Source organism: Molothrus ater, chromosome 1 (assembly GCF_012460135.2).
Source record: "Molothrus ater isolate BHLD 08-10-18 breed brown headed cowbird chromosome 1, BPBGC_Mater_1.1, whole genome shotgun sequence".
Classification (NCBI taxonomy): Eukaryota; Metazoa; Chordata; class Aves; order Passeriformes; family Icteridae; genus Molothrus; species Molothrus ater.
Window position 1 is genome coordinate 1,814,893 of NC_050478.2, and position 144,179 is coordinate 1,959,071.

Below are 144,179 nucleotides of genomic sequence, written 5' to 3' on the forward strand. Positions count from 1 at the left end.
AAAATAAAAGAGAAGGAATTAAAACAATTTTTTTTGTTGCATTTTTCTTCCCATTTGGGCCCAGCTTGTCTGGAAGAGGACAGGGAACACAAGAAGCTGCACTTTCCACTTTAAACCCAGCATTCTCAGTTCTGTTCATCCATTTTTCCCTCCCAAACTTTATCCATAATTCATTTTTTCTTTTCAACCCAGGATTCTTCCAGCTCTTCTCCCCAGCCCACACAACCATCACCAGCTGAAATCCAGTAGCACAAAAGCTGCTACTGTTCCCTGGATGGGTCGGAGTTGCAGATTTTCCCTGGCAAATCCTGAGACAATATTTGGAAGTTGTTGATTGGGAGCTGTTTTAAGCGCATTAATCACGGAACAAACACGCTCCCGGCCTGCCAGGCCTAATAAATCTTCCTAGAATTCCACCTCCCATCATAAACACATTCACAAGCACTTAAGCAATCCCTGGAAGATGAGCATGAATTCCCTAATTTGCTGAATCAATCAATGGGAGGTCGGGATGAGCAGGAGCTGAGCTCCCATCCCAAGGGGGAGGTGTGGGATAAACTCCTGGAGCCAAGGATCTGATGGAGCAGCCTCACAAAAAGCTGTTTGCACGTTGTAATTAAAACTAGTCCTGAAGCTCTTCTGCACACAAGATTAGAATTTTATTGTGCTGAGATCTGTAGTAAGTCTTAATTCCCAACAGGCCTTCCCCATCCTGAGAAACTCCTGAAAAAAATCCTGGAAAACTCATTTCTGGAGCAGAGGAAGAGCTGCCTCAATTGGGAATTAAAACCACAACCAAACATCAATTAATTTGCATAAGATTAATATAGAGGACAATGGATTTAAGAATTAAGGGAGGTTTTTAAAGTTTCTTTTCAGCTTTTTGAGCATTTAGCAGGATCCAGCCCTCTGGTGGAAACATCAGCCTGATGGAAAGATACAAACCATAAGGAAGCTGCCAAGTTCCTCAGAATTTCAGGTCTGAGTGGAATTTCATCATTTAAGTGGAATTTCATAATTTAATTAGACTTTCTACTCCTCTCTCATTGTTTTACCTCACTCAACCACATTCCGGACCAAGCTTTTAGGGACAGGCACTGATTTCATTGTCTCTACAACCCTAAAAGGAAAATTATGGTTCCACACCAATGATTCTTTGATTTGATTTGATTTGATTTGATTTGATTTGATTTGATTTCATTTCATTTCATTTCATTTCATTTCATTTCATTTCATTTTATATAAATGGGTCTGTCCATCCAACTTGATGAGTAATGGAATCCCAGAATGGTTTGGGTTGGAAGGGACCAAAAGGATCATCCCATTCCATGGGCAGGGCCACCTTCCACCATCCCAGGCTGCTCCAAACCTCATCCAGCCTGGCCTTGGGCACTGCCAGGGATCCAGGGGCAGCCACAGCTGCTCTGGGAATTCCATCCCAGCTCGTCCCCACCCTCCCAGCCAGGAATTCCTTCCCAAAATCCACCCCTGCCCTTCTTCAGGGCACTGAATCCTGACTCGTTTCTTGACTAGAGGCTGAAACTTTTTCCAGCTCTCCCATGAAAAAGGGGAAATGGGAGAGGTGAGGGGTGAGGTCGGGGTGGGGTTGTGGGGAAAGAAAGGAAGAGGGAAGTTCCCATCCATGGATTCATTCATCCATGGATTCATTCCCTGAAACATGCTGAGGCACAAAGTTGCCATAACTCCAAAGGAAATGAGCTGCAATTCAGGAGAAGGAGAAACAAGCTGCCACTCTTCTCAAATCCCTCTCTCATCCCTTTTTATCTTAAATTCCTGCTGCTTTCTGAAATTCTGTTGTAGTCAGAGAAATCGTGGTGGCCAAATCCAGGGGGGTTTAATCCATTAGTTTTACTTAACCATTTCTTCTGGGATGAAAATCCCTGGGCTTTAGAAAGATGAGCAGGAGATTCATGTGGGGATTCCTGTGAAAAAGAAAGGAAACAAATGAGGGCAATTCCACCAGAAATCCGACAAAATTTTCTCTGGAAAGTCAATGCAGCAAGGCTGGATCAGGGAAATTAGGATGAGGAAATTCCAGAATCAATTTTTGCTTAGTCCAGAAGCATGTGAGATATGGAAACATTTGGAAGGTAGAAATCTGAATTTGCTATGAGAAGCTGGTGGGATGGAAATGTATAATAAAATTCATAGAAATAACAAATTTTGGGTCAGAAAACAGAAGGTTTACAGAGAGAAGAGCAAAGTTTTGGGAAGATTCCCTCGTGGTAACAATGGGAGAAGGAGTCCTTAATGGTTTTAAATGGATCTGGATGAATGTAGAGAAGGATATAAAGGTTAATCTGAAGAATCTCCAGGCAAATCTGTGTGAAAAGTTAGGTACATGGACAGAATTCCTGGGGGTTTTCTTTCCTGCTTTGTCTATTGGTTGCTGTTATATTTCATCAGCTGTATCTAACAATTAATTACTTTGCATTTTGAAGTGGCTGCATGAAGGGGAGATGAGGATTCTCCTTACAGGACCACAGAATTAAAATGGGAATTCTTGGCTCACAGCATCATCCACACTGTCCCCATTCATCCTGCTTTTCCTCATTATTATAATAGGGTGTTCTTCCAGAACCTCATTCCCATTACCAGGAAGCTTGCCTTAATTTACAGGTGAGTTTAGACTGATTCATTATCATTATTTCCCCTTCAGTGCTTTAATTGTCTCATGAACAAACCCCAAACTGCTCTCAGTCGGTTACACAAGACAAAAATTCCTGGATCATTCCAGACACTCTCCTTTCCATTTCCAGGGAGTCCAATTAATCCTCGCTGAGCTCCACTTCCAGTAGGAATTCACTTTTCCTCCCAGGAAGCCCTTGGGCTCCCAGGACATCCCAACAATATGGGTTTTCCCCATATTTAAAGTCAGGATTAGGTTTTCCCCACATTTAAAGTGCAAGGAATTTAGGGTTTGTATTTCTGGCCTCGAATTTGTGTAGTGGGTCTGTATGGAAAGGGAGATCCAAAAGCTGCCTTTTCCCACAGGAAAAGTTTCCCAGCATTAAATAAAAATGGAATAATGATCCCACTGTTTCGACACACCTTGGAAATGGAATGAATGGAGCTGACAGGAATGATTTGGGAGTCTAGAAATAATTTGTCATCGAGGGATTAAAAATGGAAAAGGCTTGGATTACAAGCAGCAGCAGCAGCAAATGCCTTTCCCATCGCGCGCTGCCGCCGAGGCCAGGATGTGTTTCACCTCTGTGAGCAGCACAGAATTCCTGCCTGCATCTGTCCTGGAGCTCTCCCTGTGTCCCAAACAATCCCTGCCACGCTCTTTGAACCCACAGAGCAAGGTTGCTGCTGGAGATTAGCTTTGCTTAACATTCCCTCCCTTCCCCACCCAAAAATCTGACGTCGTTTCCCCGCCGCAGGAAAGGAGAGGTCGGAGGACGATGATCCGGTTGGGAAGGGAGAGGGAGCTGTATCCTGATATCCAGGGGCACTGCTGGGATGCTGCTGGCCAAATCCTGGCAGGCACAGGCCGTGTACCTGATTTTGAAAGCAGCAGACAGGTGCTGGGCATTTGCAAGGACCCAACTCGTAAGAGGCTGGATATTCCTGCAAAAAAAAAAAATTAAAAAAAAAAAAAAAAGGTTTTGCAGGATATCCGTGACCTCATCCCTTATCCTGAAGCTCCCAGCTCTTTGTAATCTCTGAATGTCAAAAGGAAACTGGGAAAGACCGAGCTGCTCTTCCTCAGATCACAGTGAAAGTGCTGACTGCCCGGTTTGTTGTGTCCTGGGATATTTCCTGGAAGAAGGAATCTCATGTTTTATAGCTCCGTGGCTCTGATCCATCTCCCCGAGCTTTGGAGCAGCTCTGGAATGACACAGCCCATCCACCCAGGCTGCTTTCCGTGCAGGGATTCTCCAGGTGGAGCTGCCAGGCTAAAAAATCACCAGAAGGGGTTTGGCTGAAGTCTGGGCACCTTGCAGCGAGGTGACGCTGATCGTTAGAAGCAGAAATTAATTAGTGCTGATTTGGTTTGTGGGTGGTGTTTTGACAATCCACCCAATCTTGCATATCCAAGAATTCCATACAGACTGGGAAACAGGGAGTGCTTAAAGCTGCAACAAAAATGCTCCTCTCTTTACATCCTAGACAGAGAAATCATCCAAGAAACACACCCTCCTTCCCAGAGCTCCTCCAGACACAGCCCTGTGGGAATATCGGGCTCTCGTGAGATCCCAGAGGGATCCTTCTGCTGCTGGAAGAGTGGGAAACACTGAAAGGAGTTTCCTGGAAAGGATGTGGGGTTTCCAGCAGGGAAAGAGTGCGGAGTTTTTGCTTCTTTTTTTGCCAGGGTCAGGATTAAATGTGTGAGATGGAATTTCTTGTTGGGACTCAGATGTTTATCAGTTCTTATCTCTGTCACACTCTCACAAACCCTGAGTTCTGCAGCGCTTCACTCCAACAAACTAAAAATGGAGCCCCATCTCTCTCTCTGCAAGGCCTTTGAAGGATCAACTGTCCAATTCAGAAATGACACCGAAATTATTTTCACTTTTAACCCAATAACCAACCACCCACGGCTGCAATGGGGACTTTTTATCCAATTACACAAAACCACCCAAACCCATGGAGAGGAAGGAGAAGGGGAAGAAGAAGAAGAAGAAGAAGAAGAAGAAGAAGAAGAAGAAGAAGAAGAAGAAGAAGAAGAAGAAGAAGAAGAAGAAGAAGGAGGAGGAGGAGGAGGAGGAGGAGGAGGAGAGAGGAGAACAAGAACGAGAACGAGAACGAGAACAAGAACAAGAAAGTGAAGAAGGAGCAGCCTCTGCCCCAAAACCTCCATCTTGCTTTATATCCATTCCTGTATTCTAAACCCTTAAACTCTAAGTTTCCCACCCTGTGATATCACACATTTCTATTCAAACTCCACACCCACAATCCCAGTTCTGTCATTCCATTCTGGAAGCTTCTCCAGGGCCTCAGGTCAGTGCAGGGTTCTCTTGGGGGTCAGTGCCTGGCAGCACAGAAATCTGAAATTCTCAGCAGCCAGGGCTCCAACAAAAGAGAAAGTGGAATGAACATCTGTCAGTATTAATGTGGGCAAACTTGAGCCTGACTTCCAGAGGAGCCCTCTGGGCTTTGAGGGAATCAATCCCAGGATTGAAGGGAGTCTTTGTGCCCCAGTTTTTAAGGAGAGAGAATTCCTGATCGCTTCATGATCAAATCATGTCCTGTCCTGTCATTGTGATCTCAGCTGGGCTGGAAACACCTGGAGATCATGGAAAGGCCAAGGATGTGTCCCAGCCTGGTTTTTATTCACCTGAACCAGGTAATGGACAGTGCCAGAGGATGGGAACAAATATGAAATTCCCAAAAAATCTTAATTTGTGATCCACATGGTATTCACAGCAGGGCACCTTAGGCAAGAATATTTGAGCTGCTTCTTTCCTACTTTTTATTCCATGAATCCTGTTCAAACCTCCCTTTCAGCAACTTCCATCGTTCCTTTTCCTTGTCAGAGTGAAATCCTGATGCTGCCTCTCATCTCTCACCTTCAACTTTGCAAGAATTTGGGAGAAATATAAATCAGCGGTTTTCAGGGCTGTTGCTTCCATGATATTGTGGGAACATGACATTGTGGGAATTGTTATTTATTTATTTAAGGGAATAGCAAGGAGCTCAATAGAGGATCTCCAAATTTTTGTAATTATTTCAGTGATGATATTTGTGATTTAATCACGAAGTAAACCTGGCTTTCAGCCTTCAGCTTCTGATCTGCATCTTCCATCCCAACTCCTTTTACACAAGTTGTTCTTTTGGGAGACAACTCAATCCTCACCATCAGCTACACAATCTTTTCCACACCATCTTCTCCAGAAGTCCTCTGTAGAACTTGGAAAAAATTCCACCCAAAATGACTTGCTGATAGGATATTAAGATTCTTGGCAAAGGAATTTTGTCCTCCTTCCAGAAGTGTTTGCTTTCCATGGCAAAGTTTGATATTTGCAGGAAAAGGAAATACCTGAAGGTCACAAATATTCCCAAGGACAAAGCACAGCAGGACTTTGTGGGAATTGTGGGTTTTGGATCCTAGTTCTGGTCTGGATTCTATTTTTTGGTTGGACTACATTTCCCATGATGCTGCAATTCCAAGGAATTTCATGATCTTCCTAAGGAGGCGGAACTATGAGGTATTTGCTGAAGTGAACAGGAGCAGAAAGTATTGGAATTATATTCCAGTGAGAAACTGCCACACATATTCCAAACCTGTCTTTTCAGGCTTTAGCCAAAAGTGTTCATTCATTCAGCAGAGGGAATTTTTACCAAAAAATCAACGTTTCCTATGGAAAAAATCTAAATTTCATTTGAACCTGATTGGTTTTGAGCGCAGAATGAATCCCAGAGGAGCCATTCCCAAAGGATTTTTGGTGTCAATTAGGAACACTTGTTAGGAGGGGACGCTGGCTTAGAGGAGTTAAAGATTATGCCAGAGATTTTAAACCCTGTGTGTTCTCTGGACTAAAAGTAATGCATATTTCCTCTTTAAATCCTGGCTCAGGGAAAAAAAATGTGGAAGAATCCCACAGATTAGGGACAGCTCTTAAAAGGGTCTATCCAATTATCCGGATGTTTCAGCATTCCCATTTTCCTTTGGACTTTAATTAATCTGATTTTTGAGGTGATTGGCTTTAATTGTGCTGATTTTTGGTGTGATCAGCTTTAATTGTGCTGATTTTTGGTGTGATCAGCTTTAATTGATCTGATTTTTGAGGTGATTGGCTTTAATTGTGCTGATTTTTGGTGTGATCAGCTTTAATTGTGCTGATTTTTGAGGTGATTTGCTTTAATTGATCTGATTTTTGGTGTGATCAGCTTTAATTGATCTGATTTTTGACATGATTTGCTTTAATTGTTCTGATTTTTGATGTGATCAGCTTTAATTGATCTGATTTTTGACGTGATCGGCTTTAATTGATCTGATTTTTGACGTGATCGGCTTTAATTGGCCAGGTTGGACAGGGCTTGGAGCACCCTGGGATAGGGGAAGGCGTCCCTGCCCATCAGGGGTGACACTGGATGATCCCTTCCAACACAAACCACCCCATGAATCCTAGAGGAGTGCCAAAGATCCAAGCAGAGCTCCAGGAATGGTTCCAAGAGGCCAAATTCATCCCCCAGGACACAATTCCACGCAGACTCTGTTTCCCTTGCAGCGTACCCCTCCTGCTTAAGAAATCCTCATCCACACCCTTTTCCAGGCTTCCTAATCAGGGTTAGGGAAACAATCCACGTTTTTCTTGGTCATCTCAGGGCCACTTTGGATCAGATATGAGGATGAGAACAGGCATGATGTCATTACCCCCCAAACCAAAATAATAATAATAATGATGAGAATAATTAACGATTATTTCCCTTTGTGTTCTTGCCCGTTTTGGGGAGTTGATTGAGCTGGAGAGGGACATGTTTTCCATTAAATAAAAATGGGATTTCAATTGAAAAATAAATTAAATTAAACCAGGAGTTTTCATCTCCAAGGTTGCTTGTTCCTGGCAGTAGTGGCCATGCGTCAGAATAAAGCTGGGGTCAGAATTTAAAGGATTTGGAAAAGCCACGCTTTGAGTTGCCAGTTGAAACTGCAATGCATGGAATAATAATGATTTTCCACTGGTTTCCAGGTGGTTTTCCCCATATGGAGATAAGGAGCTTTCATAGAACTCAGGTAAAAAGACAAAATCTGGAAGTTTGTGCTCAAACTTCTCACCAAATCCTTGGATTTGAGATGAAATTCCTGTCAACTCCTACACTGATGCCTTGTGCAGGCTGCCCTAGAACAGAGGCTGGACAGAGCTAAAGAATAAAGCAGGGATTTATTAAAAGGCCTCCATGGATGCACCTTGGGCAGCACCAGAGCCCAGCCAGGGCTGCACCCAAGATGAACCAAAATGGCCCCAAAATGCACCAGCGCTCCCGGGCTCTCTCCCTGGGATCAGTTCTGCTCCATTTGCACCTTGCAGTTCATTGTCCCATTCCAGCTTTAGCCCCTGCAGTCCCACCCTGCTTGTTTTTCTCTCTCCAGCCCACGGGGTTTGTGCTCCTGGGCTGAGATTTGGATCATTTGTCCTGGGTGCCCAGCTGGAGCAGGAATTGTTTTGTCTCCCTGCTCTGTGCACAGAGCTCCCCATGCCCTGATGTGAAGTTCAGACCCACACACTAAAGCAGCGCAGAATCTGAAAATACAAAATCCAAAACCTGAGGCATCAGCATCCTCACAGACTGAGCCATAACCTGTGCAGGGTGTTACCAGTGCTATTATAATTTAATGAATTCATTTTTAATTAAACACTTTAATAAACAAATTACTAACCACTTAAAACATGGAGGTAAAATTAAATCCAGACTCAATTTTGTTTGGCTGTGGTCAGGTTCCCTGAGCAGTGAGCTCCACTGCTTCTCAGGAGCTTGAACTCACTGGGAATTGCTTTCCAACGTGGAAAAGCATCTTCGTAAGGGCTGTTAGAAATCCATGGCTGTTTCCAAGGGAAATGGAAAGTGTGGGATCAGGTGTGAGGGATCACAGCCACTGTCCAGGGAAAACCCTTCAACCTGGGCTTGACCTGAGCAGGGAATTAACAGAACCCAGCTGCTGGCCAGGTTTGCTCCAACAAAGGCACTGGGAGATGGATCAATAAATGGGCAAAGAAGCAGGAAAGATTAAGGCTTTTCTCCAGTGGCAAAAAGGGAGATATCCCTATGCTGTGTTTTTTGTTTATTTGGGGTTTTTTTTTGCTTTTTGGGGTGAAAAAACCCTGCCCTGGTGAAAGAGCTTCACAAGACTAAGAGCCTCAATAAACCATGCAGTGGTTTAGGACACGTTTAAATCCTATTTAAATTGATTTATGCTGCAGAGTGTCACTGACCCGGGGTATAAATGACAGTGAAATGTCCTTTGAGTGGCTTGGAGCTGCCAATCTCCTCCTCAGAGTAGGAGACTCACCCATTTTATTTCAGATTTATTCCCCATCCCTGGGAGATGAGTGGGGGGTGATTCCAGCACCATGGAATTCTGCTAAAAGGGCTTTTCCCAGAAGAGCAGCCTGGGATAGAGGGAGGTGTCCCTGCCCATGGCAAGGGTAGAGCTGGATGATCTTTAAGGATCTTCCAACCAGAACCATTCCAAAATTTTGTGATCCTGTGAAGAAAAGACCTTTGGCACCCACCATGACCGTTTTCAATGCCTGCCCTCCCATCTCCAACTGGATCCTTTATCCATGATTTAGTGTCCATCACCCAGCCATCCTGGCCCACATCATCAGCTTTTCCTACAGAAAAAATAGGGAAACTTTACATTTTACGGGCAGTTTTTACTCTCTTCTCTCTAAAAAAGCCCCCTGATCACCAAGCCGTAATTCCAGTATTTACTGTACATTATTTTTCCTTGAAGTTTCAGTTACCACCACGCATCCAGAGCTTCATATCATTCCCATTTCCTCTTCCAGCTGGCTGAGGGTGTTGGCAGGGAGGTTATCAAGCCAGATGCAATTTATTGTTACTGCCTTCTGCCTTTGTCCAAACATTTTTCTAACCTGTGGAGCTCGCTGGGATCGATCGTCCCGGATGATTTTTCTTCTGCCAAGCACTGAGCTAAAAATGTCTTTTCTTAATCAAGGAAATGTCCACAGGGGCTTGACTTTGATATGGAGTAGGATATTGAGAGCTTTTGATTAAAAATGTGGGAAAAAAAAAAATTGGGAAGAATCCACCAACTGATAGCAAATTCAGGCTCTGGTTACAGTAGTTTTACCCTATAAAATGCAACCCTATGATTTTACAGTGCATTTCTCTGGGATGATTGGAATCAGATTGGGTTTTTTCCCCCTGAAATTCACAGTTAGAGAAATTCCAGACATCCATTTTTCCATACAGAACCAGCTGTGGGGCTCCTTGGAAAACTGACGGAGCAGTCAGATGTTGAATCTTTAAATCCCGAGCCTTGGTAGTGAGTTGTGTTTAATCTGTGGCAGCTTTTTCTAACGTGAAATTATTATTTTTAATTTTTTTTCTCTCCATTCAGTGAAAAAATAAAGGAAGATATTGGAACAATTCTCCAGAGGAGGCCCTGGAGCTGCTGCAGGGCTGGAGCCAGGCTGGGAGAGCCGGGAATGTTCCCCTGGAGAGGAGAAGGCTCCAGGGAGAGCTCAGAGCCCCTGGCAGGGCCTGGAGGGGCTCCAGGAGAGCTGGAGAGGGACTGGGGACAAGGATGGAGGGACAGGACACAGGGAATGGCTCCCAGTGCCAGAGGGCAGGGATGGATGGGAGATTGGGAATTAGGAATTCCTGGCTGGGATGGAATTGCCAGAGCAGCTGTGGCTGCCCCTGGATCCCTGGCAGTGCCCAAGGCCAGGCTGGAGCAGCCTGGGACAGTGGAGGTGTCCCTGCCATGACAGGGGTGGAATGGGATGAGGTTTCAGGTCACTTCCAACCAAAACCATTTCATGATTCCATGACTCTTGTGGCGGTTGTCCTGGGGAACACTGGAATCAATAAATCTTCCTTTATACAAATATCCCTTAATTTCCTTGGATCTGATTGAAAAAAGGTTTACAAAACTCATTGAATAAAGCTTATTTTGGTCACACTTTTTTCTTAAATTGTTTCCTTATTAAGAAGCTGGAATTGTCTTTTTCTTTTTTTTTTTTTTTAAGTATCAATTAAAGTATGAATTATTTTATTCATAGCTTTTAACTCACTTGAAATCTGAGTGTAAATGCCAATAAATTACATGGACACAGTGTCGAAAATGGGATTGAAGGCAAGGAAGTGGAGGTGCTTCAGGATTACATGTTGGAACCCTGGCTGCTGAGAATTTCAGACTTTCTGTGCTGCCAGGCACTGACCCCCAAGAGAACACTGCACTGACCTGAGGCCCTGGAGAAGCTTCCAAAATGGAATGACAGAATTGGGATTGTGGGTGTGGAGTTTGGACAGAAGTGTGTGATATCACAGGGTGGGAAACTCAGAGTTTAAGGGTTTAGAATACAGGAATGGATATAAAGCAAGATGGAGGTTTTGGCATGGAGGTTGGTCCTTCTTCTTCACCTTCTTCTTCACCTTCTTCTTCTTCACCCAAACTGAACAAATCCATAAGGTTTGACTTCAGTAGGGTTAAAATAATTATAAAATAATTATAAAATAATATATAAATAATTATAAAATATAAAATAAATGAGAAAATAATTATAAATAATAAAATAATTATAAAATAATTTAAAAATACGAATAAAATTATGTTATTAACAAATAATGAAATAAAATAAAGACCTGTGTAGGTATTTTAAAGCACTTCTTAAAACTAGCTAAGATAATACCCAGAAAATAAAGGGATGGAAATCCAATTTGTGTTTATATCCAGTAAAAAACCTTCCAGTGGGATTGATCCAGCAGAACCCCCAGGAGATGATGGAATTTGCCAGGATTTTGTCCCACAATTTATGGATGAACTGACCCACTGCAAACCCATCTAAAATTAACCTCCAGACTTCCATGCTTGTGTGAGGGAGCTTTACTCTGTGAGAGCCGAAATGAGGGATGTGGGACTCCAGGGGCTCTCCAAAATGCAGTTTATTGTACACAAAATGCAGTTTATTGTATACAAAATGCAGTTTATTGTACACAAAATGCAGTTTATTGTATCCAAGGTGTCACAGCAGTCCAGGGCTGTGGGTGACAGAGCTGTGCCCACAGCTGTCAGCTCCAGCTGCAGGCAGCCCTGGAGACCCTTTGGTTTTTGTTAAATTGCGTTATATACTTTTATTTTTGAGCATCTTAATACAGCAGAACCAATCTGTACCTTAACTTTTACCTATAGCCTATCATACTTGCTATAATTACCATATTCATGTTACTGTTCTCCAATCACTAAAAGTTAGCACATCACAGTTTAAGCTAGACGTTGTTTTTCAGTTTTCTTGCAGTCTCAGAAAATTCTGAGACCTTTTTTCTACTTGCCACATTGGCAGGCTTGTTTGCCTGAGCTCTCTTTGTGCTTGGTAAAAACATCTTCTTGTTTGGGGTGGGTTTGAGCCATAAAACCCCTTCTAACTCACACACCCTTTGCCTCCTTGGTTATCCAGTGAGACTGGCTCAGCAATTCTTTTCTTCCATATCCAAACTTGCTTCCATCCCTATTCCTTCATCAGACTCTACATTCAAAAATCTTTCTGCCAAGCATAAATATCTGTGAGACTTTCTCGTCAAACTTTCGTCCTTCCCAACATTACCCCCTGAGAGATCCAGGATGAATGCTGCTGTTTTCCAAGCCGTTCCTCCCGTTTTCCAAGAGAAAATTTGTCACGTTTCTTTCGCGCACAGGGCGACTTTCCGAGAGCGCAACAGGTGTTTCACTGGAACGGGATAAGAGCAAAAACAAAGCCCTCGGCAAAGCTTTCCTCCCACCTGCCCCTCCATGGGCTTCTCCAAGATGCTGGGAAAACATGGAAATTCTCCAAAATCCCCCTGGTGAGGTCTGAGGTCATTCCATGCTTCAGCTGCTCACCCAAGGTGACCTCATAGCCAAGAGCGTGACCGTATTCCCGTTAAATTGATTAATAATGGAGCCATCAAGAGATTCCAGCGCTCCTGCCAGCAAGGAAGGCCTTGGAAGCACGGGTCAATTCCCCAAGGAATTTTCTTTACAAGTTCTTAATTCCTGAATTCTTGGAGATGGATGTTTTTGGAGGAAAGGACAGGAGGAAAAGGAGCTGGATTAATCCACTTCCAGCTGTCTGGAAAGGATCTCTTTGGAATGTGGGATGAGCTGGAGGAGCCTCTCAGCCTCTCTTTTCAGATGGATTTTGTGGTTCTGTCTAAATTATTTGATTAAATTGATTAATTAATGAATAAATTGATTAACAATGGAGCCGTCAAAATATTCCAGCGCTCCTGCCAGCAAGGAAGGGTTTGGAAGCACGGGTCAATTCCCCAAGGAATTTTCTTTACAAGTTCTTCATTCCCTGGGATTTTGGAGATGGATTTTTTAGGAGGAAAGGGCACAAGGAACAGGAAATTGATGAATCCACCTGCAACTGTCTGGAAAGGATCTCTTTGGAATGTGGGATGAGCTGGAGGAGTCATCCCAAATTGTGTAACTCAGCCTCTCTTTTCAAATGGATTTTGTGGTTCTGTCTGATTTATTTGATTTAATTGATTAAGTGATTGATAAATTGATTAATAATGGAGCAATCAAAAGATTCCAGTGCTCCTGCTAGCAAGGAAGGCCTTGGAAGCAGGGGTCAATGCTCCAAGGAATTTTCTTCACAAATTCTTCATTCCTGAGTTCTTGGAGATGGATTTTTTTGGAGGAAAGGGAGGATTTTTTTTTAGAGGAACAGGAACTTGATGAATCCACTTCCAACTGTCTGGAAAGGTTCTGTTGGGAATGTGGGATGAGCTGGAGGAGCCATCCTGGGCTGTGTAACTCAACCTCATTTTTTTCAGATGGATTCTGTGGTTCTGTCTGATTTATTTGATTAAATTGATTAATTGATTGATAAATTGATTAATAATGGAACCATCAAAAGATTCCAGTGCTCCTGCCAGCAAGGAAGGCCTTGGAAGCACTGGGTAATTCTCCAAGGAATTTTCTTTACAAGTTCTTCATTCCCTGTCTTCCCGAAGATGGATTTTTTTGGAGGAAAGGGCACAAGGAACAGGAAATTGATGAATCCACTTCCAGCTGCCTGGAGAAGTGGGATGAGCTGTAGGAGTCATCCTGGGTTGTGTAACTCAGCCTCTCTTTTCAGGCAGTTTTCCTGGTTTTCACAGATAGCTGGGAAAAAATAAATGGAGAGAATTGGGATCATTAAGATTATTTTCCTTTGCTCTCCTCCATTTTTCAATTGAAATGAAAAATGTTCAAGGAATAAAACTTAGTGCATCCAAATTTGTGCAAATTCCAGGTGAGTTTTATGGACAAGCCAGACATTTGTTCTGAGCTAATTGTTATGTCCATGACCAGGAGAAAAACACCAAAACTTAAAATTCACAGTTTGTCCTCGGTTTTGTGGGAACAACAGTACTCAAAGTAAAGAAGAACTTCTTGGATTTCTGCCCACGAAGGATCTGGCACAGGAGGTGAATTCATTGAATCCCAGGATGGTTGGGGTTGGAAAAGAGCTTCAAGCTCATCCAATCCCTGCCATGGGCAGGGACACCTCCCACTGCCCCAGGGTGATCCAAGTCCCATCCAGCCTGGCCTTGGACACTTCCAGGGATCCAGGGGCAGCCACAGCTGCTCTGGGAATTCCATCCCAGCCCCTCAACACCCTCCCAGCCAGGAATTCCTTCCCAATATCCCATCCATCCCTGCCCTCTGGCAGTTTGAAGCCGTTCCTCCCTATCCTGTCCCTCCATCCCTTGTCCAAAGTCCTTCTCCAATTTTCCCGTAGGTACAGAAAGCCCCCAGAGCCTTTTCCAGGCTGAACAATCCCAACTCTCCCAATCTTTTCCCTTGTGCACTATTCCCATGAAAACATCCAAATTCAAACATGAAATCCTGGCTCTCCCTTAAATCCAATAGAGAAAAATTGATGGATCAATTCAATTTTAAACTTCTGCTTTGGATTAATCACACATTAGAGCCATTAAATTTACCTTCAGTGACCAATTATTCCTAAACAAGTTAATTAGCTTGGGTACTGTCATCTGCAAATAATCAGATTAATCCCATCACTAATTAATTAGAAGATTTTAAAATGTCCTCATTAATTATCACAAAAATGACTAAAATAATTTAGATTTGATAAATCCCATTCTTACTAGGCTTTAATTATGATTAAAACTTAAGCTTATGAATTTTTTTTCTAAGCTGTTTTTAGAGAATATTTCCTTGTTTTCCTCTCTGTTTTAGGGAAATGGAGAATCTTTGATGCTGTTTTGTGGGGTTTTTTAGCAGCTAAAATAAAATATTTATATTTTAATTTGATTTCCAGTTTTGATCCAAAATGTTCTTTTTATTCTCTTTTATTTCCTTTCCCTTTGTACCATCAGAGAACTTCCTCTGCATTTAAATTTTCTTTTATGTTTGTGGTTTTTTTCTTTCTTTGTTTTTAAATATTTTAAGAGAAAAGACTTGGAGGGACTGAAAAACACACAACAGTCCTCCAAGTTCCAAAATATTTACACAAATTTTTTGCCTTTTGTGTTGTTCTGAAGTGCTTTTTAAGCCATGGATTATGAAATGTCTTCTGTCTTTGAAGTTATCTAAATGAAAATGAAATTTTATTGTTTATTACCAGAAAAGAGTACCTGGGCACCCAGTCCAAAATACAGAACAGGAAAAGGTCATGGAGATTCCTTTGGGAAATTTTATTTCCTATTAAGTTTTCTGCTGCTCTTTCAAGTGCATTTTTACATGCAGGTTTAAGGTTTTTTTCAGGCAATGTTGTTTAAATAAAAATAGGTTTTCTATTCTAAATTAATATCTTCTTCATAAAAGCTTTATTTGTTATTCTCCTGTGATTTTTTATTGTTATTTTCCCTTCATAACTTTAGAGATTAAATAACCCTGGACTGACATCCTCCATCAACACAAATCCAATCTTTTAAAGGAGCAGAGAAAATGAAATCCTTTAAAATTTTGATAAAATAGAATGGAAATATTGGGATATTTCTTTTTTGAAGGTAGAAAACTACTTTGAAGTGTCTGAAATTTCAGTGGGATGTGGAAGCATCTGGAGAAGTTCTTCCAGTGCTTTGGGGCAAATCTGCTGAAAAAGATTGAAATGTTGGGAGGTTTTATCACTGCTTTTTATGGGATTGAACCCTTTTTGCTCTACTGAGGAATCCCAGAATTCCAGGATGGTTTGGGTTGGAAGGGACCACAGTGGGACAGTTGGTGGCACCTCCCTGCTCCAGCAGGGCCATCCCAGAGCACAGGGCACAGGATTGTGTCCAGATGGATCTGGAATATCCCCGGGAGGAGACTCCAGCCCCTCTCTGGTCTCTGCTCAGGGCTGGGCACTGCTCAGGGCAGAAGTTCTGTCTCCTGTGCCGGGAGAATTCCTGGGATCAGTCCCTGCCCGTGGCTCTGGGGCCATTGCTGGGCCCCCCGCAGCAGAGCCTGGCCCTGCTCCGACCCTCCCTGCACCCAGGGACACCCAGGGACACCCAGGGACACCCAGGGACATCCAGGGACACTCAGGGACAGACAGGGACACATGGGGACAGACGGGGACAGACAGGGACACACAGGGACCCTCAGGGACACACAGAGACACCCAGGGACACTCAGGGACACATGGGGACAGATGGGGACACACAGGGACATCCAGGGACACTCAGGGACAGCCAGGGACACATGGGGACAGATGGGGACAGACAGGGACAGACAGGGACACACGGGGACACACAGAGACACCCAGGGACACTCAGGGACACATGGGGACAGATGGGGACAGACAGGGACAGACAGGGACACACGGGGACACACAGAGACACACAGGGACAGATGGGGACATACGGGGACACCCAGGGACACTTAGTGAACATCTAGAGACACTCAGAGACAGCTGGGACACCCAGGGGCACTCAGGGACACCAGGGACAGCCAGGGACACACAGGGACACACAGGACAGACAGAAACACACAGGACAGACAAGGACACCCAGGGACAGCCAGGGACACTCAGTGAACACCCAGGGGTACACAAGGACAGAACAGGGACAGACAGGGACACTCAGAGATACCCACGGATACCCAGGGACACTCAGGGACACCCAGGGACACGCAGGGCTGAGGGCCCCTCTCACTGGGGCTCCTCTCCAGGCTGAGCAGCCCCAGCTCCCTCAGCCTTTCCTGGGCCCTGAGGTGCTCCAGGCCCTTCCTCAGCAGCTCTGTGTCCCTCCCGTGCTGAGGAGCCCAGAGCTGGACACAGCACTGGGATCTGACCTCAAAACTTTGGGAATTTCCATCTTCAAGCTGGTCCCTGACTTTTGCCCCATCCAGCGACAGATTTGCTCAGGACAGACCTGCAGGGCCTGTCCCTGTGGCCATGACTGGCCAAGGTGTGCACTGCCTGGTTTTCCAGGCATGCCAAGGATTCCATCTGCACTTCCTAGAAGTCTTTCCATCTGGAATTTGAATCGAGGCCCATTGGAACACGAACCAAGCAGAACCTGCTGTTCATTAGGGCTGCCAGAGCTCTTGCCTGCCTTTCATGTTGGGTATTTTTGACGTGATCCATTGGAACAGATGCTGGTGGTTGCTGTGCTTTGCACCACGCCAAGTCTCGGACGCTTTCCAAGGTTCCTTCCAGCACCACGGGGATCAGGGGGTCACCTTTATTCCTGTTGAATGCTTAATAGCCAGTCATGGTTCCTGTTATCAGATGGGGAGGCTGATAAGGGGCTGTGAGCAGAAATAAAGCTGGTTTTCATCGCTGGGCTTGTTCAACGAATGTGTTGCAACAGAAGTTTGAGGCCTTCGACATCCAAACCCCAAAGCATTTTGCACTCCTAACCTCTTCCTCCCGCCTCTCCTCTCCTCCAGGAACAGAAGGAGGTAATTTCCAAGGTCAGCATGTCCCCCTTTTATTCAGATGCCTCTTTGAAAGAGAAAGAAGGGAAGAGACACATTCCTCTTGACCTGTGGATTCCAAGCTTAAAAGGGCTCTGCTGAATAACCCTGCCCTCATTTGAAAGGCTCATTGCTAACATACCTGGGGAACAGCCAGATCTGATAGGGAACATCACTCAGAATTCTTTCATGTAGCTCATTTCCTAATCTCTGAGCTCCATCACTGGAAGGTTAATAGGAAAAACAACAAATGGGAATATTGCTGCAATCAGGCAAAAATCCCAGCGCTGTTTACATGGTTACACGGCTTTCATGTGCAGACAGCAAACAGATGGCTGCCTGAGCAGAAAGACACCTAAATTCAGGTTTTTTTCCCCTCAGTGGGATATAATTCCCTCTTCTACCTGGTTCAGCAGTGCCTGGAGGCCATCACTGGGATGAGGGATGAGGGATGAGAGATGTGTCACTCAAGGGGCTACAGGGATTCATGGCAAGAAGCCCCAGAAAATTAATAATTAAAATGAGTTGTGATGTCCCTGTTCAAACAGGACCAAGTGCAAAGGGCAAAGTGGGGTCAGGATAAGCCCAGCATCAATCCAGGCTGGAGATGAAGGGATTGAGAGCAGCCCTGGGAGAAGGAGCTGGGGGTGCTGCTGGGTCAGAGCTGGACATTCCCTGACCATGTGCACTGGGACCAGAAATCGAATTTATCCTGGGCTGATCCCCCAGCCTGAGCAGCAGGGAATGGGGGAATTCTGCCCCTGTGTTCAGGTGAGCCCCACCTGCAGAGCTGCCCCAGCCCCGGATCCAGCACGGGCAGGAGCTGGAGCTGCTGCAGAGAGCCCAGGGGAGGCTCCAGGGTGATCCCAGGGATGGAGCAGCTCTGCTGGGAGGGAAGGCTGGGAGAGCTGGGAATGTTCCCCTGGAGAGGAGAAGCTTTGGGGTGAGCTCAGTGAGGCCTTCCAGGACCTGGAGGAGCTGCAGGAAAGGTGGAGAGAGAAAATTTCCAAGGGATGGAGGGACAGGACACAGGGAATATCTTCAAACTGCCAGAGAGCACGGATGGATGGGATACTGGGGAGAATTCCTGGCTCTGAGGGTGCCCAGAGCAGCTGTGGCTGCCCCTGGATCCCTGCCAGTGTCCAAGGCCAGGCTGGACAGGGCTGGGATCACCCTGGGATGGTGGAAGGGGCTCTCCAGGAGGGCTGCAGCCACCATTTGATGGTTCTGCTGCCAACACCCTGACCCACAGGGTGTCAGGTTCTGTTCTGACTCTGTCAGTGGTGTTTTGTATTACTGCATTTTTATTTTATTTTATTTTAATTTTTTTCCCCTAGTAAAGAACTGTTATTCCTGCTCCCATATCTTTTCCTGAGAGCACATCAATTTCAAAATTATAATAATTTGGAGGGAGGGGGTTTACATTTTCCATTTCAGGGGAGGCTCCTGCCTTCCTTAGCAGACACCTGTCTGTTCAAACCAAGACAGGGAGGCAAAGGGCAAAGCAAATCACAGCTCCTCACACCTCACACTGAAGGTGAGAACTCAAGACCTGGAGAAAAGCCAAAGAGGAGGAAATTCCAAGTTGAGAGGGATGGGAAAACCCTCGACAGAGAAAATGCTGAGTTACTGCTGCTCATCGAGCCTCAGGACAAAGGGGAGGAGTTTTTTCCTACTCTTGCTGAGTTTCAGCATTTTGGGCTTGACTTGGAGTTGATTTTTTACGGCCTCACAGCTGCTGGGAGGTTTGAAACAAGACTAAAGTGGGTATAAAATATCCCCAGTGACAGATCTGGGTGAGCACTTTGCCAGGGTATCAATAACAGCATCAAATTATGCTCAGAAATGGGAAAGATCTCATCCAACCTGTGTTGAAATCAGGGGAAAAGACTTTCTTGGGCTTTGGAGTGGTTCAGTCAGGCCTCAGGCATGGCAATTAAAGCAGATATTGGACAGATTTTGCTGCAGGAATCACCAGAGGGAATTGTTAATGCATTGACAGCACCACCCCACATGTGTAACCAAAAACCAGCACAAAAACCCTTAAATATTTGCTCATCTCCATCACTTGGACCAGTCTGGATAGTCTTAGGATTAACAGATTTTGGGCTACGAAGTTTTGCTCGTGTAAATTAATTTTCAATACGAGGACAAACAGCTGGAAAGAACAGGAGTTGTTTTTATCAATTTTGGTTTTATAGATTTGTTTTATCAGTAATTTTGGTCTGATTTCTCCCCATGCTGCAGGATGATGGAGCAGGAGTCTCCAAGATCCAGTCCCAGGCAGCCCTGACTCCCTCAAAGCCTTGGCTATGGATGCTATTTTTTTGTCGCTCTCAAAATTCCCTGAAATAACTTTAATTTTCAATATAAGCCAGGGCACTGAGGCTTATATTGAAAGAAGGAGATGAATTGTGGGAAGCTTTAATCAGGGTTAAGAGTTTGACTTGGACTTTTGAATGGCAATTTTAAAATATGAGAAAATCTCCTTTATTTCCCTTTTTTAGATTTTTTTTTTGCAGGTGAGTCTTGTTTGAGTAACCCAGAACCATTCAGATAATTGGTGTCATTCACTTCTATATTGTGATTTATAAAGATATAAACAGATATAAACAGATATAAACAGATATAAACAGATATATTCAGATCCACACCCACATGTGCCTGGGTGAAATCTCACACCAACATTTTCCCTCTCAAATAAGACACACTTCCCTCGTCTCTTTTTCTCTGTGGTTTTCTGTATTTATATCAGCATTAAATGTAATTTATGACGTTTGCAGCCTTGACAGTGTGAATACATTGCCATTTATTAGGCACTGGCAAGGCATTAAAACATCTGGTTCCTAAGAAACACAGGATTTTTTCTGGAGCTTTTGTTCTGTTAGATGGAATTACTTTGGGAAAACCTCCAGAGAGAAACCTCTGGCTCAACAGCTTCCAGCCACATTCCTGCAAGAGCTCTTGGCATCAGCAGCAGGAGAAATTTGGGGGTTGCTCTTTTCCTACGTCCAATGGACAGCAGGGGATGAGAAGGAGGGAAACACAGGGAAAAAAATGGGAGTGAACTGGGATCTTACCCTGCGCTGCCTGAATTTTGTAGAATCCCAGGATGATTAAGGCTGGAAAGAACCTCCAAGATCATCAGTCCAACCTTTAATGGAACACCCCCATGTCCATTAAACCATGAATGGCCACATTTGTTCGTATTTTTGAACACCTACCTCGTGTTAACCTAATCCATGGAAAATTTATCTCCAAAATTCCCTCCCAGGTGGAGCCTGACGGATGGGAAGGATCCCAGCATGTGACAGCTCCCAGCAGAGGTCAGATGTGGGAGGAAGGAAACCTGGATTTGCTACATCTGTACCAGGAGCAGCTCCAGTCCTCTGAAACAGAATTTTTATCTCCAAACCATGGGAAAGTTTTTGTTGGATGACTGTCAGTCTCTTGTCCAACCAGCTCATTCCTTTGGAAGAACGATGGAAAAAAACTGGAACAAAACCTGTTCAATCCTGAAAATGCCCAAGGATGGAGATTTTGCTGCTGTGGAATTCTAGGAAGGACGCTCGGGAAGGACAAAATCCCGAAGTTGATAACAACAGCAGCAGACTTGGGATGAGAACTTCCAAGTGGCAACAGGTCACAGTGAAGAAAAAAAGCCAACCCTAAAAGCAGATTAGCATTGAACCAATGTCAAATCAAATACTTCCGGTCAGCTCAGTGCGTCCAAGTGAAACAATCCTGTTTCAAGGAATGCTGAAATATTTCACTTTTTCCCCCCCCAAAAATGCCAAAGGAAAACATTTTGACAGATGCATTTCCATTTAGTGAAAGGAGGAAGAATTAATCTTCTCATCCTAATTTGGAATGAAAGCACATGGTGCAATTCCCTCCCCACCTGCCAGAATCGAAAATCCTAAAATTCTGTGCAAGGAATGAGGGAAGTAGATGAGTAAAGTAGGTCATGACAGATCTTCTGGAATTTGGGAATCTGGAAATGTATTCCATAGCCTTGCACATTTAAATGTGCACACAGTGGCACAAAAATAACCATCTTAGTGCCCAAAATTTTGTGAAGGAATTGGATGGGTTCCATTGACTTAAAAAATCCCAACAACTAAATCAAGTCCACACTCTCTTTCCCAAAGACAGCAATTTCAAATGATGGCAAAACCAGAAGAAAATTCTTCCTTAAAGCTCATATATCCATCCATGGATTGTTCTCCCACCTTAGCTCTGCTGGAATTCCCTGCTGCATCCTGGGAATCCATACCTTCACCTTCTTCAGTCTGATTCCTGCCATATTTGCAAGGTCCTGGATGTGAGATGTCCTGATATTGATATTCCCTGCCATTGTTTGCTGGCTTTTGTCCCTTTGGAGCAGAACAAGCCTAAATTTCTGGCCTAAAATTCCCTGGGAGCTGTGGAAATCTGTGGAGGATTTACGAGAAAATTGGTCTACATGAGGCAGAGCCATCTTTTAACAACAATTAAATTCTTTGGTGGATGGGCAGACCTACAGAATTCCTGAGGAACTGGAGATCTGCTGCCATTTTTGACTCATTATCTTTAAATTCACTCTGAACAACTGCCAAAAATGAGAACTTACAGGGCAGCAATCACTCAGAAAAAGTCGAAATGTAAGTGTGGAACCAACAATATCCTCTTGATTTCCCTCATCACCAGGAGCTGTAAAAAAGTGCTTCCAGCCAGGTTTGAGGGACAAACCAGAGCATCCCTGGCTGAGAATAGTTGGATTTTAGAATTTTTTTGCAGGTAAGTCTTTCTTGAGTAAGCAAGAACCATTCAGGTAATTGATACCATTCACTTCTATATTGTGAAAAATAAAAATATATTCAGATATATACAGATATAAACAGGTATATTCAGATACACACCCACACATCCCTTGGTGTAGCCAGCCTGCTTCTGCCAGACTAAGCTAAGGGCTGTGTAGGAAAAAATAGACGAAAAAATTGGTTCTGGTTGTGAGGAGTCCACAGAGCATCCAGGGCTTGGCTTCCAGCTCCTCAGATCCAACAGGGAATTCCCAGAGCTGAAGAAGGAGCTGAGATGGGAGTGGTTGATCTGCCTCAATGATGCCTTGTGCAGGCTGACCCAGAACAGAGGCTGGACAGAGCTAAAGAATAAAGCAGGGATTTATTAAAAGCATCTCCTCCATGGATGCACCTTGGGCAGCACAAGAGCCCAGCCAGGGCTGCACCCAAGATGAACCAAAATGGCCCCAAAATGCACCAGCGCTCCCGGGCTCTCTCCCTGGGATCAGTTCTGCTCCATTTGCATCTTGCAGTTCATTGTCCCATTCCAGCTTTAGCCCCTGCAGTCCCACCCTGCTTGTTTTTCTCTCTCCAGCCCACGGTGTTTGTGCTCCTGGGCTGAGATTTGGATCATTTGTCCTTGGTGCCCAGCTGGAGCAGGAATTGTTTTGTCTCCCTGCTCTGTGCACAGAGCTCAGCATGCCCTGATGTGAAGCCCAGACCCACACACTAAAGCAGCACAGAATCTGAAAATATAAAAGCCAAATCCTGAGGCATCACCAATCTAAAGAGCCTCCTAGAGAAAGAGAGGGTGGAACAGAGGGCTGGAGCACCTCTCCCATTAGGAAAGTCTGAGAGAGTTAGATTGTTCAGCCTAGAGAAGGATCTGGGGACTCCGTATTGCAGCCTTTCAATCCTTTAAGGAAGATGGGGACAAACTTTTTAACCAGGGCCTGCTGTGACAGGACAAGGGGTGATGGCTTTTAACTAAGGGAGGGTTGACTCAGAGCAGGTATAGGAACGTTTTGTGACAGTGGAGAAACACTGGCACAGGCAGCCCAGACAGGTGGTAGATGTCCCATCCCTGGAAATATTCAAGTCCTCATTGGACAGGGCTTGGAGCAACCTGCTCCAGTTGCTCATTGCAGGGATGGGGCAGCCCCAGCTTCTCTGTGCCAGGGCCTCACCACCCTCACAGGGAACAATTCCTTCCTAAAACCCACCCCAAACCTGATCTCTGCCAGCTTAAAGCCATCCCCTTGTGCTGTCACTCCAGTTCCAGCCCTTTCCAGCTTCCCTGGAGCCCCTCTAGGTCCTGAAAGGTCTGAGATCTCCACACAACATTTTCTTCTCCAGGTGGAGCAGCCACAGCTCTCCCAGCCTGGCTCCATAGGGAAGGTTCTCCACTCCATGGCCTCCTCTGGACCTGCTCCAGCAGTTCCACATCTTTTTCATGTCACAGGCACCAGAACTGTCCACAATGTTCTGGGATTTGTCTGGTCAGGGACACAGGAGATTTCACAAACACGAACCCCAGTGCGTTCCCTGTTTTAGCGGTGCCTGTGGGTCACCAGGCCTCGTTCCTGGGCCTTCCAGAGAAAAGGGATAAGCAGAAGGCACACAACAATTGCTGGAAAAAGAAGGAAAAGTCTTCCCCTCTGGGCTATCCTGTTTGAGGAATGATGTTTTTATCCAGTGATGTTCACTAGGAGGGGCCTAAGATCACAATCCAATAAATTTAAGGAATTAAACACTCAAGCCTGAAAGAACTCACCCTCAGGCAGAGTTATAAAACAAAGCCTACACACACACACACACACACACACACACACACATAGAAGCTTTATTTTTTTATTTTCCAGGGTAAAGAGCCAGTCATGGAGCCCTGGTTCCAGAGGGAAGAGCCAAAAAGGCCTGGAAAGCAGATTTATCTTTGTGTTACTGACAGTGGGCTGGCCTGGCTGCAGGAAGCTTGAGTTCCCCATTAGCACAAGGGATGGCTGCGGGAATGTGGCCTCCCTCTGTGCTGCTCTGACTGCTTTCCATAGGAAAACTGAGGGAAAAGTATTCCAGTGCCATGGTGGTCGTTGTTTCAGCTCAGATCAGGTGCAGCAGGTACAGCCTGGATGTGGAAATGCTGCACCAGGGCTTTACCGCCCATCCATTCCTCTGGCTCTGCTCACAATTCCTCACAAATCATTTTGGAGCTCTGGACAGGTCATTTTGGGCTCTTCAGGCCACTTGCAGAGCTCTGGAGAGGGGAGATGTTCTTATCTAAATCTTATCACTTACCTGGTTGGATGGGTATCCACATGGCTGTGGAACATCTGAGCCAGTCCCATTCACCCATGACTCTCTTTTTAGAAATTGCTTTAATTTTATGAAATAAAAAAGCAAAATAATCTGAATTTTGAATGAATTTTGGCTTTTGAGAAGTGCAATCTGTTGCTCAGAACAGACAAAGCTGTTTCTAGTTAAAAGTGGAAATGTTTTCCTGCGAGTGTCTTCTCCAAAGGCTCTCATTTGATTTTAATTTTGAACAGAAATAAAAACAAGTTCAGAGGCTGTTGTGGGTCTGGTCATGTGAGAATCTATGACAATGAGGTGCTTGAATTCAGCATAAAATGAGGGTAGGGTGAAGTGGATTGGCTCCAAGCAAAATCCATTAGCACTGTAACCTGTTTGGGATCATGGCCAGCAGGATACTGCATGGAATTCTCCAAGAAAACCCAAAGCACGGAGGGATCACAGTCCCTGGGCTTCTGACAAGAAATAGGTTTGGGGGAAATCCTAAAACGCACTTGATTTAATATAAAGCTGGCTCCATCCCATTTGGAACAGGAAAAAATCCCAAGTACGTGGGTGATTGCTCCGTGTGCTGCTCAAAGCCCTGGTATTCAGGGGTAGTCTGGAAAAAGGCAGAGATTGATCAAAAACAAACAGGCAGAGCCAAACAATCCTTGTTAAGAGACATGAGGAAAGGAAAAAATCAGAATTGTTATTTCTGGCAAGAGGCTTAATCAGGCCTGAGTGATGAAACAGATGAAGTTGGGTTTCCTAGAGCACAAGAACTCTCTCAAGGTTGGATTCTGGTGTGTCTATTAAACAGGACCTTATGATCATCCAGTTTCACCCCCTTCCACCATCCCAGGCTGTTCCAAGTGCCCAAACTGGCCTTGGACACTTCCAGGGATCCAGGGGCAGTCACAGCTTCTCTGGGCAACCTTTTAAAAATTTCATTTAAACCCTTTATGAAAGAGATTTAATGTTTTCTTTTTTTAATTTCATTTTTTCCTCTCTTTTATTACAAGATGGTAGAAAAAGGACAGTAAATTTTAAAATACCCCCAACTTCCCCCCCAATTTACTTTTTTTTACTGCAGTTTGTGTTAAAGGAAATCTGAAATTAGGGATTTTATATGCTCTCCTGCCTCTGTACCCCCCTAAGTGCTGAATATGGGTAAATTCAAGCTTTATTTTGGTGCAAGACTCACAGATGCTCCTTCCCAATCACACTTTTCCTTCATAGCTGTAGAAAGCTGGAAGTTAAACTGTTAAACTTGACAGTAGTTGAACAAAGGATTCAAAAATATTGCAAGAAGAAGAAGAATTAATAATCACTGCAGACTGCATGGACTTAGCAAAATCCATACAAATTCTTCAAGATTCCCCAGATAACATTTCTGTAATTATGAAGTCCTGTAGCTCCAGCTTTATGCCATCCACTTTTCCTTGCACAGGGGATTTTAATTCCATAACTGTTCCTTGCGCAGGGAATTTTAATTCCAAAACTTTTCCTTGCACAGGGAATTTTAATTCCAAAACTCTTCGTTGCACAGGGAATTTTAATTCCAAAACTTTTCCTTGCACAGGGGACTTTGATTCCAAAACTTTTCCTTGCCCACCTGGCAACAAGAAGCCAAAACAGCCAAGATCCATGAGGTTGGAGCAGTCTGTTACTTCCCCAGGAAAATCCTCTCAGGAATTTTTGGCAGGTTTGATTCTCCCAGACAGCACCAGGAGTGCTCAGGCTGAGCTGAAAATTGGCACTGGGAAAATTCCTTCACCCTAAAAGTCCTTCCAAAGTTTACCTTGCGGTGTGGCCACGGTAGCAGAGCTCAGGGGTCTCCTGAGGGTTCTCCAGCACTTCCTTGAGCGAGGCCAGCACTGACAAATCCGACTGTAAACCATTCCTACGCTCCATATATCCTTGTAAAGACAGACACACATCATCAAAAAAGCTCTGCAAAGGAGCTCTGGAGCAGGTGGAAGGGCTTCAGCTGGAATAACCATCCCAGGACAAGGCTTTAGCACAGGAATATTTTCCACAAGCAGATTCCCATTTCCTGATGCAGCTTGTTGGATATGGGATTTGACAGCTGATTTTTGCAGGGGCACTTCCCCCATAAAGCACCTCCATGCTTTGAGGGGTTTCCTGGCAGAATTTATGTTCCAGATGTGACTTCAGGTACTTAGACCCAGACCAGGCTGGGTTATGGCGCTGAGAAACATCTGCACAAGGAGTTTTGATGAGGAAAAAGTGCTTCCAGCTCCAGGATTAATGTTTTATCCTGTCTTATCCTGTGCTCTGCCTCTTGCATGTTAATAACCATTTTAATGTGCCTTTCTGGTGGAATAACTGGGCCATTAAGGGAGGAAAGGATTTAAAGTTATTATCATTAGCCTGGAACTCTGGCAGAAAGGAAAGATGAGACTTTCTTTGACTGTATTTTGGAGCAGATTGAAATTCAGAATGTTCCTGGGAGTTGCTGCTTTGGAGATTCCCCGTCCTGTCTAGATTTTACTATTCCCATGCAGGATCAAACATTCCTTAGACGTCCCAGAAGGCAGATACAGCATAAACAGAGGCTGGCTCTGATGGCCAGGCTGGAGCTACACCCAGAATATTCCCCAGAGAATGCAAAAAAGCTTAAACAGCACTTTAAGCTGGTCCTGAAGTAGTCCCAGCTTGGTCACCTTGAGGTTTGACTCCAGGGCATAAATGTGGATGGACAATCCAGCAAATTCTGGGATCACTCCCATGGTTCTGCACTTTGGGAAAATTTTCCATCAGTATTTCCCTGCACAGGCAAAATCTGCAGTTGTGTTAAAGTAGTTCCTGCTTGAATGAAGACACAAGAAAACAAATTGTATCAAAATATTCGGGAATGATTTGTTCCTCTGTTCACAAGCCATTCCTGGTTTCTTCTGCAAGTGTGCTGAGATAGCAGATTTTAAGGAAGACTCCAGAGCTCATGGAGTTCAGGAGCAGGAAAAAGACAGTGGAATTCTCTGTGCTGGTGCTCCACCTCTTCTGTTTAGGGATCTCTCCAGGTTTCCACATGGACTAAACTTCCCTCATCCTTTGGTGGACCTAAAAACATTTTCGAGGTTTTTGCTATTTGTTCCTTGAGTTTTCTGGGTCAGAACCCATCACAGGTTGACAATCCCAGCTTTGGAAAGGTTAAAAGGTTCTGGACATTGATCCAAAGCTTTTTGACCTCAGTCTCTGGCTCAGGGAGGGCTTTGGATCAGCCCTCGACAGCTCTGTAGCTGTCGCCATTCCACATCCCAGCTCTCCCTCTTCTCTCCTCTTTGCTGTTCCCTCTTTCCAGCCTGGCAGACATTTTCCAGGATCTTGCTTCACTGGGAGCCCGAGCCAAGCTCTGCTGGTGCTGCACTGATGGATTCCAGCGGGAATGGCACCTCTGGACACCCTCCAGTGGAGAAGGAAGCCCCTTCCTGCCCCTGCTTTTGCTTTGCCTGGGTCTTGGGTTGGAAATGCAGGATGTGGCTGGGGCTGTGTGTTCTACTCCCATCTCTCAGGGCTGGGGCAGGTCTCTGCTGTCCATGGGGCAGTTTTTTCTTTCTCTCTCCCACAGCCAATCCTCCCTGCAGGAGATCTCTGCCGTCCATGGCCACTGAGTGTCCCTGCAGGGCTGATCCAATCCCATCATCCCATGGGGAGATGCTCCGCCCAGGGGAGGAGCCAAGCATTCCTCCCTGGATCCAATCTGAGGTGCTGGGACAGCCCAGCAGCCTTTGCCCAGTGCATTGCCAGAGGAGCAGCTTCTGCTGCCCTGCATGGCCAGAGGGAGCCCAGGCCCATCTCCAGCAGCCCTGGAGCTGCAGAGGAAAACTCCCCCCTTGTGCAGGATCCCTGCTGCAGCAGAGCCACAGCTGGCACTGCAGGAGGGCTGAGCCCCCATGGGATGGGGCTGTGCCACCCCCTGACACACAGGGGACAGGGACTGCTCTCACTCTGGCAGTGGTTTGTTTTTTTTGTTTTTTTGGGTTTTTTGTACTATTGCACTTGTTTGTTTAATTTTCCTATTAAAGAACTGTTATTCCTACCCCCATATCTTTTCCTGAGCGCCCCTTAATTTCAAAATTATAATATTTCAGAGAGAGGGGTTTTACATTTTCCATTTCAAGGGAGGCTCCTGCCTTCATTAGCAGACACCTGTCTGTTCAAACCAACACACCCTGGGGTACCAACCCCATAAATTCCGAAAGAGAAACCAGACAAACCCTAAAGTGGGAAGAGAGAGAGACTCTGTTTTATCCATATCAGGATTATCTCAATGAACCTCCCTGGGGATGAAATGAAGGATGTGCTCTTTTTGGGTGGGCACTTCCTTTGGGTGCCTTGTTACTCTTCCTGCTTATTAATCCCCTAATGAGAGCTCATTTTGCCCTCAATGATTATTCCCCTCAGCTACTCATGCTCTGCTTCTGGGTGGGATTTCTTTGCCTGATCCCAAGGATCTGAGCTCCTCCAGATCTTCTGGGACCATTCAATGTGCTGTGAGAGAACAATACTGGACACACCAATAAAATCATGGCTTTATTACTCAAGCCATGTATTTATTACTCAAGCTATTACAATAACTTTCCACCAGCATTTTATATTTTATTCCTTACCCACCTCCCCTCCACCCAAGACTGAACAGTTTTCTTGAAGGGAATTTTTATTTCAAATTAAATCCTCCGTTTCAGCAAAGTAACTCAATTTTTTTAAATTCTTCCTGGTTTTTCACTTCAGTTTTCCTCACAGAGACACTCCAAGAAAGTTTTTAAACACTACTTGCCTCTGGCTGGTCACTTGAAAGGGAACCTGGAAAAATTGCAAAATAAAATGTTGATCTTTGAAAAAAGCCTATGTTTTATTTATTGAAGCATCCAAGTTCTTTTATCTCAAAAAATTTGAGTTTTCTTTGCACATTTTTTTGGGTTTTAACAGAGGAATCCCCATGTATCTGATCCAGTGGAGTGGATTTATTCTCCCTTCAGGATAACCATGACCTGCTTTTCCTTTTGTTAAAGATCCAACGCTTTCCCTCAGTCTGGGAAAGAAATTTCTGGAATAATCCCTCCTGATCTCAGTTTATCTTCCACAATCTCTTGGTGCTTTCCAACATTCCAGGATAAGGAATGATCCCAACAGCAAAGAGGGCTTCACCACAGGCCCTCCCTCGCCTCTGAGTCACAGCTAGAACTGGACAAAGCCAAAATAACAAAGGAATACCAAGGAAATTTGGGATAAAAATACTGATTTTGAAGTCAGCAGCTCAGAACCAGGCAGTTGGTTCACACTCAGGGCCTGGCACTCCACAGGGCCAGGCAGCTCTTCCGCCGAGCCAGGTGCTCCCAGCCCAGGACCACTTAACCCAGTTCTACAGACCAGGATTAAATCCCATATGCAGTCACAAACTCATTTCTCTAGGCCAGGATTAAATCCCATATCCAGTCACAAACTCATTCTACAGACCAGGATTAAATCCCATATCCAGTCACAAACTCATTTCTCTAGGCCAGGATTAAATCCCATATCCAGTCACAAATTCGTTTCTCTAGGCCAGGATTAAATCCCTTATCCAGTCACAAACTCATTTCTCTAGGCCAGGATTAAATCCCATATCCAGTCACAAACTCATTTCTCTAGGCCAGGATTAAATCCCATATCCAGTCACAAATTCGTTTCTCTAGGCCAGGATTAAATCCCTTATCCAGTCACAAACTCATTTCTCTAGGCCAGGATTAAATCCCATATCCAGTCACAAACTCATTTCTCTAGGCCAGGATTAAATCCCATATCCAGTCACTGTTTATATCTGGTTGAGGCTAAGCAGGAACCGTAATTTAAATTCTGTGATTAAAAATTCAAATTTTTTTCACTCAAAAATGCAGTTAAATAAATTTCTATAAGGTTTTGTTTTAGTGTATGAACTTTATTTAGGTTGGTTTGTAAAAGCTTTGAAATAATCATAGAATAATGGAATGGGTTTGGTTGGAAGGGATTTTATGGATCGTCCATTTCCACCCCCTTCCTATCCCAGGGTGCTCCAAGTGTCCAACCTGGCCTTGGGCACTTCCAGGGATCCAGGGGCAGCCACAGCTTCTCTGGGCAACCTTTTAAAAATTGCATTTAAACCCTTCATAAAACAGATTTAACAATTTCATTTTTTAATTTAATTTCTTCCCTCTTTTATTACAAGAGGGTAAAAAAAAAAAGACAATAAATTTTAAAATACCCCCAACTTCACACCAAAACAACTTACTTTTTTTTTACTTCCATATTTTTAAAAATCTGAAAGAAATAAATTTCTTATTAATTTAAGTCTTTTAATTTGTGGGAAGCCTTTGTCAGAACAGGTCCATTGCTTTCAAAGTCTTAGGCACCTTCTCTTGAGAGAATCTTTCTGTGATTTCCCTGGATTTTAGCTCAAACCCTATGGATTGCACCCAAAGTCTGTTGGAATCTTAGAAGAGAGAATCCTATGGAATTTGATGGATGACAACTTCCACGAATGACAAAAACTCTTCCAGATGAGAATTTCAGCTCAGCACTGCCCGAGTATCCAAACTGGGAAAACTGCTGTGATGTTACTTGAGGGAAATCAAGTAAGAAAAGAAATTACTGAGCCTCAGTCCAAATTAAAATTCCCTTTGGAAAACAACAAATAAACTTTGCCATCTGGGACTGTCTGGTTTTCCACAACATTTTTATTAAAAGCAGCCGGGTGCTTCCCCTGCCTTGGGCTGGTTTAAGGAAGGAGAAGATGTTTATTCAAGGAGAAGATGTTTATTTAAGGTTCCTAATTTGTTTAGAGCTGGCAAATGGAATCCCTGGTTGTGCTTGAGTTCTGAGCCCCTTTAAAGAATTGCTCTGTTTAAAGGAGTTTTTGACGTGGATCCATCCAAGTGTGTCCCAAAATGGGAATCATATGCCCAGAGAAACCAGAGCTTGGCACTTCCCCATGCTGGGATTTGGGAGCACAGGGCTGAATCTCTCCAAAATAAAAGAAAAATGGGGAGTAAAAGAGATTTTGCAGTGTTTTCAAAGAAATTCTTCACTTGGTTGTCCATTAATGCCATAGAAAAACACCAATTAGCTGAGATATGTGTTAATCACGGGGTGTTAATCATTTTTAGCCACTTGAAGGATCAGAAGAGGAAACCAACTGTTAATTTTGGGTAGGAGAGGCCAAGGAAAACCTGTAAAAAGCAGAGAATTGGCCAAATTCACTACTGTCACTTTTATTCCTAGAGAAAAGCAGAAATAATTCCTTGGCTTTTCCCCCAAGTAGCTGAGGGAACCAAGGTCTGGCTGTGGGCGCATTCCTGAAAATTCCCAACATCATTCCTGCTCCTTTAGGTGCTTCCATTGATGCCTTGTGCTGGCTGACCCAGAACAGAGGCTGGGCAGAGCTAAAGAATAAAGCAGGGATTTATTAAAAGGATCTCCTCCATGGATGCACCTTGGGCAGCACAAGAGCCCAGCCAGGGCTGCACCCAAGATGAACCAAAATGGCCCCAAAATGCACCAGCGCTCCCGGGCTCTCTCCCTGGGATCAGTTCTGCTCCATTTGCACCTTGCAGTTCATTGTCCCATTCCAGCTTTAGCCCCTGCAGTCCCACCCTGCTTGTTTTTCTCTCTCCAGCCCACGGTGTTTGTGCTCTTGGGGCTGAGATTTGGATCATTTGTCCTTGGTGCCCAGCTGGAGCAGGAATTGTTTTGTCTCCCTGCTCTGTGCACAGAGCTCAGCATGCCCTGATGTGAAGCCCAGACCCACACACTGAAGCAGCACAGAATCTGAACATATAAAAGCCAAACCCTGAGGCATCACCATGGCTCAGTCTGTGCTCTGTGGGATTTAAGGTGTTTTCCAGCTTCCTGAGCCAGGTGCTCTGGTGGGATGCATCCCCCTGGGATTAATCTGGGGAGCAGAACAACAATCCTGATGGATCCACCACTCCACTCTGGGGAAATGCTGCGATGACCCAAATTAACGAGGATGCAGGGAGAAATATGGTCCTTGATAATGAATTATAATCAGCAGCTAAATGTGCAGAATTCCCAGGGGTGGAATAACTCTCCTGTAGGACCCATCTTCTACCTCCAGCATGGTTCCTTCATCAACTTCTCCCCTCAACATTCCTTTCTCCATCTGACCAGCTGTGGTGGTGTTCACAGAGGTCCCAGGATGAGGGAAGAGACGAGAATCTTGACTCCATGTTTCAGAAGGCTGATTTATTATTTTAGATATTTATGATGTTATGATTTTTTATTTTCTTTTAATATATTATATTAAAAGAAAATGATACATTAAAACTACACTAAAAGAATAGAAGAAAGGATTTCATCAGAAGGCTAGCAAGGATTAGAAAGGAAAGGAACGATAATAAAATCTTGTGACTGACCAGAGACTCCGAGACAGCTGGACTGTGATTGGCCATTAATTAAAAACAACTCACATGGACCAACCAAAGATGCACCTCTTGCATTCCGCAGCAGCAGATAATTATTGGTTCCATTTTGTTTCTGAGGCCTCTCAGCTTCTGAGGAGAAAAAATATTTGCAAAAAGATTTTTCATAAAATATGCCTGTGACAACCAGCCTCATGATTTAGCTGCTCTTAAAAGTTTTCTTCCAGGTTCTGGCACCACCCTAAATTATTATTTTATGGGGATTTCCAGTCATCCCTACTTCCCAAGAAAGCAGCAAGTTTCCTACAGGTTTCTGATGGGAATATTCTGTGCTTTAAATGGCTTTTTTTGGTGAAGCTCCTCCCATCTCATCCATTTCTCTTTACTCCACTAATTTGAATCAGCCCTCACTTTTCCAAGATTTTCTAGACCCAATTCCTGTAAACATTCAGGTCTCAGTTACATGAGTGGAAAATTAAAATATCCCAGGAATATGAATGGGTTTATATCAGATTTTCCCTGGATGTGAGGGTGGGTTTTGGTGACAGCAAGGTCAGTTCTCAATTTTATTGCTTTATTTTGCGGTGAAGTTTTTGAAGCAGAATAATTCCCTTTTAACGTCATTTATTCCCTTCCTCTTCTGAATATTTCCTTGTTATTTGGCTTAAATTTCATCAAAATAATTTGGGAAAATTGAAGCCCTGTCTTAGTTCTTAGAGCTGAACTGAAGAGAGCCTGTTTTGTTTTTCCAAAATGCAGATAAAGTATGTTTGCATGTTTATCAACTCTTTTCCTTCATGTTTTATTTCAGTTTTGGTCAAATATCATAAAATATTGTATTTATTATAAACCCATCATCCTCATCAGAGTTAAAAGGAAAATCAGCATGAAGATCAATATGATTTTCTAAGAAGTGATCCCAAAACTCGGCATATATTCTCTCCCAGACCTTCTGTGTCTTCAGTGTTATTACAGAAGAGATCTTTGCTCCTCCCCATTCCCAATCTCTCCTTAATTCTTTATTTTATTATTCCATGATCCAAGACTAAAGGAGAAGTTATTGGTTTATTTTTTGGGGGAATTGTTTTGCTTGTGCAGTAATCTCCTTGAGCAGCCATCTCCCTTTCCCCCAAATATTTTCTATTTAATTTTTTTTCCTTTTTTTTTTTTTTCTTTTAGAATCTATTTCTTAATTTTTTATGTTGAAGCCCAGTGACTTTAAATGCCTCTGGGAAGCTGTTTTGGCTTCAAGGCTGGACTCAGAACCTGAAATTCCTTCCTGGATGAATCCACTCTCTGGGACTATTTCATTTGCCTAATTATCATTGATTTAATCACTGTAGAGTCTCTTGCTGCAGACCAACGTGAATCTTCTGTGGGCTCTGTGTGGTTTCTCCTTGTGGGGACATCCAGGATGGCCAAGGGCTGGGATCCAATGGGATCAGAGGCTTTTGGATCGCTCTCTGCCTTGGTCTTTATGACACAGAGACATTCCAGGCCCACTACCAGTAATGCAGATCTGCACCTCCCACGGGGGCTCACAGGGGCTCTCATTCCCTTTCAAATCCTTCGGGAGGTTGAAATCCAAATGATTTTTGGGTGCTCCCTCAAAATGGAAGGGTGGTGGTGAGGCCCTGAGTCATCTCTTGGCCCTGTGAGAAGCCTCAGATGCCACTGGGGACCTCAGACCCGGGAATTATGGAATTTTGGAATGGTTTGGGTTGGAAGAGACCTTAAAGATCATCCAGTGCCACCCCTGGATGGGCAGGGACATCTCCCACTGTCCCATTGCTCCAAGCCCCATCGAACCTGGCCTTGGACACTTCCAAAGATCCAGGAGCAGCCACAGCTTCTCCGGGAACCTGTGCCAGGGCCTGCCCACCCTCACAGAGAAGAATTTCTTCCCTCCATCCCATCAAACCCTGCCCTCTGGCAGTTTAAACCCAAATCCCAAATCCAAATCAGGGTATGGCTTGGCTGACCCCTCGCTGGTGGAGCTGGGGAAAGGATGAATCTGATCCGTCACTCCATTAAGGTGGGACTCTCCTCACTTCATTTTCTGTACCTAATTGAAACTGGAGGAACAGACTTACAGTTAGCCCTCCAAAGAGTAATTTCAGTTTTTTTAGATCATTACATTAATAATTAAGCATCTCCTGGAGGTGATTGGGAGTCACCTGTTGGGGATATTTCACTTCCCAGGGGCTAAACTGAGGTGGGAAGGATTTCATTCTCCAGCTACTTTGGAAGCCCCACCCTGAAATTCCTGGATAGAACTTTCCCCATCTTATAGCGTGATTCTGCTGAGTTCCACCCTTTCAGCTCAGGGGTGGTTTCACCCTTCATTAATTTGAAGGAAATAGAAGGAAAAGTTGCTTTTTTTGATTATTTATTTTCAATTTTCTGCCACTCAACTCCCTGAATTTCAACAACCCCTCGGCTATAATAAGCAAACAGCAGGCAGAAATACAGATTTATGGCAGAAATACACTTGGCCGGATCCCTTTTCCCTGAATATTCCCAAAAGCTGCGTGGTTCCTCCACTCCTCCAACCTCAATGTACATAACAAATTCCTTTTGTTTGTTTTTTGTCACTTCCAGGCTGAAAGTCCATAACTAACAGCAAATGGTGGTTTGTTTTCCATGCCATGGTTGTGTTATTTATGTCCTGGCTGGGTTTATAACTTTCACTCCCTCCCCATTTCTCGAAGAAAGGCCTCTGATGGCCATTAATTTGATGATGTATCTGGAAGGAACGTGCCAGCACTTGTCTCCCAATAAATTGGAATGGACAGGAATGGGTTTGGGCCGTTGCCAGGTAATTGGGTTTGTGGGTTTTTGCTACTCGGGCTGATTTGGACAGAAGAGCTGCATTTAACATCTGTGTAAAACCAGAGCAAGAAAGGCAGGGCAGAAAAGCAGAGGGGGAGTAAACAGCCACCTTTTCACACAAAAAAAGAAAGATATTTTTGCCGCCCTCCATGATTAATCAGCCCAGTCCTGTCTCCATTAATTGACATTTTAGAGGTCTGTAGGTGACAGGTATGTGACACTGAAGGTGGAGATTGAGAGGGTGGAAAAGGCCAGGTTGGACGGGGCTTGGAGCAAAATGAGGAACTGACTGGGGGCTAAGAGCCCTCCTGCCATCCCTGGGAGTGCCCAAGGCCAGGCTGGATGGAGCCTGGAGCAGCCTGGGGCAGTGGAAATTGTCCCTGCCCATGGCAGGGGGTGGCACTGGATCATCTTGGAGGTCCCTTCCGACCCAAACCATCCCTTGGTTCCAGCTGGATCTCCATTCACTCCTTCTATGGTCATAAAACATATATGTAAGGTGAATCCACCTCACCTTCTCCGATGTGTAAATTATATTCCATGTAAAATTACTTATTTAACTTGATATGTAGGGATTTTACACAATGAGACTAGGCCTGGAATGATGTTATATTTTTATTGCAATAATGAGTGGAACAAAATTGACTTTTCAGGCACAGAAGCTCTTTTTGAGTGATAGGCAGTGATAGGAGAAGGGGAAAAAGCTGTAAACTAAAAGAAGATATTTAGATTAGATTTTAGAAGGAAATTCTTCTCTGGGAGGGTGTGAGGCCTCCAGAGAAGCTGCATCCCTGGAAGTGTCCAAGGCCAGGTTGGACATTGGGGTTTGGAGCACCCTGGGATAGTGGAAGGTGTCCCTGCCCTTTCAGACCCGTCCAACCCAACTCATTTTGGGATTCCTCCAAGCCTGAGGTGGATATTTCCTCCTCCATCCCAGCTGCTGGGTTGTGACAAGGGAGGTGAGGACGAGAAGCCAAACCATGCCCTGGTGAGTTCAGTGTCTCTGACAAAGGAGTTGGGCTGGGTCGGGTTTTATTCCTGGTTTTACACAAAATATTTATAGACTGCAGGCTCAGGGGGGCCATAAGTGATGTGCAAAAAGAGGCAAAACCAAGCCAAGAGTGAGCAGTGGACCTAAATAACCATCCAGAGCTTAGAGACAGGGAGAGGCTCCCTCCGATATCCATGGCAGGAAAATCCTTTGGGATATTGAGGCCACACTTAATTGGCCGATGAGGGAATTAATAACAGTTCCCTGTCTGCAGGAATCTCAAGATTTATTCCAGAGTGTGGGGTATTTTTTCCTTTACAAGGCACGAAACGAGCTGTGTGTTGTAGTGTTTGTAATAAGGAAGGAGAGGGTGGAATTCGTTCTGGGATGTGGGATCATTCCCAGCGTTTATCAGATGGCTCATGGAACGGGATGATTTCATTGTCTGGAGTGACCAATACCCCTGTTTCCAAGTAGAAACATGGAAATAAACTAAAAAATGGAGAATTCTCTTCAGAAGTCATGGAAATAGTTCCATAAAATTCAGCAGGATTCGGCTCAGCACCCTCATGCTCAGTTTTTTCCTTCTCACAGAGGTAGGAATTGGATATTCATTGGGATATCTCACCAGACAGCACAAACTCAAAGGCAGGAACCACCTGCCAAGTAAGAAAACAAACCCTCACAACATTTACTGTGCACAAGAGAAGGAAACCATGTAAAAATGTCTAAATACACAAAATTAAAGTTGAACACAAGGAATAAGAAATGTCACTGTCATCATTTAAAAGCTGATTCTTTTTTTACCTTGATATGATGGCTCCTTGTCAAGATTTCCCCTTGAATTATTTTGGGGTTAAACTGATGAATATTTCACTTTTCCTTTTCCTTTTCCTTTTCCTTTTCCTTTTCCTTTTCCTTTTCCTTTTCCTTTTCCTTTTCCTTTTCCTTTTCCTTCTTCTTCTTCTTCTTCTTCTTCTTCTTCTTCTTCTTCTTCTTCTTCTTCTTCTTCTTCTTCTTCTCCTCATTCTTCCTCCTCTTCCACCTCTTCCTCCTCTTCCACCTCTTCTTCCTTTTACCTTTTTTCCTTTTTCTCTTTTTTTCTCCTTTCTTTTTCTTCATCTTAATTTCTAAAATAATCTACTTCCCTCTATCTCAAGGCATGAGCCTCCCTTGTGGAAGAAAAGCAGGAGGATCCTTTTCAAAACCTTCTCCTGTTTCCAGTTTTGCCATGTTCTTAAGCAAATCCAGATTTTCCAAAAGGAGTCATCTAAACCCCTCTCTTAATTAGAAAGACACTACAGTGGCTAAGAACTGTTCTTTCTGTACCAAATCCTAAAACATAAACTGCTTTTTGCTTCAAAAATCACCTCAGTGGGATCTTCATCCTCAACTCCAAGAGCACTTCCGTGAGAATTAAGAACCAGAATAGAAGAGAAAATCCTGACTTTGAGTAAAAATAGGAAACAACATTTTCCTCATGTTTTATTTTGTTAAAAAGAGATATTAAAGAGTGGAGTGAGGGATTTTATATAAAAACACCCCTGTGTTGGGAAGACAATTCTTGGAAGGGTTTTTCTCCACCAGCACCAACAAAGGGGTCGGAGTGTGTTCAGAACCAGCTTGAACACAAAGCCTGTGAGGAAGCCCTGAGGGAGCTGGGGGTGCTCAGCCTGGAGCAAAGGAGACTCAGGGCTGCCCCCATCACTCTCTGCAGCTCCTGAAAGGTGCCTGTGCTCAGCTGGCCCTGGGCTCTTTCTGCAGCAGCACTGACACAACCAGAGCACACAGCCTCCAGCTGCACCAGGGGAAATACAGGCTGGATAGCAGGAAAAAGTTTTTCACAGGAAGAGTGAGAAAGTTCTGGAATGGCTGCCCAGGGAGGTGGTGGAGTCCCCATGCCTGGGTGTGTTTAACAAAGCCTGGATGTGGCACTGGGGGCCAGGGTTTGGTTGAGCTGTTGGGGCTGGGTTGGACTCGATGGTCTTGAAGGTCTCTTCCAACCTTGTGCGATTCTGTAATTAAGTAGGGATTTATTAAAAGGCCTCAATGATGGTCTTGAAGGTCTCTTCCAACCTTGTGATTCTGGGAATTCTGTGAAAATAATTCCCTAAGCAAGAACACGGGGGGGGACAAAGTTTAAGACTTGCCTGGGAATTAGGAGAAATTTTTCCCATGGCATTTTGCAATTCCTTGGGTGCACAAAGTTCAAGGATTTGTTAGAACTGATGCTGAGCTCAACAGCCCAGGAATGACATCAGCCCTGAACCCCACCCAGCGCTGGGCGAGCGGAAAGTCGGATAAATCCCACTGGACACAGCTCCTTAGGAAACCAAACCATCTGCCAGCCCCTTTCCTTGGGGCTGCTGTTATCTTGGACTCTCCCCTTCCTGGCTGGAGAGTGCCAGGAAGCGTTTAGTGAGTGGGTAATAATAGTTTCATGCTAATAGGAAATGGCAGCCTTGGAAGTGGCCAGACGAACTCAAACGGGACCCCACAGCTCTCAGAGCATGTGTGGGATTCCCACAAAGCTTTGAAGTGCATCCAAAGCACACAGCCCCTTTAATTCCCCTGTAATTGCCAGTGTCAATAGTCAGCGGGGATCCTTGGGTCATTTATTGTTTTAATCTGGGAGCAATAGTGGCTGTCTGGGAGGGACTCGGTGGCAGGGGAGGGGAGAGGGAGCAGAGCCCGGATGGGAGCTGGGGGAAATTCCCTTTGTGTGCCTGGAGGGCAGGAACGCGATGTGGCTCCAAGGACACCCACAGTACCACCGGCCAGGGGCTGTGTACAAATCACAAACGGGACAGGGCTGCTGGGAACGTGCCTTGAGCTGTTTTATTTTCCAGCATCAGTCTCATTCCATGGCTATGACAATGGGAAGATGCCAGCAGCTCACATCCCAGGCAGCAGAACAAGAACTAAATGTTACAACTCACTTTTTAAGTTTTTTGACCAATCACACAAGGCAAAAGCACATTGACAGTAGTTCCATCCCACCACTCTAAGCACAGGTACCTTTGGTTAAACAGTGCTTGCTTATTTCAAATACAATGCCTGCTTGTGAGCCTTAAAACACAATGCACAGAGCTCCATTATTAAGCTTAGAACTCCCTAATATCTCACTAGATAAACTTTTCTGCAGCTTAGGGAGTTATTCCAGACAAGCATCAATGCACAGACCATTGTTCTATTTGTCCTCACTTTTCTACTTTTTAAATAATTTTTCTGTTAAATTATCTCATGGCTGCTGCTCAGCTCCAATCACAGTTCTGCTGTCTCTGAGGCCTGCCTTTTGCAGCTTTCCCAAAACCCTCTGATTTTATGGATTCCCACCCGCAGGACACAGGGAAACAGCCCCAAGGCTCATTTTGGGCTGTCTGCAGAGCTCATCCTGCTCCTTCCCTGGTGATTTGCCAAAACCCTGGTGGTGGAGCCAGAGGGGAAGGAGCTCTTGGCTTGCAAAGGAGACAGTGACTCCTTTTGTTCTGCTCCTCTTTGCTCTGGTGAAATCCCGCTGAGATTCCCCCATGGATGGTTCCAAAACTGCCATTTCCTATTAGAGTGACACTGTTTTTATTCTATTTTTAATTAGAGTGACACTATTTTTACTCTCTAATAAAGCTGGCCAGGGCAGGTCAGTAGGGCTCCAAGTAGCCTTTGATTATCAGAAAAGATACAAAATTCTTAGAGTTCCTTCAAGGAGGAAAGAACCTATTTCCACACAGAGTAAACATCCCAGGTCTGAGCTGCTTGGCTCCTGGCCCCTGCCATGTATGTGGGACCCTTCCTGCCTTCCAAGGACTGACTTTCCCTTTTCTGCAGCAAATACTGACAGAAAAGAGGCTGAAACATTATTTTTAAAAGTGGCAAGTCTTTGGGTTTGCAGCATGAATTTCCAGGAGGCTTCCATGCTTGAAGGTCACTGAGGTTGGGAAGATGTTCAGCTGGTTTTTTTTTGTAAATACTGAGCTTCACCTTTTCCACTTTAAACTTTTCTAGGAATTTTGAGGAGTAGAAGGCTTATCTTTTGTCCAAAAATAAAAGGGAAGGGGAATGTATGTGTCTAATGGGTACTTGGGAAATATGGAATGGCTTTTGGTGAGAGGCACCTTAAAGCTCATCCAGTGCCATGGGCAGGGACACCTCCCACTGTCCCAAATTGCTTCCAGCCCCATCCAGCCTGGCCTTGGACACATCCAGGGATCCAGGGGCAGCCACAGCTGCTCTGGGCACCCTCAGAGCCAGGAATTCCCAATTCCCAATCTCCCATCCATCCCTGCCCTCTGGCAGTGGGACCCATTCCCTTTGTCCTGTCCCTCCATCCCTTGTTCAACCTCTCTCTCCACCTTTCCTGCAGCTCCTCCAGGTCCTGGAAGGCCACACTGAGCTCACCCCAAAGCTTCTCCTCTCCCCGGGAACATTCCCAGCTCTCCCAGCCTTCCCTCCCAGCAGAGCTGCTCCATCCCTGGGATCACCCTGGAGCCTCCCCTGGGCTCTCTGCAGCAGCTCCAGCTCCTGCCCGTGCTGGAGCCAGGGCTGGGGCAGCTCTGCAGGTGGGGCTCACCTGGGGACAGGGGCAGAATTCCCCCTTCCCTGGACCTGCTGGCCATGAAACCCATAGAGACAAAACAGATCCGAAAGGTTTTTCCCATAGGGAGACAAGAAATTGAGGGAAAACATTTTTAAAAATTATCGTAGAAAGAAGATTAAATGACACAAACTTCTTTCTGTGTCCATTTTTCCACATCCAGCAGGATCCAGTGCTTTGCTGGTGACTGGAAACCCTTCAGAGTATGGGAATCATTGCCAGGGGTCAACAGATTCCAAGGAAAGAGCCCTCCACGATTTGAAGTCCCTTTACTCTTTTTGGGGTGGTGTCTCTTCTCCTCCATTCCCTTTCCCACAAGGAGCAGAGTGGCATTGTCCCCAAATCCTGGGGTGGCTTCCATGGCTGATGTCCCCCAGCTGCTCAGTGGCTTCTCCACTCCAACCCTGCAATTTTATCCCAAAACTAAAAGGTGAACAAGAGGGAATTGAGCTGCTTTTTCCCAGCCAGCCCTCAGGAGCTGTTCACTGCAGTTCATCTCTCCCATGGGCAGCTCCAGGGTAAATTTTTCTGATCTTTCAGATGTTTTTTTTTTAATTCCTCTCTCTCTTTTTTTTTTTTTTTTTTTTTATTTTTAAGCGAAAGGTATCATGTTCCAAATTAAACTCTTGGAAATTTGCCAGCAGTGTTAAAAACCTGCCTGAAATATGCTGAGAAAAGGAGAAGTAAATTGGGGGAAATCGGGTTTTGGAGAGGAAAAAAAAAAAAAAAAAAGAAATGTTCTGGTAAAATTCTTTCCAGCATATTTGTGAAACAATTTATGGGAACTCTAAACTAGTGAGAAGAATGCCTGAAAGGTGAATTTCCTTCATGCAGGACACAGGGAATCGGGGAAGACATTTCCCTATAATTTAGCTATTCCTTCATGGATGAACATGTCAACAAAATTCTGCAGGCTCTGGAGTGAATATCCCAACTTTTTAAAGTGGTGAAAGAGTGAGTTCCAGGTATTGCATTGATCCTTCACTTTGCAAAAACCTCATTCATCAGCACAGCCTTAATTCTAAGAACACCTGGGATGTCCAGGTGGATCCTTGGTCCCCACAGTCCCTCATTCCATATCCTAATTCCTGCGTCCCTTTGGATAAATTATCTGAGGCTGTGGTGAAATAAATAACTCCCAGTCAGGCATCTCCCTGCAGGGAAAGGAGTCTCTGGAAAAACACAAACCACCCCATCATCATTCCCATTATTTCTATCCCTCTTTCTCCTGTGTTTCTTCATATTTCAGGGATAAATATTCAGTGGAAAAGAGAGGGTTTGATACAGATCTTAAATAAACTCCTCTACACACCATAACTAAGACACTCCTTGGAGAGGGAGAATCTCTTTGGTCTGTCGCTGCTTTGGGTTGATTTGGGAATTCCTCAGGAAAACACAGCCAGCGGGAGAACCACAGAATAGGGATGAGGAGAGGTTGGGAACTTCACTGGGGAAGACATGGAACGAATCCTCAGCGAGAAATGCCTTTACAAATGAACCTGCTCCCATTACACACCGAAACCTTTGGATCCATGGAGAATTCCCAAACATATTCCTGGATGGCCCAAACACTAGCACACACAATATCCTGAATGGTTTTATGGTCATTTTCCAGGTTTTACAGCGACTCCCAAACCCTGGAAGGGTTCAAGCCCCTCTCTGTCCGCTTCAGGGGATTTTTAAGGGCATTAAGTAGATTTGATTTTAAGGATATTAAGTAGATTCATGATTTTTTTAATCATTAAAAAATGATTTTCTGTGGGAGATGGTGCCCTCCTGGAGCAGCAGCTGGAAGTCAGATGAGATATTCCAAACTGTGTCACTTAATCCAGGGATGCAGGTTAGGGAAAAAACCTCAATATTCCCTGTGAGTGTGAGTATGGCAAGTGCTACACGAAATTCCTGCTGATTTCCTGCCAGAGTTCCCTTAAAATGTTCTGTCCTGCATGGAAATGGAGATTTTAAATCCCAAACCAGCCCCTCTGATTGCAGCTCTGATATTTATTTAGGAGGTGGATAGAAAAAGCAAACTCAAATTAAATCAAACACTTGTAACAAGAAAAGTTGTTTTCTGAAGAGGAAAATAAACTTGGTCTGGAGAAGAAAATAAACTTTCCCTACAGGAAAACCTGAAATAATGTTCATTTTTATTTATTTTTTAAATGGTTTATTTCAAACTTTCTATAAAATATAATAACAATCCCACTTTAGAGAGAGGTGCTGAGTTGAAGGAAAACATTCACTTCATTGGAATTTCAGTTTTTCTCCATGTAAACTTTGGAAACACCAAATACAGAGGAACTTCAGCCTCCAAGAAATGTAAATCCTATATTTTAAACACACATTTTAATAGGAATTCTCCTGAAAGGTTTTTTTTTTTTTAAAGCAGAGAATGTCTCTGAATCTGTACGAACTCCATAAACACTGAAATTAAAATTTGGATAATTGTTCCAGCTGTGGTTTGGGAAGTCCAGCCCTTCCCTGAAGATTATATTTGGGAAAACGTCATGTTTTAGAGACACTTAATTCCCAAAGTGCTGATGGAGCCTGGATCTGGTGCAATTCAATCCCTGAATTCTCCAGTGTCATTCCCTGAACTGCACCAGGGGCTGGAGAGGAAGAACAAGACCTGGATGCTGCGGAGAAGATTCCTGGTCCCCCCAAATCCAGGGACAGGTTGTTTCCTGCCTGGAACCAGGAGAAGTTGGGATAAAAGACACGGGAAGCAGATCCAAGTGGAAGATTTTCCTGTTTGCTCCTTTTGATTCCCTTTTATTGCTCAGAAAAGGGTGTTCATTTGTAGGATTCTGAACTCTGGAGTGTTTTATGGCCAGAGTGAATGGGTCCTCACCTCACAATTCCATTGGGATTTTGCCAGAGCTTCATGCTATTCTTGCTGACTTTGGATTTGCAGAGACCTTGCTTTAGAAACAGGTTAAAAACATTTAAAATCATTTAATAAGATTAAAATGACCAAAAAAAACCAAGGATGTAATGAGCTGTGACTACTCTTTATGTTGGGAAAATATCCATAGGGATGAGGAGAGGTTGGGAACTTCACTGGGGAAGACATGGAACGAATCCTCAGCGAGAAATGCCTTTACAAATGAACCTGCTCCCATTACACACCGAAACCTTTGGATCCATGGAGAATTCCCAGTCATATTCCTGGATGGTCCAAACACTAGCACACACAATATCCTGAATGGTTTTATGGACATTTTCCAGGTTTTACAGCGACTCCCAAACCCTGGAATGGTTCAAGTCCAGGACAGGGGATGCGGCTGCTTCAGCACCAAACATTGGCTGAACCAATCCATGTGCCAGGAGAACTCCCATAATTCCCATAATCTCCTCCACAGGATTAAGATTACCCCTCCTGCACCTTTGTAACCTTTCATTTTGTTATGGTCACTTCACTGCACGAATGAATTCCTCAATCCCATCCCATAACCAGCCACTCTTCCCTATCCAACACTCCTGTCCCAAGATGAACAAAGGTATTCAGGTTTTATTTAGGATTTTCAAGGAAATTATATAGGAAAAAAAAAAAAAAGAGGGGATTGTGAAATTGTTTTAGGATGAGATGAACAGGGAAAATAGTATTAAAAAAAAAGGAAAAATAATGTTTGTGTTAGTACTAAAAGCAACTGTGCTTAATTATTCAAAATTAAAATTAATAGGAAAAATGAAATGGAATAAACAAGACCTTGGAAAATGACAAAAATTCCTTCTTGAACCTTTTACCTTATTTTTTTGCCCCCCCAAATATTTGCTTTTATCCCGCGATTAAAGATGAAAGAAGGTATTTTGGAGAAGAATGATGTGGGTTTCACCAAAATTCCCAGATTCCCAAGAACTCCTGGGAGGTTATTCCCGAGCAGCCACTTTTGGAGCTCTCCCCTCTGATATTCCTCTCCTTCCCAGCCTTGTGGCAGCACCAGAGGAGCACTTGCCGCAAATTCCTTTTCCTGCTTCCTCCCTCCAGCAAGTTTGGAGTTTATTATTCCCGTAAAAATTCTTTCTGTTGGATTTTCCCAAGCACGGAAGAGCTGAAGTGCTGTAGCAAAATAGAACTTTCCTCTGAAAGTAGATGGTGGTCCTTTCCTGACCCAGAAATCCAGAGTCAATAGGGTATTTTATGGAATTCTGTAGGGGATAAGAAGAGAGACCTGGCCTGATATTTGTGACTGTGTGGAGAAGGGGAACCAGCAGGAAAAGGAAATTTGGGAACGCTGTGGGTTCAATGTTTTTTGGGACTGACCCGTGGCAAGAGTTTCTGCCTCGATGCAGAGAGGTGAGGAATTTATCCAGTTGGGATGGAATAATTACACCCATCTCTAGCCTGGCTTCCCAGGACTCATTCAAAAGCATCAGGGAATCATGGAGAAAGTGCTCCAGAATTATCCTTACACCTCTCAGAGGAACGAGTGTATCTCGCCAGGAATTTATCTGCTGCCCAGACCGAGAGGTGCAGCTACTTTTCCTGTGCAAGGTGCAAGTGGAAAGCTTTGGATTGGGATCCAAGGGATTGGGTAAGGGCTGACTTTATCTCTCCCATTTCCCAAAATAAAAACCCCAAAACAATGAAAACCACGCCAATAAATTTGCAATAAATTGGAAGCAGCAGCAGTGAGCACGACTGTAAAATCTTGTCCAATTCCCCCTTTCCCTCCCTGTCTTATTCCAATCGTGCAGCTCCTGTGTGATGACCTTGAAGGCTGGAATGTTTCCTATCATCCCATTCCCACAGACTGAAGGAAAAGTTCCTTCGAGTCCTTTTGCAAAGGCGAGGGGAGGGAAGGAGGGGGTGGCAGAGGGCGGATTTCCCATTTCCTGGCCTCGTGCCTCGGCTTGGAAGGGCTGGGATGGCCCCCCAGGTTGGTCCAAGCCTGGAGACGGATCAGGCCGTGCCTGTTGTGACTGGAACACGTCAAAAGCCAAGGGATCCAATCCCAGTGGTGCCGTTCCCAACCCGTGTCATCAATTAACTCATTAAAAAGTGAAATTCAGAGCAGCGGGAGACATCAAATGAAAGGATTTGCAAACGAGTCCTCCCCACTGGGCCTTTCAGGGATTTCTGGGAGGTCCTTTTGCTGCTGTCTGGCTTTCCCACCATCTCCTGTCACTTCCTGCATGAACTCCATTCCCTCTGAATCCCAAAGAAAGTCCCTTTTTTTCCGTCACTTCTGAGGCTTCATTGTGGCTTTGCTCCCTGCCAGAGGCAAACCTCCAGCTGCCCTCAGGAAATGTACCAGTCTCTCCTCATTCCCTGGGCTCCTGGCCAGAGGCCTCTCTCCCTCTGGCTGCTCCCTGTCCTCCAGAAGCTTCTCCCAGCTGAACCAGCTCAGGTATTTCCAGGAAAGAAAATTCCACCTTCCACTGTCCCCACCCAACCTCGCCTTAGACACTTCCAGGGATGGGGAATCCACATTTGCTCTGGAAATCTGTGCCAGGGCTTCACCAGCTTTGGTGAAAAACCACAGTAAGGTCTCTCTGGAGCCTTTTCTACTCCAGGCTGAACGATCCTTATCTCCAGCTCTTCCAAGTGTAATCCAGAGGAACACTGAGAGGGAAAATGAGGTAAAACTTCATGGCAAAGTGGGCAGAGAGGTACCATGGACAGAAAATGGGAAACAGGGAAAAGAAACCTCCAAGGGAATGATCCAGGGGAAACCCAACCTCTCCCAGTCTCACTTTCCCCTCACATTCCCTCCCAAGGAAGCGGAGGAAGTCTGGCTGTGGAAGGATGTTGCACTCCTTTGGAGCAAACACTGGCAATTCTGCAGGAATTAATAATCCCAGAGTGGTATCCATGGCATCCCCGGGGCAGGATTGGGAGCTGTTTATGTCTGTTGGCTTGATCACGCCCCACTTGGTGCCAAATCCTTGCCACTGACTGACTCAGGCACTAAAATTCTTTTTTTTTTCCTGACAGATGTTTTTTATTTGGCACTGAACCTTCCAGGGTGCCTTTCAATCATTCCCGCTCTCCATGTTCAGTTCCTAAAGAAAATTCCTTCTGCTGGTTTTTCTCCCTCTAAGCCATCCCTATATATCCCAAATGTGGTGCAAGGATACTCTGAAATCTTGGGGATGGTTCTTTTTATTGCACTGAGCACTTAGAAATGCAGGAAAAGGAGCCTGAAATCCAAGGGCTGCAGGGTGGAGGAGCAGGAAGGGCTCTGGTATCCATGTGGAGACACAGGATCACTCTCCCTCCCTGGAGACTCATAAATTAACTGGATAAAAACAAGGAATTACAAGGATCAGCCACCACTTTTTATTTATGTTTTTCTGGGCCACACCAATGGAATCAACAGAGCCGGGATTGAATAATGATGGGACAAATTATTCCAGGGAATGGGCTCAGAAGACACAAAAAAATAAGGGATGGGGGTATTCTTCCATATGGATTGAAAATGTTTCTCTCTTCCTAGAAGGGAGGAACGTTAGTAATTATTTTCAGGACAAATCTGTCAACAAAAGGGTGGAATTGTTCTTTGAAAACTGTGATTAATAACCCAATAAATCTCTATCCTAAGGATTGGGAAAGGTGAGGAAAGATTTGCTGTTCTAGAGACAGCTCGGACTCATCCGTAAGTTATGAACTCACGGGTGATAGTCGTGCTTGGGAATATTTTAAATCCACTAAAATTCCTGGCTGGCAGTGCCACACCTCCCCAATCCTGGGGATTGATGGATCTCTCCTTCCCCATTTTGCTCCCCTGATGATTTTCCCAGAGTCAGTCACTGGGTTCAGTGAACTTAAAGCCTCTCCCCTTCCAGGGCTCTGGAATTTCTTCCTGGCACGGGGACAGGATTGCTCCTTGCCAGTGACTCAGAGCTGGCAGGAGGGAAGGGACTTCCTGAAAAACACATTGCACGTGTCCAGTTGGGCAAGTTATCCATGAAAACCTTTGCTGCCTGGCATCAGGGCCGGAGTTGGGAATCTAGAAAGGGAAGAGGGAGGTAAATTCCAGATATTAGCAGATCTGCTGCTGGAGCTGGCCTTGGTGGAGGTAAAAAAAAAAAAAAAAAAAAAGAGGAAAAAAAACCCTCTGAATTATGTTCTCCCACTGACAAAAGATGGGATAAACAAATGGTGACGGGGTAAGGAGTGGAAGGAAAAGGTTAGGAGTGGGATTGTGCCAGAAAAAATGAAGGATGGCTGCCGTCCCATCTGGATATGGCTCTGGAAGTGGCAGGGATAGCCATGTATTTTAAGGAGGTTGGAGTGGGAAGTGTAAGTTGAGGTCAGTCCCCACCATCTCAGGATAAAACACTGGGAATATTCCCTAAAATATCCCTTTAACAAATATCCCTTAACCAGACATGGAACTCCCCTTCAGTATCCCCAAATTCTCTGGGAATCTTTTACTTTCTACATGTGGATATCATTGCCATGAGACGGAAGTTTCCTGCAAAGTTTCTGTAAAATTTAAATTTCTCCACACCCCATTCCTCTGCCTGGTGGGTTCCCAATAGAGAAATGAGTTGTGGGATAGATGGGATTTATCTTTTAGGATATTTCTGGAATGCTGGAGGCACAGACAGGAGATAGCACAGCCTTCACTGCTGCTCTGCAAGAGTCCTTTTGGAGTCTGTCCCTCTTTGCCAAGAGGTTTTCCTTCCTCTGTTCCCACTTGGAATGCAGCTGCCTCCAGAACATTCCTAGTAAAATCAGTATGGATTCTCCATGGAGGTGTCCCAGAGCAGCTCTGTGGTGTCAAAGACACCAAGTGACCTCTGGAATTGGACCCCCACGCTGATAAATACCCAGGAGTTTTCTTGCCATGGATAAAAACCCCTTTGGATTCTGGCGCTTGGCTCATCCCGATCCAGCTCCCCGTTTTGGCAGCAATTCCTGGGCGAGGCCGCCCTGAGGGAATCATTCCACCCCTTCCCTTGGATTCTCCAGCAAGGAAAATCCCAGCGCTCAGCCAGAGTAACGTGAACCTTAATTAAGGAATGATCCCAAAGCCTCTTGGCGTCCTCACATTCCACAGGCACGGAATGCCATGGATTAATGTGCTCCCTCACCTTCAGTGTGTCCCACAGAGCTGACTGGTGGGGAAAGCAGAGAAAATCAAGGAAATAAGGAAAGCAGGTGGGAACAATCCTACTCAGGATGAGGAGACTCTTAATAAAACCATTTATATAAGTGGTAAAAAATATGTTCCTTTAATTTTTTGTGGGTTTTTTTTGTTTTATTTTTTGGTTTTTGGTGGTTTGTTTTTTGGTTTTTTTTTGGTTAGTTGGTTTTTTGGTTGGTTGGTTTTTGTTTTGGTTTTTTGGTTTTTTGTTTTGTTTTTTTTTTTTCCTAGGATTTGGTGCTCCTGAAATTGAGGTTTTCAGGAAGCAGTGGAACAGAATTTCAGATTTAGGCTTCGAATTACCCAGCCATTCACAATCAATGTTAACAGTGCTGAGAAATACAGCACTAACGAGTGTCAGGTTGCTCAAAAATCCCATATTCCCCAAAATTAGAGGAAGCAAGGAAGGAAGTGAACCTCAGGAAGATGTTTTGGAATTGCAGCATCTCCCGGGACCCCTCACGGAATGGTGCCTCCTGTCCTCCTCCTCTCTCCCTCAGGGATAATCCAACCTGAGGGGGGAAGTTCATGGAGGAAGAAGGAAACGGAAAAACAATTTTTCCATTTAATTTTCCCAATTAATTTTTCCAATTTAATTCGCTTCTCTGCTGGGAGAAAGGAAAACTTAAGCACTGCAGCTGTGAGAGGCTGGAATCAATTGGGAGACTGGGTTTGGATTTCCTTGGGAAAAAATTTACATCTGCTGTTGAGTTTCAAGCATTTCAAATGAAGATACGAGGAGACCAAATTGAATTTGAAATGGAGATGCCATAAAGGTGATAAAGAACCAAACTCCACATCCTAAACCCTGGGTTTTACATGGAAAAATGCAGCAGGAGCGACCCTGCCACAGATGAATCCAACATGGAATTCCCTTAGCCATGAGCTTCCCTCCCTGCCTGAGGCTCAGACTCAAAGTTTGCACAGATAAATTATAAATAAAACAGGGAAGAGCCAATTTCCATGCCCAAAAATAAGCAGGATAATCCCTGCTTAAACCCCGGGTTTTACATGGAAAAATGGCTTAGGAATGACCCTGCCAGAGGTGAATCCAGCATGGAATTCCCTTAGCCATGAGCTTCCCTCCCTGCCTGAGGCTCAGACTCAAAGTTTACATGGAAAAATGATAAATAAAACAGAAAAGAGTTGATTTCCAGCCCCAAAAATAAGCAGGATAATCTTAAATCCACAAATCTAAACTCTCTTCCATCCTAACCCAGCAAATTCCCAGCGGGAAACAGCCTGGCCCTGCTCTGCATCCCACAAAAAAGCAATCCCAGAAATTCCAGATCCCTCCTCCTACCCCAGCACCAGGAGATGGGATCCAAATCCCACAAATTTCTTGTTATTTAAAGCTGTTGTGTGATTCCAACACCTCCAAATCCAGATCCACAATCCACGCTCTGGGAATTCATGGGAAGCTCTGAGTTTTCACAGCTCGAGCAGGAGATTGCCGTGGAAATGACTCAACCTCCTCTCCAAAGGCCACAAATTTGGGATTCTCTCCTTCATGGACTTAAAAAAAATCAAATATTTTTTAAAAATAGAGGGAAAGGTCGCATATTTCCCCTGAAATTTGGATAAAATTTGGTTTTATTGTGTCCATTTGGACAATAAGTACCTCTTATTACAGTTATATATTTTGATGTAAGAATGTATCTTTTTTATCCACTTTAATTTAAATCTCTAATTTTCAATCAATGGAACTGGAAGTATTTCAAATAGAATCAAACTTTTTCTAAGGAGGTTTAAAAATAGAACTTTTTGAGCTTGATTTTTACCCCAAATCAAGTTGGAATTGTCAAGGAATCCTAAAGCAATTCTAAAGGAGTGAAGTCTTGGGGTGATTTTCATCAACAACCAAAGGATTCTTGGCTTCTTTCTCTATTTTTTTTAGGATTTCAACCACCAAATTTATGGGAGCCCAGAATTAATAATTAATAATTATTTCAAGTATATTTCATTAATGATGTCATTTAATGAGATTTCTTTCTTCTCTCACATGAAAATGCTTTAATGCCCATCTCCTCCCAATGATGACAGTTAATTTTGAATTCTGATGTCCAACATTTGGTTTTGAGGGGGAAATAAAGAAAGGTTTTGAATTGGCTACACCAATTGTCCTTTGATCTGATTTTTATCTCTTTTTTGGACTAATTAATCTGATTTTAGATTAAGTTCAAATATTAATTTTGAAATAGATGTGCAGTAAATTAAAGTTCACTTTAAGAATATTTAAGATACTGGAGATGAATTACTGTTTATGAATGCTCCAGAGACTGAAATTTTTTTCTTTAAGTAAATTAATATTAAAAAAAAAATCAAAATATAAATAAATAATTATTTAGTATTTTTAAGTTTTATTTTTATTATTCATTTTGATTTTTCTTTTTTTAATTTTTCACTTTGATTTTCATTTGCATTTTTCATTTTTATTTATTTTTTATTTTCATTTTCATTTTTCTATTACATTTCTTGTTTTTAGTTCCATTTTTAAATGATATTTCTTATTTTTAATTCCATTTTTAATTTATATTTCTTATTTTAAATTTCTATTTTCATTTTCATTTTTATTTTCATTTTTTAAAATTTCCATTTCATTTTAATATTTATTTAATTTTCATTTTTATTTTTCCACAACCTGTGCTATGCATGAGGTCAGCCTAAAGAATCCAAGGCCAGTCTTGACCCAAATCTCTGTTTTCTGGGAAGTCTAAGATTAATCCCAGAGATTGTTTGGTTCCAGTTCTGACATCTCTTGGCTCTTTCCTATGCGTGATGCCACGACTCCGAGTTATTTTTGGGAGTACACATCCACCTCCACACCCTGCTCCGTGTGAAATACGGGCAGGATTAAACCCTGAGGAGATGATCTGTGAGCTTCCAGCAGGAATGGCTCATTCCCGGCTTTCCTTGGGAAAAATTCACCTCCGAGCCTGGAAAAGGAGGAGCCCGCTTGTCAGAGGGAATCTCAGCTCTGCTCATAAATCACAGGAGATGATCCAGCAGAGCCAGCGGGATCCAGAGAGCGTCCAACTGTGGGAATGTCATTTCCTGCCTTAAACTGATGCCTTGAGAGGCTGGACTAGAACAGAGGCTGGACAGAGCTAAAGAATAAAGCAGGGATTTATTCAAAGGCCTCCATGGATGCACCTTGGGCAGCACCAGAGCCCAGCCAGGGCTGCACCCAAGATGAACCAAAATGGCCCCAAAATGCACCAGCGCTCCCGGGGTCTCTCCCTGGGATCAGTTCTGCTCCATTTGCATCTTGCAGTTCATTGTCCCATTCCAGCTTTAGCCCCTGCAGTCCCACCCTGCTTGTTTTTCTCTCTCCAGCCCACGGGGTTTGTGCTCTTGGGCTGAGATTTGGATCATTTGTCCTTTATAGTAAAAAGGGCACCCTTTATAAAAAAAATTCCTTCAGGACCCCCAATGAGGGAATGATTGGCATCTGACTCCAAGGCTTCAGAATGCTGAACACTCACTTTATTAAAACTAAATTACATTACAACTACATTAAAGAGAGATACTACACCATACTATATCACACTTATTACTAAGAATACCAAGGAAAACTCGTGACTGGCTCCTGACAGTCAGGATACAGCTTTGTGTGATTGGTTAAGGAAACAGAACAATCTTCAGTAGAATCTAAATATCAAATTCTTTCAGGTAAATAATCTTCTAACACATTCTACATGCTCACAAACACAGGAGTAGTAAATGAGATAAGAATTGTTTTAATTATTCTTTTTAATTATTCTTTTCTCTACTTTTCTTAGCTCTCCAGTCCCCTGATGTGAAGCTCAGACCCACACACTAAAGCAGCACAGAATCTGAAGATAAAATGGAATAAAAGTTTTTAAAACACCTCTCAGTTACCCCATCTCTAGATCAGAAAAGGGTTTAATCCAACACAGGGCTTGAGCCATCCCCTCACCCATGGGATTGTTTGTGAGGACATCAGCTCACATCTTCCCTAAGGATCCCAAAATCCCCGCCCAGGTGAGTGAACAAGGATCCCATCATGCAAAGGAGTCGCTCCCAGCCCTCCCAGCACGTGGGTCTGCTGTACATCCAAAAATTCCCATTTCAGGTGATTTCTGCTCCTTGGAATAAACAATTCTGTCCACAGTGGCCCTAAATCAGGGTAGATCCATGGAAACGCTGTGTGACCTCAGCTGCAGGAATAAAAAAGGACAGATCGCAAAACCAACCCAGCTGCCAGCAAAGTTGGCAGAGTCCAAAATGGAATTGCTGCTGTTTAATTTATACTTTAAACTGTTTCCTAAACTCAGATTGAGAAGGGGGATTAAAAATCAGGAAAATTTTCAACATTAAACTGGGTAAAAAAAAATCAAAATTATGATCCTTTTTTTCCCTTAAATAAAACTTCAAGGAGGAAGAAGCAAATTGGTTAAAAATCAGGTGCCAAAACCACAGGAGATCCCAGTAACTGTGAGAAATAAATAAAAACCCTGTGAGGTTTTTGCTTTTTTTCCAATCAGATAGAAGTGGGAACACACAGAGGGAAAAACTGAGCCCTCATGCACAACTTTGTCACTCCTACAAAGCATCACCACAGAGATCTTACAAAACCAACACTCACTGAAGTGAGGATGGATCTCTGAGTCAGTGCTTCAGAGCCAGGACATGGCTGGATCAAATCCCTGTCTCTGGAGTCTGAAAAAGGAGGAAAAAATTGTGAATATGCTGGAATCAGCCCCTTCCCTCCCAAATTGGGGTTCACTGAGACTTCAACACTTCAAAAAATGGAATATAGAGCCAATGAATCCACCTGCTTCCTGGAGATGCCATTTATCCCAGTGGAATGGTTTAGTTTGTCATTATGAGGTCTGGGAAAACGCAGGGAATTTTGTTTCAGCTGCTTTGGAGCCACAGGAACAAAGTGAGATCCATGGAAAAATTGCTAAGTTTGATTTGGATTCTTGGGCATTTCCATGGGTGCCCACAGAGCCTTAATTCCAAGGAAATCTCATCTTCAGCACTTCTGAAGCTCTGCCTACAGCATGTGGCACTTCTGGAAGACAAATTGAATGGTTGGACCAAATCCCAGATTAATCCCTTGGTTCTTATCAGGGATCCATTCCAAGGTTTGCTCCCTGCCCAAGGTCACATCAGCCCAAATTAATTCAGATGGAACCTTCAGAAATCATTGGATCTCCTGGGTTTTTTTGGTCTGGGAGCAACATCCAAAATCATGGATGTAGAATTGTTAAGATTTGGGATCATCAAGTCCAGCCATCAACCCAAATAAACCTGGATAAAACAGAACCATCCCGACATCCCTGAAAAATCCAACCTTTGCTTTGTTGCCTCTCCTGGTGTTTCAGAGCTGTTGATTCATCCCCAAAAATTCCCATCATTCCAGAATGGTTCCATACCAAAAGAGGCTGGTGCCCTAAAGGGGAGATGGAATTTTCCATTTACCTGGAAACATCACCCAGATTTGCCCAGGAATGTGCAAACAATGCTGTCAGAAAACACAGACAGCTCTTCCCACATCCAGTGATGCCTCAGGTTTAGCCTTTATATTTTCAGATTCTGTGCTGCTTTAGTGTGTGGGTCTGGGCTTCACATCAGGCCATGCTGAGCTCTGTGCACAGAGCAGGGAGACAAAACAATTCCTGCTCCAGCTGGGCACCAAGGACAAATGATCCAAATCTCAGCCCAAGAGCACAAACACCGTGGGCTGGAGAGAGAAAAACAAGCAGGGTGGGACTGCAGGGGCTAAAGCTGGAATGGGACAATGAACTGCAAGATGCAAATGGAGCAGAACTGATCCCAGGGAGAGAGCCCGGGAGCGCTGGTGCATTTTGGGGCCATTTTGGTTCATCTTGGGTGCAGCCCTGGCTGGGTTCTGGTGCTGCCCAAGGTGCATCCATGGAGGCCTTTTAATAAATCCCTGCTTTATCCTTTAGCTCTGTCCAGTCTCTGCTCTGGGTCAGCCTTCAGGGCATCCCCAGTGATGCCTCGATCCATCTTTCCCTGGAGATGTTTTTTGACTGGAGCCTCTGGAGAGCCCAACCTGTGCCGACCTCCAGCCATTACTCACGGGGCTGTCCCAACTCCAGGGGAACAAACACAACCTAAAGCCAGCTCAGAGTCCAGATCAACCCTTGATCTTAAGAACCACATCCATAAATTTCAGCCTCTCGTGGACATCTGGAACTTTTGGTTGCATCCTTGCCTTGTTTTTTTTTTTTTTTTTTTATATATTTATGGAATGTTCAGGGTTTATTTTTCCTTTGGATGGTGACCACAGCAATTTTTCTCTCTTTGGGAGCACGATCCCAGCTGGATACGCTGCAGGCAGGAGAAGACCTTTGCCTGTTGGATTTGTGAGCCATTCCTTGAAGTTTTCCATCCCCACATATCTCATTCAGGACAGGATTTCACCAGAAAGGAGAGTTTAGTAGCACTGGCAATTAATAATCATTCAAATCAAGCTCAATTCCCAGTAGCTCCTTATCTGAAATTCCATAAACCATTTGGAAAAATGGCTCTTTCTCAACTCTAAAGCAGGGCCTCAGCACTGAAGGACTTACATTTAAAATTTACATTTATAGACCTGGTTAATAACTCTTGGATTTATTAATTAAATAAATACAAGCCTTGTTCCACACTAATCTGAAAATTTTAGGAGACTTCCCACTGATTTCAGCAGGATTTGGGTCTTGCCCTAGAACAGTTGTGCATCAATGAAATGATAGTATTTAATGAACATAAAATATTATTTAATGAATGAAATTTAACTGTAACACATTCTGCCATCATGGCCTGCCTTATTCTCTAGTTCTTATTGTCATCATTACTGGGGTTTTATAACAATAATAAACTTGAGTTTTACTGATGAGACTCAGAGCTCAAGTAGCTCCTTCCCTTGTAAATCTCCAGTTCTTCCCTCTGTTTTTTTGATCCGTAATCCCCTGCCCAGTGATGATTTTTTTGTGGTTTCTTCTGTTTATTTTCTGGCTCTTCACTCCCTCAATTTCTCTCTCTAGCAGTGACTTGATCTAAAATTTAATTTAGCCAATAATTTTCTTTCTCACTCAAGTATTTCTATTCCCCTATGGCTATAAAAAAGGATCAAGAAGGGAACACATTCATAAATAGACTTTTCTTTGACCTAACATGAAGGGAATTTTTGGGAATTAGGTGCAGCTTTCCGTGGTGTTGCTGTGGCAAAGCTGGGAATGTTGTGAAGGGATCACAGCAAAACTTTAGGGGGGAAAAAAAAAATCCAACTTTATTCTGACAGTGATGCTGGGAGAAGTGACATTTATCTGATTGAAAGGATTATCCCATCTTTGTTTTACCAGAACACTAATTTTGACCAATCCCGTGTTTATTTGGGTTAAGCCACCAAAAAAAACCCAAAAGGATTTGTGTGGAACCGACTCCCTGATTGATGTTCATCCATCCTCATGGAAATCCTCAGTGAGCCCTAACTGATGCCCTGTCCAGAGCTGTTTCCATCAGCAGGAATTCTGCTCAGTAAAATATATATAATTTTATTTTAATTTTTAATTTTTAATTTTTTTTTTAATTGATATGTCTGCATCAAACAAGGACTAAAATAGGGAAACTCCGTTGTGTGCTGGGTGAGGGAGAAGCAGGAGAGAGAGCGCGAGCAAGGGTGGGAGTGAATCTCCAAGAAAAGGATTCTGGGATGAGTGGAAAAGCTCTTGCAGTTCCTGGAAAAGACAAGTTTTGGCATCCAGAACCATCACTTTTCCCATTTTTCTGGAACACAGTGAGTTGCCCCAAGGAAAATTCCTGCATCCATCAAAAACTTCCAGCTTCTACCTGGCTCAACCTGCAAAAATACATTTCTCGTTTGCTTGCTTTTGTTTGGGGTTTGTTTTTTTGTTGTTGTTGTTGTTTGGGGTTTTTTGTTTTGTTTTGGGTTTGTTTTTTTTTTTGTTTGGTTTTTTTTTGTTGTTTTTTATTAATTTTGCTTTGTTTTATGTTTGGGTTTTTTGGGTTTTTTTTGGAAGGAGTTGGGTTTTTTTGGGTTTTTTTTTGTTTTGTTTTGATTTGTGTTTGGTCTTTTTTGTTTGTTTGTTCTTTGGGGTTTTTTCATTTTGCTTTGGTTTGGGGTTTTTTGGTTGTTTTTTTGGTTGGTTTTTTGTTTGGTTGTTTTTTGGTTGTTTTTTTGTTTTGTTTTGTTTTTGGTTTTTTTATTGTTGTTGTTTGGGGTTTTTTGTTTTTTTGTTTTGTTTTGGGTTTTGTTTTGTTGTTTATTTGTTTGGTTTTGGGGTTTTTTTGCTTTGTTTTGGGTTTGGCTTTTTTTGTTGTTTTTTTGAGGGTGGTTGAGGTTTTTGTTTTGGGATGTTGGGGATTTTTGTTTGTTTTGTTTTGTGTTTGTTTTTGTTTATTTGCTTGCTTGTTTGTTTGTTTTGGGGGTTTTTTTTGTTTGGTTTTTTTTTGTTTGTTTGGTTTTTTTTCCTGGTTTTGTTTCGGGTTTGGGTTTTTTTGGTGTTTTTGGGGGGAGGTTTTTTGGTGGTTTTTTTTGGGGGTTTTTTTTCTCTTCCCTCATCTCTTGGCTCCCGTGGGACGAGCCCTGGGAAAGAATCACCGCGGCTCTCAGCGCTCCCGACGCTGTTCCTGGAATTGTTTCCCGGTGCCTGCCATTTGACACCGATGGTATCACGCTGTAATTACCGGCAGCTGAGGGCAGGAGGGAGCGATGCAATCCCAACACAGCTTTCCAACTCCTGAAAGGAAAAAAAAAAAAAAACAAACCCAAAAAAACCAAAGAATCACAACTTTCCCAGAGTTATTAGTAGGTGTTATTACCTTTTATTAATGAAGCAATTAGTAATGGCATCATGGCACCGATGGAGTAAAAGTTTAACTCTCATCCTCATGGAAAAAAAGAAATAATAAATGTTCTTTACAGGCAAAAAGGGGGATTGTTGCTTGAGATCACACAGGATATTTGTAACAAGATAAGAGAACTGATAATGCCAAGACTGTGGGATTGATCCCTGTCTGGGCCATTCATTAAATTTGGACTCGATGATCTGTCTGGATTCCTTCCAGCTCGGAATATTCTGAGCTGATTCATCCCAGCGTGTTTAGATATTCCAGATATCCTGATGTGATTTCTGTCACGGAATTTACAGTGGGAGACCGACCCCTTGGATTTGTTTTCAGTGCTTAAAACCCTCACTCAGTTTGATCATTGTGGTGGTTTTTGTTTGGTTTTTTAATTGGATTTAAACACTGAAGAGTGTGGGCTTGACTCAGATTGCACAGATCCCTTCCAGGTAACCCGTGGGACATCAGGAATCTCCAAATGCTGGGCTGAGAAAAGTGGCATTTCCCACTTTGCACCTGCTGATCCCTAGGGAATTCTTCAGCTTTCATTCCATTGCAGCAATGCCTTTAAAAATAGAGCCTGTGGGAAGCGTGGAGGTATTTGTGGAGGTAAGGCTGAGCTTTGGGAGAGGTGACAGAGGCCGGGCAGAGGTGGCCAAGGCAGCCCAGCAGGAAGTCCTGGCTAAGCCAGCCCCAGTTCCCACCTGTTCCCTGCACTCCTTTCACAGGCACTAATAATAAAGGGTTTGTGTTTCCCCGGAGCCCTTCATCCCTCCTGATCCCAAAGCACTCCACAGATGACACCCCCAAAGGTCACAGCCGCGGGCTGGAATCCAGCCTGGCCCGGCCACAACAATGGGGAGGGAGGAGAGGCACGGCCAAGGACAGCAGGGAGGATTCCCATTTATGCTGATGCCTCAGGTTTTGGCTTTTATGTTTTTCACATTCTGTGCTGCTTTAGTTTGTGGGGCTGAGCTTCATGTACAGGGATGGTTTGTTTGTCTGGGAACAACATCCAAAATCATGGATGTAGAATTGTTAAGATTTGGGGATCATCAAGTCCAGCCATCAACCCAAATAATTCTGGATCAAACAGAACCATCCTGACATCCCTGAGAAATCCAACCTTTGCTTTGTTACCTCTCCTGGTATTTCAGGGCTGTTGATTTATCCCCAAAAATTCCCATCATTTCAGGATATGGAACCATCCTGAAAGAAAGAGGCTGGTGCCCTAAAGGGGAGATGGAATTTTCCATTTACCTGGAAACATCACCCAGATTTGCACAGGAATGTGCAAACAATGCTGTCAGAAAACACAGACAGCTCTTCCCACATCCAGTGATGCCTCAGGTTTGGCTTTTATATTTTCAGATTCTGCGCTGCTTCAGTGTGTGGGTCTGAGCTTCACATCAGGGCATGGGGAGATCTGTGCACAGAGCAGGGAGACAAAACAATTCCTGCTCCAGCTGGGCACCAAGGACAAATGATCCAAATCTCAGCCCAGGAGCACAAACCCCGTGGGCTGGAGAGAGAAAAACAAGCAGGGTGGGACTGCAGGGGCTAAAGCTGGATGGGACAATGAACTGCAAGATGCAAATGGAGCAGAACTGATCCCAGGGAGAGAGCCCGGGAGCGCTGGTGCATTTTGGGGCCATTTTGGTTCATCTTGGGTGCAGCCCTGGCTGGGCTCTTGTGCTGCCCAAGGTGGATCCATGGAGCCTTTTAATAAATCCCTGCTTTATCCTTTAGCTCTGTCCAGCCTCTGCTCTGGGTCAGCCTGCACAAGGCGTCAGTGTGAAATGTGCTTTTCAAGGCCCCTCCGGAGCTGGGGTTGTAAAGCAGCTCAGGGTGTTACAGGGTGCTAAAAATCCTTGGATTTCAGCCTTGGAAGAAGGAAGAGAGATGGGAAAAAAAAAGGTAAAAATAAAAGGTAGACAGGGCTAATGACAGCATTTTAATTCAGTGCTGTGTTTCCAGAGAGGCTGCACAGTTTCAATCTGGTGCTCAGGCTGTTAATCCATCCCCTCTAGTGCCCTTTCCCTGGATTAGTTGTGCTGTTTATCCATTGTTCCAAGGCAGTGAAATGACTCACACCGTGCCTGTTCCCAGGAAATCTTGCCAGGTGAGGGAGGGTGACATTTACTGGGGGACCTGTTAATTGGAACCCACCCTAATAACACAAACAGAACAGAAATTCTCCAGCTCTGCACGGCCTGAGCTTTATCATCCCATCTCTGGGGAGCTCCGTGTGCCTGTTCCACTGGGCAGCCCCGAACAATCCCCTCTCACAGCTCCTTCAATCACAAGGAAAGGCCAAAGGGTTCCTGAAATGGAATATTCAATGGCTCTGGGAGGGGTCAGGGAGAGGGAAATGCATTTTCCCAGGAGACAAAGCCAAGCATTTGGCCCTTAGGGAGCCACTGCCCCTTTGCAGGTTGGGAAGAGCTCCCTGGGAAGCGAGGGAAGGGATGCACAAATCCATTTCCTCCATTTCCTCACAAATCCATCCCAGGATCCACCCAGAGGGTGACATTGGGTGGTGGCAGCTGGTGATCCATCAAAAATGGTCCCAAGGTGCAGAGTGTCGCCCTGTTAAGGTTTTCTAAGCCTCTGATGTTGACGTTCTTGTAGCGAACTTTCTCACGCGCTTTCTGTAAGTAACTCATTGTTTTGCATTCCTTTATGGAGGAGAAGAAAGTGGATGGACTGTTGGTCTGTCCAGTGTCACTGGAGAGGTGGCACTGTCACCCTCCAGTCCACTGTCCCTCTTGGCAATCTATAAATGTTGGAGTCACAAAATAAACTTCCCTTTTCTCTTCACCTTGAGAGCAGCGCTTCCGTGCGCTTGCGTTCTTTCGTGTCCTGTGGTGACATCAGAGGTTGCCTTGGATCTGCTGCTTCTCCTCCCTTTTCTCACTCCAGGGGAATTTATTCCCCAGGATTTGCAGGTGAAAGCAGTGAGAAAATGAGGCAGTTGCTGCTCTGTGCCGGAATTAAAGCAAATCCAGTGAATACTCTTGTGGAGGTGATTCCTTTGCTTCAGCAGAAATGTTCAGCGCTGCTCATCCACCCCTGAGTGTTGGGGAGCCTTTGTTTTTTCCTGTTTATCCTTGGGAGCTGGTCCAGAGGGGGATCAGAGGGATGGAACACCTCTGCTATTAGGAAAAGCTGAGGAAAATGGGATTGTTCAGCTTGGAGGAGTCTCCAGGGAGACCTCACTGCTGCCTTTCAGTGTTTATAGGGAGCCCAGAGGAAGAGGGGACAAATTTTTAACCAGGATCTGTTGCAATGGGACAAGGAGTGATGGTTTTAATTTAAAAAATGTGGATTTAAATGAACTTTAAGAGCGATTTCTTTTTTATTATGAAGGTGATGAAACACTGGCACAGGTTGTCCAGAAAGGTGCTGGGTTTCCATTCCTGGGAATATTCAAGGTTCCTTCCAAGCCAAAGAATTCCATGATTCTGTGATCCATCATTCTGCCAGTTCTGTGGTCATCCTTGCTGGACTTGGGAATTCAGAGTTTTCATTATTCTTCCTGGCTAATTTTCCTGTGTTCATATTGAGGGGTTCTGCCCAGATTTTAGGTTTTCCTACACCAGGAGCAGGTGCAATTTCATTGTTATGTGTTAAATAATTTATATATAATAGGGAATACCATGAATGGAGCTAATCTTAATAATTATAGGCTAAAATAACTCAGGGCATGGAAGGCTGGGATGGAAGAATCCATTAATCCAATCACCTTAATTAATTAAGGACCTCTCTTTAGGGTTCTCCAATCAGGATTTTGAGCCTTAGTTTGGGTATATTTGGTGTAAAGATATTCAGGCCAAGAATTTGGTTTTAATGTGTAATTGAAATGTATAATAATGTATAATTAAAATAATTAAATCATTAAAATTTAATGTGTAATTTCCTGCCTTGTCCAATGGAATCTTTGGGATTTCACTTGTTTTTTTTTTTAAGCCAAGTCAATAATTTGAGTCATAGATCCTCAACAAGAAATTGAGCCTTGGTTCACAAGTGCAGAGGGAAAACACAGAGCCTGTTCCAGTGGATAAATCCTCTCCTTCTCATTCATGCCTAATTTGTGTCTTCTTCCAAGAAGGAAATACAAATCCTAGAATCAGAATGATTCTATAATCACAGAACCCCAGCGTGAGTTGGGTTGGAAGGGACCTTAAAGCTCATCCAGTTCCACCCCTGCCATGGCCATGGGCACCATCCACCTTCCCAGGCTGCTCCAAACCCCATCCCCCCGGGGAAGACCAGGAATTACAAATATCACAATTTTGACCCTCTGACCAACTCCATTTAAATTTCCCCCTCAGCCAATGCTGAAGATCAGCTAGGGATTAATTATAACTAAAAAGCCAGGGCAGCAGAAGGTCCAGTGGTTTGTTTTTCTCTATCAATTGAAATATTTGGGTTGTCCCAGATGCCACCAAAACACAGAGCTGGAAGCAAAGGGAATGTGGCTGACAAGGAATGGGGTTGTACAAAAAAACACAAAGCAAGATGAAAGGGAGAGCCAAAAATTGAATCAGGAAAGGACTCCCAGAGCATTGCAGAAGGCTTAAAAAATCACTTTTGCCACTGTAGGGGAAAATAAATAGAAAATAAAGGAATCATAATTTTAAAAATATTTTTTAATAATAGTTTTCCCTCTGCCGTCTGGTAGGGAATTGCAAAACATACCAGAGCTAAAAGCCAACCTCCATCTCCAATTCCACTTCTCTTCACAGCCAAAACCACAGGGGAGCAAATAAAATCCAGATCCCAAAGCCAAAGGATTCTTTTATGGACCCATCAGATCTCTGGGAGTCACCTGTGTCCCACCTGCTGGAATGTCCCTGCTCCATCCCCTGTCCTCACCTGATCCCTGAGCTCCAGGTGTGCCTTAGGAGAGACAGACGAGGGGAAATGAGGGAATTCATCCCAGACACAAGTGGGCAGGGGATAACAATCTTTCTGGAATGAAAATGGGACATTTTCTGTGGTCAGCAAAACCTCTGCCATGGCTGGGGCTGCTCTGAATCCATCACAGCCCAGCAAGGGGGAAAAAGGGACAAATCCCTGTGGATAGAAGCCCTTCCTTTATTCAGGGGCTCCCAAAGTGCCAGAGGTGCTTCCCTAAAAGGTCTTGAAGGAGCAGCCCAGGGGATTGTGGAGCACCTGTGTTTGTTCTGGGAGGTGTGGGGGTCATTGCAGCCACAGGGCTGGAGGGAAGATCCATGAGATCCCCGGGATTGCACAGGAGGGAAGGGACAACTCCATCATTCCTGAAAGAGCCATGAGATGCTATGGATTCCACAGGAGGGAAGGGACAACTCCATCATTCCGGGGAGATCCATGAGATCCCCGGGATTCCACAGGAGGGAAGGGACAACTCCATCATTCCGGGGAGATCCATGAGATCCCCTGGATTCCACAGGGGGGAAGGGACAACTCCATCATTCCTGGCAGGTGGGGAACTCCAACCTGGACCACTGGAGCTGATCCCCCAGGAAATGCACACGGATACTTGGGAAGGGCTCAGTCACCCAAACTCCTTTGTTTGTGGTGTTTTGGGTGCATCCCAGCCTCACGTGGGGGTGTCTGCTCCAGGAAAGGCCCTGATCTCCCCGGCGTGCTCCATCTGCCAGGTGTCCTGCAGCCCCAGGGGATCTCCAGGAACGCTGGATGCTGATGTTGATGCTGGTGAATCATCCCTCTGGAGAGCACAGCGCTCACCCAGCTGTCATCGTGGATGTCTGCTGGAATTTGAGCTGCCTGAAATGATCCCGTTTTGCCTCCAGCTGCAGCCCCAGCAAGGCACAGCCCCCTTGCAGTTGTGCTGTCACATCTGGCAGAGCGGTGCAGATGTGTCAGAGCCGTCAAACATCTCACTTGGCTCGAGGTGCCTGGAGGTGTGCGGCTAAGCTGAGCTTAAATTCCTTCTTGGCAGATGCTTGGTCTGCCCTGGGCTCAGAGCCTGGAGCTGGAGGTGTGGGGGTCTAAACTAAACCCTGTCCTGGTAGCCTGTTTTGGGGTCTCTGCTGCTCACAGTGACCCCGAGATGTGTTGGAAAGTCTCTTTTCCCAGCCTGGCACTCAAAGAAGGAGTCAGAGCTCTCCATTTCTCGGTCTCAAGGTTGTTTATTGTTCCTTATCTATAAAATTCTTTCTCCTGTCCACTCAGCAGCACAGACAGAGGCACTCTGCCTGCCCCAGGGCTGTGTTATCTTTTTATACTAAAAACTACGTGTACAATATTTACAATAACTTCCCAATACCCATCACCTATGTTAGACACTGAGCTTCTACTCTAAACCAACCCAAAAGTGCCACCACCACAGCAGGAGATGGAGGCCAAGAAGGAGAAGGAGAAAGGCTGGACACGCCCAGATTCCTCCATCTTGCCCCCTGAACCCCCAGTCTAAAAACCCCAAAAATCTATTTTTTCACCCTGTGATAAATTCACTGTCATTCTACTTAGACTTTTGTGGCTTGTAATCCTTCATACAAGGTTGGCAATTTTTTTTTCCAAGGGCTCAATCAAAGGCACAGGGGTCTTGGGCTCTGGTGCCAAGGTCTCTGAGCCCCCTGGGCAGGGGCTCGAGTCCTCCAGGGCAGCCAGAGGAATTTCCTGGGTTCCAACAACCCTGGACAGGCTCAGCCTGGGTGTCCAAGGAGAGAGGATTTATCCCCCAGGATGTCAGGGTAGTGCCCAGTTTGCTGAGCCTCCTAAATTTAGGTTCAGCATGTAGGAAGGTCCTCATGGCAGCCAGAACCGATGCAACTCTAACTGCCCGAAATCCGGGATCTGGTTCAGAGCAAAATCAACTCCAAGGCACCCAAATGGGGCCGAATGTGATGTGGGAGCTTTGGGAGATCTGGAGAGGAGAAGGCTCCAGGGAGAGCTCAGAGCCCCTGGCAGGGCCTGGAGAGGCTCCAGCAGAGCTGGAGAGGGACTGGGGACAAGGCATGGAGGGACAGGACACAGGGAATGGCTCCCACTGCCAGAGGGCAGGGATGGGTGGGAGATTGGGAATTGGGAATTCCTGGCTGGGATGGAATTCCCAGAGCAGCTGTGGCTGCCCCTGCATCCCTGGCAGTGCCCAAGGCCAGGCTGGACATTGGGGCTTGGAGCAGCCTGGGACAGTGGGAGGTGTCCCTGCCCGTGGAAGGGGGTGGAACTAAATGACCTCTAAATCCCTTCCAATCCAACCCACTCCATGATTCCATGGAAGGTCTGAAGGCTCCTGGGACCAGATACAATTCCAAAGCCATTCCAGGAGGGCTTGGACAGCCCTGAGAAATGGTTCCTTCTCTCCTTTCACTAGAAAGGACTGGAGGAGTCCAGATGGACCCTTTGACATCAGGTGGATCCCACTTGGCCACCTGGTTTGGGACATGGATGGAAAAAGCTGTGAGACCATGGAAAGGGGAATCTGAGACCCAGCTGAGGCCATGCCAGCCTGGCCATTCCCTAAAAGCCATGGATGGAGTGGCCAGGGCTTGGCATTTGGGTAACAAAGGGAAGGAATTGGCTCCTCCACACCTGAAATGCAAACGGAACAAACCCATTGTGTGAGGAGGTTCACAGGCAATTTGCCAAAACAAATAAACACAAAGTTATGGCTTCATTTTCTCCCTCTTTAATGCAGCAGGAAGCAAGACAGGAATATATTTCAGTTGCCACTTAGGGGGGAAATCTGTAGAATTTTAAATTTATTTTTATTTAATTTTATTTATTTTATTTTTTTTATTTTTTTTTTTTTTTCTATTTTTATTTTAGTTTCAAACTGGGAGATGTTTCAAGCTAGGGAACACCAGTACCCGTTTGGAATATCCAAAGCTACATCAGACCTCTAAAATTATTTAATTTTTTTCATTTTGCTTGATCCTAAGCAGGAATTCATTTCCATAGGTCCTGTACGAATCCTGAGATCTTTTGCTGCCCTTCCTTCCAAGCTCCCAGGCCAATAAATCACATTCTGATAGAAATTTTCATGTCTGAGCGTGATTTCTGTTGCCACCACTCAATCACTTAGAGATCAAGAGAAAAAACTCCAGTGAAGCTCCCACGTGCACAGACATGTCAGGATTTGGCTTCATGCCTCAACAGAGGAGTTTTTCCAGAATATTCCTTGCCTATAGACTCAGGCAGAGAACTCCAATCCCAGAGTTTCCAGTGCTGCATCCTACAAGTTTTCCTTGGAGGCTTCCTGGTCTTGACCAAACAAATTCCTCACTGCGTGAGGACTGATGAAACTCCAGCCAAATGTGGGGAGTTACACCCCAATCCTTGGGTTAAAAGGAGCTGGTTTTTAGGGATTCACTGATAACAAGTGTTTTTAAAGGCTAATGAGGTTGTGAAGTCAAACATCACTCACCCTCTTGGTTTTGGGTAAAAAAACCCCTCTTTTGGTGGAGCAGCTCTGTGGCATGGGCACATTCTGGTGCCAGGAACAGGGACCAGGAGTTGGCATCCCATTCCCGCATCGCAGGGATTTGTTTGGCTGTTGGTGGAGGGAGAGCAGCCTCACAGTCAGGAAGGGATGGAGCAGGAGCTCTGTGCCATGGGCTTTGTGGGTGATTCCCTGTGCAGGGGAGGGGAGATGTCACACGAGTCTGCCTTGCGGCATTCACATTCTCTGAAAAATCCCTTCGCCCAGGATTTCTCTCCTGGGAAGCTGAGAAGCCTCAGAGAAAAGGAAAACAATTCTTATCTCATTTGCTTCTCCTGTGTTGTGCTCACATGTGGAATGTGTTTGGAGATTGTTTACCCACAGGTGATTGTTTCATTGGATTCTGCTGTGAGTTGTTTTCACTCTTTGGCCAATCAGGGCCCAGCTGTGTCAGGACTCTGGAAAGAGTCAGGAGTTTTCATTATTATCTTTTCAGCATTCTGTCTGTATCCTTTCTGTATTCTTTAGTATAGTTTAGTATTCTTTAATATAATATATATTATAAAGTAATAAATTAGCCTTCTGAGAACATGGAGTCAGATCCATCATCCCTGCCTTTGTTGGGGCATTCCCTGCAAATCCAATACTGCCTCATGCGCTGCAAGGAGCCAGCAATTGTAGCAGCTCTAAAAAAGCAGTCACAGAAAATAAAAGCATCCTTAGAGATATATATTTTATAAAAATATATATAAAATACATAAATATATATAAATATATATATTTTTTTATTCTTTGACATCTGTGGTGGGGACGGCTGGCATATTGCACAAAATGTGTTTTCCTCAAGGTGTTCTTCTGGGCTGACAGTAATTTCACAAATAAAATACTGTGCAGGTGAAATGCCAGAGGCGCCTTGTTTGCAGGTTCAGTGACCAGGGACTCGTGTAAAACATGCCAGCCAAAATAAGGTGGGAGAGTCACGCCTTACTATCCAAAGTATTCCTTAAAGATAACCAATAACAGGGTGTCTATGTGTGTTTGTCAGTCTGTGTGACTATAGAAGTATTACATAAAAGGGGAAATGCAAAGGTAAAAAACAGGAGGAAACTCACTGATGTGATGAGGGAAGAAGTTCTGCAGAGCTTTCCCTGAGGGAAAAAGGAGCTCTGGCTTTTTTCCTCCCAAACTTTGACAGTTTGGAGAAGGAGAAGGTCTGGAGAAAAAGAAGTTCTGGAGAAAGGGAAGGTCTGGAGAAGGAGAAGGTTTGGAGAAAGAAAAGGTCTGGAGAAAGGGAAAGTCTGGACAAAGGGAAGGTTTGGAGAAAGAGAAGGTTTGAAGAAAGAGAAGTTTTGGAGGAAGAGAAGGTTTGGAGAAGGAGGTCTGGAGAAAAGGAAGGTTTGGAGAAGGAGAAGGTCTGGAGAAGTGGGAAGGTCTAGCAGCAGTGACAGAATATGAGTGGAGTAAAAGGTGCCCAAGCAACTCTTTTCTGCCCGGAATAAATAAGGATTTTTAAAATCACAGAATTCCGGAGTGGTTTGGGTTGGAAAGGACCTTAAGGCTCATCAACCCTTGCCATGGCAGGGACACCTTCCAATGTCCCTGGCTGCTCCAAGCCATGTCCAACCTGGCCTTGGGCACTTCCAGGGACGAGGAATCCACAACTTTTTGTTTGCACGGAAATTCCAGAATCCACGAGAGTGCCTGTGTTTGCGTGTCAGCAAGGAGGAAAAGCAACCAGGGCAGGGGGTGAGGGAAGAAGGAGATGGGGGGAGATGGAAAAACTTTGGCCCATGGAAAATCCAAAGGATCCCTTGCCCCCACTGCAGCATTCCTTCCCAAAACGTGGCCAAGCAGCCCAGGGGGGCGGGATAATTGAAAAGCAAGAGTGGGATGGTCTTTAGATGGGGTTTTAATCTTTCCACAGAAACTCATAAAGCCTGAATGGCCCTCCTGAGGCCCCATTTTATTGCCACAAATTCCCACTGCGTCCCTGGGAGAAGTAGCTCACACATTAAAGCTCCTTGTGAGTCCAAGTAAAAGCAAATTCCTTCAGCCACCTCCTCACACCTGCTAGAAACCCCCATTTTCCCAGAAATTCCCACTTTTTCTTCTCCAGGCCAGGGCATTCCAGGAGAATGCCAGGAGAGCCAATGGCTCCGCCAAAACTGAGGGTGGGATTTGTGACTTGCTCCCTGCAGCCTCTATGTTTAATAATGATACATAACTTGTTATTCCTCAGGTAAATTCCCATTTTCTGAAGTTTTCCAGTTCTTTGGATGCAGATCTTCACCAAATTATTTGATTTTCCTGATAAAATAGAATTATAAGGTTGGAAAAGTCGTCCAAGATCATCCATTCCGAGCTCCAACCAAATTCAACTGTGCCCAATAAACCAAAGTGAAATGCTGACATTTCAGCCCCCTGCCCACTCCTCCTTCCTCCAGGATAAAGAAATTGTGGATATCTGAACCCTCGGGATTATGTTTTGTATTTATTCCTTTTATTTCCTTTTTTTTTAATGACTGGAAAGGATGATTTGATTAAGGTGACCTCTAATTAAATGAAGATCCAGCTGGGGCCAGGATCTCTCCCACATGAAAAGGAACTAAGAAAGTTGGGATAAATTGTACCTCAGTTCTTCTCAGTGTGTCTTGTTAAACAATCCTGTCCTGCAGTAATACAAATAAATATAAATTATAAATATAAATTATAAATATAAATATATAAATATAATAGTAATATAAATAGTAATAGTAATATAGTAATAGTGATAATAATAGTAATAGTAATTGTAATAATAGTAATAGCAATAATATTAATAGTAATCTTTAGTAATAGTAATAGTAATAAAAAGCTATAGAGGTGTTACTTGAATATGAAAATTCACATTCCAAATGCACTTTAAAAGGGTCTGGCAGTTTGGTGGGTCCCTGAACTCATTCTCCCTGTAAAATCCATCTTTCCTGCTTGTCTGCAGATCCCAGTAAAATCTTCCTGCATAATCAGGGACCACCGGGGATATTCCATCCTCACCCACTCCCTACAGGTGAAACGATCAGTGGACAAACAGAACAGAGGTGGCTTTCAAAAAACCAGCAGAAGTTTTTGATACCTGGAAATCAAGACAGAAATTTGAGTAGTTGTTCCTATCAATAGATAAGATCCACATTATCAGTGGGAATGTTGGTATTAATGTCCATGGAATTGTGGAATTCCAGAAGGTTTGGGTTGGAAGAGACCTTCAATCATCCCATCCATCCCTTGCCATGGGCCAGGACACGTCCCACTGTCCCAGGGCTCCAAGGCCTGTCCAACCTGGCCTTGGACACTTCCAAGGATCCAGGGGCAGCCACAGCTTCCCTGGGAATTCCATCCCAGCCCCTTCCTCTTGGGTTTCTGTGGTTGAAATGGCTCCCAAGGTATTAGAAAGTCATTTTTCTCCCAGCCCCGTGACCAAAGAAGTGGAGATTCATCGATTCTGCTTTTCAAGGTTGTTTATTTTCTCTTATCCATTCCATTCTTTCTCTGACCTGCTGAGATCTGTCCAGCAGGTTGGTTTGTGGCACAGTCCCTGCCCTCAGGCTGGTGTTGGCTTTTTATACTAAAACCTATGTGTACTTTATTTACAATAATTTTCCAATCCCTATCACCCATGTTAGACAGTCTGTCTCTACTCTAAACCAATCCAGAAGTGCCACCATCACCCAGAAGATGGAGGCCAAGAAGAAGAAAGAAGAAGGACAAGGCATGCCCAAATCCCTCCATCTTGGCTTCTGAACCCTCATTATAAAAACCCCAAAATTCAACTTTTCTACTTTTTGACAAAATATTTATCGTTCTACTCAAACTCTTGTGGCTTGTAACTCCTCACACAAAGTTGGGAATTGTTTCCATGGTTTAAAACCAAAGGCACAGGGGTCTTGGGCTCTGTGCCAAGGTCTCTGAGCCCCCTGCCAGGGTCTCGAGTCCTCCAGGGCAGCCAGAGCAATGTCCTGGGTTCCAACACTTCCCCACCCTCCCAGCCAGGAATTCCTTCCCAATATCCCACCCATCCCTGCCCTCCCACAGCCTAAGGCCAATTCTCCTTGTCCTGTCACCACAAGCCCTTGGGAAACGTCCCTCTCCATCTTCCCTGTGAAGTGGCAGCAGCTCCATTTGGGCCACTGAGCCAGAGCCAGGATCTCTTGGAGCTCTAATCCAAGCCTTGGATATCTGGGATTCCCTTGGTAGCTGTAGATCCCAAGTGCCAGTGAGAAGCCTCAGGGATTCCCAGATATCCATGGGACTTACACAGAAAAGGATTTTTGGGAGAACAGGGATTCCCAGGTATCCATAGGATTTACACAAAAAAAGGACCTTTGGGAGAACAGGGATTCCCAGACATCCACGGGATTTACACAGAAAAGGATTTTTGGGAGAATCAGGATTCCCAGATAAACATAGGATTTACACAGAAAAGAACCCTTAGGAGAACAGGGATTCCCAGATATCCATAGGATTGGCACAAAAAAAGGACCTCTGGGAGAACAGGGATTCCCAGACCTCCATGAAACTTAGGACAACTAAGGACTTTTGGCAGAACAGGGATTCCCAGATATCCACGGGACTTACACAGAAAAAGATTTTTGGGAGAATCAGGATTCCCAGGACATGCGCAGGATTTACAGAAGAAAGAACTTTTTTTGGGAGAAGAGGATTCACAGATACCCATGGATCTCACACAGCAAGGGACCCTTGGGAGAACAGGGATTCCCAGGTATCCATAGGATTTACACAAAAAAAGGACCTTTGGGAGAACAGGGATTCCCAGACATCCATGGGATTTACACAGAAAAGGATTTTTGGGAGAATCAGGATTCCCAGGTATCCATAGGATTTACACAAAAAAAGGATCCTTGGGAAAACAGGGATTCCCAGCTATCCGCAGGATTTACAAAACAAAGGACCCTTGGGAGAACAGGGATTCCCAGGTATCCATAGGATTTATCCAAAAAAGGACCCTTGGGAGAACAGGGATTCCCAGGTGTCCATGGGATTTACAGAGAAAAGGACCCTTGGGAGAACAGGGATTCCCAGGTATCCATAAGATTTATACAAAAAAGGACCCTTGGGAGAACAGGGATTCCCAGGTATCCATGGGATTTATCCAAAAAAGGACCCTTGGGAGAACAGGGATTCCCAAACATCCATGGCACTTACATGACAAAGGAATTTTGGGCAGACTGGAGCAGCAGCTGAAGGCCAGGTGAAATGCCCCAGGCCATCCACATGCAAATCCCAAAATTCTGCTTTCTTTACCTCTGAGCTGAATTCCTGGCTTTAGCTGGAGCTAATCCTACCCCATATGAAGCATAAAAAATCCAATCCTTCCAAGTATTCCTGATCCAATCAGACCCAGGAACTATTCTTAGCCTGGCCTTTGAGCAAATTGCTCTGGTTTTATTCATGTTTATTGATAATCTGAGCCCCCTGTGGGCGAAACAAATTCGACTCAAAGACCTTTGCAATTTGCAAAGGTCATCTTTAATCTGGATTTGATAAATCCATATTTTAGAGTAGGCACATTCCTGATATTACAAGGGAAGGAAGGAGAAAATACGATAAGAAAGAGAAATGACCCAGTGGGGCTCAGGAAAACAGGTGGAGGGGAAAATGGAAATGTCAGGCAAAGAGTGGAAGGGATGGAAGGGCAGCCTGGAGAAGTGAAGAGATGATCCATCTGTGCTAAAGGGACAACATTCCACTGGGATATGGGGAAATCAGCTGGGATATGGGGAAATCAGCTGGGATATGGGGAAATCAGCTTCCTGCCAGCCCAGGGGATGTGGGCTAAAGGCTTTCAGAGCTGCTGATGTGGTGCAAGGAAGAGCAGCGAGAAGAGGGGAGTCACATGAGGGTTAAATAATATTGGGGATTTCTGGGATTAAAAAATAATGTTTGGGGTTCTTGCGCTCAAAAAAAAAAAAAAAACAAGGAAAAAAGACAGAGAATGGTGAAATCAAGTTTGGTTACACAGCAATAAATTCTCACAAAAATCAATTAAAATAATTCAAGGCAGTTTCGGTTCCCTTTCATTTTCATGTCAAAATTATCAATTCCATGCACAGTCCCTTTGGAGCGGTTTCCATTATTCATTTTTCAATCCAAAGCTGGAGGGAGGAACGTGCCTGGGATTGGGGAATCTGATTTGATGGCCACAACCTCAGACCAAAAAAAAAAAACTCAGTTTCATTCATTGAGGAAATTTCAGATTTGATGAAAAAGCCCTTTGACTTCGGGCTTCATCATCTGTTTATTATTTGAGGAATGGGTTTTCAGTAGGAAGAAAAGTGCAAGTGTTTTCCCTCTGGGATTGATGCCTCTCCCTTCCAGCGACCAGACTTTTGTTTTTTTTAAAGTCCAGGGAAAAATAAACAGAAGGGAAACCTGATACCACTTCCCTAATCTGGAGACAGTAGCGCTGGAGGAAAATAAACCAAGCTCCTCGCCCAATAAGGATGGGAAAAGAGACCTTGGCCTTCAACTTCAGCCAGGGAAAAATCCATTTGGAAATTGGGAGTGGAGGATGGAATTTTCTGTTGGAATTTTTTAATGGTAAAAGTACCGAAAGAGTGGAGTTGATGGTCTGGAGTTGCCTGTGGGGATTCATTGATTTATCAGTGTTAATTGAGCTGTTCTCAGGAGACAAAGGGAATCTCGAGATTCCCCCTGATTCCAATTTTGTGGGATATTTTAATTTGCATTTTAACCCTCAGGAGGATCAGGAGAGCAAACTCTGCCTCAAGCTCATCTCTTGATGGAGGCCACAAAAAGCAGCTGCCAAAGAGGCATCACCAAACGAAGATCTTTGCAACTGCAGTTCCTGGGAGAAATTCTCATGGGCTCTCTGTGGTCAGGATGACCCCGAGGTGTTGGAAAGTCTCTTTTTTCCCAGCCCCGAGATCGAAAAAGGAGTCAGGATTCCTTGGCTCTGGCTTTCAAGGCTGTTTATTCTCTGTTATCTATTCCATTCTCTCTCTGACCTGCTGAGGTCTGTCTGGCAGGTCAGTTCACGGCACCCTGACCGCCCTTGGGGTGGTGTTGGCTTTTTATACTAAAACCTACGTGTGCATTATTTGCAATAATTTTCCAATACCTATGTTAGACACTCTGTCTCTACTCTAAACCAATCCAGAAGTGCCAACATCACCCAGAAGTTGGAGGCCAAGAAGAAGAAAGAAGAAGGACAAGACACACCCAAATCCCTCCATCTTGGCTTCTGAACCCCCAGTCTAAAAACCCCAAAATTCAACTTTTCTATCTTTGTGACAAACCAACTACCGTTCTGCTTAGACTCTCGTGGCTTGTAACTCCTCACACAAAGTTGGGAATTGCTTCCATGGGTTAAAACCAAAGGCACAGGGGTCTTGGGCTCTGTGCCAAGGTCTCTGAGCCCCCTGGCAGGGTCTCGAGCCCTCCAGGGATGTCCTGGGTTCCAACAAATTTCAGGGCTCAGGAGCTTGGAGTGCTTTGCAAAGGAATTTGGAAGTGACCTGGAAAGAAATTGCCACTTAATTGAGGAGGGTGACATCATTACTGACAGAATGAGCAACAAAAGGCAGGAGGAGGCTCTTGCAAAATCTCCTGGCCTTAAACTGAGTGGATATGTTGGAAATGATATGATTTTCTAATTATTTTTTGTTAATTTTTGATATTAATTAATTTAATTAATATCCTCATAATCAGGATATTAATTAGAAGTTCTGTGTTAGTCTTAAATCACTTTTAGCCACATAGCTGAGTACTTTTACACAGATTTTTTTGGGAAAATCACTGAAAATTTAAGTTTTTCTAAAAAAAAAAAAAAAATTAAATTTTTCTAAACAGACCCTGGGGTGCTTCAATGAGCAAGGCCTGGGAGAAGGAAATGGATTGTTGGAACTGGATATAAGGAGTGCAGGATTTATGGAGCACAAGGACATTTTGCAGGAAGCAGAAGTTAAAGGAGAAGGTAAAGAAAACCTCAATGTATTTGTGCCCCTGCCAGAGGAAAAAGATCCTACAGAGATTAAAATCATGGATTTATTAGCATGAACACCAAGAAATCAATAACCAGGAAAGCTTAATTTTTTTCAATTAACTAATTAAAGAGAATTATGTACTTTAGAGCCAATGAACAGTAATTTCTTTAGTAAAAATTAATAACCAATAATAACAACCAATAATAACCAATTAATAACCAGTACCCAGTAAAGGCTAATTTAAAATATTAATTAATTAAAGAGAATTATGTAATTTAGAGCAAATGAACATTAATTTCTGTAGTAAAAATTAATAACCAATAATAATAACCAATAATAACCAATTAATAACCAAACCCAAGTAAAGGTTAATTTCTTAAAAAATAATTAATTAGTTAATTAGAGAGAATGATGTAATTTAGAGCCAATGAACATGAATTTCTTTAGTAAAAATTAATAACCAATAACAATAACCAATAATAATAACCAATTAATAACTAATAATCAGTAAGGGGTAATTTAAAAAAAAAATAATTAAAGAGAATTATGTAATTTAGAGCCAGTGAACATTTATTTCTTTAGTAAAAGTTAATAACCAATAACAACCAATTAATAAGCAATACCCAGTAAAGGTTAATTAAAAAGAAAAATTGAGGAGAATTGTGTAAATTAGAGCAAATGAACATTAATTTCTTTATTAAAAATGCAGAATTAATGAAGAAGTTTTGTATCAGTGTCCACGTGGAGGCTGGAACTCTGCTGGCCACACGAATGGGATTTCACAACTCATGGAAAGGCAGCTTTGTCCTGTTCCTGTCCTGCTGTGACCACAAACAGCTTTAGCTCAGGACAAACATCAACACCTCGGGTGACATCACATCCTCTGCAACTGGAGAGATCCACGGAACAACAGGAGCTGAGGGGAAAAAAGAAAGAGGCTGCAAAAATAAGGAAAATCTGGGAAGGGCCATCTCCAGGAGGGTGCTGGGGTGTAAAATGAGGCAGAACAAAATCAGAGCTGGCTGCCAGCCAGGGAGTTTTGTATCTTTCCAAAATGTCTGGGTATTCCTGCACCTTTTCTTTTTTTCCTCCCATTCCCACATAACCACCCTGGGAGATTCCCAGGGGATTTTGGTAACTCCAGACCTCGCTGTGTCTGTTTGAAACCAGAGCTGGACAAGACAGAGACACAGAACTTCTCGAGGTCATCCAGACCTGGCTTTCTCCTTGTGTTCCAAAGGGTCCAGCAGAGGGAAAGGATTTCATCCGGCCTTCAAAATCTTGTCTTTATTCAATTATAACATTTTGGGGCCCTGGGAAGTTGATTTTCTTCCATTTTATCTTCCATTTTATCTTCCATTTTATCCGGGTCTATAAAGATGTTTCTGTGAGTAAATGATTCCACCTCACACAGAAATATTTTCATTTTTAATACACAAAGACTTGAACTTCTGGAGGGGAGAGAGAAATCAAATGGGACTATCCAAAAATTGAAATTAAATTGATCTTATAAAAGGAGGGACAAGGAAAGAGGAGAACCTCAGGTGATTCCAACAGGAATGAAATTCATCAAGATCATCAACACTGGTAAAGTGAAGTGGAGAAAATTAAAGGAATATTTTTCACACCTTATTCACATTTAAGGACTGATAAAATAATAGGAAGAAATCCCAAAAAAGGATTTCTGGGATCATCTGATCCATCCTTTTTGACCTTTGAGCATGAAAAGGGAATTTGGCCCAATCGAGCAGGGAGAACCAGCCAAGAAATAAAATTTTTGTGTTTCATGAAGTGTGAAAACTCAAAGTCACCACACCCAGGTTGCCACAAATCTTGATGCAGCATCCCAGAAATTATGGCTTTGACTTCCACTATTTTAGCCATATCATTTGGATAATTTTATTTTCCTTCTGATCTGGAGCCTTTCCCAAAAAATACTTTCAAGCCTTTATGCAACACATGAATCTTATAATATGTCTTAAAAAAATAATGATTCTAGGAAGAGAATTTAATGAAAAATATCAATTATCCTCTGTATTTTCCCAGGTTTAGGTGAGTTTAAAAGATATCAAGGGAGGAAAATACAATATAAGCCCCTCCTAGATAGGCACAGAAAAAGAAAGGGTGTTTGAAGCAGAACGAGGCGTGGGGAGATGAAAAATGACAGCAGGAAAACGAGGGCTGATGATTAGGAGATATTTCCTGAAAAACCACAACCACCAGATGACCACGACTTTCCCAAGGGAAAGGGTGGGAAATCTTTTCCTTTTGGCTTTTAATGCTGGATAAAGCCCTGAGGGACAATGCCACAGAACCCACTGTTGTCAGTGCTGATGCCTCAGGTTTTGGATTTTCTATTTTCAGATTCTGTGCTGCTTTAGTGTGTGGGTCTGAGCTTCACATCAGCCATGCTGCTCTGTGCACAGAGCAGGGAGACAAAACAATTCCTGCTGCAGCTGGGCACCAAGGACAAATGATCCAAATCTCAGCCCAAGAGCACAAACCCCGTGGGCTGGAGAGAGAAAAACAAGCAGGGTGGGACTGCAGGGGCTAAAGCTGGAATGGGACAATGAACTGCAAGATGCAAATGGAGCAGAACTGATGCCAGGGAGAGAGCCCGGGAGCGCTGGTGCATTTTGGGGCCATTTTGGTTCATCTTGGGTGCAGCCCTGGCTGGGCTCTGGTGCTGCCCAAGGTGCATCCATGGAGGAGATGCTTTTAATAAATACCTGCTTTATTACAGAATCACACAAGGTTGGAAGAGACCTTCAAGACCATCGAGTCCAGCCCAGCCCCAACAGCTCAACCAAACCCTGGCCCCCAGTGCCACATCCAGGCTTTGTTAAACACACCCAGGCATGGGGACTCCACCACCTCCCCGGGCAGCCATTCCAGAACTTTATCACTCTTCCTGTGAAAAACTTTTTCCTGCTATCCAACCTGTATTTCCCCTGGTGCAGCTTGAGGCTGTGTGCTCTGGTTGTGTCAGTGCTGCTGGAGAAAGAGCCCAGGGCCAGCTGAGCACAGGCACCTTTCAGGAGCTGCAGAGAGTGATTCTTTAGCTCTGTCCAGCCTCTGCTCTAGGTCAGCCCTCACAAGGCACCAGTTCCAGCTCAGGTTGTCACTTCTGGCCTGGGAATTATTGCCCTGATGCCTTAAGGGGCTGGGACAGAGGCTAGACAGAGCTAAGGGGAATAGAGTGGAGATTCATTAAGGAGCTTTCAAAGGCCTCGCCCTGGCAGTACCCAGATGGCTCCAAGATGGAAGCCAAAGAGGGCTTGGTCATGAGATCTCCCATTTTTATAAGTTTTAGTCCATTTGTATATTGGAGTTAACTGTCCAATTTATACCTTCAAATGATGAAGTTTCATCCTCCTTGCTTGCTTGCCCGCCCTCCTCTTTTCATGTTGCTCATGCTTGAAGTTTGAAGAGATTGTCCTTGATTCTCCAGCTAGAATAGGATTTTTTGGTCTTCACCACCCTATGAAAAGATCCTAGTAGCACCTTATATAAAGCTAAAAACTTTATATATATATTTTAAATGGTATTCATATTTATATCATAATTCTATCATATTTATATTTATATTTATATTTATATTTATATTTATATTTATATTTATATTTATATTTATATTTGTAACACAAATAAATAATTTCTATTACATATATTAAATGCAATATGTTGTTATACTATATATATAATTTATATATTTATACACCAAAACAGAGCAGAAAAACTTAAAACCCAAGGTGTCAGGGTCAGACGATGTTTTGTGTTGAATTTTGTATTTCAGCAATGATTTTCCCAGCTTGCATAAGAGCATTTCAGCAGCTCCAGCCACCTAATCCTCCAAAGACATTTTTCCAAATGTTTGGCTATTAAAATCCACCCAGTAAAATTCTGGCTGGAAGAAATAAAGATTCCAGTCCAGCAGATCCTTTGCTGGGGTAATGTTTTGACACTTTAACCTGCTTTAATGCCAATGATAATGACAGCAATAATCACTTTACTATTTAATTTTTCAATCATTTTATGTCCCTGAGAGAAATTGAAGGTTATTAAGACACCAAACCTCACATAAAGGCCTCTTCCAGCCTGCATTTTGCATTTTATTCATATTTTCTCTTTCCAAACCTCTGCTTCCCTTTCCCTGGGAAATTCCACGCTTTTCTAAAGGTCAGCTGGAGAAAATAAAAGGCTTTTTATTAAATGCAAACCGTGTGGATTTTCACTTGTGCTGCATAAGAATTTGCTTGTCATTATGGAGTGGAATTAAATCTTTTATAAGGTAAAAGAAGGTAATATTTTTCGGATGGTGAACAACAAATGTGTCCTGCAGCAGGTTCCTGGGCCGGGAGCGCTCTTAAAAAGCTCTGCTGATTTTAAATTAAATTCCTGGCCTTAATTTCTTTCCTGACTTGTTTTGTTTTCACTGTTTCGGGAATACATTGGGAATCCCATGCAGGTGGTGACCATGCTGTCCTTGGAGTTACAAATTTCCATGATTAGAAATATTCCCTGTGTCCAACACTTCACAGAGGGAAGTGTTATATCTTCTCTAAGACATTCATAAATTCAAAGTCCTGCTTTTTAATAATATTTTCTATTTCCTTCAGTATTTCATGAAGAAATAGGCAGCTTTTAGCAAGTTTCATTTATGTTTGAGCCCATGATTGTCTACATATATTTTTGAAGATGTTTGGCCAAATTTTGGCCAAAAATTCTTCACAAAACAGTAGCAAGCAGCCCATGGAATAAAGGCTGGAACGAAAACCTGTAACTGAAATCTGGAAAAATCTGTGCTCCTCCATCCTGACCCACCCTCAAATGTCAGCTTGGCCTGACCTCCCAGGCTGAACCCTGCCCTGATTTCAGTCTCCATTTTGGTGGATTTGGTGGTTATTAAAAAGCTGCAGGCTGAGGGAAACTAAGAGCACGTTGGTATCCAGCCCCTAATTCCCAATGGGAATGTCAATCCAGCACCTCCAGAGAGGAGAGATTCAGCTGCAAAAATAGAAATCAGTTTGTGCCTCTGTTTAGGAAAGGAGCTGGTTCTGCTTTCCTTAATTCCATGGGGATGCTGCTCCTCCTCAGGAAAAGGAAAGTTGGATTTGTGTTGCTCCTGAAGCGAAATTCTCAATTTGAATATTTTTCCCTGGATGAGGCACTAAAAAAAGCTCATTCCTGGCTGCCAGTGCCAGTAAAGGGAATCATAAAATCATAGAATTCTTTGAATTATAAGTGACCTTAATGATCATAGAAATATTTGAATTATAAGGGACCTTAATGATCATAGAAATCTTTGAATTATAAGTGACCTTAATGATCATAGAATTCTTTGAATTATAAGGGACCTTAATGATCATAGAAAAATTTGAATTACAAGGGACCTTAATGATGTTGTTAAACCTTATAACAATGCATTGGAGCTGGCAAAAAAAGTGATTTATTATCTACTCAGCTTTTCCTCTGAAGAAATTTTATCTTATCAGTCATTCAGCATCTCTATCCATAGAGTTAATTAGCCCTGCTTCCTAATTAGCCCTCTAATCTCAGCAATCAGAAAGTTCCAGTTGAAATTTATCAGACAGACATTGGATAATGGAGATAAAATCTTAATTTCCAGTTTCCTGCCATCCAAAAATAGGTGAGAAGTGTCTGGATGTCCAGAGGGGCCTTGTTGAGAGTTAAAACTGGACACCTCTTGTTCAGATGCAACAAAAATGTCCTGAAGGGAGCAGAATTCTGTTGGTCTTTGAATTCCATCCAGGATTTCTCCCAGTTTTTTCAGCTCCTGTTAATTTTTATCCTGTCCTATAATGTGTTCCCAGCTCCTGCCAACGTGGGGCTGATTTCAGAGGCTTTGAGCTTTAAAGAATTTCATTGTTTGGGTGTTGGAGCCCTGGCTGCTGAGAATTTCAGATTTCTGCGCTGCCAGGCACTGACCCCCAAGAGAACACTGCACTGACCTGAGGCCATGGAGAAGCTTCCAAAATGGAATGACAGAACTGGGATTGTGGGTGTGGAGTTCGGACAGAAGGGTGTGATATCACAGGGTGGGAAACAAATGGGACTATCCAAAAAATGAAATTAAACTGATCTTCTAAAAGAAGGGTCGAGGAAAGAGGAGAACCTCAGGTGATTCCAACATGAAAGAATTTGATTCATCAAGATCATCAGCATTGGTAAAGTGAAGTGGAGAAAATTATGGGAGAGTTCAAGGGTTTTGAATATAGTAATATATATAGAGCAAGGTGGGGGGTTTGGGGTGGAGGCTGGTCCTAGTTCTCCTTCTTCTTCTCCTTCTTCTTCTCCTTCTTCTTCTCCTTCTTCTTCTCCTTCTCCTTCTTCTTCTCCTTCTCCTTCTCCTTCCCCTTCTCCTCCATGGGTTTGGGTGGTTTTGTGTAATTGGATAAAAAGTCCCCATTGCAGCCGTGGGTGGTTGGTTATTGGGTTAAAAGTAAAAATAATTTCGGTGTCATTTGTTAATTGGACAGTTGATCCTTCAAAGGCCTTGCAGAGAGAGAGATGGGGCTCCATTTTTAGTTTGTTGGAGTGAAGCGCTGCAGAACTCAGGGTTTGTGAGAGTGTGACAGAGATAAGAACTGATAAACATCTGACTCCCAACAAGAAATTCTGTCTTGAGCACTTTCATCCCAACTCTGACCCAGGTAGAAAAAGAAGATAAAAACACGATGTAAAGGGTTATCAGCACACTCAGCCTGCTGGAGGGAGGGGTTCATTCCCCAATTGCCAAATTCTGTGGACGTACAAAAGACAAAAATCTGCTGTTCCCAGAAAGATTTTCCTTTATTTCAAGCTCTGTAAGGACTCTGTTATTAGATTTTAAATATCTTGAATAATTAACAACGCTGACTTGGTCTCTCCTGCACATTTTTGTTGATGGTTCTTCTTTCCAGAGGATTGACAAAACTCTGCTGAGTGTAAATGGGATTTATCCCACAGGGAATGGAAGGATTTTGCACTCCCCTGCAGCTCTAGCCAACCTTGGAATTTTCATGAATTCCCATTCATAGCATCAGTTTTATCCATCCATCTCCATTCCTTCTAAAACTGAAGAGATGTTTGGGTTATAAACTTTATAAGGAAAATTTTAGGACATTCCACAATGTCAGGGAATTAAAATTTCCATATCTTTAGGATGTTTCAAGGACGATGCAAAATGAGATCCAGATAATTTGCTGATAAAAGAGAATAACATTCCCTCAAAATGGAGGCCAGGAAAGTACAAAGGTGGCAACTATTTAGGAATGTTTATTTCAGGAATTAAGTTTAATAACCCAGAACCTTCCCACTGCAACTAAAGGAAAGTTCATGTTCACAGGTATGGAAAATAAAGATTTTCCCTGCTGTAATGCCAGAAAAAAGGGGACTTTTTACTCCTCAAGTGCCATTTTATTCCCTATGGATTTGTGGTTTAGGGATTTTTTTTTTTAACACCTCAGAACAAGGGTAAAAAGTTGCTCTTACTTCACACTAAAAACTTGCTCTGGGCTGGTTTTGCTGTCCTTTGAATTATCTCCTTGCCTTTAAAGGCATCCAAATCCAACCTTAACCAGCCACAAAGAACTGAGTTTGAAAATTAATAGGACCAGGAGCCCCTGTGGGAGCTCCCCCTCCTACCTAAATATCATTATCTTTTATTTATGGCCCCTCAGAACCTGCAAGGCCTGAGGGATATTTTGCCCGTGTTTATCCTACACGCTCCGTGTGTTGTTTTTTAAATCCTGTCATGTCCCATATAATTGTAAGTTGTCTCCTGAGAATCCAGCCTCTGTTTTCATACAATTTCCCATTATTTTTGCTCAGGGTATGCACTGATACCTTTTTATTTTTCCTTTCCAAACTAACAGCGTAAACAAAATAAACCCTGCCCTGCGCAGCACTTTGTTGGCATCTTCTCCCAAAGTCACACTAGGAATAAATTTATTTTTCAAGCCAGGATAAAGCAAAAGGCTGTTTGTAGAGAAAGGAGTCAGCACTTTATATTTTATGCCTCATGAATGTTTTTTTCTGCTGGAATTTGGGATAGCTCTGATCAGAGAGTTAGTTCTTTTAAAGGTTGGGGTTCAGTTTTTCACTTCAGGCAGAAGGGTCTGGCTCAGACGATTTTCTTGTATCACTACAGAGGTCTCCTCTTAGTTTCAGGTTGGATTTTAGGAGAAATTTCTTCCCTGGTAAAAGAGATCCAAGGGAAGTGGTGGAATCACCATTCCCTGGAAGTGTCCAAAAACCAGGTTTGTGGGCATGGTGGGATCTGATCAAAGGTTGGACTTGGTGACTTGGTGCATTTTTCTAATCTTAATTATCCTACAATTCTATGATTCCACTTCCTAAGTCATAATTCCATCCTCCAAAATATCCTCCAGACACCTTCCCTCTCAAATGTCATTAAATTTTGAGGAAAATCTCCCAAATCACATGCAGGGATTGATCCCACCCTGCTGCAGCCACCCACACCCGTTCACCTGGATGATTTCCCAACTCCACTGATCAAACCTCATTGATGCCACTAATTATCAACAAAAACTTGGAAATAATTGCCACTAATTCCTGCTCATGAGGAAGCCCTGATATGCACAGAGATAATTCTTGCCATCCTTATCTGCCAAGCAAATCCCACCCGTGTGGTGGAGCTGCCCTGCTCAGATCCCACGTAGGAATTTACAAGCAGAAGTGGAGTGAGATGAATTTCACACCCACTGAATAGGTTGTAGTCAGATTTAATAAAAACCCACTTGATTATGTGTTTTATTTTGGCTTCCAGTGCCTCCCTGCAGACCTCTGGGCCAGCTCCTCATCTGCTGTAAATGAATAATGCTGCACTGGTTGTAATTAGGGGTTGAATTATTTAGGACAGCTGAAATTTGGGGCTCTAAATAAAAATATTTCTCTTTCAGCTGAGGTGAGAAAATGAGAAAATTCCATGCTTGGTTCTCTTTCTAAAATGTGGGGTTTAAAATTTCTGTTGTTTTGTACAGAAATCAGTCCCTGTGCTTGGTATAAATCAAGCATTGTTGGAGAGGTTTAAAGATGGCAAATGGATTAGGAAAATCTCCTTTCTAAATTAGGAAAATTTCCTTTCTAAAATTCTGTTCTTCTCTCTTCATGACTGGGTTATAAACTCAGTGGAACTTGTAAAGCTTGAAAATGGATAAGGAAAGATGGGAAGGGAAAAAATGCCCCAAATTTGTAAGGAAAAATTCTCTGCTCCTGAAAGAAACACAATTAGAAATTTGTTTTAGGATTATACTGCTGTGGAAACACAATTCCATCTATCTTCCTGACTCCTCTCACATTCATTCATGACTGCATTCCTCAGAATTTTGGAGAAGACTGGGAATATTCTTCTGCTCCCAGACACAGGTGGGATGCCTGTTTAAGGTTTCCCAGGAAACCAGGATCTGGGATTTGAGCTGGTCCAGCCACTCCTGGTCCGGCCTTAAACCACCCCCAGCAGCTGCTGGACTTGGGTCTGGAGCTGTGGGAATTTGCCTGGACAAGAAGGGAGGGAGAATGTTGGAACCCTGGTTACTGAGAATTTCAGATTTCTGTGCTGCCAGACACTGACCCCCAAGAGAACACTGCACTGACCTGAGGCCCTGGAGAAGCTTCCAGAATGGAATGACAGAACTGGGATTATGGGTGTGGAGTTTGGATAGAAATGTGTGATATCACAGGGTGGGAAACAAATGGGACTATCCAAAAAATGAAATAAAATTGATCTTATAAAAGAAGGGTCAAGAAAAGAGGAGAACATCAGGTGATTCCAACATGAAAGAATTTGATTCATCAAGATCATCAGCATTGGTAAAGTGAAGTGGAGAAAATTATGGGAGAGTTTAAGGGTTTAGCATATAGTAATATATATAGAGCAAGATGGGGGTTTCAGGGTGGAGGCTGGTTCTAGTTCTCCTTCTCCTTCTCCTTCTCCTTCTCCTTCTCCTTCTTCTTCTCCTTCTCCTTCTCCTTCTCCTTCTCCTTCTCCTTCTCCTTCTCCTTCTCCCTCTCCTTCTCCTTCTCCTTCTCCTCCATGGGTTTGGGTAGTTTTGTGTAATTGGATAAAAAGTCCCCATTGTGGGGCAGGGGTGGTTGGTTATTGGGTTAAAAGTAAAAATAATTTATAATTTCAGTGTCATTTGTTAATTGGACAGTTGATCCTTCAAAGGCCTTGCAGAGAGAGAGATGGGGCTCCATTTTTAGTTTGTTGGAGTGAAGCGCTGCAGAACTCAGGGTTTGTGAGAGTGTGACAGAGATAAGAACTGATAAACATCTGAGTCCTAACAAGAAATTCCATCTCACACATTTAATCCTGACCTTGGCAGAAAAGAGGCAAAGACTTCACAGGAGAAGGAAGGAATGAGGGGAGGAAAATGAGGGAAAATACAGGTCCATGCTGCTGAGGGACAGGTCCGTAGCTCACAGAACAATCATTAAATGCAGCCAAGGTTGGAGCTGTCAGGAGCTGTGGTCACTCCTGGAATCAGAGCCAGGTTTGTGGGAAATAGATTTGTAGAGAATTTTTCAAGTTTGATCGAAGGTTTACATAGTATGCATTTGTATGGAAACTTTGAGATAAAAAATGTTGATTTAGAAACGTTAGGCAATATGATAGATATTGTTGAGAGAGAAATGGAATTAGAAATAAGTTTTAAAGGATGGTTTTGTATAATAAGATTAGATATTTTAAAGAAATAGAACTATGAAAGATGTACTAAGACTTGTGAGAAATCATTTTAGATTATTTGTTTTAAAAATGGTGTAGTTAAAGTTGATAAGTTAAGGAATACTTATAATATATTGTAATTAGGAAATAGCTTCTGATTGTGATGGTGCGAATTATAATGTCTGTATTGTCTCACCCTTCACATGAGACTGAAAATAGAATAAAAGTTTTTAAAACACCTCTCAGCTCCCCCATCTCTGTGCCAGAAAAGAGCCTAATCCAACCCCAGGACACAATGCTGGCACAGGGATTTATTGTTTCCTGAGCTTGCTGGGCTTGATGTCATTAAAGTGTCACCAGCATCAGCTCTGTGTCATTGAGCAGCAGCTCCGTGTTTACCAGCACAGTGCAGAGAAAATTTAGGCTTTCGAGAGGGTTCAGATGCTCAGGGAGGTTTGACAGCTCTCTCCCCTCATTCTCATGCTGCTGAGCCTAATCTTCCCTGAAGGACTGGCGTGAGATCCGTGTTTCCTGACGGGAGATAATCCACTGGCGTCACCGGGATGGGAGACGGCGTTCCCAGAATGAGCGGGCACAAGAGGTGTTGCCTTGGAATCAGAAAAGAACTCATCCCTTCCAGCACCCTACCTCCCATGTGCTGCTCCTCAGGACTGGGTTTTCCCAACAATTCAGAGGCCAGAACAAAACAATAATTAATGAGTGTCAAGAATTCATTGGGAGGATAATGAGTGATAGATGTGTGGATGGCTGTTACAAGAAAAAGACAATTAGAGGTCACAGGAAGAATAAATCTCATGTAATTTTTGGTTAGATCTTAAAACCTCAGAGCATCTTAGAGTCTCCTTTCTGATCACTTCAAAAATCAACCCAAAGAATTATTTTATTGCAAGGTATGTATCTAAAAAAGCCTGGATTTTGCCTTTTTCGGGGGTGTTTTTCCTCATTATGATTACCTGGAACTTCATGATTTCCTTCCATACAACTAAGGATAGGTGAGCTCCATCCCACCTCTTGTTACCCTTGAATCCAACAAAATTTGGATTCAGTCATGCTGTTGTGGGCCTAGACCTTGTGTGTTGGAGTGGATAAGGATTCCCTAGACCCCAGGGAAAGGATCGGGGCCCAAGGGGTGACAAACCACCTCCTTTGCCTGTGCTGAAGGGAATCGCAGACGTCCCCACTTCCACCTCTTTCCAGCACAGCTGGAATCCCTCTGGGAAGAGGAATTGCGTCCTGGCCATTCCACTGTCACCACCCCGCGCCCCTAAAAGAACTCCTGCATGTCCCCAGATCTCCCTGGACTACATCTTGTCCCAAAATCCCCCGAGCACTGCAGAAACTTGAGTTTGGAGAGCCCTGATGGGACTCTGACTCCATGAACGGTGACACCACCATCAATTCCGGGGCCTGTGAGGGAGCAGGGACCGTCAGTGCTTGAGGATTAGCCTGGGAGCAGCCCAGCCACCCTCAGAGCGCAGTGACTTTTAGCCTGGGGACATTGTAGGTGTGTTCCAAAGGCCACTGATGTCAGCAGGAAAAGACCTTTTGATTTCCATGTGCTTTGGACGAGGCCCAGGAGGAGCAGCGAGTGAAGTCAGGGCTGCTCTTTCTCACAGGCCTGGAAATCTCTGGTATTTGCTGAGCAGCACTGAGTGTGGGTCAGGAAGGCAGCTGAGCTTTCCTTTCCTCCCAAACTATTTGTCTTGCTTCGCAGCCTAAAGCAATAGAGTGATTCCATGACAAAATTCAGGGCCGGAGAAGCTGACGGAGCAAAAATCGCGACCAATAAGAAACCTACAAAGGCTCCTCCAAACTGAAGAATTTCATTCCTATTGCCTGGTGTGAGAAATAGCTACTCACTTTTCATGGTTTAGGAAGGTTTATTAAACCTTATCAAAAATACAACAGGAGACTTGAATAAAGAAAAAGGGTTATGGTGCTGGGAGCAAAAGATTTTCCCCGCCACGTGCTCAGCCCCTCACAATGGAGGTTTTCCCTTTTAACCCTTTAACCCTCCCAAAGTTCTGTCCATCAGCCCCTTCTTTGCTGTCCAGTGGTGGAGATCTCCTCCTCAAATCCTGATTTGGAGGTCAGGTGTCACCATAGTGACAAGCCAGACCTCCCAGATGTCCCAACTCCCGCTGTCCCTTGATAACCACACCTTTTATCAGGAATATTTTCTGCTTTGCTGGGATAGTTGAGCTGCTACCCTGGGATGGTTTGCACATAACTCCTGTCTCATGCTTTGCCTGCCCGATGTTGGTGTATTTGGCATTTTGGCTTCCCAAGCAAATATTTTCACTTGATGATGATTTCCCACTGCTGGAAACAAGAGGGGAGGGAATAAATATCTTTATCAGACCCCTGAAAAAGGGAGAAACCAAGGTGTTCCAGCCCAGGTTGGGTGGGGCTTGGGGCACCCTGAGATAGTGGAAGGTGTCCCTGCCCATGACAGGGGTGCAACAGGATGGGATTTTTAGGGTCTTTTCCAACCCAAAACATGGGGATTCTCAGATTCTAAGATGCTTCCTCAGCTAAAAACCAGCTGATAGAGAAAATCCCATCCCAGAGCTCTAAAGTTAATAATTTTTTGCAGCTGCCCCTTTCTTTATCCTGAATACAGACATTTACTGACAGTGATTGCAATGGCTCAGTGATGATTAACACCAGTGGAAGGCTTGCTCTGGAGTCATGTGGGGTTTCCTAATTTTATTAGGATTTAGTTGTTGTTTTTCAGTGATACAGAAAGAAAATTCGTCTCCAAGCCAGCAACAAGAATTTGCCATAGTGAACATGGAAAAGAGGATGGAACAGCTGAGAAGAGGGGGAATTAAACACATTTTTAAACTTTTAAATTAAAATAAAAACCAAACAAAACAACTCAGCTGGATGACAGAGGGGAAAAAAAAAAGAGAAAAAGGAGAGGGGAAAGAACACAAACTCAGCAAAGTCCCAGTGTCCTCTGAAGATTGCTGGTGCTCAGAGATTGAGAGAGCCCAGATTTCATTTCTTGGCAGCTCAGCCAAGCAGGACAATCCCCAGGGATCAGCTCCAGCTCCAGAGGTGAGTAGCCAGAGGTTTATCCCAAAGGCTACTGGGATGCTGGCGTCCTTTCAGCAGGGAAGATGGGAAAATATGAACACTTTCAAAAGCTCACGGAGCCATAAATCCGAGCTCTATCACAGGCCCAGCACTGATTGAGACAGATGTGTGAGGAGCTCCTTTATGCACACACAAGCAAACAGGGAAGGAATCTTTCCAGGCCCAGCCATCTGAAGCCTACAGCTCCCATAAATCTCCCAAGCAGAGGGTTCAGGCCAGATCTTCACGGCTGAGTTTTTGTTTCTTGCCTTGTATGAAAGGAATTCATATCTGGCCTAAATAGATTTAAGAAAATGAGTAAGAAAATAGGTGGGGGGGAAAAAAGGGAAATTCTGCATGTTGTTTTAATGCAGGGGCCAGAGTGGATGAGAACCAATATCCAAGTGGGAGGTGGGTCTCTCCTTCCTTTCCATGCCTCTCCAGATTTTAGGGAAAACATGTCAGGAAAGGCTTCTGCTCTGCTTTCCTAAACAGAGGAACTTAATCTTATACAAGTCTGAGCCTACTTTAGGCCTATTTTTAATCCCTTATCCAATTTGAACCAAAATTTGACATCTGAGACGTGAGGATCTGGAAAATTAAGGCTGAAAAGATCTGTTGGGAAAGCAGCTTGCTTTTAGAAAAAGAAGTTTCACCTCTTTACAGGTACAGATAAAAAGCTTTTCTTTAGAGAAGAGCCGCAAAAGTCCTGTGGTTTTTTTGAGCACCAAAAATTTGGGATATGGCTCCAGAGGAAGTCTGATCCTGTTCCTGTGGATCAGCCCCTCAGGATCAGCTGTTCTTTGCTTGATCAGCATCTTCTCATGCTTTAAAATCTCACACAAACCCTCCTGGATGCTTTGGAATTGTAGGGACACCTTCCACTACCCTAGGGGTTCCAAGCCCTGTCCAGCCTCAAGCTGGACACTTCCAGGGATGGAACAGCCAGAGCTTCTCTGGGAAATCCATTCCAGCCCCTCCCCACCCTCACAGCCAAGCATTTCTTCCCAATATCAGACCTAAAGCTCCCCTGTTCCATGCTAAATCCACTCCCCCTGACCATCCCAAGAGAATCCATTGCCTTTGGAAGAGCTGCCTGGGGTTTTATGTGAGGCGAGAAAGTAAAAACAAATTCAAAAGTCAATTTATTGACATCATCAGAACCCGCTTGACCAGCTCTGTCTGTGCTGCTCACAAGTGTTGGACAGAGGGGTTTTCATGGGTTTCAACTGAAATAAACCCAAGGAAATCAAAGAACTCAACCCTTACTCCCAGGAGCTCTTCACGAGTGGCACAAGTCTTTGAGGAGCAGTCACTAGAGAGCACCAAACATCCACACTCCCTCCAGGTGGCTCCTGTGCCATGGGAATTACTGATGTGGGATTTTTTTTATCTCCATTTACCTGCACAAACCTCCCTGGGCCTGGGGTCCAGCATTCCAAAGGAGTTTTCCTCAATGTTTTTTGGTGGGAGTTGTTTGGGGGTGATGGGGGAAAAGAACAAAAAGTAACATGGTTAAAGGAAATCTTTTAGGGTGACTTAGGTCCTTGTGCCACAGAATTGCTGGCAATTAAGAGAAACGAAGGAAATTAAAGATTTCTTTTTTTTCCAGAGTGCATTTGGGTTTTCTCCCAGGTGAAGACTCCTCAGGGACCTGCTCACCTCAACCCTCAGCTCCTCAGTAATCAGCTCATTCATTCCCACCCATGAAGTTCTTCTGCAGCTTAACCAATCCATGATTTTGAGGAATTTTCTGTCTTAAGCTTCCATGGCATTTTTGAGCCTTTTCTCATTCTTTTTCATTATTGCCACCTGCATGGAAGGAGGGAAATGGTTTTGTTTAAAGCACCTGTGAAGTCATAAAGCAGCTGTGAAATGAAATATTTGGAAACCAATGAGCCTCAACTCTGCTCTTTTCATGGTCTTGCTTTCAGTCCTTTTTTGTGTCATGTTTTATCACTCATTACCAGCATCACAGAATTTAATTATATCAATTTTATTCAGCACAGCAAAGGAGCTTGGCTTCAAGCATATTCAGGAGCTAAAACTCCTGTGGGATTGCTCATCTCATTTTAAAATCTATGGTTTGGGTGTGTTGCAGAAGGGTCCACGAGGGTCACTCATCCCAATTCCTCCTGTCCCTGTGCATGAACACATCTTCCTTTTTCCCTCTTTCCCAGTCCTTTTTCCTACAGAAATTGTTCCTTGTGCCAGCCTGTGAACAAGATAAAGAATTCCACTGATGTTCTCCAGAATTTGAATGGTTTGGGTTGGAAGGGACCATAAAGATCAACACATTCCACTACAGGGACACTTTTCACTGACCCTGGTTGCTCCAATCCCTGTCCAGCCTGGCCTTGGACACTTCCAGAAATCCAGGGGCAGCCACAGCTTCTGTGGGAAAGCTCTGCCAGGGCCTTGAGCCCAAGCACCCCAAGATGAGCTTTGTAGGGAAGCACAGAAATGCTCAGCACTAAAATCTGTGCTGGAGGTGACAACAAAGGAAGAATCACAAAAAAAATCACAGAATCATGACACAGGTGACAGAATAACAACAAAGGTCACAGAATAATGGCACAGGTCACAAAGTGTCTCTTTATTGCCTCACTTTCCCCATTTGTGGGGTGGAGGTGATGCCTCAGGTTTCAGGTTTTATATTTTCAGATTCTGTGCTGCTTTAGTGTGTGGGTCTGAGCTTCACATCAGGGCATGCTGAGCTCTGTGCACAGAGCAGGGAGACAAAACAATTCCTGCTCCAGCTGGGCACCAAGGACAAATGATCCAAATCTCAGCCCCAGAGCACAAACACCGTGGGCTGGAGAGAGAAAAACAAGCAGGGTGGGACTGCAGGGGCTAAAGCTGGATGGGACAATGAACTGCAAGATGCAAATGGAGCAGAACTGATCCCAGGGAGAGAGCCCGGGAGCGCTGGTGCATTTTGGGGCCATTTTGGTTCATCTTGGGTGCAGCCCTGGCTGGGCTCTTGTGCTGCCCAAGGTGCATCCATGGAGGCCTTTTAATAAATCCCTGCTTTATTTTTTAGCTTTATTTAATAAATCCCTTTATTCTTTAGCTCTGTCCAGCCTCTGTTCTAGGTCAGCCTGCCCAAGGCATCATTTAACCTGAGGCATCAGAGGCTGCCATCCTTCAAAATTCACTTTTCCAAAAGAGAACAGGATGGATTTAGGGTTGGAATCTTCTGGGGATAGAAAGGAAGGAGAGCTTTTAATTATCAGAACCCAGGAGCAGCCTCGTGTACCCATCTGGCCTCTCCTCCTGGCCTAGGAAAAGGCAAATTTCCTGCGTTTCCACCTGGGAAGATGCACTTTGGATTCACTTCTGCCTTTGGTACAAGGCATCGAATCATGGAATGATTTAGACTGGAAATAACCTTTATCAAATCTAACCCAGCACTGCCAACTCCACCAGACTGTGGTTAATCAATAGGAAAAATTAAAAAAAAAAAAAAGACTTAAAATAATTTTAAAATATCAAACCTAAAACAAATTAAATTTATTTTACACCACCAGTCCTTGCAAAAGAAAAAATATCAGAGGTGAAGATAAATAGGTTACCCTAAAAAATTGAAAGGTTTCTTTGGTGGGATGAAGGCAGAATTATTGCAGGTTTTAAAGCAGAAGGATTAAAAGCCCAGCACTTGAATTCGTCTGGAACTTTTGGTTTAACAATTTTTGCTCACCTAAAATTAAGGACATTTTATAGCCTGGATAGCAGGCACTATGAAAAATCTCCTAGTTTTCCTCTCAAAATACGAAGATGAGCAGTTTTGAGACATCTCTCCTGTTTTCTTGGCTGAAAAATTTCACCAAACTGGAAATTAATTCCACAAATACATTTTGTTCCTCCACATCTTAAACATTCAATTTAAGCAAATTCATTTAGGCCAAAAAACTGGGGCTGAATTTCTGCATTTTTTGTCCATATCTGTCTATTCCATAAGTTTGGATAGGGATAAAATTCCCATTGGTTTGGGTAGGGATAAAATTCCCATTACTGTGTGGAGATGTGTTATATGTGCACTACATAAATACTTTTATTTACTGAAGGTTTGTTGTAAACCAAGGAAATTTGAAATTTTTTTAAGGAAGTCTTAATTTTTTCTGTAATTTCCAAGTGATTTACAATTTTTAATCTGATTTAACATTCTGAAACTGATATCTTTATAAACTTGTGCCAATCTTTATCACACACCAACAAGAAAGGATCCATTTTTCCCTTAAGAAAGGACTCAATTTCTCCCTAAAAAAAGGACTCAGTTTATCTCTAGAAGAGAGAAAGGAGTAGAAAAATGAGGTTCTGCTTTCTCCCTAGAAGAAGATTCCATTACTCATTCACTAATTAAATATGTGTGTTAAGAAATAAAAATAAATAAAGAAATGAATAAATAAATAAACCTTTCCTTGTCCGAAACCTTAATCAGAACAGAATTTTCCGTGCCTTCCCTGTGGTTTCTGGTTTGTCCCAGGATCAAAGAGCAGTGACCATTACTAAGGAAAATAAAAGCCCCAAACATCTGCCTGCCCAGAATTTACAGAACAATCCAAACTGGGCAACAAAAGCAATCCAGAGGCTGAACAACTCCACATTATCACGGAATCATGGAGAGGGTGAGGCTGGAAGGGACCTCTGGAGTTGGACTCTTTGCTTCTTTCTCTGCCAGGGTTGGGATTGAAGCACTCAGGACAGAATTTCTTGTTGGCACTCAGATGTTTATCAGTTCTTATCTCTGTCACACTCTCACAAACCCTGAGTTCTGCAGCGCTTCACTCCAACAAACTAAAAATGGAGCCCATCTCTCTCTCTGCAAGGCCTTTGAAGGATCGACTGTCCAATTCAGAAATGACACCGAAATTATTTTCACTGTTAACCCAATAACCAACCACCCGTGCCAGCAATGGGGACTTTTTATCCAATTACACAAAACCACCCAAACCCATGGAGAGGGAGGAGAAGGAGAAGGAGAAGAAGAAGAAGGAGGAGAACAAGAACGAGAACAAGAACAAGAACGTGAACAAGAAAGTGAAGAAGGACCAGCCTCCACCCCAAAACCTCCATCTTGCTTTATATCCATTCCTGTATTCTAAACCCTTAAACTCTGAGTTTCCCACCCTGTGATCTCACACACTTCTATCCAAACTCCACACCCACAATCCCAGTTCTGTCATTCCATTCTGGAAGCTTCTCCAGGGCCTCAGGTCAGTGCAGTGTTCTCTTGGGGGTCAGTGCCTGGCAGCACAGAAATCTGAAATTCTCAGCAGCCAGGGCTCCAACACTCTGGAGATGATCTGGTTCAGCTCCCTGGCTCAAGCCAGATATTTGGGAAGGGCTCTTTAATTCCACCCTACTGAGGTCCTAAGGCAAATCCGTTTTTTCCATGGATTTCCATTAACTTTGAAGCTAAAGGAGCCACATCCTTAAGGATAAGTCAGGAATCAGCTGGCTAAAGCTTTAAACTCATTTAATCAAATGTTTTGTTGCTTTTAAGCTGTGTGGAATGAAATCTTTTGGAATAATATCTCTAATATTCCTAATATTCACAGGGTTTTCCTGTAAAATCATCCTAGGGGAATTGGGATTGTCCAACCTGCAGAAGGGAAAGCTCCAGGGAGACCTCAGAGCCCCTTCCAGTGTCTAAATGGGTTCCAAGAGGGCTGGAGAAGACCTGGGACAAGGAATGGAGGGACAGGACACACGGAATGGCCTTAAACTGGAGGAGGGTGGGTTTAGATGGGATGTTGGGAAGTAATTGCGTTTTATATGGGCTAACAAGGTGTTCTCCATGACCTGATAAGGTTTTTAAGGACATCACTTCTCTCTGCACATGGAACTGAACCAGAAGATCCTTCAAGGAATCCCTGACTTGACCTTTATCCACTGCTGGAATTCTCCTCATGAAATTCATGGAATTGAACAGGAAGATCCTTCAAGAAATTCCTGACTTGACCTTTATCCACTGCTGGAATTCTCCCTGTGAAATTCATGGAATTCTCCCTGTGAAATTCATGGAATTCTCCCTACCTCTTGTCATAGAGGCCTGGGAACCCTGTTGGAAGACTAAAGCAAGGAAGAGGTTGGGTATCTCAACCTTCTTTGTGGCAGCTCTCTCTAAATCACCCATCCCACCCAGAAACAGGCACAAATTTTCCTTGGCCATCCTTTTATTATTAATTCATTACAATTATTAAAAGCTCTGGATACCCTTGGAAGTGTCAACTCTACTTCAGCCAGTTTTTCCTCACACCATCCATCCGTGTCCAGTTTTTCATGTTCTGCAGAAATGAGATAAAATCTTGTTTTCCTTTATCCCAGCTCTCAAAAGTGACTCATTAATGTTCTCCTGTGGCTTCAGGTCTTGACAAAAATAAATCAAATGAACAAAGAGCAATTTTCCACCCTCGCCCTCTGTCTTTCCTTCTCCGCCTGCTTTTATTTGCTTTTTCCCTTGGATAAACTATTTGGAAAACATTGCAAGAACACTTAATTTGGATGACATGAAAGCAAATTTGCCTGGCTGATTTAAGGGATGTTTTCCCTTCAGGAACACACGAACAAATTTGGGGATAATTTTCCTATCAAAAGACAGAATGTTTGAACTAAAGGGGGACTTTGCCCCAGCCTGGATTCCAGGGACAATGTTGTTCCCAGATGTGGATGGGAATAGAGCTGTGCAGGACACAGAGGCAGCAGCTGAGCACAGGGAATGGGGAAACCTCACCAGAGCTGCCCTTCAGGGTTTCAAACTTTTCATCTTTCATAATTTCAGCATTTATATTTGGTGGCACCTTCCAGAGAAAATCTGAAATCCGTTTTCTGAGAAATGCTGATCTCCTATAAACTGGGATTTTGTTCTTCATGGCTCAGAGTGGGAACAGGGAGCTGAAACCCTTGGGATCATCATAAACCAAAGGAATTGTTCTCCAAGGCCACTCATTTGAAGGGAATGCCACAGTTTTGGGACACTTGGGTGACTTTCTGCTTTGCACATTTCATCTCCTCTCCATCCTATGGCTGAAATTGTTTACAGATGAAAATAATGGAATATGGGAATAACCAGACTGGTGTTTATTCCTGAGAAAAAGGAACCTCAGACCAAAGCAAGTTCTCCAAGAAGGAATTTTGTAGATTTTCCTCTTCCTTTTTTTGGAAGATGAGAGTTTTGTCCAACAGGAATTTACAGGTTGATGTTAATATGAAATATAATATAAAAAAGGGAGGTTGTGCAAGAATTAGGTGTTGGGTCAGGCATTGGGGTGGAGTTCCCCTTATGGGATCCTGTGGGATTCCTCATCCTGTAGAAAATCTGACCCTTCCCAGCATCCCAGGGCCCGCTCCACACACCAGCACTTTCCCAAACCCTGCAGACAAATTATATTTTTGATCCCCCAAGGACTGTTTGGACCTGGGAAATAGGGGTGAAATGTTTCTAAAATAAAAATTAATGGCATGGAGCTGTGCCAGGGATGGATTAGGTTGGATATCAAGACAAAGCTCAGGGATGGATTAGGTTGGATACCAGGACAAAGCTCTTCCCCAGAGGGTGGTGGGCACTGCCCAGGCTCCCCAGGGCATGGGCAAATTCCCAAGGCTGCCAGAGCTCCAGGAGTGTTTGGAAAGGGCGAAATTTTGGGGATTTTCCAGGGCCAGCAGGTAGAATCCTTGTGGGTTCCTTCCAGTTCAGGATATTCTCGGGGCTCACCAGAACCTGAAAGATCTGATTGGCAGATCTGAGGAAATAATTTTCCTGGTTGGAAAAGAAAATAATTCCCTAAGTTAAGAAAAGAAAATACAACCAATGCTTTTCTCCCATCCCTTATTATCTTATTCCAGCTCTTTTCATGCCTCTGCAATTCCAGATATCCTCTGGTTCTGGGATGGGGAATCAGGAATAGGATATTCAATCTTCTGTTGGCAGCCAGTCAGTGCTGGACATTCCTCACTTCTCTGAATTTCAGAGCCACAGCTACCTCTCACTCACCTTCCCACGTCATCTAACAGGTCCCATGCATCCCTAATTTTGGGATGTTCTTCCCAAAAATATTCCTGCATAATGATGTAACCACTGGTAATCCTGGGACTGTGCTCGGCTCCTCCTTTCACAGGAATGTCCCTTTCAGAGAACCACAGAATCATTAAATTGGAAAAGATTTCAGATCATCAAGTCCAGGCTATGATTCTGTGATTCCATGGCAATTTCCAGAGATCCTGGATCTTTGCAGACCTGAGTTTTGGCTGAGAAAGGATGGCATCATGATTGTGATGTTGAGCAGCACCTCTAAAATCCTGGAAAGAGATCTTGGCTCTGTGGCAGGCACAATTTAACATCAGAAATATCTGTGAATATGTTTTTACCTAATTTTAGCTATTTAAATCTCAATCATCCAGCTTGGCTTTGGAGGTAAAGAGAGAGACAAGTTATTTCCCATCCTGAGAGGGAGAACAAATCCCTTTCTGGATATATTTATTCCTCTACAGTGATTTTAGGGGGTGACTATATGGACAAAGTGAACTGAAACCAGTCCAAACTCATTTCACAGCATCCAAGCTCTTCACTTTGAAGCTGAACTTAATCCTTGTCCATCCAGGCTCCAACATTTTCATGTGCAGGAACCCTTTAATGAATATTTATTTAAAGGTTTTACTCCTTTCCAGCCTGGGGTTAGCAGAGATATTCACAAACTGTGCAATGACCAACAACTCCATAAAATAGGGCAGCACTTGTGATAAGATTTTATCCAGTACAGGTTTGTCTTTCTGGTGTTAGAACCCTGATGTATCCAGTGGCTTTTTTCCCCCCCTTTAATTCTCATTCTTTCAACACCAAATTTCCTCTGCTGTTTTAACAACACAGCAGGGATTGATTCCATACAGGAATCTGGTGGAATTCATATTTCTTGTGTCTTTTTTATTAGGGCTGACTGGGGATATGGTACAAGTTAAGGGCAGCTCTGTAATCGCTTGCACATGATGGCTGTAGGAAAGGATGCCGTGTTCTTACCTTCATCCAGCTCCAAGAAAGGGGCAAACAAAAAAGGGAAAAGGGGGAAAAAATGTTAATCATTTATTTCTGCTTCAAACATGTGCAAATTCCATATCGGGGCAGTGCCTGGAAAAAAAAAATCCTGTGGAAGGGGTGAAAAAACAACTGTCCCACTCCCACAGGGATAACAAAGAACACAGCCCCTGGAAAAGGTTTGTCTAAACAAAATAACAATGAAAAGGAGCAGCAAACCCAAACCAAAACACAGGGAAGAAATCAGAAGGAAAGGCTGGAGGACTTCAAAGCCATCTGTGCGTGTGTGGGGCTGGAGGACGCCGTGTTTCTGTGGCCACTCTGGGCTCAGATCAGTGCCAGATGTGGGGACAAATGCGACCAACACCAGCAGGGGTGGGAGGAGGACAGGGCTCGGTGTCCACTGAGTTCATCCTGGGAGAGCAGGAATCACGGAATCACGGAACCACAGAATCATGGAATCACAGAACTGAGCTGGAAGTGTCCCACAGGGATCATGGAGAAAACTCCTGAAGATGAGAGGGCCTGGCTGGGTGCTCAGTGCTGGGACGCGTGGAGGATGGAGCCAGAAATGTGAAAAAGTGGGGGAAAGGTGGGAAAATGGGAAAAATGGGGAGGGGAATGGGAAAAAATGGGGGGAAAAAAGGGGAAAAAGTGGGGAAAAAAGGGAAGAAATGGGAAAACCCCTTTTCAAATAGGAAAAGGTGGGAGCCCCCCAAAAATGCATCAGATTTAATTAGAAGGGGCTATCAGAGGGGAGGCTCTCAGGGCTGACCAGTACCACCAGTGGTGTGTGATGGGAGCTCTCAGAGGAGAAACAGCTGGTGCTCTCCAAGCCTTGGATTCCACGGATTCATTCCCAGAGACAGCAGAGAGGTGGTGGGAATCCCTCCTCGTGTTTGCCACGTTCGGATGAAGGATGAAGCTGGGCAGGCCTTGGTTTTTGTGATAATATTTCAGTTTTTCAACTGAAGCTTCTGTTCTGCACCCCTGATTGCAGCACAGCAGCTCAGCCACCTCCAGATTCCCAGGAATTTGAGGTGGCAGGGGCTATTGACTTTGGGCTTAAAAGCTCAACTTTTGGGCTTAAAACCTCAACTTTTGGGCATAAAAACTCGACTCTGCCCATGGCAGTGGGACCAGACCTGAGCTCCCTGTGACCAACACACCCATCCTGTGTGACAGCCAACTGTGGATCACCCAGTGGTGCCAGGCCAAAAAGCCCAGAGAAGAACCTGAGTTTTATCAGCTTCTCCAGGTCTTTGGATCTGCTCAGTGGGAAGCAATTTTTCCTGGGATTGCACACAAATGTGTGTGTCTCACTCCATGAGAGGATTCTGCTGAATTCTTGCTGTCTGTGCTCAGAAAAGGGCAGATGAAATTTCCTTGCATCGAACAGGGATTAAATTTTCACTTCTGCCTTGTTTATCTTCCCTAGATAAAAAATATGCTCTGCATCCAGAATGGAAGATTGACTCCCTGCAGATTTGAATTGTGTTTTCCATAATTTCGGCTTGCCTCATCAATGCATCCACACCACAGAACCAGCTGCAAATTGATTTCAGTCTGTTCTCACCTGATGGTTTCCAAAATCTTACAAGAACAGCCTCGCTCATAAAATCTGCCTTTATTTTGGGTTGTTTACATTTGTCACCATGATTCCACAGCTGATTTAAATAAAAGTCACTTCTCTGCCTTCCAGTGAGCAGCGATCTATCAAATTTGAAGTTTAGCCCCAGTGAATCACAATCTGCTGTTTTCTGGTGTAACTTAAACCAGGAGGCAAAATGTCAAAGAAATACTGAAAGCAAAACAAAAAAGAGAATGGCAACATTTTTTGAAGGAAAATAAATTAAATTCTGTGCAGTTTGGTGACTGTCAGGTTGCAGACCATAATCTGAGCTATGGCTGCTCCTGAGGCTTCCTTCAGAGTTTAGGCCTGGTTTAAATCACGGAAGTGTTGGGAGAAGGGGGCAGAATTTTCTTTTATTGGAGATTGTGCCTGACTTTTCCTCAAAATGTTTCTGGTCACCATGGCCTGAGATCATCCCATCCGCCAAAGTGGTGTTACTGGATGTTCTCAAAGAGAGCGGGCAGGTCAAGAGAGAATCCTGGAATCATTTGGGGTGGGAATGATCCCTAAGATCATCAGGTCTGCACTGCCAAGGTCACCACTGACCTGTGTCCCCAAGTGCCACATCCACAGGGCTTCTTAAGCCCCCCAGGGATGGGGATCCACCTCTGCCCAGGGCTGGATAACCACGGAAGGAATTTCCAGGAAGGAATTGCTGCTGATTTCCACCCTGAGCTGCCCTGGCCCAGCCTGAGGCCGTTCCCTCTGCTCCTGTCCCTGTTCCCTGGAGCAGAGCCCGACCCCCCGGCTGTGCCCTCCTGGCAGGAGCTGTGCAGAGCCACAAGGGCCCCCCGAGCCTCCTTTGCTCCGGGCTCAGCCCCTGCCCAGCTCCCTCAGCCCCTCCTGGTGCTCCAGACCCTTCCCAGCCCTGTTCCCACATGGTCGCCACTGTGTCTTCCACAGATGAACCAGAAAAAAAAGAAATATTTTCCAGGGTGATTTCCTCCCAGTTATGGAGTGTCCCTCCATGTCTCCCAAGGACAGGAATTGTGGACATTGAGGACTTGACAGGAGCTTCACCAAAACTCCACGGTTGGGATTGATCTAATTCCATCTCAGTTCTCAGAGTACTTTGAGGACAATAATTTTTGAAGTGTCACCATACTCTGAAAGTTCTGTTTTAAAAAGTCCCTACCAAGATGGATTGAAAAGAGCCTCATTCTTGCAATTTTCCTGCTCTAAATGAAAACAGCCCATGTAGGCTTTGGATGACGTGCAACAAAAGGGTCTTGCCTGTCAGCTGCTCATAATTAAACAAATCTCTTTTTTTTCTTTTTTTGCAAAATAATCCTCTTTTTTTTTCCCCTCCTCAGATTCAGAATCCTGCCCAAATCCCCTTTCCCATTGGTATAACCCATATTGCCTTTACTGTCAGGAATTTTACAACCTTCCAAGGAAAAGCTCTGATGAAGAAATTTCTTTTCAACCCTTTCTAGGACCTGTTTTCTGCCTGAAACTCCAGCCCCCTTGGTGATTCACATTCATGACATGAAAGCATGACCTGGGTAGTTCAAACAATAATTGAAATATTAATTAAAATGCAGATGTAATTCCAAAGCAGCCATCCCAAACGATTGCAAGTTTCATTTCTAGACAGTTGTTTTGAGGATACTTTTTTTTTTTAATACAGAGTTCTGGATGGATTTGGGGCTTTCAGTTGTTGTTTCTGGAGGATTATTTGTTCTTTTTCACTTCCATTTGATCTGGAATCTTTGTCTTTCATTACTGCAAAGCCATTTCCTCCCTGCTGCTCGAGCCCTTGAATTGATTAAGTGGTACAAAGCATTCCTGGGCCACTTAGTAAATAACAATGCAAACATGTTTATGTAACACTTTCATGTGCTAATGAGGTTTTTATGTTGGAGTTGAACGCTCTCTGTCCCGGAGTCTGGGACTCTTCAACTCCTGGCTCTTTGATGTGAAGGGAGCCATTTGGTTTTCATTTTGGGGAGATGAAGCTGCTGTTTACCTTCAGTGTCACTTCTCCACAAGGGAATGCTCCAGATCCGTGGCACTGAAGAGAAGGGGAGTGTTGGAGCCCTGGCTGCAGAGAATTTCAGATTTCTGTGCTGCCAGGCACTGACCCCCAAGAGAACACTGCACTGACCTGAGGCCCTGGAGAAGCTTCCAGAATGGAATGACAGAACTGGGATTGTGGGTGTGGAGTTTGGATAGAAGTGCGTGATATCACAGGGTGGGAAACTCAGAGTTTAAGGGTTTAGAATATAGTAATGGATATAAAGCAAGATGGAGGTTTTGGGGCAGAGGCTGGTCCTTCCTCTTCTTCCTCTTCTTTTTCTTCTTTTTCTTCTTCTTCTTCTTCTTCTTCTTCTTCTTCTTCTTCTTCTTCTTCTTCTTCTTCTTCTTCATCACTTCTTCTTCTTCACCTTCTTCTTCTTCTTTCTTCTTGTTGTTCTTCTTCTTCTCCTTCTCTTTGTTCTCCTCATTCTCGTTCTCGTTCTTGTTCTTCTTCTCCTCCTTCTCTTCTCCTTCTCCTTCTCCTTCTCCTTCTCCTTCTCCTTCTCCTTCTCCTTCTCCTTCTCCTTCTCCTTCGCCTTCTCCTTCTCCTTCTCCTTCTCCTTCTCCTTCTCCTTCTCCTTCTCCTTCTCCTTCTCCTTCTCCTTCTCCTTCTCCTTCTCCTTCTCCTTCTCCTCTCCTCCTCCTCCTCCTTCTCCTTCTCCTCCATGGGTTTGGGTGGTTTTGTGTAATTGGATAAAAAGTCCCCATTGCAGCCGTGGGTGGTTGGTTATTGGGTTAAAAGTGAAAATAATTTCGGTGTCATTTGTTAATTGGACAGTTGATCCTTCAAAGGCCTTGCAGAGAGAGAGATGGGGCTCCATTTTTGGTTTGTTGGAGTGAAGCGCTGCAGAACTCAGGGTTTGTGAGAGTGTGACAGAGATAAGAACTGATAAACATCTGAGTGCCAACAAGAAATTCCATCTCACACATTTAATCCTGACCTGGCAAAAAAAGAAGCAAAGAATCCGCAAAGGAGGGAGGTTTGTATGGATTCCCCATGTTTGGGACAGCAATAAGCTCTCCAGGACAAAACTCCTGATCCAAGCTTGGTGAAGCCAGTTCAGAATGGAAATTGGAGCTGCCTTCCATGGGTCTTTAGGATACAATATTCATGGATGGAGATTTCGGTCACTTTTCCTGTCCATCTGAGTGATGATTTCAGGAGAAGTGGAGAGAGAACGAGCACTGAGCTCTTCCCTCTGCTGAGCAGTGACAGGAGCTGGGCTGAAGCTGTGTCAGGAGAGGTTTGGGATGGATTTCAGGAAAAGGTTCTTTCCTCAGAGTGCTGGGGCACTTAAAAGGATGCCCAGGGAACTGGCACATTCCCAAGGCTGCCAGAGCTCCAGGACAAGGCTCCCAGGGATGCACAGGGTGGGATTGTTGGGGTGCAGGGCCAGGATTTGGATCCATGATCCTTGTGGATCCCTTCCAGCTCTGCATATTCAATGACTCCATGATCCTCTGACTTCCATCTTGATCAATTCCACAGAAATTCAGCCAAGGACTTCCTTAAATTGAAATTAAAACAATCCCACAAATTGTTGCAACCTGAGCTATAAGGAGGAGAATTTCTAAAATTCTAACAAATGAGTGTTTTTCACAAACTAGGCATAGAGGGAGATTTATCACACACACCCCAAATAATTTAGACTTGGACTTTTCCTAAATCCATCAATGCTGGATGAAAGTATTGGCCACATGGAAAGGGTCTGATCCAGGCTGAAAATTCCAAGGGCACCTAGAAGGCAATTTATGCCAGGAAATTCCACATCAGCCCCTGAGCCCCACCCAGACCCTGGGTCTTTGTTAAAAGTTTGTGTTGAATTCTTCCCAATCTTAATGAGTACAATTAGCATGAGGAGTACTGTGCCAAAAATAAAGCTTTATTTGACAGAATAGCCTTAATTAGGTATTAAGAAATTAATGTGATATTTTATGTTGCCAGTCCAGTCAATGGGAATTTTCTTTCCCATTCAATTCTGTGAAATCATGGCAAAAAGCTTCATCTGGTACAAACAGAACACAAGCTATTGAAAATTATTTGTTCCAAATGAGGGCCATGAATCAAAACTTCTTTATTCCATTAGGAACTGTCAGGAGTTATGACAAACTTCGGGATCTGGAACAAAATCTTGAGCATCCATTGTTCAGGAAAAATCCTCCTTTGTCCAAGAGCCTTTGGTTTTAACAGGGAAGCATCTGAGGACCAAACCCCAGGGCAGATAATCAGAGTGATCCTGGTTCCTGGGGATTGGTTCCCGCTGACAGGCAGGGATGAAAGCCTTGCTCCCCTCCTAGTCAAGCCTGGTTTCAATTTCTGCAAATGGGAGTGTTCCATGGACATCAAACTGCTCGCTAAGGGACAATTATCCCACGGAGAGATCCAAACCTGGTGCTCAGCTGCCGCGGGCTGGGACCCCCCACCTCACCCCGTGAACCCAAGGGGCCTCTCCTGGATAGAGACGCTCCTGCTCTACATGGAATTTATTTCTGCTGGTACAGATTTCACAACAGGCAGGTATTTATGGAAAAGATCCTTCCTAGCTCTGCTGTCTCTGCTCTGGGCATTTTTATTTTTCCAGTCATCTCCAGACTCTGGAGGGTTGAGGGTGGTCCCTGGAGTGCTGCTCCTGTGACAGGTGGCTGAAGAGGAGGCCAAGCTTGGTGTCGTTTAATGTCTTATAAAGGGTTCTGCACCTTCACAGGAATATTTTGGAACGGATAAAGCCTCTCAATAAATTGTTGGCCTCGGGGCCTGGCAAAGCAAGGAGAGGGAAAAGGTCATTCCAACCCGCTGCTGACAAGCAGGTATTTCTGAAATAAATGGTGCAACCAGACCTAATAATAATGATAAAAAATAAGAGAAGGACAATGTTGTCAGAGATCCAAACTTACGAATTTTATGTGATGAAAAGCTTAAATGCTCTTTGTGAGCTTCTCCTTATCACTTATCTCACCTTGATTCACCCACTCAGCACTCCCCCAGCACTTCCCAGAGCACCCAGTTGGTTTCCAAATCTCATTCCCAAGTTTATTCCTGCATGAATAGGCTGGTAACACTTTCCAGATGTTCTATTGTCCTTCAGGTGATGGGGAAAATATTTCGTCCCAAATTTCTTTTCCTCATGATGGATTCTTTGTGTTCCCAGCTTTTCTCAGTCTGAATAAACCGAGACCACAGCAACATCTCTTCTGTCTGCAAACACAGAGGTTTTCCTGAATTTGGGGGCTGGAAAACTTTTCCTGTGAGGAGCAACTGAAGGAGCTGAGAGTGTTTAACCTGGAGAAAAGGAGGCACGGGGGGACCTTATTGCTCCCTACAGCTCCCTGGAAGGAGGCTGTGGTGAGGTGGGAGTTGGTCTCTTCTCCCAGGTAACAAGTGACAGGACAAGAGGCCTCAAATTGCACCAGAGAAGGTTTAAATTGGCTATTGGGGGGGAAAAAAAAATCATAGAAAGGGTTGTAAGCATTGAAACAGACTGCCCAGGGCAGTGGTGACATCACCAGCCCTGGAAGTGTTCAAAAAATGAGTGGATGTGGCATTGAAGACGTGTGGTGCTGGGTTGGCAGTTGGATCTGATGATCTTAAGGGTTTCTTTTCCAACCTTAACAATTCCACGATTCTCTGATTCGAGTGTGTGCCCAGATCTTCTCTGGGAAGTCACTGCTTTGCTTCCCTGTTTGTCCTTCCCAGAAGAAGAATTCCATCTCCCTTCCTGTTTCTGGTCACTGTTGCTTCTCTTCCTTCCCCCTGGACCCTTCGAGCTCCACATTCCCCACTGCAGAGTGGGTTTTACCCTCTGGAAAGGTCAGGACAGGCGGCACCAGGGTGACTGAAAACCCTGGATGCCTCCCAGGCAATGGAGACCCTCCATGGCAGCAATTTCAACATCGAGGATCCTTTTCCAGTCATGGGCTCCGCCTTTACTGGTTTGGCTCAGGGATCTTAGGAGTCTCTGCCAATATAAATTGGATTTTTTTGCATTTGGGATTGATACAGAGGGGAGGCTGAACTTTAGGGCTTTCTCCTCTACCTCCAGGACACAGTGTCTGTTGGAGCATTTTAATTTCTGTGGGTTTCTACTTGTACATCCTTATTATTTAGGGAATAGGCTGGAATTGGGAGGGAAAATAGATACAGCAGGAATGGTTTCGTAGCTTTGATGAGTTAAATCATAAGCAAGTCAAGATTTGTAGTGGTAAATATTTTTTTTAACATTTTCTGAATATGATCTCTTCCTGTAAGTATTTCAGGCTGTACCTTTTCCCTAAAAATGAGGTCACAGGGAAATTTTTCTTTCCCATCAAATTCCAAAGTCACAAATTGTCATTGGCCACTGCTGTATCATGTTCCAAAATCACTTTTGCTTGTCTAAGAGATAACACCCATTCTCAGGTGAATTAATTCTTCCTTGAGGCTTTGGCTAGGTCAGGTACATGAAAACACACCAATGAGGCTGCAGGGGTTATTCCTGACATTTCCCCCAAAAAAATGACAACCATGGCACCCAATCTTATCCCATTTAATTTCTCCTGCTGGCATAAGGTTGAGATTTTGTGCTCAACCCCTCTCATTTCAACAGGCAGGAATCACAGCTTTGATGGGTTAAATCATGAGCAAGGCAAGATTTATAGTGGTAAATTTATTTTTTTTACATTATATGAATATCATCTCTTCCTATAAGCATGTCAGGCAGTACCTTCTCCCTAAAAATGAGGTCTCAGGCAAATTTCTCTTTCCCATCAAATTCCAAAGTCACAAATTGTCATTGGCCACTGCTGTATCAGTGCTCCAAAATCACTTTTGCTTGTCTAAGAGATAACACCCATTGTCAGGTGAATTAATTCTTCCTTGAGGCTTTGGCTAGGTCAGGTACATGAAAAACACCAATGAGGCTGCAGGGGTTATTCCTGACATTTCCCCCCAAAAAATGACAACCATGGCACCCAATCTTATCCCATTTAATTTCTCCTGCTGGCAGATGGTTGAGATTTTGTGCTCAACCCCTCTCATTTCAACAGGCAGGGATCTTGCCCGAGCAACCTGCTGGGCAAATCCTTGTTTCTCAAATATTTGGTTTAAAACTCATAAAAATAAATAAATACATCATGCTTCAGGTCATCCTGTTAGGAATTGGGCTTTCACTCCAGGCTTAGCAACTCCAAGCAGGTTCCCTCTCTTCGAATATTTTGTTTTCTGAAATAAATGGTGCAACCAGACCTAATCACAATGATAAAAAACAAGAGAAGGAAAATGTTGTCAGACATCCAAACACACGAATTTTATGTCATGAAAAGCTTTTATTCTGGTTCTTATTCTCGCTCGAGCACAGATTTATTAAAAAAAAAAGCAAAAAACCCTGACATTTATTCATTTTCCACTTAGATTATTGTGGTTAAATCAAAAAGAAGTGTCAGGGCTTAGGGAGCTGAAAGCAGCTCCACTTTTTCCATTGTGACTTGGTCACATGGTTCCCATTTGTTCCATGAAAAACCTCCTGGTTTTGGTTATTTTCCCTGTCTGGAACGAGATAGAATTCCAGTCCTGCTGCCAAATCTCCTGTATCGTGGAGGAAACTCTGGCATTTTGGGCTGTCTCCCTGGGTCCTGCATGTTCCACAAGGAACTGCTTTATTATTATTATTATTATTATTATTATTATTATTATTATTATTATTATTATTGCTGTTGCTGTTTTGCTGTTGTCATCATTGTTATTTATTTTTATTTTTAATTTTTTTTATTTTATTTTTATTGCGGTTATTTTTCTTTATTTTTATTATTTTTATTATTTTAGGGATCTGTTTTTATTATTAATATTATTCTTTCCAATGGGCTCAGAAGATTCTTCAAGCCATTATTTGAAACCCTCCTTTGGACAATAGAGGAGGGGAGGAAGTCTTGGGGATGGTCCCAAGATGCAACAAAGACGTGGGGTCAGCTCCAGCTCCCATCACATTTGGGAGCTGTTCCAGGTTGAAATATCCCAAAAAATATGCTGGAATCCATGGGAAGATTTTAGGGCACAAGGATCAGTCCCATCACGTCAATGTTCTGCTCTTTGCAGTTGGGTTTCAAGGAATAAAATGAATCTCCCACCTTTTCCAGAGGAAAGTTGGGCACGGAGCCCAGCACAGGCAAATTCTGGCAACTCCTGGTTGGTCTTAAATTGTTGCCCTACAGGATTTTAGTCCACTCCAATTCCATGCAAAAATGAGTTGGTTTAACTTCTGTAGAGAGAAAACAAGATTGGCTTTGTCCCAGACAAAAATTTCTCTGTGATTGTGGTTTATTGCCAGTGAGAGCCTTGGAACTGGAATTCTATTGGAAATACGTTCGGTGGATCAATAGTGATCATTGAATTTTAATTCAGAAACTTTCCAGTAAAGATTCCCAGGGAAAGTCATCATTAAAAATGCAATGAAAAAGGAAGGAAAATAAAAATAAAATTGAATATAGAGCTAAATATTGCACAGGGTGCATTTAATTTCAATACAGATCTACTTATCAATGCCAAAAAATACTGATGGATTAAAAAAAGATATTTTTATATTGGATTTAACCAACTGGTTGGATTTATTTGCTTTACAATTAGCTGGATTTAATTGAGATTTTATTGACTCCACAGACAGGTCCCTGGAGGAGAGATGGCCTCATCAGGTGAGACCAGTCCCACCTAAATTCCAAGAGCTGTTCTTAAACCAGCCATGAACACGAGAATTCCAAGATGTCATATGAAAACAACACTAATTTAAGGAAAATACTGTTCAGAACCAGAGAAATATTTCATTTTATTAGCGTGGAATTGTCACATTTTGACACTGCCAGCAGAAAAAATATTTATGAAAAGGGAAACATCTTGTTCCAATCAAGGGAAATGTTTTATTTCTGCTTTCTCTGTTTGACACATTAGAGCATGAAGTTACTGTTCCACACATGTGACACCTCATGTAAAATTAATAACAATGAATTTGCAAAGTCAGGGAGGGATTTTAAAAAACTTTATTTTGGGGGGATTTTTTTTCAACTTAAAATTTGCTGAAGAACAACTACTTGGATTTTATTTCTGCAGCCTCTCCTGGCTTTAATTCAAAATAGAGTTTGTGTTCCTCAAAGTTCATAATTGGACCAAAATCTGCAGTAAATTCATCTCCCTTTTACACACTTTTCCCCTCTTATATTTTCATGTTGCGATAACAAAATCACTGAATAATGGCAAGGGTCGTTATTTTAAATGACTGTTATGAAACATAAAGGGAAAAAGGCTCTTCTAAACAATTACTCATGGAAAAATACAGTAACAATTCATCTTAATCATAAAATATTCAGTGGGTTGGGTTGGAAAGGATCTCCAAGATCATCCATTTCCATGGGCAGGGACACCTCCCACTGTCCCAGGCTGCTCCAAGCCCGGTCCAACCTCTCTTGGACACTTCCAGGGATCCAGGGGCAGCTGCAGCTTCTCTGGGAAAGCTCTGCCAGAGCCTCCCCATCCTCCCAGGGAAGAATTTCTTCCCAATTTCCCATCGAAATCTCCCCTCCTTCAGTTTAAGGTCATTCCTCCTTCTCCTGTCCCTCCATGTCCCACCAGCACGGATGTCACTGGTTTGGAGAAGGCTTTCTCCCGGTTTTGCTGCAGGATCTTCACAAATTGTCTCTGAACACAGAAAATATTGGGTTGGAGCTAAACCTTGGGGAGTGCTGACCTCAGAAAGGCATTTGAGGTTTTCCAAAGGCACTTTTCCTTCTGACGCAGGAGGAAACACCACCTAGCAAACATTTTCCATTAAAAACCTGCAAGGTAGGGTGGGATAATCCAGAATGTTCCACCACAGATGTGAGAAACCCACAGGCACACAGTGTATTTGAGATGATTTATTCGTTCTCTCTATTATTTCTCTCTAATCCTCACCGCCACCTCAACTGTTGTGAAAATTTAGGAATAAACAATTTTCTTCAAAGCATTTCTGCATCTTGCCATAATGATTTTTTCCCTGTGATTTCTCAACCAGCTCCTGCACCAGATAAAATCTTCTCCCATGTGTAATCCATGCTTAGGAATGAGTTTTTCCTCGAGCTTCAGACTTGCTTGCACATGTTCCAACGTTCACTTGTTGCCACGTTCTCGCTTCGCTCCAAATCAGAGAGGGAAATTTCGTAACACCAGGAGCTCCAACAACTGCTGGAAGTCAGATTTGCATTCTATCTCTGTTTTTCCTGATGAAGATTGACTGGGGACTTGGAAAGAGAGGATTTTTTTGGATTTGGTTTTGTTTGGGTATTTTTTTCCACTCAGTCTGGAGTTCAAGGATATTCAAGCAGGAAAAACCACTCAGGAAATACTTCAAGATTTCCAGCAAAAGTCAAAGAAAACAAATACATTTCTTTAAATTATTTCTGGGGTTTAAGTATTGATGAAAATAATCTCTGATATTTTAGACTGGAAAAAAGAAATAAAATTCTTCTCCCTTCGGCATTCTCATCTGCATTTGTAGGAGCTCTTGCAGCAGAAAATTTCAAGGTGGAACCTTTGATTCTTGTGAAATTAGGAATCATCTTTAGCTCATCTTTATTTTGGATTTTAAATCCTATTATAAATCAGGAGTCATCTTTGTTTCTTTATTTTGATGAAATCCCCAGCATCAAATTCACTTCAGGAATTTTGAATTTTTTCAGTGTCACAGCCCTTACCTGAGACTTTCTTCATTCATTCCTCTCTATCCCCTTCCTAAAACGCCAGTCTGGAGAAAGGGGTGTCCATAAACTCGATTTGAGTTAAAATATTTTATTTTACTATTGTTATTTTATTATTTATAACTATTAACCATTATTTTATTTTATTATTAATATTATTTGCTCTGCTGACAGTGAGCAACATCGAGCATTCCTTGAGGAGTCCTTCCTACATTTTTATTCCGCTTTCTCTCCGTGCCAGCAATGACAGAAACCATCCCCACAGCCTTTTTCCAGAACAGAGGGATGAGACTTGCTCCTGGAATCCTGGCTTCTTCCCTGGACCAGAAGGAGCTGGAGGAGCAGGTCCTGTGAGCAGTTTGATGAATGTTCCTTGGCAGGGCTCCCTGTGAGATTCCAGGGAATGCGGATATCGCGCGCTCACACGGATTTGTGCTGCTCCCATATGCGCTCACACGGGTGCAGTTAAACAGAACCACGTTCCCACACTGGAGCCACGTCCCAGATCCACATCCCAGATCCACATCCCAGATCCATCCGTGTTCCTACTGATGCCTTGTGCAGGCTGACCCAGAACAGAGGCTGGACAGAGCTAAAGAATAAAGCAGGGATTTATTAAAAGGCCTCCATGGATGCACCTTGGGCAGCACCAGAGCCCAGCCAGGGCTGCACCCAAGATGAACCAAAATGGCCCCAAAATGCACCAGCGCTCCCGGGCTCTCTCCCTGGGATCAGTTCTGCTCCATTTGCATCTTGCAGTTCATTGTCCCATTCCAGCTTTAGCCCCTGCAGTCCCACCCTGCTGGTTTTTCTCTCTCCAGCCCACGGTGTTTGTGCTCTTGGGCTGAGATTTGGATCATTTGTCCTTGGTGCCCAGCTGGAGCAGGAATTGTTTTGTCTCCCTGCTCTGTGCACAGAGCTCAGCATGGCCTGATGTGAAGCCCAGACCCACACACTAAAGCAGCACAGAATCTGAACATATAAAAGCCAAACCTGAGGCATCACTGGATGTGGGAAGAGCTGTCTGTGTTTTCTGACAGCATTGTTTGCACATTCCTGTGCAAATCTGGGTGATGTTTCCAGGTAAATGGAAAATTCCATCTCCCCTTTAAGGCACCAGCCTCTTTCGGTATGGAACCATTCTGAAATGATGGGAATTTTTGGGGATAAATCAACAGCTCTGAAATACCAGGAGAGGCAACAAAGCAAAGGTTGGATTTCTCAGGGATGTCGGGATGGTTCTGTTTTATCCAGGTTTATTGGGGTTGATGGCTGGACTTGATGATCCCCAAATCTTAACAATTCTACATCCATGATTTTGGATGTTGTTCCCAGACAAAAAACCATCCCCTTACATGAAGTTCAAACCCACACACTAAAGCAGCACAGAATGTGAAAAACATAAAAGCCAAAACCTGAGGCATCATAACACACGTCCCAACCTTTAGATAACCCTCAACATCCTCTGACAGGGGCATCCTGCTCTTCCTCATCCCTCCTTCCCCAGTTTTTACATTCATGCCTATGCATTAGCAAAAGAAACTTTATTGTTGTTCTATTTTCCTTACTTGCGCGTCTCACATTTTTTACGTTCATTAACAAATTACTCAATGTGAGAGAAGCAGCAACTCCTGTGCTGGGGCTTCCACAATTCCTCCAGGATTTCCAAAGAAACTCCTTTACACCCAACGGTATTCCCAGGCTTCCCGCTGCCCTTTGGTTCCAGTGGCTGGAAAATGCTCTTTTCCACCACCAGGTTATCTCAGCTGCCTGATAACAACCCAAACTATCTCAGCTTGTCTCAGCGCCAGCCTCTCTGAGTGCTGATAACTGAAATGATAACAGAATATTTAACAACTAACAGCTCCCCGAAGGTGAAAGTGGAAAATGGAGTCCTTGAAGCAAAGGCATCCAAGAGGGAGCGTATTTTAAGACAAGAAAATCCATTTTATAAGAGCCAAGGCAGATGCTAATTAAAAATTTAGTGGTCATCTGTGTTGGGATAGTGGAAATTTTTTGTCAGTAAGATCACCGTAAATCCATAATTAAGGAGTTAATTAAAGAATTAAGCGACTCTTTGATTTTTAGTCTGGCAGGATCCCACTCTGACACAGCCCAAACAAGCAGAGAGATTTTTGAGAGCTTTTGGCTTTGTCCAACATCTTTCAACCTCCTGTCAGGAGGTTGCAATGAGGTGAGGATTGGTCTCTTCTCACAGGTAAGAAGCGACAGGACAAGAAGAAATGGCTCCAAGTTGTACCAGGAGAGGTTTAGATTGGATCTCAGGAAAAAATTCCTCACAGAAAGGGTGGTCAAGCACTGGAACAGGTCACCTGGGGAAGTGAGGAGGCCCCGCAGCTTGGGAAGGACCTTGGGACACTGAGCACATCCAGAGGGGACAAGGAGGCTGGAGAGGGGCTGGGAACACAAACCCTGTGAGGAAGCCCTGAGGGAGCTGGGGGTGCTCAGCCTGGAGCAAAGGAGACTCAGGGCTGCCCCCATCACTCTCTGCAGCTCCTGAAAGGGGCCTGTGCTCAGCTGGCCCTGGGCTCTTTCTGCAGCAGCACTGACACACCCAGAGCACACAGCCTCGAGCTGCACCAAGGGAAATACAGGTTGGATAGCAGGGAAAAGATTTTCACAGGAAGAGTGATAAAGTTCTGGAATGGCTGCCCGGGGAGGTGGTGGAGTCCCCATGCCTGGGTGTGTTTAACAAAGCCTGGATGTGGCACTGGGGGCCAGGGTTTGGTTGAGCTGTTGGGGCTGGGCTGGACTCGATGGTCTTGAAGGTCTCTTCCAACCTGGTCATTCAGGGAATTCTGGGAATTCTGTGATGGAGTCAACATCCCTGGAAGTGTTCTAAAGTCATGTGGATGTGGCACGTGTCTGGCTGTGGTTTAGTGCTGAATGTGGTGGTGGTGCCAGGCTGACGGTTGGATTTGATGATCCTGAAGGTCTTTTCCAGCCTTAATGATTCCGTGATTCTGTGATTCCAGTGTGTTCTCAGATCTTATCTGGGAAGTTGTTTATTGCTTCCCTGTTTATTCTTCCCAGAGCTCTGCAGCATCAACTCACTCCCACAGGTAAAGCTTTACAACCCCAATAAACAACGGTGCTCCCTCTCTTTCCAGACCACAGAATAACTGTTTCTCATTATTCCAACCTTTCCCAAGTAATGACGCCAGCTCAAATCCTGCCATTCCCAGTAGCATCCTGCCCCATCTCCAGCGGCTCCCACTCTAGCAATTTTTCACAATTTCCCTATTCAAGCATCACTCCCTTACTCTGTGCTGAATAAATTCTCTTTGCTTTCTGGAAGCCTCTCCTCCAGTGTCTGCAGGCTGTTTCCAGGTTCCCCGTGCTGTGCTTCCAGAGCCAAGCCATTCATCTTGACATGACTCAGAGGCAGCTTTCCTCAGCCAATTAATCATGGAATTGGGTTTCTCCCATGGTGCCTCCTCTGGCTCATCCATATCTTTGTGGTAATGAAGGGCCTGGGAGTGAGTGCAGCATCCCAGATGTGAGTGCAGCATCCCAGGGGTGAGTGCAGCATCCCAGGAGTGAGTGCAGCATCCCAGGAGTGAGTGCAGCATCCCAGGGTCAGTGCAGCATCCCAGGGGTCAGTGCAGCATCCCAGGAGTGAGTGCAGCATCCCAGGGTGAGTGCAGCATCCCAGGGTCAGTGCAGCATCCCCGATGTGAGTGCAGCATCCCAGGAGTGAGTGCAGCATCCCAGGGTCAGTGCAGCATCCCAGGGGTCAGTGCAGCATCCCAGGAGTGAGTGCAGCATCCCAGGGTGAGTGCAGCATCCCAGGGTCAGTGCAGCATCCCCGATGTGAGTGCAGCATCCCAGGAGTGAGTGCAGCATCCCAGGGTGAGTGCAGCATCCCAGGGTCAGTGCAGCATCCCCGATGTGAGTGCAGCATCCTAGGAGTGAGTGCAGCATCCCAGGGGTGAGTGCAGCATCCCAGGAGTGAGTGCAGCATCCCAGGGGTGAGTGCAGCATCCCAGGGGTCAGTGCAGCATCCCAGGAGTGAGTGCAGCATCCCAGGAGTGAGTGCAGCATCCCCGATGTGAGTGCAGCATCCCAGGGGTCAGTGCAGCATCCCAGGAGTGAGTGCAGCATCCCAGGAGTGAGTGCAGCATCCCAGGGATCAGTGCAGCATCCCAGGAGTGAGTGCAGCATCCCAGGGGTCAGTGCAGCATCCCAGGGGTCAGTGCAGCATCCCAGGGGTCAGTGCAGCATCCCAGGTGTCAGTGCAGCATCCCAGGAATGAGTGCAGCATCCCAGGAGTGAGTGCACACTCCCAGGTGTGTTCTCCCCATCCCATCGAGGTGCTGGACTCCTTTTCCTGCTGCCTCACATCATTCCAAGGCCGTCCATCCCAGCTTTTCATTGCTGGCTCAGCATTGCCCTGGAATGCCCCAGCTCTGCTCTCTGTCCATCCCCACCCCTATCCCTTTCTCAGAATAACTTCCTCACCTGCTGATGGGGAGTGGGTTTCACACTTCCATGCCCAATGGAGAGGGATAATCTGCTTTTTCGAACTGTCCGCTCCTGTCATTTTTCCCATCTGTGTCCATCTTTCCTTCCCTGCTCTGTTCCATCTCTCACCTTTCCCAGTTTTTGCTAATCCTGCTCTCCCCTCCCACGATCCTGATAACCTCATCCCAAACCACACCAGTCAATTTATTCTCTTTAATACCCCACACACCTTTGCGGCCACCTGGGGGGAAGCAGAGGGAAGGTTTTAACAAAGAGTTTTTTACAAAGCTTTTTCCAACCTTTAATCCCAAATCTGACTTGCTCCAGTGATTCCCTCCCAGCAGGAATTATGGCAGCAGGTTCTCCCTGAACCTGCCTGGGGCAGAATTGCTCTGCTAAAGAGCCTCTGCCTCTTCCTGTTTTGGGATTTTTCCCTCTGTGCCAGGAGCATCAGGATCCCATCTCAGCTACACCCACTCCACTAAATTAAAATCCCAGAATTCCAGGATGGATTGGGTTGGAATGTACCTTAAGAGATCATGCAGTTGCAACCACCCCACGGACACTCACAGCACTAAATTGCAATTCCTTATCTGAGGAACTGCAGAGAAATCACCCCAAATTCTGCCCTGATTTCCTTTATCTGCTTATTCCAGCTGGGAAGCAGCTCTGGATGACGCCTTGGAAGGCTGACCTAGAACAGAGACTAGACAGGGCTAAGGAATAAGGCAGGGATTCGTTAAAAGGCCTCAATGGATGCACCTTTGTGACAGTGTTCGCAGGGGTCTTAGGATGAGGGAAGAGATGAGAATGTTGACTCCATGTTTCAGAAGGCTGATTTATTATTTTATGATATATATTATATTAAAACTATGCTAAAATAACAGAAGAAAGGATTTCATCAGAAGGCTTAGCTAAGAATAGAATAGGAAAGAATGATAGCAAAGGTTTGTGTCTCAGACAGAGAGCCTGAGCCAGCTGGGCTGTGATTGGCCATTACTTAGAAACAACCACATGAGCCCAATCCCAGATGCACCTGTTGCATTGCACAGCAGCAGATAACCATTGGTTACATTTTGTTCCTGAGGCCTCTCAGCTTCTCAGGAGAAAAAATCCTAAGGAAAGGATTTTTCAGAAAATGTCATGGCTACACACCTTGGGCAGCACAAGAGCCCAGCCAGGGCTGCACCCAAGATGAACCAAAATGGCCCCAAAATGCACCAGCGCTCCCGGGCTCTCTCCCTGGCATCAGTTCTGCTCCATTTGCATCTTGCAGTTCATTGTCCCATTCCAGCTTTAGCCCCTGCAGTCCCACCCTGCTTGTTTTTCTCTCTCCAGCCCACGGGGTTTGTGCTCCTGGGCTGAGATTTGGATCATTTGTCCTTGGTGCCCAGCTGGAGCAGGAATTGTTTTGTCTCCCTGCTCTGTGCACAGAGCTCCCCATGCCCTGATGTGAAGCTCAGACCCACACACTAAAGCAGCACAGAATCTGAAAATATAAAAGCCAAACCTGAGGCATCATGGAAGCACCTGGAGGCAAGGGGGTGTGTGGGGTGGCAGCACACAGAGCATGGACAAGGTGAGGACAGCCAGAGGCCTGGGAGAGGTGACAGAACAAAACCAGGAGGTTTGCCAGTTGCCAGTTGCCCTCAGCAACTTTTCCCTTCCATGGAATTGTCCAGTGAAACATCACACCTGACTTCAAAACTGCAGACCACTTGTTTTTTGTAGTTGGGTTTTTTTTTTCCTTTAGGGTTTTTATTTCTTTTCCTTCCACCCCATGAATTTTGAAGACATGAAATCCTTAACAGACATCCAATTGCCTGGGGAGCATTAAACCACCCATAATCACTTCTCACAGGTCAGGGGATGTAAATCAGCTGATAATTTTCTGTCCTTCCCCTCGGACATCTTCCCCTGATCCACGCTTTTAGCTGCCTTTAACAGGAGTGTTTATGGAGGATAACACCATTCCAAGCACTTCCTGCATCCATGTGTTCCTCATTTGGAGTCTCCCATACAAACATTGCTTCTTGTGGCATTCCCGAATAAAAACCTCATGGGCCTGACTCTGAAATGCTGCAGAAAGTTCTGCCTACTTGTGGTTTTTCAGGGAAAGAATTGACTTTTTTCTTTTTTTTTTTTTTTTATTTTCGGCACAAGGACAAAATTCTTCTCTGGGTTTTATTATCTGAACCCCTTCAGAAAAATCAGAGTTTCCCAGAATTGCCTCTATCTGGTCATGATGTATCAAATCTGGGCTGATTTAGGGTTCAGGTTGATGCCTCCTCAGTGATTTTCCCTCCAGCTTCACTCCACTTCCCTCTTTCCCTTCCAGATGACACTGGCTGGGTCTTTATCAATAAAATCCAAATAAATGGGGAATCAAACTCATTTTCTCCTCCAGAAAATGAGATGAAATTTCACTTCCAGGCCATTTTGTCCCTTCAAATCCAACGGGAATAAAAGACCCTCAAAGCAGGGGAAAAGTGAATTTCTTCCCTCTGTGCATCACAATATCCGGGTTATTCTGATAGAAAATAAAATAATTCCAAGCATTTGAAATAAAATATTCTTTTGGAATATTTTAAAATATTCATATTTTGTTAGCTATAGTTAATCAATACCATGAAATAATTAGTACTGAGGCAAGAAAAGGCTTAATTATATTTTTTCAATCCATCTTGTAGTACTGGTACATTTTCTACTCTTTTACCTAAGAACATTCTCTATTTGCAGTGAATTTAATTTAGCTGATTGATAATAAAGGATTGTCTAAGAGTTTAATTCATTTTTCCATCTATTTTTTTTTCCTTTCTTCCCTTTTTGAGTCTGTTTCTCCCTCTAAACTTTCTTTTTCTTCCTCTAAGGTTTGCAGCATTTCTCCATCATTCCAGATCTCTAAATGCTGTATGAAGGTAACTCAAATAGTCAAGATATTCACTGAAAAATGCAAATAAACCAACCTGAGAATAAAGAGATTTCATTCTTTCATCTTTTTTGGTTTTTTTTGTTTTGATTTTTTGCTTTATTTTTTTTTAATTTTTTATTCTGAGTTGTCCCTTAAAAAATGTGAATTTAAAAAATCCTTCTGTTAATTTTTTTTTTTTGGTCTGGATGTTCAGTCAAATCCCTTTTGACACACATTAAGAAATAAGGTGATTTTAGACAATAGATTGAATTCATTACACTTCTGTGCCTCATGAGCACCAAAATGTCACTCATTCAAATGAAGATTTGAGACAAATTCTGCTTCATTGCCCCAAATTTCTGTGCCACAGGTGAGTGGGAGAAGGAAATAACTGACTATAAATCAAGATTTTCTTTTTAGAACCAACAGAAATGAGATTATTTTTGTCTGTTCTCTGCCGTGCAATTTGACCTTTTTGTCCACAACCACAAAAAAAAAAAACCCAAAAAAACAAACAAAAAACCCCAAAATATTTTTTTAAATCATAATCTAAAATTTAGGAACTCTTATGAGTCCAGCAAGTGGAATTTGAAGGAGGAAAAATAATTCCAAACTCATGGCACATTCCCTGCAGGCATCTTCTCTACCAGGAGTGGACTCTTCTTTCCATTGGCTCTCATATTTAATACAGAGAATTTTAATGCATGAAGATCTGAACTCATCTTCAAATATGGAAAATCCATGATGGAAAAGCTGCTTGGGGTCCCTGACTGGGGGCTTTCTGTTTTGGATAAGAGGAGACTGAAGTGGAAGCAAAGTAGAGAAAATAAAAAGGATGTGAAGTTCAGGACTTTGTGATGAACTGACCCCTGGAAATATCACTGCATCTCTTCCTCACCATTTCCTTTGGGATAACCTCACCTCCATGTTATTTTTGGCAGGGCAGGGATTAAATATGTGAGGTGATATTTCTTGTTGGGACTCAGATGTTTATCAGTTCTTATCTCTGTCACACTCTCACAAACCCTGAGTTCTGCAGCACTTCACTCCAACAAACTAAAAATGGAGCCCCATCTCTCTCTCTGCAAGGCCTTTGAAGGATCGACTGTCCAATTAACAAATGACACTGAAATTATAAATTATTTTTACTTTTAACCCAATAACCAACCACCCCTGCCCCACAATGGGGACTTTTTATCCAATTACACAAAACCAAAACTCATGGAGAGGAGGGAGGAGAAGGAGAAGGAGAAGGAGAAGGAGAAGGAGAAGGAGAAGGAGAAGGAGAAGGAGAAGGAGAAGGAGAAGGAGAAGGAGAAGGAGAAGGAGAAGGAGAAGGAATCAGCCCCCACCCCAAAACCTCCATCTTGCTTTATATCCATTCCTGTATTCTAAACCCTTAAACTCTGAGTTTCCCACCCTGTGATATCACACACTTCTATCCAAACTCCACACCCACAATCCCAGTTCTATCATTCCATTCTGGAAGCTTCTCCAGGGCCTCAGGTCAGTGCAGTGTTCTCTTGGGGGTCAGTGCCTGGCAGCACAGAAATCTGAAATTCTCTGCAGCCAGGACTCCAACACTCACTCTGCTTTCCTGGAAAGTTCTGGGATTTGGAGTATTTCTTATTTAGACTTATTTTTTTAACTTACTATTCAACTGTGTGGACACAAGGAGGGAATAAGAACTCCCCACAACAATTTTTTTGCAGCTGCCAGGACCTCAGTGCTGTCTCTTATCTCCCCCTCCTTTCCTCTCTGATTTTAGGAGCCTTTCAGGCTTCAGGGAAGCTTTTTGTGCCTTGTGATAGGTGCAGGCCATTCTATGAATTTTCTCCTGGTCTGTTTGGAAGTTTGAGATGGCAGGAGAGGACTCAGAGGACCTCAAGGACTCCTACTTTTCCTGTGCTCTCAATTTGATTCCTGTCCAGGACTTCCAAAAGGGAGAATCTGCTCATTCTCTATTTTTGGAATTAAGGTCTATTTACAGTTGCTCTGGAGTCTTGAGTCAGTCCAGAGTGTTTTAGCAGATGCTTTCTGAGGTCTTTGAACTCTTGCAAGCCACGAGGGAAGGAAAAAAAGCAGAGGATTTCTGCGTTTTATGGCCAAGGACTTTTCGGATTATTTAAAATCATCTCCAATGTAAACCAGCGGCATGATTTCCATCCAGTTTCTTCTGTCCCGAGCTCAGCTGCTGGTGTCAGAGATGCCAAGCACTTGGAGATGATGACAGGTGAGGGAAAGAGCTGCAGATGGATAAAACATCGCTGGTAGCATCCGGATGCTGCCTATGGAACGGGACAAGCAGTGCTGTAATGGAAGAGTGGCCGCTGTTCCCTGGCTCCAGAGCGTTGGTGGTCCTTCCAGCAGCACCCTGGAGGATTTGTCTGGCATTTCCAGCCTCAGGCTTGGTAACGAGAGTCCTTGGTGGCCTTGGAGAAACACGGAGAGGTTTCAGATTGCTGCTGGCCACAGAAGATTGGGAATCACTGAGTTTGCCCAAGAATCGGCTCTGCAGAAAGGCCGCGTTCCCCAGGGGACACTGATGACAGCACAGCTGAAGTGGAGCTTGGCCTTTCCCAGCTTGCCTGTGGTCAACCACACAATTTGTTTGTTATGCTGAGCCTGAGGAAGCTCCCAGTGAGAGCCAGCAGCAGCTTTGGCCTGAGGGGTGACATCGGCCATGGTTTGGGGGGACACCAAGGGGGACGTGAGCCCCGTGCTGGTGGCAGCACTGGGAGCTGCTCCGTGCTTTGGTGTAAGCTGGGCTGAGGGCTGGCTGCCCTTGGGACATCCCTCCACCCCTCCCTCCCCTGCGCTCTGGTTCCCAGAGGGCTTCCCACAAGATTCCCTTTCCCTTCCCTGAGCAGGAGATCCTGGAAGTGACCACTTATCCTTGTTTTTCCCTGCTGAGACAAGGCTCGTGCGCAAACCCCTCCTTTGCTCCTGCCTGGTGAAAAACCTGGACGGTTTTAAACGCCCCTGGAAATTCTCCCAGCACAATTCCTGGTTCAGAGGAACACATGCTCTTTGGAAACCCAAATTCCCTGCACGGAGTGGACCAAGGTGGGACACAACAACCTTAGGGAATGCCCAAAGGCCAGAACCTTGTTATTGGTCAAGCTTGAGGGGAATCCAAGGAATGGTTCTGGATGGAAGTGACACACTTGGATCTCCACTTTGTCACTGGAGAGCAATAAACTTCTGAGGCCCAGACTGTCTGACCTATTTCCCCAGGTATTTCAGGAAGGGGTGACGACGTCACCGAGGGGGCTCCGCTCTGGAAATGATCCCACAACCTCTGAAGTGACTTGAAAGGAGCTCCTGTGCTGGTGTTCATCTGGAGGACACCCAGCAGTGCATGACCCAAGCTTTCCCTCTTTGCATGAGTTCAGTTGCTCCTCTGCTACTGGAGGTTTTTAAACGGGGCTGCTCAACAAAGTAGGAGCTGTTTGATGAATGAAGCTGTGCAGCCACAGCTCCACTGGTCCATCTTAGCAGATTTAACTCGAGCTGTTGAAAAGTGAGCAAGTCCTTGTGCCGTAAACATGGGAACAGAGCAGTAAATGACACGGCCACCCACTTCTTGGTCTCTTTTCACTGCCAAAGCAGTAAAAAGGGACCTTAGAGCGAGTGTGAATCCAGCCCTTGGAATATTTTTCCATTTGCTCGTATTTACGTTAATGAGCGCTGACACTCCAGACTCACATTCCCAGCTCAGTACTTCACCAGACTGACCAGCAACAAAACCAAGGAGATGAGACTAAACAGATGATTTGATGAGGATTTTATTATTATGATGATGATTATTATTATTTTATTCCTCCAGGCTGTGGAAGGAAAAGACAGTGGGCACACGTCTGGTTTCAAAAAGATAACAGCTCAGTTTAGAGACAGGTTTAAGGGCAGGAAAATGAAGAAATTCAAGGAAAATTGTTGTCTGCACACTCATTTAATAGGATTAGTTGGCAATGTTTTCCAGCGGGTAAAATGTTCCTCTGAGAAAGGTCAGCCTGCCTGGATGAAGCTGACAGCAGATTGCTTTACCTTCCGTTCAACCAAGAATAAAAAGATGCTGGAAAAGCCTCTTTGCTCATTGGGGCAGCTCTTTATGGCTCCTTTGCAGCAATGTAGATGGACACAAGATGGACAAGAAATGAAAAGCAGCTCCTTTGGACCATGTGTGGCTCCATTTCATCCCCTGTTTCCCCCGCTGCATCCTAAAACCATGGCACAGTGAGGGGAAGGGCTGTGGATTGCATTTCCATACATTTATACATAAATAGTGATGCTTCCATGGGCTGAATGACCTGGGAATGTGCACTTCCAGCCCAGAAAGCCAACTGCATCCAAGGATGCATCAAAAGAATTGTGAGTGAGGGGATTCTCACACTCCACTCCATTCTTGTGCTGCATCCAGCTCAGGAGTCCCTGGAAAAAGGATGTGGAGATGCTGGAGCAAGTCCAGAGGAGGCCACGGAACTGATCCAAGGGCTGGAGCCCCTCTGCTCTGGAGCCAGGCTGGGAGAGCTGGGAATGTTCCCCTAGAGAGGAGAAGGCTCCAGGGAGAGCTCAGAGCCCCTGGCAGGGCCTGGAGGGGCTCCAGGAGAGCTGGAGAGGGACTGGGGACAAGGCATGGAGGGACAGGACACAGGGAATGGCTTCAAAGTAACAAGGTCAGGTTGGATATTGGGCAGGAATTGTTCCCGGTGAGGGTGGCAAGGCCCTGGCACAGGGTGCCCAGAGCAGCTGTGGCTGCCCCTGGATCCCTGGAAGTGCCCAAGGCCACATTGGACACTGGGACTTGGAGCACCCTGGGATAGTGGGAGATGTCCCTGCTCATGGCAGAGGTGGCACTGGATGTGCTTTGAAGTTCCTTTCCAACCCAAACCTTCCTAAGGTTCTCTGATGACCAGGCTGACTCCACATGTCCAAAATATGGGATGTCCCATGTGTGCTCTGAGACAGCAGAAGCTCTTCCTCCTTAGCCTGGATAAATACAAGCTTCATCTGCCAAATTAACTTAGACTGGCTTCACTGAATCAGAACTAATTCCTTTACATTCAACACAGAGGACCCTGCTCTGGTGAAGTGTGAAGACAATGACCACGTCCTAAAATCTCTGATCTCCAGGGTTCCTCATGCTCCCTGTGCCACCCCTGAAGAAATGAAGCCATAAGGCTCAGTTCAATCCATTCCTGATGTTTAGAGATTGGATGTGGAAGCTTTTTTCCACCTGAGGAGATCAAAGTGTTTCATAACGCAGCTCAGGATTGTTTTGCTGCTTGGCTGACTCGTCAGCTGCCAGGGTTTCCAGTGCAGGTGTCACCACCAGAGGTGACCCTCACAAAGTGACAGCAGAATCCTGACACCCCTCAGGCCACGCTCCCACCTCCACCATGCAGGCTTTTCCCTTTCCATCCATCATCCTGATGCTCCTAGGAAGGGGATTAATCCTTTGGTGCCTCGTTTTTCCACTGGGGGTGAGTCAAGCAGAGGTGGCTGAAGGGACTTGGACAGGTCCTCAGGACAGTGTCAGGAGGAGAAAGCAGGGAAGAGGCAGCAGTGAGACACCAGCTCGTGCAAAGCAGGGATTCACTCAGGCCAGTGAGGCAATGGAAAATTTCCTGCCCTTGCAGAAAGTGGGGAAGGTCAGGAACATTTCATTTATTGGGGGAAAAAATTCCATCAGACATTCCCTCAAACTCCATCCTGGTCCTTAAAAAATATCAACCAGGGTATTCAGTGATTAACTGATAAGACTGTTGATCCACTGCCTGCTAAAAATAATAAATACTGGTTTTATAGCACAATTATCCTGACCCTTGACCCTGCACTAACCTTTCCCTGCTCCACAAGGCATAATTATCCCCTTCCCTCTCCCTAAGGAACTCCTGACCTTATCCCCTCTTCCTTGCTAACACATCCTCCCTAACACATCTTCCTGCTCCTCAAATCTCCCCTCTGCAGGCAATTAACATCACTGAGTTATACTCAGAACCATTTTTCCCCCACAAGTTCTTCGTTTGCTGCTAGTCCCAGACCTACAGAAGGGTTTCCCTGTCTCCAAACTTTCCTGTTCTCCTCCTCTGTCACCAAATTAATAAAAGATTATTAAAAGTATTTATCAATACAGTTATTTCCTGGATAAATCAGGGAATTTCCACCTGAAATGAGAGGGATTTTAAGCCCTGTACCTGTATTTTAAACCTGTACCCACTCTCTGTTGACGGAAATAAACTATGGTGGTCTTGTTTCACTGGATCTCTGTGGTAAAGACAAGAAATAATTTTCTCTCTCAGTTTCATGGTGAGGTACAAAGAATCTCTGACTTTTTTTTTTTGGCTGTTAATTGTTTCCAGAGCAAGACATGTCTCTGGAACAGGCTGTGGAATTATCCAGCAAGGTACAGCAGCGTGTGTGAAGGGCATTCCCAAATGTTTCCTGAGGACACCAGTTCTTGGCCTGGCTTCTCCAAGTCGGGATCCTGCATTCAACAGAGCAACTTCAACCAGCTGGGTAAGACAGGAATGGCTTTGAAAGGCAGGGAAAGGCTTCCCTCTTGGAAACAGGGAAGGTCCTGATGGTTGAGAGCTGATAATTGGGTTTTAAATGATCAAATTTCACGTTCTAGCTGGTCAGAGATGGTGCAGAGCAGCTTCTCTCCTGCTGGGTGCAGTGAGAGAGAAGCTCTGCTGTGATCCTGATGCCTTGTGCAGGCTGCCCTAGAACAGAGACTGGGCAGAGGTAAAGAATAAAGCAGGGATTTATTAAAAGGCCTCCATGGATGCACCTTGGGCAGCACAAGAGCCCAGCCAGGGCTGCACCCAAGATGAACCAAAATGGCCCCAAAATGCACCAGCGCTCCCGGGCTCTCTCCCTGGGATCAGTTCTGCTCCATTTGCATCTTGCAGTTCATTGTCCCATTCCAGCTTTAGCCCCTGGAGTCCCACCCTGCTTGTTTTTCTCTCTCCAGCCCACGGGGTTTGTGCTCTTGGGCTGAGATTTGGATCATTTGTCCTTGGTGCCCAGCTGGAGCAGGAATTGTTTTGTCTCCCTGCTCTGTGCACAGAGCTCAGCATGCCCTGATGTGAACCCAGACCCACACACTAAAGCAGCACAGAATCTGAAAAATATAAAAGCCAAAACCTGAGGCATCAATTGTCCCACCAGCGTGTGCAGCTGCCAGCTCCCCTGCAATGTGTCCAAGGATGACATTCCAAGATTCCTCTGCCCAAAATGAGGTGTCCAGCACTTCTGTGCCTGCTCTCCTTAAGCCAGGAGGGCTGATTTCTGACATCACCCCACAAGAATGATGCAGGTTGGCCTGGGGGGCTGTATGGGATTGGTAATTCCATTTGGTGCAGAAAATCCACACCTTCACTGTTAGGATGATAGAATTCCTGTGTCAGTTCCAGTGGTGGCACAGCAGGTCAGGACATGAGATAGGACAAGGAGAAACGGCTTCAAAATGTGCCAGATGAGGAAACTGGTCCCTGGAAGTGTGGCCAAGCTTTGGAAGAGGCTCTGCAGGGAAGTGATGGAGGAATTTCCCTAGAAGTGTTCAAAAGACGAGTGGACGTGGCATTTCATTATAAGGTTTGGTGGGATTGGCTTGAAGGTTGGATTTGATTATCCTGGAGGTCTTTTCCAACCTGAATCACTTTATGAGTCCATGGCTTTTGCACCATGAAGTGTTTGCAGGCCTGCAGGAAAAAGAGGTGTCTGTGAGGCTGAGTGTCCCCTCTGGAGCTGCCATTTGAAGGATTTTAGGACCTCTATTCCCACCTGCCTTTCACACAGTGGACCAAAGCAGTCCTGCAGGATCACCCAGTTCTGCCCATTTCACCCAGTTTTTAATTCAGTTTGGATTAAATCCAAATGTACCCCTTTGCCTTCTCCACTCCGCAGTTACCTCCAGAGGAAAAATGTGGTATTTAAAGGCATGGAAAAATAAATGTATCTCTGTGAAAGACAAAATTCCCCAGCCTGCTTTAAACAATAAATCCAGCTCTAATCTTGGAATTTTTAACGTTGACAAAAAGACAAAACTGCCACTCTGCCTTTTCTCCAAAATAAAACCAACTCAGCCTCACAATATCTGAAGAATGTTTGTACTATCTGGTCTTAAAAAATTTGGGGAAGGAGATTTCAACCTTGTTCTCATAAATCAATAGTAAAACATAAAAAATATTTTAAAAGTAAAAAGAAATAAGTCTCTTCTTGGAGATGTTTTGTTTGAGGGTTTGGTTCTTTATTTTTGTTTGTTTGTTCTTTTAGTCCTTTGTTTGAAATTTTTGCCTCAAATCTGCTGCGTCTTCCTTGTTTTAATTTAATGTCATCACTTTTTACCCTCACTGTGATAGAAACAATGGGATATTCCCTTTCTTTCTGGGTGGATACTTCCAGTCTGATTTTAATACACTGGGTTCAGGAAATGCAAGAAATAAAAATGAAGGAATATTATAGGAGAAGCAGTTCTGCAGGATTTTTAAAGATTTCCCAACTGGCAAAATTTTCCCTACAGGTGTTTCACACCCATTTTTATCCAATAAAATCAGAGGAACAGGCACCCTTTGCTTTTTGTCACATCAGCATCACAGGGTGACACTTCTTGGCAAAAACATTCTTCTGAGAGAAAAAAAAGTCAGATTCAGCAATGCTGAAGCAAATTATGAGTTTCTTGTTTTCAGAAAAAAAACTCATTAAAGTCTATGAGTGGTTGAAAAGGAAACTTGGGTTACCCTGACCCTGATAGTTTTAACATAAACTCCTGAGAAATTGGGGGTTATTTTCAAAATCAGTTTTTAATTTTGGGTTTGGACTTGAAGAAGGATTAATTTAAAAATATTGAAATCCAAACACTGAAGCAAAATTCGTCATTTCTCTGCAAGAGAAGAGAGTCTGAACTCACTTTCATCTCTCTTTTTCCAAATTATCAATAAATTAAAGAGAAGAAACTTGAGACTCTAAAACTCTTGGCCCTTTTTTAATTATTATTTTTATATAATTCACACTCTAAAAGCTGTGGGCTGCTCTTTTTCAAGGAAGACAAGTCTGGATGAGGGAAGAAATGCAATGGTCCCAGTGCTAACCATGGTTGGCATCTTCTCCCTCGTGGCAGAGGAAAGTCTTGTGCACTCACAGGAATTTGGGTGGCTGTGAGGAATTCCAGGAGGAAATTAAAGGGGAAAAAAAAAAAAGAAAGGAGACCTGGGAAAGCCCCGTGCTCTGTATCAAAAGCAACACTCGTGTTTAATGTCTAAGGACATAAATTCTTTATTATTATAACCAGTCCTCGTTAAATCAGTCAACAAGCTTAGAGAACAAGGAAATTAATTACGGCCTCTGCCAAGGTTTAAAGCAAAAGTCTGGAAAATTCATGGAGTGGTTTGGGACTCCCTTCTTCCTTCTGCTCCACTTTGAACCCAGAGGGGATTCCCAAAATCTGGGCTGTGAGAAGCAAAGTGCTTCCTAGGGGAAAGCAGGAGTTCCAACAGGGAGAGGAGGAGCTGCTCAGAAAGATGTGGTTTAGCGGGGTGCAGTCTTTCCATATCCCTGGGATTTAGGATTTCCCAGATTTGCAGCACTGACCCGCTGGATCACCCCTAAACCTGGACTGCCACAGTGGTAGAACTGAAAAAAACTGGAAATGGATGAAGCCAATGCCTTGTTCAGCTGTGGCTCTTTTCTCCACGTTGTTCCTGCGTGTCCTCAATCCCATCTTTTTCCTGCTGCCATGAAAACTGGGACAAGGCCTGACACGTTTGGTTTATTGAGCCATTTTGGCCAAGAAGGGTGGGTTCCACCTACAGGAAGGGGCTGTTGGCACAGCTCAGGAGTGACATCTCCCACGTGCTCATTCCCTCCTGAGCACAAATCCACTGCTCTCTGCTGCTTCACAGCTCCAGATCCCAAAGGATCCACAGAATCCTGGAATGCTTTGGTCTGGAAGGGACCTTAAGCATCATCCATTTCCACAGGAAGGGGACCTTCCTCTATCCCAGGTTTCACCTTTTCTGCACTGAAGCTTAGGGATTTATTATCTTGTGGTCACTGGTTTGCTCTTCCTATTCCACACATTCCCAGATATCCTCATCTTTTATACTTCAGTGTCCACGTTGTGTTCACATTACATTTTCTCCAGTTTTCTCCTATTTTAACCCAGTTTTTACCAAGCACAGTCCCAATAAGTGAAAGAACTATCAGAGGGGAGGATTTCCTTTATGAAGAATCACTCCTGTAAAATCTGCAGGGTCGGGAGGCTCAGGGGAGTTGCAGCTCCTCATTTGGGATTTGGACAAGAACTGTGCACAGTTTTGATGTCCTGAATCCCTCCCAGCTCAGCGCTGGTGCTCTCCGGTTCCAATGATGATGAGGAACCAAATGAGACCTAAGGAGCAAAGGAAGTGAAAATAAAATCCATGAAATACAAACACCACAAAGCAGGGAGAAAACCCTGTTTGGCAGGTGGGAAAGGAGAAATGGAGCAGGGAAGGGAAGGAGGGAAAGGTCTCCATTCCATCCATCTGCTCTGTCTTTCATTGCACAACTTGATTTGATTTATGGCTCTGTGCGGCACTAATTCTGCAGTGTTGACACCTGAGAAACTCTGGGAAAAACCACTTCCACCAGAGACAAATGGATTCAGTTTTCTCTGGCACAGCTGAGGAACATTCCCAGGGCAGAGGAGCTGCTTGGGAGCTGCAGCTTTTCTTTGGGGCTCAAATCCCAGCTGTGGGCTCGGATCCACATTTTGTTCTCTCCCACTCTGGTGGGTTAAACTTTCAGATGAAGACATCTGGATTTGGTTGTGCAGGTGAGCAGCAGCCTCTCAGCTCTCTGTGGACACGGTGGGGATCCAAGGCTTGATTCCATTGCCACACAGAGTCATTCAGAGCTGTTTGAGAGACCTTGGGATATTGAGAACCTTGGAATATTGAGATATTGGGCTATCTGCACAGGCTGGGAGATGTGACCAAAGACTTACAGGACACTTGGGTCCTTCTGCAGCACCAGCTGGGGGCAAGTTACTCCAGGGCACCTCAGATGGTTCTCAGTGTCTGTATTTCGTGGAATCATGGAATAGTCTCATTTGGAAGGGGCCTAAAATGATCATGGTGTCCAACTCCTGGCCCTGCACAGCCCCAATGATCTCAACCAGTGCCTGGGAGTGTTGTCCAAATGCTCCTGGAGCTCTGGAAGAAAGTAAAATGAAAACCGTTACCAGAAGCACAAATTTCTAAAATAAATTCTAAAATTTCTAAAAGATTTTTTTATGAGTGTCTCAACCCAATTTTCTAAGAGCAAGTGTAATTATGGTTCACTGAATGCAGTGACCTGGATGTGTGACTATCACAAAACCTCTTCTGTGTCTCAGACCACCCCACGCAGTCCCAAATACTTCACCTAAACCCGAAAATAATCATTATATCAGTGCTTGTACTCCACGTTGTGCTGTCTCCTTTGGTCTCTTGTTTTGCATAGATCAAGCTCCTTTAATTGGTTCAGGGGACAGAGGTCTTGGTGACATCAGAGGCAAAAATAATCTTGTCCCATCACTACATGGGATGCTGTGAATCCTTTGAATTGCCACAGAGATGTGATGAACTGGCAGGGAAATGTGGATGTGAGCTCAGGAGCTGGTGTTTAGGGAAAGCTGATGCTAAAGACTCCAGTGGTATCAGCTTACAGCAGCAGCATCAGCCACAGGCACTCCTGGAGACTCCATGCAGGGATTCTGGGAGAATTTTGTCCTTTGGAGAGACATTGGGCTGACCTGAGCTGCTGGAAGTGGCAGCACTTTTATTTAGGGAACAGAACTCATTCATTTGAGAGGAATCTCCAAAGCTTGAGGACACCCTGCTCTCCCTGAGCTGCTCCCATGGTCCTGTGTCACATCTGCCAGCCCCATGCAGATGTTCCAGACACCCAGAGGGATCTCAAACGGCTCTGGAGACCTGAGATTCAGCATCCAACCTTAAGTTTCTAATTAAAGTGTCTGGGTTTGGTTTTTTGCACAGCAGAGAGAAGCCATCCATCACTGCTGTCTGAAGCACTCCGAGTGGCTCAGCCCCCTGGAGGTCCCAGTTTCTCTCCCAGTCTGTGAGCAGGTGATGAGGACACGATCCAATTCCCTAAACACAGACATCCTGTGCCATGGAGGATGTCTGGGAATTCACAAATTGCTGGCAGGTCCAACTCAGGCCCCTCGGGAAGTCAAAATCCTTCTGCAATGGCAGGTGGAGACCAGATGAGTTTGGGAAGACTGAAACACCGAAAGCTGAGACACTAATTTAGTGAAATGCAGGATTTTTACACCCATCCTGGTGAGGCTGAGCAGTTTTCCTGATCCTGGTCCCCTTTCCTGGGTGGATAAAAGTCTCTGCCTTCCCTGAAAGTGTCTCTGGGTGGAGAAGTTTGGGCAGGCACACGACACACACACAACCAAGCACTGAAGAGCACCACAGAGATGAGACACAGGAGGGTTTTCTGTGTGGGGTTCCAACGGGGGTTTATTGGGGTCTAACACCAAAGGCCTCCAGTGTCACCCTGTTTTTATAAGTTTTTCTAAGCCTTCTGATTTTTACATTCTTGTAATGAACTTTCTCACGCACTTTATGTAAATAACTTACTGTTTTGCATAATTTTATGGAGGAGGAAAAATTTGATGGACTGTTGGTTTGTCCAGTGTCATTGGAGAGGTTGCACTGTCACCCTCCAATCCACTGTAACTTTTGGAAATCTATAAACGTTGGAGTCAAAAATTAAACGCCCTCTTTTTTACCTTGGAAAATCCAGTGTCCGTGTCATTTTATTTTGTGTCCTAGAGCGACAGGCCAGGGAAGAAGATGGGATACAATGGAGGATTCAGGGTTTAAATATGGGAAAGAATTCCCAGAATGACCAGGTTGGGAGAGACCTTCAAGACCATCGAGTCCAACCCAGCCCCAACAGCTCAACCAAACCCTGGCCCCCAGTGCCACATCCAGGCTTTGTTAAACACACCCAGGCATGGGGACTCCACCACCTCCCCGGGCAGCCATTCCAGAACTTTATCACCTTTCTGTGAAAAACTTTTCCCTGCTATCCAACCTAAACTTCTCTTGGCTCAGAGGGGGTGGAGCAGAGCATCAGGGCCAATGGTTTGAGGGCACAGGAGGGGCTACAAAGGGCAGGAGCCAATAGGAAATGCCAGGGTGGATGGGTGGGGTTACAGAAACCAATGGGGTAACGGGGAAGAGAGAACTTTCTAGATCATGAACGCGTAAGGGTGAAAGGGGTAGGGAAGGCCAACAGGGAAGACTGAACTGGGGTAAATTAACATAAAATACTCCTAAAATGAAAATATGGAGCGGGGAGAGGCACTGAAATGAAAAGCCTTTTGATAGCAGTTTAATTTTTCAATATTTTTTCTCCATTGCAAAGCTAAAATTGAGCCCTGTTTTTCATATCAAGCCTGTGTGGGGGTTTTGTTTTTCTGTGTATTCCATCATGCAGCAGGTTATGTGCTTACAAGAAGTTCATGTTAAAAGGCCATAAAAATGAAAAATTAGAATTGTCTTCACAAAAAAAAAAAAAGAAAAGAAAAAAAAGAAAGAATGATTTAGCAGAGGATAATTTGGCTTCTCCTTAAGGCCTGACTTCTGCATTGATTTGTATTTGAATTTTGCACAGGAGTTATGCAACTCCCTGGACGGTGCTTAGGGCTTAAAGGATGAGGTGGTGACAAATGCTGGGAATGACATGGGAGGAAAAAATGGATTTTGCTACGTGAGCCATCGGGTTTGAGAGCAATCCGTTTTGGGAAGGACTGACGCAGACAGGAATGACCATCTCACATTCTGCTTTATGTCCCCCTGGAAGTGTGGCCCACAGATTGCCCAGAAAAAGGAGGAGAAGGGAGAAATCCAAATTATTGCTGACATCTCCTCCAAAAATGTGAGATCCCAGACTAATTGTGGCCAGATGTTGTAGTAGGGAATAAGAAGGAAAATCTGGTTTAGTCTCACTGAAGGTAGCAAAATGTGGAAGAGTTTTGCATCAGCTGCAGCTGAGTGGGAAAACCAAGTTTTTTCCAGAAACTGTGGAATAATGAGAATGAATGCATGGATTTTGGAAGTCCAGTCCTGCTAAAGAACTCAAAGCTCTTGACCTGAGTAAATTAAAATAAATATTAACTGAACTTTCCAGGAATCCTTAGATGAAAATTGACTCTTTTAGACTGGAGGGTTAAGTTTTTGTTCTTTTTTTTTTTCCGTTCTATTGAAGTTGGTAACACTTTTTCGTGGAAATGGAGCTTGATTTGTTTGTTTATTGAATTAAAAAAAAATCATAATTTAATTGTCCTTAGGTAAGAGAAGGGAAATTATCAGCCAACAATTGGCAATATAGGATATCTGTGGATGATCTGGCTTTCAAAGGGTTTGTCCCAGCATAATTCAGGTTTGATCCCATTATTTTTCCCCCAGACCCAATTTTTAAGCTCCTGTGACACAAATATTGTTGTTTGCACCATGTGTCTAAGGCAGCTCAGAGAGAAATTGTCTATATTTCTGCCCCTAATATAAAAGGTCATCACCCCTCTGAGACAGACTCATCCAAATCCAAGGCATTCCCATGACTGTTGACCAATTTCAGCCATTTAGGCTCCCAAATCCCTTATAATCCATCCAAATAATATCACCCTGATGGTGTGATATTATTTATGGCACATTCCTAATCTCACATTCAGGTTTTTATGGCACATTCCTAATCTCCTGTGTAGAATTCCCACTTGGGATGGCCCCACATTCACTCTCCCAGGTTTCAGCCACCAGGTCATTTTATTCCTCCAAAACCACCATCAGAAGAGGCTCATTCCTTAAATCCAGGCTTAATCTGGACTCAACTCTTAGCACATCCCAAATCCATGCCTGGTTTATGTCCCAGCAGATGTTGGCAGCTGTATTTTAGTCCTGACTCGGTACAGGCCTTGTGTTAGTGGAGAAAGGCTCCTCAGTGTAATCCCAGGATTATCTGTTTCTGTCCGGGCATCCAAAGGAAGGTTTTCCACCACTTTCCCCATCCAGCTGTGCCCCAAAGACTCCAGCTGGATTTATATGCCAGTTTTTAGAGCTTGGATGGTTCTCCAGAGTTAACGACACCGGTCAAAGTGTAGGAACAAAGCCTACCAAGGCTCAGGACCAAGGTTTGCATAGACTAGGCCTAATCTGAGCTCCTGGCTGGGAGAAAGCAAAGTTTCACTTTAAACCAGCTTTATTCCAGTGCCCTTTCTGCTCCTGCTGTGTTTTGATTATTGAGGGGAGGTTAATGAGGGTGAGAGAGATAAGAGTGACTCAAGAGACGTTTAAGATAAGAAAGTTCAGAAGACCACAAACATCCAAACTGATTTAGCACTCGATTCCAGCTGTACCTCACCCCGCTTTTGCAGTGCAATTCCCTTTCAACAGAGTGCCATAAAGCAATTGGGATTTATGATCCTTTGGCAAAGTCAAGCGATCGTTTCCACAAAGTGCTGCAGACGGCCTGACCAAAGAAACTTCTGGAGTCAATGTCCAGTGGCTTCCACGTTCCAGGGATGCTTTAAAGCCCAGTGGTGTTTGTGATTCTCCACAAGCCTCAAGACTAAGCTGTGGTCATGGCAAAACCATCCCAAACGCTTCAGATGTCACTCAGGAGTCGCAGGATGGATCCAGACCAGCGTGGGATGGAATTCTCAGCTCTGCATCCAGGGATTCCAAAATCAGAAGGTTGTGGAGTTGCTGGAGCAAGTCCAGAGGAGGCCATGGAGATGTTCCAAAGGGCTGGAGCCCCTCTGCTCTGGAGCCAGGCTGGGAGAGCTGGGAATGTTCCTCTGGAGAGGAGAAGGCTCCAGGGAGAGCTCAGAGCCCCTGGCAGGGCCTGGAGGGGCTCCAGGAGAGCTGCAGAGGGACTGGGGACAAGGATGGAGGGACAGGACCCAGGGAATGGCTCCCAGTGCCAGAGGGCAGGGATGGATGGGAGATTGGGAATTGGGAATTGGTCCCTGTGAAGGTGCTGAGGCCCTGGAATGGATTCCCAGAGCAGCTGTGGCTGCCCCTGGATCCCTGGAAGTGTCCAAGGCCAGGTTGGATGGCGCTTGGAGCAACCTGGGACGGTGGGAGGTTCCTCTGCCCATGGCATGGAACTGGATGATCTTTAAGGTCAGAACCCAGAATTCCCTGTATTGAGCAGAAGGGATTGATGCCATGTTCATCCTGATGGGCCAGGGTGGGGGTAGTTCTCCATTCTGTTCTCAGAGATCTCCACAAAATCCCCATAGAAGACTTTAATTTTCCTTTTCTCTTCCTGTATTTGACCCCTGTGATTGTAAAGTCAGGCCAGTAACAGAGCAGATGTTGGGAAGGGAAAACTTAGTGAGGGCTGGTGGTGCTGGGACAATCATGGAAAAATGTTTGTGATGGACGAATTGGAGAAACTGTCATTTGCATCTCGAGCTCTGTGACAAAGATCATGAAAGGAGAAAAAAAAAATCCTTCAAATGTGATGTTGGCAACTACTGTGGGACAATTGATGCTGCAGGAAATATTTGCCTGGGTCTCTTCATGGAATCACAGAATCATGGAATGGTTTGGATTGGAAGGGACCTTCAAGGTCATCTCATCCCACCCCCTGCCATGGGCAGGGACACCTTCCACCATCCCAGGCTGCTCCAAGCCCCAGTGTCCAGCCTGGCCTTGGGCACTTCCAGGGATCCAGGGACAGCCACAGCTGCTCTGGGCACCCTGTGCCAGGGCCTAACCACTCTCACAGAGAAAAATTCCTTCCATTTTGCTAATTTAAACCTTATCTCTTTAAATTTATAGCAAATAATTTACATTTATGAGATTTTATCCACTTCCCAAATCTCCAGCCCTCAAGAGTGAGAAAAACGAGCTCTAAATTATTTTGTTGGAACCTCAATCTCCAAGCAGAAATGTGCCTGAATCTGTAGAAATCCCGAGGAAACAGATCCATGAGTTATCCAGAACATTCTTCACTTCAACAACTCATCCCTCTCCTGAAAACCTCCTCCAGAAGTGGAAAGAAAAAGCAAAAGTCACATCTTGCTCTCTGAATTTATTATCAGAGTGGAGTTTGTGGGGTGCTTTGGGCATTTCAGAGCCTTTTCCCTTTCCAGAGCTTTTGTAAATGATAGGAAAAAAATATCAAAGCCCTTTTCAGCCCGAAATTTGCAGCCAGGTAAAAGTTCCCTCTTCTGGCTTATCAAGAAATGGATTAATTGTGATAAAAGGCGCAGTATAAATGATAAGCAGAACAAAGCTCACTCAGCAGTTTTGCTGGTTTGGGTGTTTCACCCTTGGGAAGAGAATCCCGACGTTGGAGCAGCTGTGGGAGAGCCACGTTGTGGGGCTTTTCCTGGGAAAACTTTTCCTCCTGGATTCCATGGAAGACAAGGATGAAAAGCAAACTCCAAGAGCTGTGGAGCTGTTTGGAAAGGCTGTAAAATGTGTAACATTTTACAACAAGCCATAATTCATAATTCTTTTTTTTTTTTTTTTTTTCCCCAGGCATTATCTCCACTCCAGGTTATTTTATGGCTTTCTTTGTGCTTCTTGTAAGGAAAGTTGAGCACTTGGATCAGCCAAGTCAGGACATGTTAAAAGGCACTGTGGTACTTTGCCCACTTCTTTTAAAGCCAGTGAATCACCTGGCTGGTGACATTCCCAGTTTTCCCTTAGAAAATAGGGAGGAATCCTTCTGCACGTTCTCCTCCTGTCCTGGAAATTCTAATTTTAAAATTTAATTCTAATTTTAAATCTTTTTTTTTTTTTAATTTAGCTCTCCCATGGTTTTTTTAATTCCCTTTAGGAAGAATTTTCTTTAAAGTATTTAAATGCATCGGGTTTTCATCATTAATTTTAAGGAGTGGCTGGGTTGGCTAACTCAGAATTTAGGCCTCTCCACCTGGATTTGTAAAAGCTGATTCCTACTTAACCACTCAAAATTCCTATGCTGAACATAGGAAATTAGGAAAAACATTGAAGATAGGAGCAATCAGGGCGCGCAGTTTTCAGTTCCTGGATGTTGTCCCAGATTTAGAAGCTGCAGAGGGCACTGGGTCCAACCAGGCACATGAAAATCTAAATTTTTAAATCAGTGTGACCATAAACCAGCCTTGGGTCCCCTTGTTCCTACTGAAAGTCAGGAAAACTTGGGAATAGAGAGTGGGAATTTCATGATTTCCAGCAAGGAAGAGACTCTCATGAGCATTTTTATTCCATGGTCCCCATTGTATGAATTTATAATTAACAATGAGAAAATGCATTTGAACAAAGGAGTTAAAAAAAAAAATAGAACATTTAAAAAAATCCCCCAAACCCAAACTAATAAAGCCTCTAAATCTCACTGATGACTTTCATTTGGGAAATTCTTCAGCAGTGTGGTGGATATTTTCTTTTTGTGAGTCAATTTTCTTCCTTCCTACCCCCTGTTCACCTCTTGGCTTTGCGAGGCCGAAGAATTTGATGACAAAGTTATGGAGAAAACCATAAATGGAAGAAATTGGGAATTGCAGCAAAATGATCCCATCCCTCTGAAATTTCCAGTTCCGTCCAAAGTGACTGGTAAGTGGATAAAGTCTTGTCCTCTAGGAAAAAAGAAGTCAAGGGATAAATGCTCCCAGATATTTGAACACCTCTTGAATTGCCATTGAGGCACTGGATAATACTGAGGATTTTGGTGTAGAAAAAAGTCAAATAAGCAGCTGAAAATCAATATGAATAAAATATGAATTGGCCACTTGAATTCTGCCAAAATATAGAAGATGTAACTCCGTTTATGGGTGATTTGACATCTCCATCTTGCATTAATATTCTTTAAAAGAGCAGCTCAGTGGCTTTATTTTAAATTAAATATTTAATTTTAATATAACTGAGAACAGAATCCACTTTTTAGATGATGATGATGATGCCTGGGATCAATGAAAAGAATCACAAAAATTGTTGATAGGGATAAAAACTCCAAGGATTTTGCTTTCCAAGCCCATTAATGTGCCCAGGGAGCATCAAATCGAGGTTCAGCTTCCACTGCCTTCCACAGGTTTCTCTCCCAGGGAATTCCAAAATAACAGCAGATTGAGATTTTCCTTAATCCCAATGGATATGCAAAAAATCTTCCACTAACAAAACAGATGCTGGGTAAATTACTTCTAATTAGACCCCACTTTTGCCTTCCTATTTACTCTACCCACCAATAATTTCAAAATTCAAGTGAAAAAGTTTCTGTTGTTACCCCCCAAAATTGTACTTTTAAATTAATTGTAAATTTGTCTTTTCTCTTCAGAAGTTTTTGCAAATGTTTTGTTGAAAATTCTGGAGGTGTTTAACTTAAATCTGATCCTTCTTCAGGTCACAACTAAATTTAGAAGTAATTTTAAGCATCTCCAGTCTGGATTTTTTTCTGCAGTAGTGCCTCAGTCCAGTAATTAAATTGTAAATTCCCTCAAAATCCCAGCAAAACCAGACAGCAGCTCATTTTTCCTTTGGAATAGGAAGGCAATCCATCTTTTGTGAACCCTTAAATGCTGAATTTCAGCTGTTTCTCTGCTTCTTTTAGATTTTGCTGTGTGTGGCCGCTTCCATGCTTACAACCAGATTTACAAGGTGAAATGGAGGCTGTGGAATAAATGGCCTAAATCACTGCAAAGCTCTGTAAAAAAGGTCCCCCACAAAGCCATAAAAATGATGCATCTGCCTGGGATATTCCAGGGCCTTTTCCATGCAGGCAAACGGAGCTTTTGTCCTGCGATAATTCCTGCAAACCTCGCTCATAAATATGCACTAATCAGTGCTGAGAGGTGCTCAAGTGGATCATAATTTTCCAGCTTTTGTTGACACTGTTTTAGTTTGGATACCTGACACTGAATTATTTCCAGGGATGCAAAGGAATTGGCTCCCAGGGAAAGATAATTCCTGGGATTAAAGCACTTTGGAGAGGACACACTGCAGGTGAGCTGGCATCTGAATTCCTCCTGCTGCAGACTCAGCAGATTTGGGTAAAATTCCCTGGGAAGTGATAAGATAAATCAGATTTAAAAAGAAAAAAAAAAAAGAAAAAGAATTTGCCTCGTACCAAACCCATCTGGTGGATGCAGAGGAGATGAAAAAGAATTGAGTAAGAATAATTCCCAGATGAAAGGAGGATACAGATAATTAATAACAGAGATACTGCCGTGTTGGTAATTCTGTTTATCATGTTCACAACGCAAAAAGCCAACCACAATCATCCTTCCCAGTCTGGCATTCAGGCTGAAAGTTCAGACGTGGAGGTCTAAAGACACAGAGAGGGAGATTTATCTTGCTAAACTTTATCAAAATTTTGTTATGTTCCATAGGATATTGGCCTATAATTCAGCTGTAATCCCTGGGGAGAGATAGGCTCCTGGAAGGAAAATAGGGAAGGAAGCATTGGAAAAGAATTCAGCAGAAGAAAAGGCAGGGGTTTTAACAGAAATATTTAGACAATTTTCTTTCCCTAGATCAATAATCCATTTTTTAGTGACAGGCAGAACAGGGATTTGTTGTGCCTTACAGAGTCAAATCTGTTACTGGAAGCAATCTGGACATGGAAAGATGTCCAGGAATATGAAATCCCCATTTTGGGATATATTTAATATGTTTAAAATAGAAAGCTAAGAGAAAAAAAAAGAAGGGGGGGGGGAGCGGTGAGGAGGGCAGAGGGCAAGCGATAAATTTCTAAAATTCATTAAAAACCAATGATTTTTCTCTTGAAAATTGGTGTGTGTTTGGGTCCAGAATTTTTGTTTCAATGGAATATACTGGATTTACAGTGCAAGAAAGGACAGAACAGAATGGATTCCACCTTGCTGAGGATCTCTCACAGTTATAAATACAAATGTACATTGGTTTATTCAAAAGAAAATCATATTTTAGAAGGTCCCATATGGTAAAAAATAATCTAATCCCATGGGCAGGGACACCTCCACTATCCCAGGGTGCTCCAGCCTGGCCTTGGACGCTTCCAGGGATCCAGGGGCAGCCACAGCTGCTCTGGGAATTCCATCCCAGGGCCTCACCAACTCCCAGGGAAGATTTTCTTCCCAATATCCCATCTAAATCCACCTTAAAGCCATTCCCCCTTGTCCTGTCACCTCTAAATAATCTCTCTCCATCTTTATTGTGGGTTACCTTCAGCTACTGAAGGCAAAAATTAGGGGCAAAATCTCAGCTGCCTTTAATAATCTTGAAATACATGGAATTACCCTTTGAAGGTTTCTATCTTTACCCAGAACTCCTCCACCTGGATTAATTACAAATTAAAGACGTTTTTTAAGCTTTAGAGGCATGAATTAAGTGAGAGGAATCCAGAGTGTGCTTATGGTTTACCTTTTTGGGGTTTTTTAGTGCAATAAGGTGTCAGATGTAGTCCAGAGCATTAAGAATTAAAATCCTGATCCAATTTAAAGAACAGCAAAGGGACCATGTGTGGCTTTTTTTCCACACTTACTCTGAGTTTGGGATTTGCTGTGCCAAACGGTGCCACAGCAAATGTGAACAGAGCAATAAAGGGCCCAGAAAATATGAACTCAGGCTGCCATGACACAAATCTAAATGTCAGGAATTGGGCATTGTGGAAGTCAGGAAAAACCAGGATGAGTCAATCCCCGAGGTGAAAGAATTCATCCAGATTGATCAATGGAATCCACAGAGACTGGAATGCTCAGATTATTCCTATAACATAAAACCAGACATGAAAAAAAAAAAAAAAAAAAGCAGGAACATTTATTGTGACTCAAAGAAAAGGTTAAAAATGAGCCATAAGGAAATTATGACATTGTCTGCATTGCCAAACCTTGACATTTTATTGCGAGTCTTAAACTTCTCAGTATCTGGATTTTAAAGCTTTATATCTGGGTGATTCTATGGAACTTGTGATATTTCCTGGATAATTTTGTAAAAAAAAAAAAAAAAAAAGCAAACGCCAACATTTCACAAACGCAATGACCAAAAAAAAAAAAAACAACACAAGAAAAAAGAGTAACCACGTTGCTAAACAAAAGTCAATGTGACCATCCAGAAGGAAATTCTGGTATTTCAAATGGGCTTTTGTGTGGAAATAATGCCAAAATCTGCAGACCTCTCACAGAATATGAAGTGGAAAATATTTAATTTTGACACAATTTTATAGACAGATAGGACTTGCCCTCATTAGAAACAGCAGCTTGGAGCTGCTCTCGTAGGAGATATTCCCTTTAGGTGATGGTTTCCTTAATTCTCTTAATTTTTCCATGGAATGGTTCTGAATGTCTTCCAAAATACCAAGAGGATCAGCAGTGTGTGGGACGGGCTGGTGTCACCAGAGCTGCAGTCCCACAGCCCAACCCCTGCCCCAGCTCATAAAAGGGAAAACAACTCCACGTCACAACTGTAGAATTCCAGAATATTTTGGGTTGGGAGGGACCTTAAAGCCCATCTTGTTCCACTTCTGCCATGGCAGGGACACCTCCCACTGTCCCAGGCTGCTCCAGCCTGGCCTTGGGCACTGCCAGGGATCCAGGGGCAGCCACAGCTGCTCTGGGAATTCCATCCCAGCCAGGAATTCCCAATTCCCAATCTCCCACCCATCCCTGCCCTCTGGCAGTGGGAGCCATTCCCTGTGTCCTGTCCCTCCATGCCTTGTCCCCAGTCCCTCTGCAGCTCTCCTGGAGCCCCTCCAGGCCCTGCCAGGGGCTCTGAGCTCTCCCTGGAGCCTCTCCTCTCCAGGGGAACATTCCCAGCTCTCCCAGCCTGGCTCCAGCCCTTGGAACATCTCCGTGGCCTCCTCTGGACTCGCTCCAAGAGTTCCGCGTCCTTCTGGATGTTGGACTCCAGATCTGCACAAGTCACTCGGGTGGGATCTCTCAAGGGAGGAGTAGAGGGGGATATTCACCCCCACAAACAGAGGTGACACCTCAGAAAGGCAAAGCAACATCAACAGCATTGCAGCAACAATAAAATGTGTTACCAACAATAAAATTTACCAAATCTAAAAGCAAACTGGCCATTTTTTTTCATGGAAATCTGGGGGTTCCTCATGGATTTCCAGGAATTCAGGACCATCACTGTCTATATGGATTGAGGAAACTTCTTTCTCCTGCCTGTAGATGGGGAAAATATATCAACATTGTGATGGAAACGACTCTTGTTTGGACAATCCAGTACCAGACACCATTCCAGAAGGAATCCTAACCTGCTAGGGCCTGACACCTACGAACATCCCTGAATTTTCAGACAATCCATCTGTTTTAGTGCAGATTCAATGCAGGAATTTCCATTTTCATCCAGGATAAACCTCGCTCTGAATCCTGGTGATGGTTGCAAGTGGGAGATCTGAGTCACTTCTTGGCTCGCTCCGCTCTGAGGTCAGAAACAAAAGCAGAGTTGCCCTGGGAGAAGGTAATCTCTGATATATTGGGATAAAATCTATCCCCATTATTCTTCGTTTGTGGGCTTTGAGAGTTCAAGTTAAGTCCTTCAGCCTCTGGGATTTCGCTGGAAAACAGGGATTGAGAGCTCAGCTCCTCTAGGGTTTCTCTACAGTAGGTTTAATGAGCTGAACTAACTTAGAGAGAGGGCAGTGGGGAGAGACTTCAAAGTGAGAGAGAGTGAATTTAGAGTGAATTTAGGTGGGATATTGGGCAGGAATTGTTCCCTGTGAGGGTGGGCAGGCCCTGGCCCTGGGTGCCCAGAGCAGCTGTGGCTGCCCCTGGATCCCTGGCAGTGCCCAAGGCCAGGTTGGACATTGGGGCTTGGAGCAGCCTGGGACAGTGGGAGGTGTCCCTGCCCATGGCAGGGGTGGAACTGGATGATCTTTCAGGTTCCTTCCCAACCCAAACCATTCCATGTTCCTTTTCATAAACTTCCCCATGACAAGCACCCAGTTCCATCTGGACGCTTTTTTCAAAACCTTTTGTGCATCGCCTGGGAAAATCAACCAGATCCTTGGGGAAAAAACCCTCAAAACCTGGACTTTTCCAGGCTGTTTATCTGTGAGATCAGCACAGCACCTGCTGGAGATGGGCTCACTCTGGGTGCCCTGTGTGGTTCACACCAGCAGGAAAGGACTTGAGGGAAGCAATAGCAATGCACTTTCCAAATAAAACTGTTTTTTCCAGAGCCCTGTGTGCTTCCCCTGCACAGCCTGACTCCAAACACCCAGGCACAGATGGCTGGCAAAGCTCAGACCAGCCGTGAGCAACAGAGAGTTCTGGAAATCCTTGGCACAGGTGTAATTTTGGGGACATTTGGAATAGGAACTACTCAATCAGGGCTCGTACACCTTAACTGAGGCTGGGAAAGTCTGTAGACGTAATTAGTGAGGACTTTTTTAGGAGATTTTGCTTGATTTGAGTCAAAGCAGTGCCCTCTCCTCATGCTCCCAGCTCAATGTCAGCCTGATTAATATTGTCAGTGGAGGAGATGAATTCAGGGAAAAGGTTTTCCTCTTGGCCTGACGTGGGGCTGTGCTTCTTCCTCCACAGTTTGTGTGGAAGTTTGGGCTGTCCTTGACAGCACCCAGCTGGCCAGGCCATGTGATGTTGCTTCCCTTCTTGGTGGGTGGCTCCAAGCATCAGCCAGGGGTGGGATCAAGGCCTTGGAACACATGCCAAGGACTTATTTTAGCTGGGATGAGATCAGAGCCATTCCCTTGGAAATGCTGGAGGGGCAGAGCACGGCTGTGATGTAACACAATGCCTCTTTATCATCTTGAAGGATCCAAAACTCCTTGTCCCATGTCCCACCACCACAGTGGCAAGCTGGCCTCCCTGCCCTTGGCAGAACCAGCTTTTCCCAGCTCCCTTCCCACCTCACTTCCCAGCACCTTGCTGGCTGCATTCAGCCTTCCCAGCTCACCCACCTTCCTCACCCACCTCCATCATCGCCATCTCAGCATTGTGCCCAATCCTTGGCTTATTTGGGTCATTTCACCCCAGAGGAATCCCTCAGGAGGAATGGTGTGGGCTTGGTTCACCCATGCACAGCTCCCTGGAGTCCTTTAGGACACAGAATCACAGAATCACAGAATCACAGAATAATGAGTTTGGAAGAGACCTCCAAGATCATCGAGCCCAACCCATGCCCTAACACCCAGTGCCATGTCCAGTCTTGTTAAACACATCCAGACATGGGGATTCTACCACCTCCCTGGGAAGAGCATTCCAGTACTTTATTATTCTTTTGGTGAAAATTTCTTCCTGATATCCAACCTGTACCTTCCCTGGCGTAGCTGGAGGCTGTGTCCTCTGGTTCTGTCAGAGACCAACCCCACCTGTCTGCAGCCTCCCTGCAGGAGTTGTAGAGAGCAATAAGGTCACCTCTGAGCCTCCTCTTCTCCAGGCTGAGCACCCCCAGCTCCTTCACACGTTCCTCACAGGGTTTGTGCTCCCAGCCCCTCTCCAGCCTCGTTGCCTCCTCTGGATGCGCTTGAGCATCTCAACATCCTTCCCAAACTGAGGGGCCAGAGCTGGGCACAGCACTCAAGATGCAGTCTCACCAGATGGAGTTCTGAGTGTTTGACACCAGCCTTGCAGAGCAGCAAATGGAGTCCAGAGAGGATTCCAAACCCCCAGTGGGTTTGCAGAGGACACGGAGCCGAGTGGTGCTGTTGGCATTCCCGAAGGATGGGATGCCATCCTGCATCCTCCATGCCAGGACAAGTGGGAGAAGTGGCCCATGGGAATCCCTGGTGCGATGGCCCTGTATTCCTTTAAATCTATGGGGAACCCTCAGATTTCCATGAAAAAACGGCCAATTTGCTTTTATATTTTGTTTTCATGTTGCTGCAATACTGTTGATGCTGCTCTGCCTTCCTGAGGTGTCACTTTTGTTCGTGGAGGTGTAACAGGACCAAGTGCAAGGTGTGTTACAGGGTCAGGATAACCCTGGGATCAACCCAGGCTGGGGATGAAGGGATTGAGAGCAGCCCTGGGAGAAGGAGCTGGGTCAGAGCTGGACATTCCCTGACCATGTGCACTGGGACCAGAAATCCAGTTTATCCTGGGCTGATTCCCCAGCCTGAGCAGCAGGGAATGGGGGAATTCTGTCCCTGTGTTCAGGTGAGCCCCACCTACAGAGCTGCCCCAGCCCTGGATCCAGCACGGGCAGGAGCTGGAGCTGCTGCAGAGAGCCCAGGGGAGGCTCCAGGATGAGCCCAGGGATGGAGTAGCTCTGCTGGGAGAGCTGGGAATGTTCAGCCAGGAGAGGAGAAGCTTTGGTGTGGAGATTCTCAGTTCAGTCAAAGAGAATTCTCCCAGGCTTCAGGCCTGGGAAACTTGGAGAAGAAAAATAAAAACAATTATTATCTCTCTTTCTGTTCATGTTGTTTACAGATATGTACCTTCAGAGTGTGCTATTCATGGTTCACCAATAGTGCGAAAAGTTTTTACTTTAAAACCAATCAAATTTCACCTTAGAGATCCTAGTTATAAAAGGATGCTACCTCTTAATAAAATATCTCTCTTTTTCACCTTCTAAACCATAAAATCATTTCGTCCATCCCTGACTCAACAACATCACCTTGGGATCACCTAACTGTGGCCTTCCAGGACCTGAAGGAGCCAACAGGAAAGATGGAGACAATTTCCTGGGGATGGAGGGAGAGGACACAGGGAATGGCTTCAAACTGTCAGAGAGCACGGCTGGATGGGAGGAATTGTTCATTCAGAGGGTGGGCAGGCCCTGGCACAGGTGCCCAGAGCAGCTGTGGCTGCCCCTGGATCCCTGGAAGTGTCCAAGGCCAGGTTGGATGGGGCTTGGATCACCCTGGGATCGTG